The following is a 144,179-nucleotide window of genomic DNA, read 5'->3' as shown; positions in this document are numbered from 1 at the left end:
ATCTTCACCGACGACTTCCCGACAAATGACGGTTCCTTTAAGGGACGTCATCCAAGATGGCGTCCCTCGAATTCCAATTGGCTGATAGGATTCTATCAGCCAATCGGAATAAAGGTAGGAAAATTCTGATTGGCTGATGGAATCAGCCAATCAGATTCAAGTTCAATTCGATTGGCTGATCCAATCAGCCAATCAGATTGAGATCGCATTCTATTGGCTGTTCCGATCGTCATCGGATTGAAGAACATAGAAGATGCGGCTTGGATGAAGATGTTTGCCGGTCCGGATGTCCTCTTCTGCCCGCTTGGATCAAGACTTCAGCCGGAGGATGGACGTCACTCTTCAGCTCCCGCTTGGGCTTGGATCAAGACTTCGGAGGCTTGGATCAAGACTTTGTTGGACGGATCGGTGAACCTGGCATGGTGAAGATAAGGTAGGAAGTTCTTCAGGGGCTTAGTGTTAGGTTTATTTAAGGGGGGTTTGGGTTATATTAGGGGTATGTGGGTGGTGGGTTGTAATGTTGGGGGGGGTATTGTATGTTTTTTTTTACAGGCAAAAGAGCTGAATTATTTGGGGCATGCCCCGCAAATGGCCCTTTTCAGGGCTGGTAAGGTAAAAGAGCTTTGAACTTTTTTAATTTAGAATATGGTAGGGCATTTTTTTATTTTGGGGGTCTTTGTTATTTTATTAGGGGGCTTAGAGTAGGTGTAATTAGTTTAAAATTGTTGTAATATTTTTCTAATGTTTGTAAATATTTTTTTATTTTTTGTAACTTAGTTCTTTTTTATTTTTTGTACTTTAGTTAGTTTATTTAATTGTAGTTATTTGTATGTATTGTATTTAATTTATTTATTGATAGTGTAGTGTTAGGTTTAATTGTAACTTAGGTTAGGATTTATTTTACAGGTAATTTTGTAATTATTTTAACTATTTTAGATATTAAATAGTTATTAACTATTTAATAGCTATTGTACCTGGTTAAAATAATTACAAAGTTGCCTGTAAAATAAATATTAATCCTAAAATAGCTACAATATAATTATTATTTATATTGTAGCTATATTAGGGTTTATTTTACAGGTAAGTATTTAGCTTTAAATAGGAATAATTTATATAATAAGAGTTAATTTATTTAGTTAGATTTAAATTATATTTAACTTAGGGGGGTGTTAGTGTTAGGGTTAGACTTAGCTTTAGGGGTTAGATTAGGGGTTAATACATATAATATAGGGGTCGGCGGTGTTAGGGGCAGCAGATTAGGGGTACATAGGTATAATGTAGGTTGCGGCGGTGTACGGAGCGGCAGATTAGGGGTTAAAAAAAATATGCAGGTGTCAGCGTCAGCGGGGGCAGCAGCAGATTAGGGGTTAATAAGTGTAAGGTTAGGGGTGTTTAGACTCGGGGTACATGTTAGAGTGTTAGGTGCAGACGTAGGAAGGGTTTCCCCATAGAAAACAATGGGGCTGCGTTAGGAGCTGAACGCTGCTTTTTTGCAGGTGTTAGGGTTTTTTTTCAGCTCAAACAGCCCCATTGTTTCCTATGGGGGAATCGTGCACAAGCACGTTTTTGAAGCTGGCCGCGTCCGTAAGCAGCGCTGGCATTTAGAGTTGCAGTGGCAGTAAATATGCTCTACGCTCCCTTTTTGGGAGCCTAACGCAGCCATTCTGTGAACTCTAAATACCAGCGGTATTTAAAAGGTGCGGGGGAAAAAAAGCACGTTTAGCTAACGCACCCCTTTGGCCGCAGAACTCTAAATCTAGCCGTAAGATATTTTTACTTTTATAGTAGACTAGTTAGTCCAACCTTAATTCCCCTCAGTTGTGCCCTAAATCACTTACTCACACTTACGCACTCACACACACCCTTCCTTTTATTATTTTTTCACTATTAAACTCACATTTTTACACTTGGTCCTCTTTCTCTCAGTCAGAGAGAATATACACCTTACTCCACACTTATTTTCACTTTTTACTCTTTTTTTCACTTTATGGAGAGATTCTTATCACCCACCTTGCAGACTAAGGTAAAATCTCCAATAATGGCTGCTAAGCAGAGGGAAAGGAAAATCAAAAATTCCACAGAAATTGTGGTAGAGGTCCATCCAGATAACAACCCTCCTTCACTGATTGAACCTATAGACAGATTACTTCTGGTTAAAAATATTACTGACTCACTTAAACAGGAGATTAAGAATGAAATTTCCTCTTTAAGGAGCGAAGTCAGAGAGTACTCAAGTAGGGTACAGGAAATGGAACCAAGAGTGTCTGAGTTAGAAGATACCTGTGATTCTTATAGGTCTCAATCAGAAAATAATGAAAAGTTAATTCAGAAAATGCAATTAAAAATAATTGAAGACCTTGAAAATCGAAGCAGAAGGAACAATATCAGATTTATTGGGGTTCCTGAATTTAAAAATTATGATGACCTTGTCAAATTTGTATCAACTACATTCCCTTCTTTATTAGATATACAATCTCACCATTCTCCAAATTGTTGTAGAAATGGCACACAGAATAGGCAAAAATGTCACTAATAAAGATAGCACTACTAGACCTAGGACAGTCATAGTCAAGTTATTGAATTTCCAATAAAAAGTACTTTTATTACAACAATACCGAAAGGTACAAACGGTTTGTTTAGACGAGAGCAAACTTATGATTTTTCAAGACCTTTTTTATGAAACACTGAGTAAAAGAAAATAACTAACCCCTATTTGTGGCAAGATGATAAAGGAAGGTCTTAGAACCTCAGTGATCTACCGGCTAAACTCAGGGTTATAGATGACAAAGCAATCCATATTTTTAAGAATATCGAAGAAGCAGAACAGTTTTTAATCACTAACGGCTAGATTTGGAGTTTTGTCGGTAACGACCCGAAAAACTAACGCCGGCTTTTTTCTGGCCGCACCATAAAAATAACTCTGGTATTGAGAGTCCACAGAATGGCTGCGTTAGGCTCCAAAAAAGGAGCGTAGAGCATTTTTAACGCAGCTTCAACTCTCGATACCAGAGTTGCTTACGGACGCGGCCAGCCTCAAAAACGTGCTCGTGCACGATTCCCCCGTAGGAAACAATGGGGCTGTTTGAGCTGAAAAAAAACCTAACACCTGCAAAAAAGCCGCGTTCAGCTCCTAACGCAGCCCCATTGTTTGCTATGCGGTAACCCTTCCTACGTCTGCACTTAACACTCTAACATGTACCCCGAGTCTAAACACCCCTAACCTTACACTTATTAACCCCTAATCTGCCGCCCCCGCTATCGCTGACCCCTGCATATTATTATTAACCCCTAATCTTCCGCTCCGTAAACTGCCGCTACTTACATTATCCCTATGTACCCCTAATCTGGTTCCCTAACATCGCCGACCCCTATATTATATTTATTAACCCCTAATCTGCCCCCCACAACGTCGCCTCCACCTGCCTACACTTATTAACCCCTAATCTGCCGAGCGGACCTGAGCGCTACTATAATAAAGTTATTAACCCCTAATCCGCCTCACTAACCCTATAATAAATAGTATTAACCCCTAATCTGCCCTCCCTAACATCGCCGACACCTAACTTCAATTATTAACCCCTAATCTGCCGACCGGAGCTCACCGCTATTCTAATAAATGTATTAACCCCTAAAGCTAAGTCTAACCCTAACACTAACACCCCCCTAAGTTAAATATAATTTTAATCTAACGAAATTAATTATCTCTTATTAAATAAATTATTCCTATTTAAAGCTAAATACTTACCTGTAAAATAAATCCTAATATAGCTACAATATAAATTATAATTATATTATAGCTATTTTAGGATTAATATTTATTTTACAGGTAACTTTGTATTTATTTTAACCAGGTACAATAGCTATTAAATAGTTAAGAACTATTTAATAGCTAAAATAGTTAAAATAATTACAAATTTACCTGTAAAAGAAATCCTAACCTAAGTTACAATTAAACCTAACACTATACTATCAATAAATTAATTAAATAAACTACCTACAATTACCTACAATTAACCTAACACTACACTATCAATAAATTAATTAAATACAATTCCTACAAATAAATACAATTAAATAAACTTGCTAAAGTACAAAAAATAAAAAAGAACTAAGTTACAAAAAATAAAAAAATATTTACAAACATAAGAAAAATATTACAACAATTTTAAACTAATTACACCTACTCTAAGCCCCCTAATAAAATAACAAAGCCCCCCAAAATAACAAAATGCCCTACCCTATTCTAAATAACTAAAGTTCAAAGCTCTTTTACCTTACCAGCCCTGAACAGGGCCCTTTGCGGGGCATGCCCCAAAGAATTCAGCTCTTTTGCCTGTAAAAAAAAACATACAATACCCAAGCCCCCCAACATTACAACCCACCACCCACACACCCCTAATCTAACCCAAACCCCCCTTAAATAAACCTAACACTAAGCCCCTGAAGATCTTCCTATCTTGTCTTCACCTCACCGGGTTCAGCGATCTGTCCAGAAGAGCTCCTCCGATGTCCTGATCCAAGCCCAAGCGGGGGGCTGAAGAGGTCCATGATCCGGCTGAAGTCTTCATCCAAGCGGGAGCTGAAGAGGTCCATGATCCAGATGAAGTCTTCTATCAACGGCATCTTCAATCTTCTTTCTTCCGGATCCATCTTGCAGACCTCCGACGCGGAACATCCTGCTGGCCCGACGGACTAACGACGAATGACGGTTCCTTTAAGGGACGTCATCCAAGATGGCGTCCCTCGAATTCCAATTGGCTGATAGGATTCTATCAGCCAATCGGAATTAAGGTAGGAAAATTCTGATTGGCTGATGGAATCAGCCAATCAGATTCAAGTTCAATCCGATTGGCTGATTCAATCAGCCAATCAGATTGAGCTCGCAATCTATTGGAGTTAGAAAAATCCCATTGAAAAGATAGGATACGCAATTTACGTAAGGGGATCTGCGGTATGGAAAAGTCGCGGATGAAAAGTGAGCGTTAGACCCTATTTTGAGTGACTCCAAATACCGGCGGTAGCCTAAAACCAGCGTTAGGAGCCTCTAACGCTGGTTTTCACGGCTAACGCCAAACTCCAAATCTAGGTCTAAAAGAGGTAGATTATGAATGTTATACAAAGTGCCCTTGTATGACCCATCTTTGGGTTCAAACTTGTGATGGTATTTGTTTTGAATTGTGTTTTGTTGACCATACTGTTGCTTTTTTATTCTTCTTTTTCCCTTTTTTTCCCATCCTGCCCCCTCCTCTATCTTCAATAACTTTCTGAGAATCCATATTGGATACAGCATATAAACTTTTGATAACTTCTTGGAACGTGGGGGGTATTAGTTCTCCTATTAAACGAAAGGCTATTATTCACCATTTTAATAAATTACACACAAATATTGTTTTTTTGCAAGAAATCCACTTATCCTTAGAGGAAGCTTTAAAACTTAAAACCTCATGGGTGACAGAGATATTTGCTTCTCCTTCAAATGCAAAAAAGGAGGTAGCTTTCCTACTTGGTAGGGATTTTAAATATGAAGTTTTGTACTCTTTCATTAATCTGGAAGGGAGATATGTTATTTTTAAATTAAAAACAACCAGTGGTGTATATACCCTTTGTAACTTATATGCACCTAATTATTTTGATCCAATATTTTTGGACTCTCTTCAGCTCAAATTGTTAAAAACTACAGAAGGACATCTTATTTTGGGGGGAGATTTAAACATGGCACCTCAATATCGTTTAGATAGATTAAGACAAAACCAAAACCAAGTTAAGACAAATAGAGATAATCTAGAGAATAAACAGTTCAAGAATCTATTTTTTAACTTAGGAGTTGGAGATGTTTGGAGAGCACAAAATCCTAATACTCAAGGTTATACTTGTATGTCCAAAGGGCATAACTCACTCTCTAGAATTGATTCATTTTTGGTCAGTGATAGTTTAATAAACTCCAGAATTAAGGCTTCCATTTCTTCTTTCTTTCTCTCAGATCATGCCCCGATTACAATAACAATCTCTTGTAATAATTTTAATTACTTTTAATCGGCGCTTCCACTTCCCTATATAATTACTGAAAGATTTGAAATTTAAAAATGTTCTTACTAGTAAATGGGAAGACTATCATCTCTTCAAAATTATATAGATAAACCTGAGATCTTTTGGCAGGCAGCTAAATCAGTTTTAACCAGTGATGTTATCTCCTATATGACAAAGCTAAAAAAAAAAAGAGATAAAGGAATTAACTACTTAGTCAACTCTTATAATAGCTATCTGTTTAACCTGAAAAAGGAAAATTAGGATATCTATGTTAAGACTAAAAAAGAGCGTGACACTTTTATGATCTACTCCACTACCCAGAAGGAGCTTAATCTGCAAGCCAAATACTATAGATATGGCAACAAATCTGGTAAACTTTTTGGTCAGATTGGTTAAAAATCATTCTAGATCTCGTGGTATTGAAGCTATTCAGGTGGATGATAAGTTGTATAATAATCTCCAAGACATTTTATCACTTTCTCATCATATTATTCAGACCTATACTCACACAAAGTAGTGAACCTGAGTAAAAAAGAAAAATTCTGGGACAGAATTAAAAACCTGGTCATTCCAATACAACTTTTATCTAATATTAATATTCCAATTTCAGAAAAAGACATTTCAGATGTTATAGATGCAATCTTCTTAGATAAAACACCTGGGCCTGATCTCTTGCCTAATGAATGTTATAAGATCCGGAAACCAAATATTATTCCGTATCTGAAAAATCTTTATAATAAATATTTTATTGACGATGAGCCTTGTTCAAACTCCTTCTCTGTGTCTTGGACCACTTTGATCTTAAAACAGGGGAAAGATCCACATGATATGAGGTCTTATAGGCCAATTGCCCTTCTCAACTCAGATTATAAAATTTTTACCTCAATATTGGCTAATAGACGTCAAATTCCTTCAGGTGATTAATTTAAACAGACCTGTCCTTTTTAAAAGAACCCAGCTGTTATTTCTCTAGATGCAGAGAAGTCCTTTGACTCGGTTCAACATGATCATATATTTTTTTCAATGGACAAATTCGGTTTCAAAGGGCCTATTTTACAATTTGTTAAGAATATTTACAATAGACAGAGAACCTCACTATTAATTAATGGCCAACTAACACAGGACATATGGCTTGATTAGGGTACACATCAAGATTTCCCACTCTGGCCTCTTTTATTTATTATTGCCATAGAATCACTTGCTATTACTATACACCAACAAATTGACGGCATCACTATAAATAAAAAAGAAGTTAAGGTTGCATTATGTGCTGATGATCTCTTAATTTGTATTTCCAACCGGCCAAAAATATTCCACATTTGTTACAAATTATTGACTTGTTTAGTACATTCTCAGGTTATAAGATAAACACAACTTAGTCAGAAATTTTCTGGTTGAAAAAAGATTGCACCTCTTTAGTTTCTACATCCTTCAAAACTGCTATTGGGGGGTAGTTATCAAGCCGTCTACTTTTCTGCCTTCGCCGGCCCAATACGCCCGCCTAAGCTCGCCTACCTTCGCCGCCGCGGACCTTGAATACGTTCGCCTAAGTTATCAAATAAAGCTGTCAAAAAGCCGCGGGGCGATGAGCAGCGGACTGTGAGAGTTATCACTCATCCGATCTCGCTGCTCTTCGGCTTTTTCCCAGCTTTATTGCTAGCCTGTCACTAAGCACTCACACTAAACTACACTGTTCTATCCCTATACCGGCAGCCCCGGAGCCTCCTGCAACTCAATAAAGTTACTAACCCCTAAACCTCCGCTCCTAGACCCTGCCGCAACTCTTATAAATGTATTAACCCCTAAACCACCGCTCCTAGACCCTGCCGCAACTCTTATAAATGTATTAACCCCTAGACCGCCGCTCCTAGACCCTGCCGCAACTCTGATAAATGTAGTAACCCCTAAACCACCGCTCCCGGACACCGCTGCCACCTACAGTATACATAGTAACCGCTATCCTGCCCCCCCATACCGTCGCCCTCTATAATAAAATTATTAACCCCTATCCTGCTGATCCCGCACCTCGCCGCAACTAAATAAATAGTTTAACCCCTAAACCGCCGCTCCCTGAACCCGCCACAACCTATATTAAACCTATTAACCCCTATCCTGCCCCCCTTACACCGTCGTCACCTATAATAAATGTATTAACCCCTATCCTGCCCCCCACTACGCCGCCACTGTAATAAAATTATTAACCCCTAAACCTAAGTCTAACCCTAACCCTAACGCCCCCCTAACTTAAATATTAATTAAATAAATCTAAATAATATTTCTATTATTAACTAAATTAATCCTATTTAAAACTAAATACTTACCTTTAAAATAAACCCTAATATAGCTACAATATAAATAATAATTATATTGTAGCTATCTTAGGATTTATTTTTATTTTACAGGCAACTTTCAATTTATTTTAACTAGGTACAACTATTTAATAACTACCTAGCTAAAAGAAATACAAAATTACCTGTAAAATAAATCCTAACCTAAGTTACAATTAAACCTAATACTACACTATCATTAAATTAATTAAATAAACTACTTACAAATAACTACAATTAAATACAATTACATAAACTAACTAAAGTACAAAAAATAAAAAAAGCTAAGTTACAAAAAATAAAAAAATAAGTTACAAACATTTTAAAAATATTACAACAATTTTAAGCTACTTACACCTAATCTAAGCCCCCTAATAAAATAACAAACCCCCCCAAAATAAAAAAATGCCCTACCCTATTCTAAATTAAATAAAGTTCAAAGCTCTTTTACCTTAACAGCCCTGAAAAGGGCCATTTGCGGGGCATGCCCCAAATAATTCAGCTCTTTTGCCTGTAAAAAAAAACATACAGTACCCCCCCCAACATTACAACCCACCACCCACATACCCCTAATCTAACCCAAACCCCCCTTAAATAAACCTAACACTAATCCCGAAGCCCCAAAAAGTTCAGCTCTTTTGCCTGTAAAAGAAAAATACAACCCCCCCCAACATTAAAACCCACCACCCACATACCCCTAATCTAACCCAAACCCCCCTTACAAAAACCTAACACTAATCCCCTGAAGATCATCCTACCTTGAGTCGTCTTCACTCAGCCGAGCAGCGATGGAACCAAAGTGGACATCCGGAGTGGAAGAAGTTAATCCTCCAAGCGGCGCTGAAGAAATCTTCCATCCGATGAAGTCATCATCCAGGGGGCGCTGAAGAAGTCTTCGATCCGGGCGATGTCATCTTCCAAGAGGCGCTGAAGAGGTCTTCGATCCGGGCGATGTCATCTTCCAAGCCGGGTCTTGAATCTTCCTCCCGCCGACGCGGAACATCCTTCTTCACCGACGGACTACGACGAATGAAGGCTCCTTTAAGGGACGTCATCCAAGATGGCGTCCCCTCAATTCCGATTGGCTGATAGGATTCTATCAGCCAATCGGAATTAAGGTAGGAAAAATCTGATTGGCTGATGGAATCAGCCAATCAGATTGAGCTCGCATTCTATTGGCTGTTCCGATCAGCCAATAGAATGCGAGCTCAATCTGATTGGCTGATTGGATCAGCCAATCAGATTGAACTTGAATCTGATTGGCTGATTCCATCAAATTTTAGTATAATAGGTTAATTGTTAGTTTAAACTGAGTTTTTTTTTTAATTTCACAGATAAGTTTTTATTTATTTTACGATAGGGATATTATAATTTTAATATAAAGTTAGGGGGTTGTTAGGTTTATGGGTTAATAGTTTAATTTAGTTATTTGTAATGTCGGGGCTGGTGGTTTTGGGGTTAATAGCTTTATTTCAGTGTCGGCGATGTTGAGGGCGGCAAATTAGGGGTGTTTAGACTTCGGGTTTAAGTTAGGTTGTTTAAACGTAACTTTTTTTCCCCATAGACATCAATGGGGTTGCGTTACGGCAATCGCCATTCCGCACTTCAGGTGTTAGGTTTTTTTTCTGACACTTTCTCCCCATTGATGTCTATGGGGAACGCGTGCACAAGCATGGCAAATCAGCCCTTGGCTTTTGTGTGGTATGGAGCTTACCGCCACCATAAGGAGGCTTTTCTGAAACTTGTAATGGCAGCACTATGGAGGGTGAAATAACACAACTTTTGTTGCATTCGTTTTGCACCCTCTATAGCGCAAAACTTGTAATCTAGGGGAAAGTATATTAGAACAAAAAGATACAGATACAAATATTGAGTCACAAATGTCTTCATTTTTTAGGCAATGGTCTACTTTTATCAAGGCCTTGTCTAAACAAGAACAGGACATAATAATACTCCCATTTAAAAACTCAGATCTGGTACTTTTGGGAATATGGTGATGTATTAGTGCTGCGGAACCTGTTGGCGCTCTACAAATACCTAATAATAATAATAATAAAAGAACTTGGAATAGCTAGAGGATGGGGACATGATGGGAAACTATTTAAGATATTTTTTATTTTATTTTTATTTTGTGTTTTTTCTTTTCCTTATGTATGTTTGTTGTACTAAAAAATAGGCAGATTATAAATAATTGTGAATGTGATTCTAGTGTGAGGTTAGCTGGTTAAAGAGATTTAGGGCAGCCAACAGGAGCAAAGCAAGGTAAAGACTGAGGAGGATGCATGGAGGGGCAGAAAAATATAAGTTTACTGACTGGAACAGCAGAACTACTATAGGAAGCTGTCAAATCTGAGACAGAGAGAAAAAAAACTATAAAAATAAACCTTACCTTAATGTGTGAAGTATCAGCATGACATTATACATCAGCCACAGCAGCACATGTCACTTCTTTGCTTTGAACAAGTTCCCTCTCACCCTGCACTAGACAATGCTGCATGGGGAGGGCATGTAGGCATCTGGTACTTTTGGGAACATGGTGATGTATTAGCGCTGTGGAATCTGTTGGCACTCTACAAATGCCTGATGATAATAATAATAATAATAATATAAGAACTTGGAATAGCTAGAGGATGGGGACATGATGGGAAACTATTTAAGATATTTTTTTATTTTATTTTTATTTTGTGTTTTTTCTTTTCCTTATGTATGTTTGTTGTACTAAAAAATAGGCAGATTATAAATATATTAAATCGGATATTTATTATTATTTAGTCAATGTAAATATAAATTTTATAGGAGAACTATATAATTGCTAAATTTGGGAAATTTTTAGATTTCTCTTTTCTGTTATTATTGTCAGTATAACCTGGATGATTTATCCCCTATTTCCCTTCTTTTTTTCTGTAACCTGCCCACAATATAAATAAAAGATTTTATTTTTTTTAAAAAAAAAGCTCTCTGGGCTGGTGAGATTCTATAAGGATGTTCACCAGCCCTCACTATTTTCCTGGTGAAAACAGGGTGTCTCGCTAAGGGGCATATACTGCATTTTTGTATGGGAAGGAGATGATCACATTACAAAAGTGCACAATAAAATTCATATTTTATAAAATTCTTACAAAACAAATAATTGAACCATTCACATAAAAATAGGCAGGAAAAACTTGTATTGTTAAGGGACATCAAAAATCGTATTTTATAAAAAAAAAAAAAAAAAATTTGTATGTAAATTAAACAGGAATAAAATGGGCACAACATGTCTCTCAGATCTCAGCGTAACTTTGTAAAGATTTTTGCACTGCAGATCTCACAGTTTGTTCTCACCAGTTAGGAGGTTGGGAGCTTTCTCAAAAAACTCAAAGTACTTAATACCTTAATAGACAACCACATGCATACGATAATAGAAGTGATAGTAAGATGCTATACACAGAAAGCAGCCTAATGTGATTTATATTGGCTGCAGGATTTAATTTTTAAAGCACCCCCCTGCTCACTGATAACTTTGCTGTATGGAATGGTGCCCCTTTCCAGCAAGCTCCATTACTTTATATAGAAGCCATCTCGCCACTCGCAGGGACTGTCCCTGTTTTTACAACAATTACCCCACAGCAGCCCCTGTGAGTTTCAGTGTGAAAAACCACATCTGATATGGCAAGGTTTACATAATCGTCACTATAGTTGCAGGGGATCTGTGAGTGTAGGGAAGAGATGTGGGTGTTAACTTGGTGGAGCTGGTCAATTCAGGCTGTTTTATTAAAGGGACAGTCTACACCAAATGTGTTATTGTTTAAAAATATAGAAAACACCTTTATTACCCATTACTTAGCATTGCACAATGAACATTGTTATATTTATATCCTTTATAACCTATAAACCTTTACATTTCTACCTGTCTATAAACCACTACAGGCCGCCTCTTATCTCAATCCTTTTTTATAGGTTTTCACAGCCAAACAGTGCTAGTTCATGTGTGACATATAGATAACATTGTGCTCCCTCCCATGGAGTCAGCACTGACTAGCAAAAATGTAAGTTTGTAAATAACACAGACATAAGGAGGAAGTCTGCAGAGGCTTAGATACAAGGCAATCACAGAGGTAAAAAGTATATTAATATAAAAGTGTTAGTTATGTAAAACTGCGGAATGGGTAATAAAGGGATTATCTGTCTTTTTAAACAATAACAATTTTGGAGTAGACTGTCCCTTTAAGGGTGTGGCTAGATCGCGCTCCCCTTCAGTCACAGACCCATACAAGGTGACCAGAATTACGTGAGGAATCTGGCAATGACTAAAAAGGAGCTTCTTTAAAAATTCAGTTCCATGATGAGAATCCAAGAGGATGTAGACTATTTTTTTGCATAGTATTATGTTTGATTATGTGTACAATATCGTAAGAAAGGAAACGTCATAGCAGGAAATGAGGACAAACCAAAATGATGGACAAAAGGTACAAAATGAACATATTTTCCTACAATAATACAGGTCCAGATCTTCCACTCGTGATTTGCTTGTTACCTATTAGACATAAATGCTAAATATTACACTTAATTTTGTGCGCACTGAGTCATGAACACTCATCTGAATGAAAATAAACCTTTCTGATTTCAGCAAACAGAAGACGTACTGTCTGGGCGACCATCTGACTCCACTTGTGGTTCCATGAAGATGGGAACAATTATCATTAGACCTCTATTCAGTTCCAGGCGTGAGGCCGGCAACATCCAAAGTGGAAATATGATTGTAGCCTTTTTACTGAAACAAATTCTTCTTCTCCATCGCTGATATATACTAGAGAGCAGTATGGCTGGTTATAAAGAGAGAGAACTTGTATTTATTGGTTACACAAATAATTCTGTAGCTCTGCGGTATTAGAATACGTCAGTACTGTTCAAGGACAAACCAATTCTCATTAATACTAAAAGACCAAATGAAAATATAACTATCATTTATTTTGCCAAAGGAGTTTTTAGGTTTAGAAAATAATGTAATTTAAAGTTTCTGATTTTATGGGTTAGTGAGCAGTTCTTGCCATATAAAGATATATATATTGCTCTCTTTCATGCTCCTATGCTGATTCGCTGCTATAGACAAGTCACATGCTGAGTCACTGCTATAGACATGTCACATACTGATTCACTGCAATAGACATGTCACATACTGATTCACTGCTATAGACATGTCACATGCTGATTCACTGCTATAGACATGTCACATGCTGATTCACTGCTATAGACATGTCACATGCTGATTCACTGATATAGAAATGTCACATGCTGATTCACTGCTATAGACAAGTCACATGCTGATTCACTGGTATAGAAATGTCACATGCTGATTCACTGCTATAGACAAGTCACATGCTGATTCACTGCTATAGACATGTCACATGCTGATTCACTGCTATAGACAAGTCACATGCTGATTCACTGGTATAGAAATGTCACATACTCAGGAGTTTTTAGGTTTAGAAAATAATGTAATTTAAAGTTTCTGATTTTATGGGTTAGTGAGCAGTTCTTGCCATATAAAGATATATATATTGCTCTCTTTCATGCTCCTATGCTAATTCGCTGCTATAGACATGTCACATGCTGATTCACTGCTATAGACATGTCACATGCTGATTCACTGCTATAGACAAGTCACATACTGATTCACTGCTATAGACATGTCACATGCTGATTCACTGCTATAGACAAGTCACATACTGATTCACTGCAATAGACATGTCACATGCTGATTCACTGCTATAGACAAGTCACATGCTGATTCACTGCTATAGACAAGTCACATGCTGATTCACTGGTATAGAAATGTCACATACTCATTCGCTGCTATTGACAAGTCACATGCTGATTCGCTGCTATAGACATGTCATATGGTGATACACTGCTATAGACATGTCACATGCTGATTCGCTGCTATAGACATGTCATATGGTGATACACTGCTATAGACATGTCACATGGTGATTAACTGCTATAGACATGTCACATGCTGATTCACTGCTATAGACATGTCACATGCTGATTCACTGCTATAGACAAGTCACATACTCATTCGCTGCTATTGACAAGTCACATGCTGATTCGCTGCTATAGACATGTCATATGGTGATTCACTGCTATAGACATGTCACATGCTGATTCACTGCTATAGACAAGTCACATGCTGATTCACTGCTATAGACATGTCACATGCTGATTCACTGCTATAGACATGTCACATTCTGATTCACTGCTATAGACAAGTCACATGCTGATTCACTGCTATAGACATGTCACATGCTGATTCACTGCTATAGACATGTCACATACTGAATCACTGCTATAGACATGTCACATACTCATTCACTGCTATAGACATGTCAAATGCTGATTCACTGCTATAGACATGTCACATGCTGAATCACTGCTATAGACAAGTCACATGCTGATTCACTGCTATAGACATGTCACATGCTGATTCGCTGCTATAGACATGTCATATGGAGATACACTGCTATAGACATGTCACATACTCATTCACTGCTATAGACATGTCACATGCTGATTCATTGCTATAGACATGTCACATGCTGATTGGCTGCTATAGACATGTCACATACTGATTCACTGCTATAGACATGTCACATGCTGATTCACTGCTATAGACATGTCACATGCTGATTCACTGCTATAGACATGACACATACTGAATCACTGCTATAGACATGTCACATGCTGATTCGCTGCTATAGACATGTCACATACTCATTCACTGCTATAGACATGTCACATGCTGATTCGCTGCTATAGACATGTCACATACTCATTCACTGCCATAGACATGTCACATGCTGATTCACTGCTATAGACATGTCACATACTGATTCACTGCTATAGACAAGTCACATGCTGATTCACTGCTATAGACATGTCACATGCTGATTCACTGCTATAGAAATGTCATATGGAGATACACTGCTATAGACATGTCACATGCTGATTCACTGCTATAGACATGTCACATGCTGATTCACTGCTATAGACATGTCACATGCTGATTCACTGCTATAGACATGTCACATGCTGATTCACTGCTATTGACAAGTCACATGCTGATTCACTGCTATAGACATGTCCCATGCTGATTCACTGCTATAGACATGTCCCATGCTGATTCACTGCTATAGACAAGTCACATGCTGATTGGCTGCTATAGACATGTCACATACTGATTCACTGCTATAGACATGTCACATGCTGATTCACTGCTATAGACATGTCACATGCTGATTCACTGCTATAGACATGACACATACTGAATCACTGCTATAGACATGTCACATGCTGATTCGCTGCTATAGACATGTCACATACTCATTCACTGCTATAGACATGTCACATGCTGATTCACTGCTATAGACATGTCACATACTGATTCACTGCTATAGACAAGTCACATGCTGATTCACTGCTATAGAAATGTCATATGGAGATACACTGCTATAGACATGTCACATGCTGATTCACTGCTATAGACATGTCACATGCTGATTCACTGCTATAGACATGTCACATGCTGATTCACTGCTATAGACATGTCACATGCTGATTCACTGCTATTGACAAGTCACATGCTGATTCACTGCTATAGACATGTCACATACTGATTCACTGCTATAGACATGTCACATACTGATTCACTGCTATAGAAATGTCATATGGAGATACACTGCTATAGACATGTCACATGCTGATTCACTGCTATAGACATGTCACATACTCATTCACTGCTATAGACAAGTCACATGCTGATTCGCTGCTATAGACATGTCACATGCTTATTGGCTGCTGTAGACATGTCACATGCTGATTGGCTGCTATAGACATGTCACATGCTGATTCGCTGCCATAGACATGTCACATACTGATTCACTGCTATAGACATGTCACATACTGATTCGCTGCTATAGACATGTCACGTGCTTATTGGCTGCTATAGACATGTCACATGCTGATTGGCTGCTATAGACATGTCACATGCTGATTCGCTGCCATAGACATGTCACATACTGAATCACTGCTATAGACATGTCACATACTGATTCGCTGCTATAGACATGTCACGTGCTTATTGGCTGCTATAGACATGTCACATGCTGATTGGCTGCTATAGACATGTCACATGCTGATTCGCTGCCATAGACATGTCACATACTGAATCACTGCTATAGACATGTCACATACTGATTCACTGCTATAGACGTCACATGCTTATTGGCTGCTATAGACATGTCACATGCTGATTGGCTGTTATAGACATGTCACATGCTGATTGGCTGCTATAGACATGTCACATGCTTATTGGCTGCTATAGACATGTCACATACTGAATCACTTCTATAGACATGTCACATACTGATTCGCTGCTATAGACATGTCACATGCTTATTGGCTGCTATAGACATGTCACATGCTGATTGACTGCTATAGACATGTCACATGATGATTTGCTGCTATAGACATGTCACATGCTGATTGGCTGCTATAGACATGTCACATGCTGATTGGCTGCTATAGACATGTCACATGCTAATTCACTGCTATAGACATGTCACATGCTGATACACTGCTATAGACATGTCACATACTGATTCACTGGTAGAGACATGTCACATGCTGATTCGCTGCTATAGACATGTCACATGCTGATTCACTGCTATAGACATGTCACATGCTGATTCGCTGCTATAGACATGTCACATGCTGATTCACTGCTATAGACATGTCACATGCTGATTCACTGCTATAGACATGTCACATGCTGATTCGCTGCTATAGACATGTCACATGCTGATTCACTGCTATAGACATGTCACATGGGGATACACTGCTATAGACATGTCACATGCTGATTCACTGCTATAGACATGTCACATGCTGATTCACTGCTATAGACAAGTCACATGCTGATTCACTGCTATAGACATGTCACATGCTGATTCACTGCTATTGACAAGTCACATACTGATTCACTGCTATAGACATGTCACATGCTGATTCGCTGCTATAGACATGTCATATGGTGATACACTGCTATAGACATGTCACATGCTGATTCACTGCTATAGACATGTCACATACTGAATCACTGCTATAGACATGTCACATGGTGATACACTGCTATAGACATGTCACATGGGGATACACTGCTATAGACATGTCACATGCTGATTCACTGCTATAGACATGTCACATACTCATTCACTGCTATAGACAAGTCACATGCTGATTCGCTGCTATAGACATGTCACATGCTTATTGGCTGCTGTAGACATGTCACATGCTGATTGGCTGCTATAGACATGTCACATGCTGATTCGCTGCCATAGACATGTCACATACTGATTCACTGCTATAGACATGTCACATACTGATTCGCTGCTATAGACATGTCACGTGCTTATTGGCTGCTATAGACATGTCACATGCTGATTGGCTGCTATAGACATGTCACATGCTGATTCGCTGCCATAGACATGTCACATACTGAATCACTGCTATAGACATGTCACATACTGATTCGCTGCTATAGACATGTCACGTGCTTATTGGCTGCTATAGACATGTCACATGCTGATTGGCTGCTATAGACATGTCACATGCTGATTCGCTGCCATAGACATGTCACATACTGAATCACTGCTATAGACATGTCACATACTGATTCACTGCTATAGACGTCACATGCTTATTGGCTGCTATAGACATGTCACATGCTGATTGGCTGTTATAGACATGTCACATGCTGATTGGCTGCTATAGACATGTCACATGCTTATTGGCTGCTATAGACATGTCACATACTGAATCACTTCTATAGACATGTCACATACTGATTCGCTGCTATAGACATGTCACATGCTTATTGGCTGCTATAGACATGTCACATGCTGATTGACTGCTATAGACATGTCACATGATGATTTGCTGCTATAGACATGTCACATGCTGATTGGCTGCTATAGACATGTCACATGCTGATTGGCTGCTATAGACATGTCACATGCTAATTCACTGCTATAGACATGTCACATGCTGATACACTGCTATAGACATGTCACATACTGATTCACTGGTAGAGACATGTCACATGCTGATTCGCTGCTATAGACATGTCACATGCTGATTCACTGCTATAGACATGTCACATGCTGATTCGCTGCTATAGACATGTCACATGCTGATTCACTGCTATAGACATGTCACATGCTGATTCACTGCTATAGACATGTCACATGCTGATTCGCTGCTATAGACATGTCACATGCTGATTCACTGCTATAGACATGTCACATGGGGATACACTGCTATAGACATGTCACATGCTGATTCACTGCTATAGACATGTCACATGCTGATTCACTGCTATAGACAAGTCACATGCTGATTCACTGCTATAGACATGTCACATGCTGATTCACTGCTATTGACAAGTCACATACTGATTCACTGCTATAGACATGTCACATGCTGATTCGCTGCTATAGACATGTCATATGGTGATTCACTGCTATAGACATGTCACATGCTGATTCACTGCTATAGACATGTCACATGCTGATTCACTGCTATAGACATGTCACATACTGAATCACTGCTATAGACATGTCACATGGTGATACACTGCTATAGACATGTCACATGGGGATACACTGCTATAGACATGTCACATGCTGATTCACTGCTATAGACATGTCACATGCTGATTCACTGCTATAGACAAGTCACATGCTGATTCGCTGCTATAGACATGTCACATGCTGATTCACTGCTATAGACAAGTCACATGCTGATTCACTGCTATAGACAAGTCACATGCTGATTCACTGCTATAGACATGTCACATGCTGATTCACTGCTATAGACATGTCACATACTGATTCACTGCTATAGACATGTCACATACTGATTCACTGCTATAGACATGTCACATACTGGTTCACTGCTATAGACATGTCACATGCTGATTCACTGCTATAGAGCACGTGACATGTCACATACTGATTCGCTGCTATAGACATGTCACGTGCTTATTGGCTGCTATAGACATGTCACATGCTGATTGGCTGCTATAGACATGTCACATGCTGATTCGCTGCCATAGACATGTCACATACTGAATCACTGCTATAGACATGTCACATACTGATTCGCTGCTATAGACATGTCACGTGCTTATTGGCTGCTATAGACATGTCACATGCTGATTGGCTGCTATAGACATGTCACATGCTGATTTGCTGCCATAGACATGTCACATACTGAATCACTGCTATAGACATGTCACATACTGATTCGCTGCTATAGACATGTCACATGCTTATTGGCTGCTATAGACATGTCACATGCTGATTGGCTGTTATAGACATGTCACATGCTGATTGGCTGCTATAGACATGTCACATGCTTATTGGCTGCTATAGACATGTCACATACTGAATCACTGCTATAGACATGTCACATACTGATTCGCTGCTATAGACATGTCACGTGCTTATTGGCTGCTATAGACATGTCACATGCTGATTGACTGCTATAGACATGTCACATGATGATTTGCTGCTATAGACATGTCACATGCTGATTGGCTGCTATAGACATGTCACATACTGAATCACTGCTATAGACATGTCACATACTGATTCGCTGCTATAGACATGTCACATACTGAACCACTGCTATAGACATGTCACATACTGATTCGCTGCTATAGACATGTCACGTGCTTATTGGCTGCTATAGACATGTCACATACTGATTCACTGCTATAGACAAGTCACATACTGAATCACTGCTATAGACATGTCACATACTGATTCGCTGCTATAGACATGTCACATACTGAACCACTGCTATAGACATGTCACATACTGATTCGCTGCTATAGACATGTCACATACTGAACCGCTGCTATAGACATGTCACATACTGATTCGCTGCTATAGACATGTCACGTGCTTATTGGCTGCTATAGACATGTCACATACTGATTCGCTGCTATAGACATGTCACGTGCTTATTGGCTGCTATATACATGTCACATACTGATTCGCTGTTATAGACATGTCACATGCTTATTGGCTGCTATAGACATGTCACATGCTGATTTGCTGCTATAGACATGTCACATACTGATTCGCTGCTATAGACATGTCACGTGCTTATTGGCTGCTATAGACATGTCACATGCTTATTGGCTGCCAGAGACATGTCACATACTGATTCGCTGCTATAGACATGTCACGTGCTTATTGGCTGCTATAGACATGTCACATGCTGATTGGCTGCTATAGACATGTCACATGTCCAGCCACATGCTGATTTGCTGCTATAGACATGTCACATACTGATTCGCTGCTATAGACATGTCACGTGCTTATTGGCTGCTATAGACATGTCACATGCTTATTGGCTGCCATAGACATGTCACATACTGATTCGCTGCTATAGACATGTCACGTGCTTATTGGCTGCTATAGACATGTCACATGCTGATTGGCTGCTATAGACATGTCACATGCTGATTGGCTGCTATAGACATATCACATGCTAATTCGCTGCCATAGACATGTCACATGCTGATTGGCTGCTATAGACATGTCACATGCTTATTGGCTGCTATAGACATGTCACATACTGAATCACTGCTATAGACATGTCACATGCTTATTGGCTGCTATAGACATGTCACATGCTTATTGGCTGCTATAGACATGTCACATACTGATTCGCTGCCATAGACATGTCACATACTGATTCACTGCTATAGACATGTCACATGCTGATTCACTGCTATAGACATGTCACATACTGATTCACTGCTATAGACATGTCACATACTGATTCACTGCTATAGACATGTCACATACTGATTCACTGCTATAGACATGTCACATACTAATTCGCTGCTATAGACATGTCACATGCTTATTGGCTGCTATAGACATGTCACATGCTGATTGGCTGCTATAGACATGTCACATGTCCAGCCACTTAGCAGCACAAGGGTTGGCAGGTTGGGATTTTAAATACACCTGGAAGGAATTTGTTTTAAATAAAATATCCACAGTGCTCACTTCTTGTCCGTGTGTCAGTTTGCTGGGCTATTGGAGGCTGATTTATGTGTCACACGGTCATTACACCGGTACCTAGTGCAGACGTGTGCCGGGGGAAGAGAACAGATGTGAGCTGGCAATATCTGGCATTTGTTTTCTCCTGGGGTATTATTGGGATAGGGGTTTAGTTCATTTGCAAAAGTTCACTATTTATATTAGAGACCTCTATCAGTGCTAAAGAAAAATTAAAGGGACATAAAACCCTTTTTTTTTTCTTTTGTTAAACGTTACAATTTATTTCTGTTATCTAATTTGTTTCATTCTTTGGTATCCTTTGTTGAAAAGCATATCTAGATAAATTCAGGCGCTGCTGATTGGTGGCTGCACATGTATGCCTCACATTATTGGCTCACCCATGTGCATTGCTGTTTCTTCAACAAAATATACTAAGAGAAGGAAGCAAAACAGATAAGGGAAGTGAATTGGAAAGTTTTTTAAAACCGCATTTTCTATCTAAATCATGAAAAACAAAATGCTGTGAAATACAGACGTCTTATGTAGGGCTTAGTAAGGTCCTAGTTTCAATAACTCGCTTCTGAACCTAATGTGGCACCGGCCCTTGTCACATCTGAGCAACATTTGTCCTGTAACCAATCACAAAGCATAATTAGTTTCTGTGTAGGCACACTTAAGATATTGTCATGGGGACCTAAGTTTATTTACACCTACACTAACTAGCACAGGCGATGTTGTCTCGGCAGCTGCAAAAGTTATCATCACTGTTTAAATAATGTGTCACAGAGATGCGCTAAAATGCCGGTAGCCAACCACAAAAGGACAGGTAAAAAAAACCTCTCTGGCCTAGCCGGGCTCCTGGAACTCAGAGCCGGACCGGAATTGAGCCCGGTCCACCGCTACTTAAAAGGGGTGTCGATCAAGTAGGGTGCAAGAAATCAAGTCTGTCTTTTTTTTTTTTTTTTTTTTTCCCAAAAGGTGTTTATTGGATGAAATAAAACAATACAGAGCAATGCAATGGAATTACATTTTTCTTAACATTTGAAAATATCAATACAGTCCTTGCATCTAGTAGTCTACCCTCATCCAGTATTTCTTTATATTTGCTTAACTTACAAAACATCATAAAATCTTAACATACTAAACTCAGGTTGGTCACCTTATCGGTAGTTCCATTTATTCAATACTGCTCGTATTTCATTTTAGTTTTAATCCTTCCATTCCCTATTTCAGTACATTCATGGGGGCATATGTAACAAGTTCCGAATGGAGCTTGAGGCCCCGTGTTTCTGGCGAGCCTGCAGACTCGCCAGAAACAGCAGTTATGAAGCAGCGGTCACAAAGACCGCTGCTCCATAACCTGTCCGTCTGCTCTGAGCAGGCGGACAGACATCGCCGGAAATCAACCCGATCGAGTACGATCAGGTTTATTGACACCCCCCCTGTTGGCGGCCTACTGGCCACGAGTCTGCAGGGGGCGGCATTGCACCAGCAGCTCTTGTGAGCTGCTGGTGCAATGCTGAATACGGCGAGCGTATTGCTCGCCATATTCAGTGAAGTCTGACTTTAATAAATATGCCCCAGGGTCTAATTTAGTTTTTCCCTTCCCCTTTACTCTTCTCCCTTTAGTTGTCGTTAGGACAATCAGTGGAGATGCAGTCGTGTCTCCCAATAGAATTTTATATTGTGATATGTTTCCATGTCCCTCCTTAGGAAATACCCATATTCTTCTAATTGTATTGTATGTTCCATCAGTCTTTCCCAAGCCTGACATGTAGGAATGTATGCACCTAGATTTAGAGTTCTGCGTTAGCCGTCAAAAGCAGCGTTAAGGGGTCCTAACCTGCTTTTTACCGCCCACTGGTATTTCAGTCAGGCAGGAAAGGGTCTACCACTCACTTCCCTACCGTGATTCCAGGCTACTGCAGATCCCCTTACGCCAATTGCGTATTCTATCTTTTCAATGGGATCTGCCTAACGCCGGTATTTGGAGTCTTGGGAGAAGTGAGCGGTAGACCCTCTATCGACAAGACTCCTAACGACAAAAAAAGTCAGTAGTTAAGAGCTTTATGGGCTAACGCGTGAATATAAAGCTCTTAACTACTGTGCTCTAAAGTACACTAACACCCATAAACTACCTATGTACCCTAAACCGAGGCCTCCCCACATCGCTGCCACTATAAAAAAAAAATATCCCCTAATCTGCCGACCGGACACCGCCGCCACCTACATTAAACCTATAAACCCCTAATCTGCTGCCCCTAACATCGCCGACCCCTATATTATATTGATTAACCCATAATCTGCCCCCCTAATGTCGCCGCTACCTTACCTACACTTATTAACCCCTAATCTGCCGACCGGACTTCACCGCCACTATAATAAATGTATTAACCCCTAAACAGCCGCACTCCCGCCTCGCAAACACTATAATAAATAGCATTAACCCCTAATCTGCCCTCCCTAACATCGCCACCATCTACCTACAATTATTAACCCCTAATCTCCCACCCGCACCGTTGCCGCTACTATAATAAAGTTATTAACCCCTAAACCTAACTCTAACCCTAACCCTAACACCCCACTAACATAAATATAATTTAAATGAAACTAAATAATATTCCTAAAATTAACTAAATTAATCCTATTTAAAACTAAATACTTACCTATAAAATAAACCCTAAAATAGCTACAATATAACTAATAATTACATTGTAGCTATTTTATGATTTATATTTATTTTACAGGCAACTTTGTATTTATTTTAACTAGGTACAATAGCTATTAAATAGTTAAGAACTATTTAATAGCTACCTAGTTAAAATAACTACAAAATTACCTGTAAAATAAATCCTAACCTAAGTTACAATTTTTACTTTTACCAGCCCTTAAAAGGGCTTTTTGCGGAGCATTGCCCCAAAGTAATCAACTCTTTTACCTGTAAAAATAATGCAACCCCCCCAACATTAAAACCCACCACCCACATACCCCTACTCTAACCCACCCAAACCCCCCTTAAATAAACCTAACACTACCCCCCTGAAGATCTCCCTACCTTGAGCCGTGTTCACCCAGCCAGGCCGAAGTCTTCATCCGATGGGACAGAAGAGGACATCCAGACCGGCAGAAGTCTTCATCCTATCCGGGCAGAAGAGGACATCCGGACTGGCAAACATCTTCATCCAAGCGGCATCTTCTATCTTCATCCATCCGATGAGGAGCGGCTCCATCTTCAAAACTTCCGGCGCGGAGCATCCTTCCTGGCCAACGGACTAACGATGAATGCCTGGTCCTTTAAATGACGTCATCCAAGATGGCATCCCTCGAATTACGATTGGCTAATAGGATTCTATCAGCCAATCGGAATTAAGGTAGGAAAAATCTGATTGGCTGATTCAATCAGCCAATCGTATTGAACTCGCATTCTATTGGCTGTTCCAATCAGCCAATAGAATGTGAGTTCAATACGATTGGCTGATTGGATCAACCAATCGGATTGAAGTTCAATCTGATTGGCTGATTGAATCAGCCAATCAGATTTTTTCAACCTTAATTCCGATTGGCTGATAGAATCCTATCAGCCAATCAGAATTTGAGGGACGCCATCTTGGATGTCGTCATTTAAAGGACCAGGCATTCGTCGTTAGTCCATCGGCCAGGAAAGATGCTCCGCACCGGAGGTCTTGAAGATGGAGCCACTCCTCATCGGATGGATGAAGATAGAAGATGCCGCTTGGATGAAGATATCTGCTGGTCCGGATGTCCTCTTCTGCCCGGATAGGATGAAGACTTCTGCCGGTCTGGATGTCCTCTTCTGCCCGGATAGGATGAAGACTTCTGCCGGTCTGGATGTCCTCTTCTGCCCGGCAGGATGAAGACTTCTGCTGGTCCGGATGTCCTCTTCTGCCTGGATAGAAGACTTCGGCCCGGCTGGGTGAAGACGACTCAAGGTAGGGAGATCTTCAGGGGGGTAGTGTTAGGTTTATTTAAGGGGGTTTGGGTGGGTTAGAATAGGGGTATGTGGGTGGTGGGTTTTAATGTTGGGGGGGTTGTATTTTTTTTACAGGTAAAAGAGCTGATTACTTTGGGGCAATGCCCCGCAAAAAGCCCTTTTAAGGGCTGGTAAAAGAGCTGGTTACTTGGTAATTTAGAATAGGGTAGGGCATTTTTTTATTTTGGGGGGCTTTATTATTTTATTAGGGGGCTTAGATTAGGTGTAATTAGTTTAAACTTCTTGTAATTCTTTTTTATTTTTTGTAATTTAGTGTTTGTTTTTTTGTGTATTATAGAATAGTTTATTTTTTTTTTTTTTTTTTTTTTTTTTTCAAAGAGCTTTATTGTCATCCACAAAAATAAAATAATGTACAGAGCATGGAAGAGAAATAGAAAATTAAGAGACAACAATTACATAAATATAGTCTTTTACAGTCTTCTCCCAATGTAACGATTTGGATGATGTTAACACATAGGTGTGTATTTTCATTGCTCCTTGGTGAAATTATTCTCATAACTTTGTAACGATAAACTTAACTATAAACTTTGGAACCACCATTCCTTCCAAGGGGGGGGGGGGGGGGGCCCCGAGATCAGCGTCAACAAGAGGTATAAGAGGAAACGAAGAGAGAGACAGGTAAATAGGGAGAGAAGGGACTTTATGTTATTGGCCTACGTAAAGGGACCTGCCGTGTAGTTAGTTCTTCCCAGAGAAATTTAATATCTGCAAAAGTGCCGATCTGTTTTCTTTTGTAGTAACTATATTCCTCGAGTGCTAGCATGTCCGTGACCTTATTGATCCATTCTAATAGTGTTGGCCTGTGTTGTGTTTTCCAATGAAACGCTATTAGAGATTTGGCGCTTGTGATGCCTATTTGTAAAAGTCTAAGTCTCAGTTTGCAAGGGAACGGGGGGAGGTCATTTAATAACGCTAGTCTGGGTGTCAGCTCAAATTCTTCAGTCAGTATTTGCTTATAAAAAGTTTCTATTTCGCACCAGAGTGGTTTGATTACATCACATTCCCACCACATATGTAGGTATTGGCCTCTAGTAGGGCAACCTCTCCAGCAGTTACTGCTTGCCTCCGGGTAGATGGAGTGGATGCGTGAAGGTGTTAAGTACCATCTCAGTAGCACTTTAAAATTAAGTTCTAACATTTGGGGTGAGCTAGACGACTTTTTTGTGTTTTGAAAGATTTTCTTCCAATCCTTCCCATTTATATCGTGTCCCAGCTCCTCGTGCCATTTGGTCGTGTATGAGGGGAGCGTGTGTGTGTGTTCTGTTTGTATAAGTTTGCGTGTCAATGACAGTGAGTGCCGCAGAGGAGTTGTATTTATGCAAAGAGATTCGAACGGTGTCAGTTCCCTAAGGAAGTCTTTTTGGTGTGGTGAAGTGTATATAAAATGGTGTAGTTGAGAATATTTTAACCAGTTAGAGTATCGTCCTCCCGCCACTGCACCTAGACTTTCTCTCCCTGCTAACTTCCCATGAAGCGTAAATTCTTTTAGTGGCACTGTGTATCCCCATTCAGTTAGTCTCTGTTGTCCTTTATCCAACCCTCCTATCATCTCAGCGTTCAGTGGTATGGGAAAAAGAGGGGAGCGAGCTCCAGTGAGATGCGTCTGGTGGAGATTAATATTATCCCAGGAGTCAAAAACATGTTTATGAATCATTAGATCATAACACTGTGGGGGCCGTAAAGATTTTGGTACCCAGCATAGAGCTCCCACTGAAGGAACTCTAAGGATGTTAGAGTCTAAGGATACCCAGGCTTTCGAGTCACCTGCTCTATGCCAGTCTAGAATTCTTTGTAAGGTGACTGCGTTATAATATACTGTTAAGTCTGGTAACCCCAGTCCTCCATTTATTGTGGCTCTGTACATGTTGGATTTGTTAATCCTAGGTTTTCCTTTTCCCCAAATAAAAGCATTTATATGTCTTTGGAGTTGAGCTAGGTACCATTTGGGAAGAGTTATGGGTACCGCTTGAAGTAGGTACAATACCCTGGGCAAAGTGGTCATTTTAATGCATTGTGTGCGTCCCCACCATGAAATTGGTTTTAAAGACCAAGTGCGAAGATCTTGTTGCGTTGTTAATAAAAGTTTGGTGTAATTTTCTTTAAATAGTTGTGTGTGGTTAGGGGAGATATGTATCCCTAAGTATTTTATGGACCTGTCTCGGACAGTCATTGGGCAGGTGTTTGAAACATTAAGAAAATCAGTCTGGGCCATGGAAATATTTAGAATCTCCGATTTCTGCGGGTTTATCGAGAAACCCGAGAACCGGCCGAAGGTGTTAATTTCTTTTAAGATTATAGGAACTGTGCGGAGTGGATCAGTTATTGTGAATAGTACGTCGTCAGCATATAATGCAATTTTAAAATCGTGAGGACCTATCTTTATACCATGTATCTCATTGTTATTTCTAATATGTGTAGCAAAGACTTCCATCGTTAGAATAAATAATATGGGCGACAAGGGGCAACCCTGTCGTGTGCCGTTTTGGATTTGGAAGGGGTTTGATAGCATTCCATTTGCCTTAACTTTAGCTGTGGGACTGGTGTATAGGCTAAGTATGCGTGAGATCATGTGTGGTCCAAATCCCATCGCCTTTAGTGTCTCTTCAAGAAATCTCCAATTTATGCGATCGAACGCCTTCTCGGCGTCTACCGCCAAGAGGGCTGATGGAATTTTGTTATGTTTAGCGTATGATATTAAAGTCAGGGCTCTTATTGTATTGTCCCTTGCCTCCCGCCCCGGGACAAATCCCACTTGATCCGTATGTATTAGGGACTGCAGTACTACGTTGATTCTTTTTGCTAAGATTTTGCCTAAAATTTTTATAACCGTGTTTAGGAGGGATATCGGCCTATAACTACTGGGGTCTGTTGGGCTTTTCTGGGGTTTGGGTATTACAGAAATATGTGCCGACAGCATGTCTTGCGAGAAAGAGCCCTCGTTCTCCAATGTTTGGAATAATTTAAGTAGGTGTGGGGCTAGGATATGTTTATAAGTCTTATAGTATGTGTTTGAGAAGCCGTCTGGACCCGGACTTTTACCTGTGGGTAAATCTTTTATTGCAGACAAGACCTCTAACAAGCTTATTGGGTTTTCTAGTGTAGTGCGTTGCTCTGGTTGCAAAGAGGGTAGGTCTGCGTCGTTAATGTATGCCCGCATCTGCGTTAGGTGTTCTGGTGTGTCGTCTTTGCTAAGGTTATATAACTTGGCGTAATATTCTTTAAAGTGGTTAGCAATACCTTCACTGTCTAGTATATCCCGTTTGTCAGGGGTTGTTAATTTATGTATCTGTGCTTTTAGTGTCTGGGTTTTTAAGGCTCTAGCTAGGAGCGAACCTGCTCTGTTGCCCTCGAAAAAGTAGATTTTTTTAAGATTTAATGCACGTCTCTGGGCTTCTTTCAAGAGTATTTTATTAAGTTCTTGTCTGGTGTCTGTCACCCTTTTAAGTAATGTATTGTCTTTCGGAGAATTTTTGTGGGAGAGTTCCAAGACGGCTAATTGAGCGGTCAGGGCGTCTATTGTCTGATTATACCTTTTCTTCCTATATGAAGTGTGTTTAATGCAGTGGCCTCTGAGTACCGCTTTGTGAGCCTCCCATAACATGTGTGGAGAGGTGTCTGGAGTAGCGTTAATGCTAAAGTATTCCTTTAGTGAAGTTGCCAAGGCGTCAGTTGTGTCTGGTTGATGTAATAACGAGTCGTCCATTCTCCAAATATAGGGGGTCGTTGGGTGGTCGGGCCATAGTAGTTGGGCACATACTTGAGAGTGGTCTGACCATGGTGTTGGCTGGATGTCTGCGTCTTTAAGTAAAGAGAGGTGGTTTCTGTCTATGAAGATATAGTCGATTCTAGTGTACACTGACCAGGGGAAGGAGAAAAAGGTGTAATTGCGCTGTAACGGATGTTTTAGTCTCCATGTATCGAGTAAGCCTAAATGTGTTAGGAATTTGTATACTATGTTAGGAGGTCGTGTCTGAGCTGTTGGTCTGTGAGAGGAAGCGTCCAGTGTTGGGTTTAGAGCGACGTTTAAATCCCCTCCTAAAATGAGAGTACCAATTTTATTTTCTACTACTAGGTTCTGTAGTGTCTGGAAAAATTGGGCTTTCTTACCGTTGGGGGCATATGCGTTTACTAACGTCACAGGTTGGTGGAACAGTAAACCTGTTAGGATCAGTATTCTGCCTTCCGTATCAACAATCTGTTTGTTAAGTTGGAATTGTATGTTTTTATGTATTAAAGTGCATACCCCGTTCTTTTTAACTCTGTCTGAGCTGTAATAACTTGTTGTGAATTCTTTTGAGTGAAAATTAGGTTCTGACTCCCTTATGAAATGTGTCTCCTGTAGGAATATTATTGCATTTTTATGCTTAGCTAAGCTGCGCAGTGCAATCGCTCTCTTCGTAGGGGAGTTGAGGCCCTTCACATTCTGGGATATAATGTTTACTGCTGGGTTAGCCATGTTGGAGTGTGTGTGTTAGCGAACAATGTGGTCTTACCCTCAGGAGGATCATCTGTAGCTTGGTTTGTAATACTTTACTGGTACAGCTTAGGTAAGAGTGGAAGAGAGTTGTAGATAAGAGGGCTGTAATCAGTTTTCCGGAAATTACACAGAAAAAGGAGAAAGGATGGATGGTGGTTCCAATACTGAAATAAATAAGCAAAACATGTAAGTAAAATAAAAATGGTATAAGTATCAAACAACAATAACAATAACATTCCATTTGTCGTAGAGTACGATGTACTATCATCGTACAGTTAGGGGGGGGGCAAGGTAATGGGGAATTAGGGAAATGAATTTTCTTGCTTCCGTTGAGAGGGGATGGTAGGCAAGAGTGGTAGGGGGAAAAAGGCATCTATTGTGCCTATCCATTCTTGATATTATGTCAAGATATTTGTTGTGGTCGTGGGGGCTAGCTTTTAAGTTAAAGGGGTATGGGGTGGAGAGGGTGGAGGGGGGGGAATTTCCGTAGGTCCCTGAGGAACCTATTATAGCTTTGTACTATATACTAGAGTCTTTCCATTTGGGCGGACATTCCCGCAATAGTCTTTGTTCAGAACTCTCTTAGGGAGTTATAGTAAGTGCAGAACAAATATAAAAGGAAATAAAGTACTCCCTTCATGGTGGTTCAGAGTCCGCTTCCGATTGGGCCTGTGAAGTTGTGGAGTTGTTTCTTCTTTTCTTCGGTACTGTTGACCAGTTTGATTGTTGATTAGTTTTCGGAGTTTTCTTTTGTGAAGGTTTATCTGTGATGAGATCTTTTATTGAAGGCAACTTGGGTTGTGGGATGTCAAGCTGTTGACAGAATGTTTCTATGTCTTCGGGGTCTTTATATGTGTATGTTTTATTGTCCTTAATGACTTTTATAGCAAAGGGAAAACCCCATCTGTAGGGTATATTTAAGTCTGTTAAATGCAATGTAAGGTATCTCGCCTCTTTCCTCTTTGCTAATGTTAGTGGGCTCAGGTCTGAGAAGATCTGTAGAGAGTCCTCCCCGAATCTAAGTGGGGAACTTTTTCTTGCCGCCAGCATGATTCTCTCCTTATCTGCAAACTTGTGGCAACATAATATAATATCTCTAGGGGGTGCCGATGGCGATGGTTTGGGTCTAAGGGCACGGTGTGCTCTGTCTAAAGATATCCTGTCGTCTTTGCCAAGACCTAGTAAAAATTTGAATAGGTTTTGTAAGTATGATGGAATTTGTGGTGGTGTAATTTCCTCTGGCACCCCCCTGATTCTCAGGTTTTGACGTCTGCCTCTATTATCAAGGTCTTCGACTTGGGATTGCAGTTGCAATATTGTCGTGTTCTGTTGCTGTAATGTTATAGTCATGTCATCTGTGGTTCTGGTGTATTCCTCTGCTTGTTCCTCCAAATGCAGTACTCTGTGACCCAGTGCATTAACATCTCTCTTAACTTCAGCTAAACCGTCTTTTATTGCCTTGCTGACATGGGTCATAAATGTGCTCAGGTCATCTTTAGTGGGTAGCAGGTTAAGGTCTGCTCGCGTTATAGGTGTGTGATCAATTGCATGATCCGTGAGATCCGACATATCTAATTGTGCAGTTTCCACTGAAAGCGCATTTACATTGTCAAATGGCTTAAAGAATGCATTTAATTTCCCCCCTCCTGGGGTTGTAGTTTTCTGTTGCTTGTCAGGTTTCTGTTTTCTGGTAGCCATATGGCAGTATTAACATAGAGTGGTAACAATAATGATGGCCCTATCGGGGGTTCTTTTCCTCTGTATTTCCCCCAGAATAAAGTAGTGATGTGTCTCTGCGGAGTTACGTCCCCAGGGCCTGGTTTCTTATGTGCGTGGCAACCAGCTCCCTCTGTGTTATGTGGTTTTGGTTTGTGTCCCTTTAGCTGGTATATCGTTCAGTGTGCAGGGCCTCTCTCTTCATATATGTGGTTAATAAACTGTTATAACGTTGGGATGTGCGACTTACTTAATGTTTGGTGATGCTGCTGCTCTCTCCTGTTTGTTATAGGGTTGATTCTGTGTCTGTGGTTCCAAGAGGCTCGTTCCCTGTATCGGGTTCTGTAGCGTCTGGCCGAAGGTGGCAATCGGTGTCTTGGAAGCCGGTGTCTGAGGATACCTTTGTAAGTGCACTGCTCTGTATGTATAGCTCTGTATGTCCCAAGTTGTCGGTCCTTCTCTAACCGCGAGACGCTGCTCGCCACGTGGGTGATTCCGAGAGGCCTCTGCTAATGACCGCTGTAGCCTGGGTTTCTCCGCCGTTTATATGCCTGTTTTCGGTCTCCACACCTAGCCCCCTAATTCCGGGATTATGGCACGTTATTGCATGCCCGTTTACTTTGCTTTAGCCCCCTTAGCTATGCTTATATCAAGTGGATGTAGCCGGAGCTTCAGTTAGTTGCGGCCATGTTCTTTCCCGGCCGGCTCCGCCCCCTAGAATAGTTTATTTTATTGTATTTTATTTTAGGTAATTGTAGGTAATTTATTTAATTAATTTAATGATAGTGTAGTGTTAGGTTTAATTGTAACTTAGGATAGGATTTATTTTACAGGTAATTTTGTAGTTATTTTAACAAGGTAGCTATTACTAGGTAGCTTAACTATTTAATAGCTATTGTACCTAGTTAAACAAATACAAAGTTGCCTGTAAAATAAATATAAATCCTAAAATAGCTACAATGTAATTATTAGTTATATTGTAGCTATTTTAGGGTTTATTTTATAGGTAAGTATTTAGTTTTAAATAGGATTAATTTAGTTAATTTTAGGAATATTATTTCGTTTAATTTAAATTATATTTATGTTAGGGGGGGTGTTAGGGTTAGAGTTAGGTTTAGGGGTTAATAACTTTATTATAGTAGCGGCGACGGTGCGGGCGGGAGATTAGGGTTTAATAATTGTAGGTAGGTGGCGGTGATGTTAGGGAGGGCAGATTAGGGGTTAATACTATTTATTATAGTGTTTGCGAGGCGGGAGTGCAGCGGTTTAGGGGTTAATACATTTATTATAGTGGCGGCGAGGTCTGGTCGGCCGATTAGGGGTTAATAAGTGTAGGTAAAGTAGCGGCGACGTTGGGGGGGGCAGATTAGGGGTTAATAAATATAATATAGGTGTTGGCAGTGTTAGGGACAGCAGATTAGGGGTTCATAGGGATAATGTAGGTTGCGGCGGTGTCCGGAGCGGCAGATTAGGGGTTAATAATATAATGCAGGTGTCAGCGATAGCGGGGGTGGCAGATAAGGGGTTAATAAGTGTAAGGTTAGGGGTGTTTAGACTCTGGGTTATTGTTAGGGTGTTAGGTGCAGACTTAGAGAGTGTTTCCCCATAGGAAACAATGGGGCTGCGTTAGGAGCTGAACGCTGCTTTTTTGCAGGTGTTAGGTTTTTTTTCAGCCCAAACTGCCCCATTGTTTCCTATGGGGATATCATGCACGAGCATGTTTTAGCTGCTTACCGCTACCGTAAGCAACGCTGGTATTGAGGGTTAAAGTGGAGCTAAATTAGGCTGAACGCACCCTTTTTTGAGCCTGACGCAGCCCCTCAGACAACTCTAAATACCAGCGTTGTTGGAAGGGTGCGTTGGGAAAAAAAGCAGCGTTAGCTACGCTGGTCTTTACCGACAAAACTCTAAATCTAGGCGATAATGATTTCCAATTGGTGGCTATCAGGGATTTTGCTGTGTTTAGCGCTAATTGTATCAGTTTCAATCTTATCTTGCACCTTGAGAGCAGGTTTAGTAATAGACTGAAGCTGATAGTCTTCATCTTGGTTACCAATGTTTTTAATATATTTTCCTATTTCTAGCCAAAAGGGTTGTAACTTACTACATGACCACCAGATATGCGTCATAGTACCTTTGCTTCTGCATCCCCTCCAACAAGCATTGGAGGCTGACGGGTATATTGCTTTAATCCTAGCAGGGGTAAGATACCATCTTGTTAAAACCTTGAAATTTAATTCCAGTGACTTAGCTGAAGCCGAAGATTTTTTAGTGTTCCTAACTATGCTTTTTCACTCCCCCTCGTTTAGCTCTCTTCCCAGTTCCCTTTACCATCTTGTTACATAATTTGGAATTTCTGTCGTTTCCCCGGCTACTAAAGCTCTTCTCGCCCCTGCTAATGTATGAGGTAATGGCATTTCTACTAGTTATTTTCACACATACGTCCCCTCCAACAGCTCAAGACTTTCAGCGGCAAGTATAAGATTGTAGAAACGACTCACCAAATTGACCCTTATGGTATATAGTTGCAGTGTGCGAGACTCCACATCAGCGGTTGCAGGTCTAATACTACTCTTGTTCCGAGCGTGACTCTGCCAGCCCCTCCAGCACTTGCTGCAACTTCAATCAGCGGCAAACATAAGAGTTTATGCGAGTGACTCACCCAAAACGGCCTGTGTCAATAGGTAGTACCAGTGTGCGAGGCCCCACTTCGGCGTTGCAGAGATATCTACTGCTCCCTCTTCGAGCGTGTCTCTATCAACTCCTCCGGCACACACTACACCAGCAAAAAACTTCCGGCCGTGGGCGAGTATTTTCCAAATAATAATCAAAAAAAGGGGGGTGTAGTAGTGCTCTGGCAATGAGGAATACCAAACACCTACCAAAAAGAAAGATCCTTCGGTCTCTCAGAAACAATTATAATACAAAACTAGGGGTGATAGGTGCGCTACAATTAGCTAAAGGTATATATGCAATTAATATATATATATATATATATAGAACCAAGAGAAGGTAAAATATAGAGGCGCTTAGTAAAAAGAGCTAATTACTGTATCTATAATAAGACACATATAGTGCAAAAAGTCACAATATTTGACTGCTGAATGATATAGGGGGGATGGAAAAAATGGTTAGGAAAACAGATACATATATAAAACTATCACAGTGAAATTATATTGCAAATATCAAATACCTGAAGCTATCTGTAGTATATATAGAGACTAGTCTAGCAGATGGTGTTGTTATTGCTAGAACAAAGTTATATAAGTGTAGACAAAGCTTGTATGGGCGGCATTTTAAATCACTGCTGCTTATAACTTATTACAAGCTCCAAAGTGTCGTTCTAATGGATTATTTGAACAGCCAATACTTCTCCACTAATGCCAGTAACAACTTTGGCAGCCCTTACTTCACTTTGTATCGTGCTAATGAAGGTCATGTGATCTGAGGATCCAATTGGAGTTCATAGGGGCGTGTCGCAGCTCCGCTTTAAAGCCGACGGACTTATTTACAGTCGGTAATCTTTTTTCCTCTGAAGAAGAAGGTCGTGTATGTTTGTAGACCTTCGAAACGCGTTAGGACTTTTATGTACTTATATTTTATGCCATTGTACGGCTCTTGAACTGTGCTGTATTGGTCTTGCACTAAACCGTTTTCAAAAAACGAATACTGCTAATGCTAATTGCAATATTGTGACTTTTTGCACTATATGTGTCTTATTATAGATACAGTAATTAGCTCTTTTTACTAAGCGCCTCTATATTTTACCTTCTCTTGGTTCTATATTTTTTGGTCTCTATTGGTCTTGTGGGGTTTGGGGATCCCACTTTTCTAATAAGTAATTTTGGGGCAGCATAGTGAGCTATCTACACTCCATTTATATATAAAAATATTTATTTTCAGGACTTTTTTCTAGCATCACCTATTTTTGCGCCGTTGTCACAATTTGTTCTCTTTGTCCCCATATATATATATATATATATATATATACAGGGAGTGCAGAATTATTAGGCAAATGAGTATTTTGACCACATCATCCTCTTTATGCATGTTGTCTTACTCCAAGGTGTATAGGCTCGAAAGCCTACTACCAATTAAGCATATTAGGTGATGTGCATCTCTGTAATGAGAAGGGGTGTGGTCTAATGACATCAACACCCTATATCAGGTGTGCATAATTATTAGGCAACTTCCTTTCCTTTGGCAAAATGGGTCAAAAGAAGGACTTGACAGGCTCAGAAAAGTCAAAAATAGTGAGATATCTTGCAGAGGGATGCAGCACTCTTAAAATTGCAAAGCTTCTGAAGCGTGATCATCGAACAATCAAGCGTTTCATTCAAAATAGTCAACAGGGTCGCAAGAAGCGTGTGGAAAAACCAAGGCACAAAATAACTGCCCATGAACTGAGAAAAGTCAAGCGGGCAGCTGCCAAGATGCCACTTGCCACCAGTTTGGCCATATTTCAGAGCTGCAACATCACTGGAGTGCCCAAAAGCACAAGGTGTGCAATACTCAGAGACATGGCCAAGGTAAGAAAGGCTGAAAGACGACCACCACTGAACAAGACACACAAGCTGAAATGTCAAGACTGGGCCAAGAAATATCTCAAGACTGATTTTTCTAAGGTTTTATGGACTGATGAAATGAGAGTGAGTCTTGATGGGCCAGATGGATGGGCCCGTGGCTGGATTGGTAAAAGGCAGAGAGCTCCAGTCCGACTCAGACACCAGCAAGGAGGAGGTGGAGTACTGGTTTGGGCTGGTATCATCAAAGATGAGCTTGTGGGGCCTTTTCGGGTTGAGGATGGAGTCAAGCTCAACTCCCAGTCGGAAGATGTCTGCATCCTTCAAGAAAAACATGATTTTCATGCAGGACAATGCTCCATCACACGCGTCCAAGTACTCCACAGCGTGGCTGGCAAGAAAGGGTATAAAAGAAGAAAATCTAATGACATAGCCTCCTTGTTCACCTGATCTGAACCCCATTGAGAACCTGTAGTCCATCATCAAATGTGAGATTTACAAGGAGGGAAAACAGTACACCTCTCTGAACAGTGTCTGGGAGGCTGTGGTTGCTGCTGCACGCAATGTTCATGGTGAACAGATCAAAACACTGACAGAATCCATGGATGGCAGGCTTTTGAGTGTCCTTGCAAAGAAAGGTGGCTATATTGGTCACTGATTTGTTTTTGTTTTGTTTTTGAATGTCAGAAATGTATATTTGTGAATGTTGAGATGTTATATTGGTTTCACTGGTAAAAATAAATAATTGAAATGGGTATATATTTGTTTTTTGTTAAGTTGCCTAATAATTATGCACAGTAATAGTCACCTGCACACACAGATATCCCCTAAAATAGCTAAAACTAAAAACAAACTAAAAACTACTTCCAAAAATATTCAGCTTTGATATTAATGAGTTTTTTGGGTTCATTGAGAACATGGTTGTTGTTCAATAATAAAATTAATCCTCAAAAATACAACTTGCCTAATAATTCTGCACTCCCTGTATATGTAGCGGTGTATCAGTGGATATAGAGTGACAAATATATTGCTGTGCATGTGAATTACTATAGGATGTGCCCAAAGAATGTGTTCTCCTATATGTATTTTATATTTTATATATATGTGTTATATAACATGGTGTAGAAATCTCTAAAACAGAGAGATAAAAATAGCCACAGTAGGTTTGAACAATATTTACTTTATAAAAAATATATATGATACAAAATAAAAAACGATCTCAATGATCTAAATTTTTAAAACATCATATTATAATGACGTCTCCCAGATGAATAGCAGAAAGTGAATTACATAAAACCATATATCCAAAGTTTAAAACCAGGTTAAACCTTATATATGAAATCCAGCGTATGCATCTGATTGCAATCTAAAATGCGGTTAAACAAGCTGCCCCATACATAAAATTTATGCACAAGTATCCGTATTGTTGAGTAAGCGTTAAGGTATAGGTCAATATGGTACCTTTGTACCCAGCTTATTTACAGATAGGCAGTTCAAAAGCTCGTGAGCGTTCATAAAAATATACACAGGTAAGACTAATTCAGTCTTTTGGTCGATGTTATTTTCAGATAACACAGGTTACCTTATTTTTGTTAGGTGTAATTCCAAATTGAACCGGTTACCTTATTTTCCGTAGAGCCGTTCACAGCATCCGTCTTCCCTTCTTACCTAGTGACTTAGCAGCGCCGCATGTGTCTTGGCGTCTGACGTCACAACCTGGTTTCTCGGGTGGGATTGGCTGGAGGTTCTGAGTGATAGGTAACTTCTTTAGATGACAGAGAATTCTTTGTTTAAAGTATAAATGATGTTAGCAAATCCTGCACTTAGTGCTATGCGCACGCAGGAAAGGAGAAAGTCCCAAATAGCTTATAGTAGACAACCCGGGTTGTTGCAGTTTTAAAACTGTTCCACTTAGTAACAAAAGATAAAAGAACTTATTGTGTTATATCTCAACACAAGTTAAGGTCAGCAGTCACAAGGTCGATGCGTTTCGCTCAAAAGAGCTTTATCAAGATCCTGGTGACTGTTGTAATGTCTTATTTAAAGGTGTTAATAGCTTCTGATTGGTTCCTCGTTGATCAAAGTCATTTAAGGTGAAATTTTGTATTACTCCTCTTTATCCAAGGTGTATTCAGGATTTAAGGTGGAAGTTTGCATAGGACAGCTCTAGATTGTCTATTTTCATAATTTGTCATTTTTTCTGCTCTAAATAAACCTTTATAGTAAATTTAGCAAATTAGACATTTAAAGTGCATTGAGATTTGATGTACGACTAGAAAAAATGACCCATATTTTGAACTTATCATGTTAGAATTTCTAAATACAGATGAGATTTAATGTAGAGCTAATAATAATATAGGTATATTTGAAACTGATAAAGCAAAGGGCTAACATAGCTTATTGATGTAGCTTTATTCGAAAAGAAAAGGTGATAGGTCCATTTCTGAATTAAGCCCATTTGGGTATAGTGTGTTATATCTGTAAATTAGTTCTGCCTCTTTAATTAACAATCTTTTCTCTATATCACCACCCCTCCAATTATTTTTCAATTTTTGAATTCCCCAGTATAAGAGGTCTTTGGTATTTCCTTTATGAACAGATTTAAAATGTTTGTATAAATGTGTATCCTCAGAGCCTCGTTCTATCTGGCATAGGTGTTCTCTTATTCTGTCTCTGACCATTCTTTTGGTCTCTCCAAAATAGAAAAGATCACAGGAACATTTGAGAATATAAATTATATTTTTGTGAGTGCACCTTATTATGTCCCTAATGTTAAAATGTTTGTCTGAGTTATTTATTTGTATACTTTTCATCTCTTTGCTATGCGTACAGGCTTTACAGGTATAGCATGGAAAAAAGCCACTAATATTTTTACCTGTCAAGTCCTTTTGATTCCAATAGTTTTGTTTTGGTTTTTTTAGTTCACTGGGAGCCAGTATGGTCTTTAGATTGGTTGCTTTTCTGAAGACAAATTTTGGTCGTTCCATAATACTTTTGCCTAGAATATTATCTTCCCTTATTAAGTGCCAGTGTTTTTTTATAATACCTTTAATTATATTATGGTCGGCATGGTAGTTGGTAATAAATGGTATTTCAATTAAGTCTTTATTATCTTTTTGTTTCTCTTTGTAGGTCAATAGGGACTCTCTGTCAATATTTTTCGCCCTGTCAGTATCTTTATCTGTAATATCTTTGTTGTACCCTCTGGCATGAAATCTTTTATCTCTAAATCTAAATTTTTTTAGAGATAATGATTATGAATAAAGCACTTGAAACCAGGACCCACTTTAAAAAAGGTTAATAGTAATAACTATATACACTCTAAAAGCTGTCACCTGGATACTTGGAAAATGAATATTCCAACAGGTCAATATCTCCGTATCAGAAAAAACTGTTCAAGACCAGTAGATTTTGAACAACAATCTGAAATTCTAGCAGAAAGATTTCATGCCAGAGGGTACAACAAAGACATCACAGATAAAGCTACTGATAGGGCAAAAAATACTGAGAGAGAGTCCCTTTTAACCTATAAAGCTAAAGAAAAAGATAATAAAGACCTAATTGAAATACCATTTATTACCAACTACCATGCCGACCATAATATAATTAAAGGTATTATAAAAAAACACTGGCACTTAAAGGGCCATAATACCCAAATGTTTAAACACTTGAAAGTGATGCAGCATAGCTGTAAAAAGCTGATTAGAAAATATCACCTGAACATCTCTATGTAAAAAAGAAAGATATTTTACCTCAAAAGTTCCTCAGTAGCCACCTCCCATTGTAAAGGATTTCTAAGCAGCATTTTAGTGTGTTTGTCCTGGGACATCTGAAGGGACTAGCATCGTGCACTCTCATATTATTTCACCAATCAGGTAAAGGAAGCTTACTATGAAATCTCATGAGAGTTAAGTCAAATCTCATGAGATCACAGTAAGAGTTCATGACCTCAGCACTGCTGATGCTGATTGGCTGCTGTTCATTTCTTCATTTTTTTAAATTTGTTTACCTGCAGCTGGGAGCAGCTGAGTATAACTTTTTACACAGAACTTACTCTGGTGAGCTGAGGAGATTGTGAGGTAAAATATCTTCCTTTTTTACATAGAGAAGCTCAGGTGATATTTTTCTGTCAGCTTTTTACAGTTATACTGCATCAGTTTCAAGTGATTTAGCATATGAGTATTATGTCCCTTTAATAAGGGAAGATAATATTCTAGGAACGACCAAAATTTGTCTTCAGAAAAGCAACCAATCTAAAGACCATACTGGCTCCCAGTGAACTAAAAAAAAAAAAAAACTATAGGAATCAAAAGGACTTGACAGGTAAAAATATTAGTGGCTTTTTTCCATGCTATACCTGTAAAGCCTGTACGCATAGCAAAGAGATGAAAAGTATACAAATAAATAACTCAGACAAACATTTTAACATTAGGGACATAATAAGGTGCACTCACAAAAATATAATTTATATTCTCAAATGTTCCTGTGATCTTTTCTATTTTGGAGAGACCAAAAGAATGGTCAGAGACAGAATAAGAGAACACCTATGCCAGATAGAACGAGGCTCTGAGGATACACATTTATACAAACATTTTAAATCTGTTCATAAAGGAAATACCAAAGACCTCTTATACTGGGGAATTCAAAAATTGAAAAATAATTGGAGGGGTGGTGATATAGAGAAAAGATTGTTAATTAAAGAGGCAGAACTAATTTACAGATATAACACACTATACCCAAATGGGCTTAATTCAGAAATGGACCTATCACCTTTTCTTTTCGAATAAAGCTACATCAATAAGCTATGTTAGCCCTTTGCTTTATCAGTTTCAAATATACCTATATTATTATTAGTTCTATACTAAATCTCATCTGTATTTAGAAATTCTAACATGATAAGTTCAAAATATGGGTCATTTTTTCTAGTCGTACATCAAATCTCAATTCACTTTAAATGTCTAATTTGCTAAATTTACTATAAAGGTTTATTTAGAGCAGAAAAAATGACAAATTATGAAAATAGACAATCTAGAGCTGTCCTATGCAAACTTCCACCTTAAATCCTGAATACACCTTGGAAAAAGAGGAGAAATACAGAATTCCACCTTAAATTACTTTGATCAATGAGGAACCAATCAGAAGCTATTAACACCTTTAAATAAGACATTACAACAGTCACCAGGATCTTGATAAAGCTCTTTTGAGCAAAACGCGTCGACCTTGTGACTGCTGACCTTAACTTGTGTTGAGATATAACACAATAAGTTCTTTTATCTTTTGTTACTAAGTGGAACAGTTTTAAAACTGCAACAACCCGGGTTGTCTACTATAAGCTATTTGGGACTTTCTCCTTTCCTGCGTGCGCATAGCACTAAGTGCAGGATTTGCTAACATCATTTATACTTTAAACGAAGAATTCTCTGTCATCTAAAGAAGTTACCTATCACTCAGAACCTCCAACCAATCCCACCCGAGAAACCAGGTTGTGACGTCAGACGCCAAGACACATGCGGCGCTGCTAAGTCACTAGGTAAGAAGGGAAGACGGATGCTGTGAACGGCTCTACGGAAAATAAGGTAACCGGTTCAATTTGGAATTACACCTAACAAAAATAAGGTAACCTGTGTTATCTGAAAATAACATCGACCAAAAGACTGAATTAGTCTTACCTGTGTATATTTTTATGAACGCTCACGAGCTTTTGAACTGCCTATCTGTAAATAAGCTGGGTACAAAGGTACCATATTGACCTATACCTTAACGCTTACTCAACAATACGGATACTTGTGCATAAATTTTATGTATGGGGCAGCTTGTTTAACCGCATTTTAGATTGCAATCAGATGCATACGCTGGATTTCATATATATGGTTTAACCTGGTTTTAAACTTTGGATATATGGTTTTATGTAATTCACTTTCTGCTATTCATCTGGGAGACGTCATTATAATATGATGTTTTAAAAATTTAGATCATTGAGATCGTTTTTTATTTTGTATCATATATATTTTTTATAAAGTAAATATTGTTCAAACCTACTGTGGCTATTTTTATCTCTCTGTTTTAGAGATTTCTACACCGTGTTATATAACACATATATATAAAATATAAAATACATATAGGAGAACACATTCTTTGGGCACATCCTATAGTAATTCACATGCACAGCAATATATTTGTCACTCTATATCCACTGATACACATCTACATATATATATATATATATATATATATATATTAATTTCATATATACCTTTAGCTAATTGTAGCGCACCTATCACCCCTAGTTTTGTATTATATGAGTATTTTCCAACGCTGACAGCGGCCCCATCTGTCGGGCAATCCGGATCCTTCCACTGCCGGACCAATCAGGGCACTCTGTTTTGCAAGAACTCACGCCGAGGTACGCTGGTAATGTAGAATAGGTAACAGCAGCAAAGATGACCAGCTAACCTCAAGGCGTAAAGTATTAAAGTTCTTTATTGAAAAACACATGTAAAAAAGCATAAAAGCTTAATCCCTTAGTAACAAGTGAAAAAAGAAGGTCCTACACGTTTCGGCAGCCCCCTGCCTTATTCATGGACTCTAGGCATAATTGTTCAAAGATAGTGGGTTGTCTAGTCATCAGGTCTCTGTCTGGTGAGGTAGACAAGAAGTGTTGTAACTGAAAGTATTTTAACCATTTCGTGAAAGCACCTGCTTGCCTGAGTTTACCCCCAGTTAATAATTTAAATATAGGGATCGTATACCCTATCTCCCAATCTTGTAATTTATCGAGTTTGTGTTCCAGTCCCCCGTGTAGCTCTGCGTTAGGTGATACTGGTGACATAGGAGATCTCAAGGAGGAGATTCTTTCATCATCAAGTCGGTCTTTTATGTATGTTGTCGGCTATTTGATGAGGCATATAGGGATACCACTTGTTTGGGGTTGCTACCTTTTGGGAGAATGGGGAACACTTAAAATCAAGTCCCCCATTCCTCCCAGAAGGTAACACTCCCAAACCAGTGGTATATCTAGGTGCCTCATCAAATTGCTGACAACATACTAAAGGACCAACTGGGTCAGAATTAAGTGGTACCTCTATATTTTGGGGTTCCGCACTTCCAGGATTTCAGTTTGCAGCAGGGGCCACATGAAGAGCATGGCTCCCCAAAGAGAGACGAAGACCAGAAGATTTGAGTCAAGAGGTGGCAGAAGAGGCCGCAGAAGTCCGCCTCTGTCGCTATGAAGATCGGCCCCCAGCGCCTGGAGCCTGGATGAAGAGGGCACAACGTCGGATCAAGAGGAGCCGGAGTCTCCATCAACTGTAACACTTTTGGGGTTACATAAGGTTTTTTGGGGGAGGGTTTTTTATGTTTAAGAATAGGGTTTGTTATTTATAATTTTCTTTTCTAGTTATGGTTTTGTAAAGTTAGATTTTGTTATTTTGGGGGGTGTTTTATTTTTTTAATGTTTGCAAAAGAGCTAAAATCACTTTAGGGCAATGCCCTTCAAAAGGCCCTTTTAAGGGTTATTGTAATTTATTTTAGTGTTAGGGTTTGGGTTTTTTGTTTTGGGTGTTTTTTTTTATTTTATGGGCCATGTAGTTTAGTCTTAAGTACTGTATATATATTTTTTTATTTTGGATACTGTAGTTTATTACTTTTTGTAACAGCTTTTTTCCCCTGTACACTTAAAAAAAATTCTAACTTAGTGGGGTTGCTGTAGAGGGAGGTTAAGTTTAGAGGGGGGGTTAGTTTAGAGTGGGGGGGGGGTTAGGTGTTAGGTAAAGTAGGGTTAGATTGTATTTGGGATTTGGCAGTTTAGGTTTATTTTTTGCGGTGGGTATGTGGTGGCATAAGAGTTTATAGTTAGCGACTTGCAGTGGGTATATGGTGGCATAAGAGTTGATAATTAGCGACTTGCAGTGGGTATATGGTGGCATAAGAGTTTATAGTTAGCGACTTGCGGTGGGTATGTGGCAGTTTAGAGGTTAATAGTTAGCGACTTGCGGTGGGTATGTGGCGATTTAAAGGTTAATAGTTAGCGATTTGCGGTGGGTATGTGGCGATTTAAAGGTTAATAGCGACTTGCGGTGGGTATGTGGCAGTATAGAGGTTAATAGTTAGCGACTTGTGGTGGGTATGTGACGGTTTAAAGGTTAATAGTTAGCGACTTGCGGTTGGTATGTGGCAGTTTAAAGGTTAATAGTTAGTGACATGCGGTGGGTATGAGGCGGTTTAAAGGTTAATAGTTAGCGACTTGCAGTGGGTATGTGACCATTTAAAGGTTTATAATTAGTGACTTGCGGTGGGTATGTGGCAGTTTAGAGGTTAATAGTTAGCGACTTGTGGTGGGTATGTGGCGGTTTAGATATTTATAAGTTTAGTGTTAGTTTGCGATCGTGGGGTACTTCAGTTTAGGGGTTATATGATTAGCAATTAGGCATGGTAGTAGTATTCCAGGGATCCTTTACTATACATTACCCTATGGTCGGCAATGCTGGGTGTTGTCTAAGCCAGTATCGCCGACCAATGGCGTGCATAGTAAATGCATTTCGGCGATGCTGCTATGTTTTGGATGCCTCGTAGAACTTTGGATCACCGGGGTCTAAAAGTGTGAGATCATGTGAGAACCTCACAGAGTCATACATGTTACAGGCAGAAGCGCGCACTAACAAAACAATAGAAAAAAACGGTGACGTGATATGCAAGAAATTTCAAACATGATGTTGCCTTTACAACTAGGACACTTGGCAACCTCACTAGTGTCCTCTGTAATTACCTTGTATCTAAGCCTCTGCAGACTGCCCCTTATCTCAGTATTTTTTTTACAATCTTGCATTTTAGCCAATCAGTGCTGGTTCTTGCATAACCATTATCATTCTCCACAGGATTGAGCACAATGTTATCTATATGGCACACATGAACAAGAACTGTCTGACTGTTGTGCAAGATTTAAAGGGATACTAAACCCACATTTTTTCTTTCATGATTCAGAAAGAGCAGCAATTTTAAGCAACTTTCTAATTTACTCCTATTATCAATTTTTATTTGAAAAGCAGAAATGTAAGCTTAGAAGCTGGCCCATTTTTGGTTCAGCACCTGGGCTGCACTTGCTGATTGGTGGCTAAATGCTATCTAGGGTGCTGAATCAAAAATGGGCCGGCTAATAAGCTTTACATTCCTGCTTTTTCAAATAAAGATAGCAAGAGAAAGAAGAAAAAATTATAATAGTGTCAGGGTATCTGTGAATAACATGAAGTGGACTACAGATGTACCACATGAATTGATGTTTCATTTTGGTTAATATAAAATTTGACATGAATTGTGTGGGCAATAGCCATAACAGACCAACCACCCTTTTCCTGATTAACAGAACATCTGAGAACAAAGGATTGCTTTCAAAGATTTCCTGCCTAAGGTGTGAAGCTAAAGTTCCTATCAGATTGCCACTGACCTGTTCTTCTTTGTCACGTTCCTTCCTAATGATGCATAGACCTTTACATCCTTCCTCATATAATCCCCTAGTTCCCTACTCAACCTGCCAATTAATGTTTAGCAGTGTAGCAATGCTGCATGACTGAACAACCTGCTGAAGCAGTTCCTGGCTACTTCCTGGCTAAAAGCTATAATTCTACTTATACCCTTTGTCTACATTGAAGACAAGAACAGTCCATTCAGACATCATTCCGGGTTATTACCCTTGCAATCCAAAGGAATCACTTATCATCTTTAAGCTCTAAAAGGACTTTTCCTCTAACTGCTGCAGCGACGTGCTAACTGAGCAGTTCCTTCTACGGACCTCATCTATGCTTACAGCTTGCAGCAGATCATCTTTGTTTACCAGACCGCAGTTACAGTATTACCAGCAACAGTTCTCACTCTCGATACACTCAAGGATATTCCAGGTATATAGTTTACTTTTTCACAAAAGACTTACCATTTACTTGATACATTTGTTAAGAAAATCTTGGGCTGAACCGCCCCTGTACCTACGTCACTCTCATCAGAATCAATTACAGAGTCTCCTGTGTGGCTACAGCAGTAACGCCCGTTCACTTAAGTCAAGAACAGACCTGAAGTATTTACAGCTGTCACATGTGTTACGATATCAACAGGATACCAAGGGTTAATACCCGATGTACAATGTCCTGAATATGGGATCAGCAACTAACAACCCAGCTAATTCCCCCCTCAAACATGAAACCAGGCTCCACATTGAAGGTAAAAACAGAATGCACTTTATTGAAGGCTATATGCCCAGTATTTATGCAGGTCTGACCCCAGATGGGGGGTTGAAAGAATATTGTACATTAGATAGAGGGAAAACGCCCTTTGACATGATACAATAGAATTACATTACTTAAGCAGATAAACAATTTAGTCTTTCTTATCACTTGGGCGTCTGCTCTCTGGATGTAATTAAACAATGTGAATGTTTATCACTAAACTTAATTACAGTACACAATAGCTGAGGCTAGCAACCTTGTCTTTAGAAAATAGCTTCTTAAAGCTGAACAAAGTTAACTCTTTCAGTACTGACAGAAGGATCTGTCACGTAACTCCCTCCTAGTGGAACACTCCGGCAGACCCGGCTTGACCCTTTGGCAGGTCAACCTGGGGATGACCGGACTAGGAGGTGGTAGGCATGTCAGTTTTCCGGGACAATCCATCTGTATTCCCGTTATGAGAGAGAATTCCTGCCCGTATAAATAAGGGTTCACCTTCTTCAGTGCCCAGACTAGGGCTAAACAGTCCTTCAAAATATCATAGGCTTCTTTACATGTTTTTTGTACCTGCTCTTTATAGGTATCCACAATCCCTTCATACTGACATAGGGTGCCCTTGAGTTGCTGCACCTCACTTTGAGCCAGCGTCAGCTTCTCCTCCAGTGTCGCTAACTTTGTCTTTAATGTTTCATGTTCCACTCTCAAGCTGGTGTTTTCTGCAGTCTGTCGGTGCAGCTTGTCTAGCAGAGATTCCCGTTCTAAACGGGCTTTTTCCTCTGCGCTCCTCTTCTCTCCCGCTAGCACTGTTACGTGATTGTTTATCGTGACCATTTCATCCTCTACTTGACTCTTCTCCTTCATCAGCGCATTGTAAAGGAACTTCCACGTATCAATAGCGGATAGAGATTTACTGAGCTCAGCGTCCTGGGGCTTAGCAGCAGGTGGGTCAGTCTCTGCTGCACGGATCTGGGCACGGGTAGTCACAGGGTTAACATCAGCGGGACCCATAGGAGCGTAGGCAGAAACAAGGGGGGCCAAGTTATTTCCAAGGAGAACATCAGCTGGTAAGTCCTTCATGACCCCCACATTCACAGGTCTAGCGCCCACTCCCAAATCCAAATGTACCCTGGCAACAGGTAGGCAGAACACAGTGCCCCCTGCTACCCTCACAGCCACAGTGTCTCCAGTGTGCTGTTTCTCAGACACCAAGTTCTTTAGAAGCAAGGTCATGGTAGCACCAGTATCCCGTAGACCACTGACCTCCTTCCTATTCACTTTAACCAGTTGCCGGTTATTCCGGTGGGCAGCTTGCACAAGGTCTGCTTCATGTAGGATGCCCCAGCATTCTTCCACCTCTACGCAGTGGGCCGCAGGCTGAGGGTTACGTGGGATTCCGCCGGCGGGTCTTCTCCAGGACTGTGCTTGGTTCGCTGCATTTAGGGGACACTCTGGTCTTTTTTGCCCAAGTTGCTTACATCCAAAGCACCGAATAGGCTGTGAGTAGCCCCGTGAATTGAACCGGGCTCTCTGAGGATAGTTCGTGGCTGAAGGCGGTGTGGTATAGCGGTGCACCGGGGTTTGGTAACAGGTAGCTGCTGGGGTGACTGTGGGTCTGTACTCCACTCTGGCAGGGGGCTTAGTGGTAGCAGTGTCCAGTTTGCGGGCATCCGTATACTCATCTGCCAAGCGAGCCGCTTCATGCAGGGTGGAGGGTTTACAGTCCCGAACCCACTCTCGAACTCCTGCGGGTAACTTGCGAAGCAATGTTCCAACAGGAATAGCTGCTGCACCTCTTCCCCAGATACGGCTTGGCACCCCGCTATCCAGTGAGCTGCTGTGCAGTGCACCTTACATGCCCACTCGACGTAGGAATCTCCAGCTAGTTTAACAGTGTCTCTGAACCGCCTCCTGTATGCCTCCGGTGTAATCGCATACCTGGAGAGCAGAGCCTCTTTTACAGCATTATAATCCCCGAATTCCTCATCTGAAATGGCCCGAAAAGCCTCGCTGACCCGGCCGGATAATTTTCCGGATAATATCATGACCCAGTCCTCTGCGGGTACCTTGTCTAGTGCACATTGCCTCTCAAAATCCGCAAGGTACCCATCAATCTCTCCTTCTGTTTCCAGGAAGTTTTTAAAAGCTGCAAAATTTACTTTTCTCTTTTCCACTGGGGTTGCTGTGACTTGGGCTGCTGCAGCGCCGCTTATACCCTTTGTCTACATTGAAGAAATCAAGAACAGTCCATTCAGACATCATTCCGGGTTATTACCCTTGCAATCCAAAGGAATCACTTATCATCTTTAAGCTCTAAAAGGACTTTTCCTCTAACTGCTGCAGCGACGTGCTAACTGAGCAGTTCCTTCTACGGACCTCATCTATGCTTACAGCTTGCAGCAGATCATCTTTGTTTACCAGACCGCAGTTACAGTATTACCAGCAACAGTTCTCACTCTCGATACACTCAAGGATATTCCAGGTATATAGTTTACTTTTTCACAAAAGACTTACCATTTACTTGATACATTTGTTAAGAAAATCTTGGGCTGAACCGCCCCTGTACCTACGTCACTCTCATCAGAATCAATTACAGAGTCTCCTGTGTGGCTACAGCAGTAATGCCCGTTCACTTAAGTCAAGAACAGACCTGAAGTATTTACAGCTGTCACATGTGTTACGATATCAACAGGATACCAAGGGTTAATACCCGATGTACAATGTCCTGAATATGGGATCAGCAACTAACAACCCAGCTAATTCCCCCCTCAAACATGAAACCAGGCTCCACATTGAAGGTAAAAACAGAATGCACTTTATTGAAGGCTATATGCCCAGTATTTATGCAGGTCTGACCCCAGATGGGGGGTTGAAAGAATATTGTACATTAGATAGAGGGAAAACGCCCTTTGACATGATACAATAGAATTACATTACTTAAGCAGATAAACAATTTAGTCTTTCTTATCACTTGGGCGTCTGCTCTCTGGATGTAATTAAACAATGTGAATGTTTATCACTAAACTTAATTACAGTACACAATAGCTGAGGCTAGCAACCTTGTCTTTAGAAAATAGCTTCTTAAAGCTGAACAAAGTTAACTCTTTCAGTACTGACAGAAGGATCTGTCACGTAACTCCCTCCTAGTGGAACACTCCGGCAGACCCGGCTTGACCCTTTGGCGGGTCAACCTGGGGATGACCGGACTAGGAGGTGGTAAGCATGTCAGTTTTCCGGGACAATCCATCTGTATTCCCGTTATGAGAGAGAATTCCTGCCCGTATAAATAAGGGTTCACCTTCTTCAGTGCCCAGACTAGGGCTAAACAGTCCTTCAAAATATCATAGGCTTCTTTACATGTTTTTTGTACCTGCTCTTTATAGGTATCCACAATCCCTTCATACTGACATAGGGTGCCCTTGAGTTGCTGCACCTCACTTTGAGCCAGCGTCAGCTTCTCCTCCAGTGTCGCTAACTTTGTCTTTAATGTTTCATGTTCCACTCTCAAGCTGGTGTTTTCTGCAGTCTGTCGGTGCAGCTTGTCTAGCAGAGATTCCCGTTCTAAACGGGCTTTTTCCTCTGCGCTCCTCTTCTCTCCCGCTAGCACTGTTACGTGATTGTTTATCGTGACCATTTCATCCTCTACTTGACTCTTCTCCTTCATCAGCGCATTGTAAAGGAACTTCCACGTATCAATGGCGGATAGAGATTTACTGAGCTTAGCGTCCTGGGGCTTAGCAGCAGGTGGGTCAGTCTCTGCTGCACGGATCTGGGCACGGGTAGTCACAGGGTTAACATCAGCGGGACCCATAGGAGCGTAGGCAGAAACAAGGGGGGCCAAGTTATTTCCAAGGAGAACATCAGCTGGTAAGTCCTTCATGACCCCCACATTCACAGGTCTAGCGCCCACTCCCCAATCCAAATGTACCCTGGCAACAGGTAGGCAGAACACAGCACCCCCTGCTACCCTCACAGCCACAGTGTCTCCAGTGTGCTGTTTCTCAGACACCAAGTTCTTTTGAAGCAAGGTCATGGTAGCACCAGTATCCCGTAGACCACTGACCTCCTTCCTATTCACTTTAACCAGTTGCCGGTTATTCCGGTGGGCAGCTTGCACAAGGTCTGCTTCATGTAGGATGCCCCAGCATTCTTCCACCTCTACGCAGTGGGCCGCAGGCTGAGGGTTACGTGGGATTCCGCCGGCGGGTCTTCTCCAGGACTGTGCTTGATTCGCTGCATTTAGGGGACACTCTGGTCTTTTTTGCCCAAGTTGCTTACATCCAAAGCACCGAATAGGCTGTGAGTAGCCCCATGAATTGAACCGGGCTCTCTGAGGATAGTTCGTGGCTGAAGGCGGTGTGGTATAGCGGTGCACCGGGGGTTGGTAACAGGTAGCTGCTGGGGTGACTGTGGGTCTGTACTCCACTCTGGCAGGGGGCTTAGTGGTAGCAGTGTCCAGTTTGCGGGCATCCGTATACTCATCTGCCAATCGAGCCGCTTCATGCAGGGTGGAGGGTTTACAGTCCCGAACCCACTCTCGAACTCCTGCGGGTAACTTGCGAAGCAATGTTCCAACAGGAATAGCTGCTGCACCTCTTCCCCAGATACGGCTTGGCACCCCGCTATCCAGTGAGCTGCTGTGCGGTACACCTTACATGCCCACTCGACGTAGGAATCTCCAGCTAGTTTAACAGTGTCTCTGAACCGCCTCCTGTATGCCTCCGGTGTAATCGCATACCTGGAGAGCAGAGCCTCTTTTACAGCATTATAATCCCCGAATTCCTCATCTGAAATGGCCCGAAAAGCCTCACTGGCCCGGCCGGATAATTTTCCGGATAATATCATGACCCAGTCCTCTGCGGGTACCTTGTCTAGTGCACATTGCCTCTCAAAATCCGCAAGGTACCCATCAATCTCTCCTTCTGTTTCCAGGAAGTTTTTAAAAGCTGCAAAATTTACTTTTCTCTTTTCCACTGGGGTTGCTGTGACTTGGGCTGCTGCAGCGCCGCTTTGGCGAAGTAGGTTGGCCTCCACAGCTGCTATGACCCGGTCGATAATTTCGGCAGATGGGTTGGGGCCATAATGTGCCAATCTTATTTTAACTGCCCGATCAAAGCTTGCTTCTTCGGGGGTTCTGTCTGATATGCTGGGCCCATTGGTTCCTTCGGTCCCTGGTACTCCTTCCATCTTGGTCAGTATTGTAATAATCCCCCTCTTCCTGAGGTTACTGGCTTGTGTAGTTGCTCTTCTGGGCGATAAGGATCATCCCGTCGCTTGCCACCAATTGTTACGGTATCAACAGGATACCAAGGGTTAATACCCGATGTACGATGTCCTGAATATGGGATCAGCAACTCACAACCCAGCTAATTCCCCCCTCAAACATGAGACCAGGCTCCACATTGAAGGTAAAAACAGAATGCACTTTATTGAAGGCTATATGCCCAGTATTTATGCAGGTCTGACCACAGATGGGGGGTTGAAAGAATATTGTACATTAGATAGAGGGAAAACGCCCTTTGACATGATACAATAGAATTACATTACTTAAGAAGATAAACAATTTAGTCTTTCTTATCACTTGGGCGTCTGCTCTCTGGATGTGATTAAACAATGTGAATGTTTATCACTAAACTTAATTACAGTACACAATAGCTGAGGCTAGCAACCTTGTCTTTAGAAAATAGCTTCTTAAAGCTGAACAAAGTTAACTCTTTCAGTACTGACAGAAGGGTGTGTCTCAATATGTAATATCAATCTCCGTCAATAGAGTGAATTGAAAGACTCACGACTATAACCTCAAGCTTACTTCAGAGACATTTTACCTCTCAAGTGTAAAAATCATTTGCAAATATCTGATCTCTGTACATGCAAAGCCATTCAAGCCCTGCCCCCTAAGAAACATCTCGCACAACTTCCCAATTACAGGGATGATACAAAACTATCTCCTGTAACATATTAACAAGAGCAAAGCTGACATAGTTTAATTAATTCCTGCTATCTTCCTCTCTTAACTTCCAACAGTAAACCTGCAATTGAGATCCACTACTTCATATCTCATTAGAATAGAGACTTCTTATAGCTACCATACATTCTTGCTCTGAAACATTTGGTCATTAAATTAACTATTGGAACACATCAGCCAATAGGATTTAGCTCGCATTCTATTGGCTATTCCAATCAGCCAATAGAATGCAAGCTCAATCCTATTGGCTGATTGGATCAGCTAATAGGATGAAAGCTCTAATCCTATTGGCTGATTGCAACAGCCAATAGGATTTTTTCAACCTTAATTTCGATTGGCTGATAGCATTCTATCAGCCAATTGGAATCTAAGGGACGCCATATTGGATGACAACATTTAAAGGAACATTCATTGTTGAAGATGTCGAACAAAGAGGATGCTCCGCGTCGGATGTCTTGAAGATGGAGCCGCTCCGCGCCGGATGGATGAAGATAGAAGATGCCGTCTAGATGAAGACTTCTGCCTGGTTGGATGAATACGTTGGCCCGCTTCGATGAAGACTTCTGCCGGATTCAATGAGGACTTCTGACGCTTTGTTGAGGATGGATGTCGAATCTTCAGAAACTGCAAGTGGATCTTCGGGGGTTAGTGTTAGGCTTTTTTAAGGGTTTATTAGATGGGTTTTAATTTTAGATAAAGGTTTGTGCTTTTTAAAAAGAGCTAAATGCCCTTTTAAGGGCAATGCCCATACAAATGCCCTTTTCAGGGCAATGGGGAGCTTAGGTTTTTTAGATTAGGTTTTTATTTGTGGGGTTGGTTGTGTGGGTGGTGGGTTTTACTGTTGGGGGGTATTTGTATTTTTTTTACAGGTAAAAGAGCTGATTTCTTTGGGGCAATGCCCCGCAAAAGACCCTTTTAAGGGCCATTGGTAGTTTATTGTAGGTTAGGATATTTTTTTATTTTGGGGGGCTTTTTTATTTTCATAGGGCTATTAGATTAGGTGTAATTAGTTTAAATAGTTGATAATTTATTTTTTAGTGTTTGTTATTTTGTGTAACTTAGTTGTTAGTTTTTTGTAACTTTGTCATTTTTAATAGTAGATTTAAATTAGGGTTACGTTTTTAAATATATAATATAGTTAATTTAATTTGTAGTTTAATGTAATTTTAGTATAACAGTTAGGGTAGGTTAATTATTAGTTTAATATAGTTTAATGTAATTTTAGTATAATAGTTAGGGTAGATTAATTATTAGTTTAATATAGTTTAATGTAATTTTAGTATAACAGTTAGGGTAGATTAATTATTAGTTTAATATAGTTCAATGTAATTTTAGTCTAATAGTTAGGGTAGATTAATTATTAGTTTAATATAGTTTAATGTAATTTTAGTATAAAAGTTAGGGTAGATTAATTATTAGTTTAATATAGTTTAATGTAATTTTAGTCTAATAGGGTAGATTAATTAATAGTTTAATATAGTTTAATGTAATTTTAGTCTAATAGTTAGGGTAGATTAATTATTAGTTTTATATAGTTTAATGTAATTTTAGTCTAATAGGGTAGATTAATTATTAGTTTAATATAGTTTACTGTAATTTTAGTCTAATAGGGTAGATTAATTATTAGTTTAATATAGTTTAATTTAAATCTAAAGGTAAGTTTAAATTTATTATAAGACAGGGATGAGTTAATATTTAATATAAAGTTAGCGGGTTGTTAGGTTTAGGGGTTAATAGGTTAATTTAGTTTATGGCGATGTGGGGGGCTGGCGGTTTAGGGGTAAATAGGTTTAGTAAGTGTTAGTGATGTGGGAGGTCAGAGCTTTAGGGGTTAATACATTTAGTTAGTTGCGGCGGTGTCTGGGAGCAGCGGGATAGGGGTTAATAACTTTATTTAGTTGCAGCGGGGTCCGGGAGTGGCGGAATAGGGGTTAAACATTTTAGTATAGTGGCTGTGTTTAGTGACAGTATATAAATAAAGCTATGAAAAACCCGAATAGCAGCAAGATCGATGACTGTTAGTTAACAACAGTCCGCTGTTCATCGCCCCGTACTTGGTGCGCTGTATTTTGACAGCTTTTTTGTTAAATATGGAGTTCGTATTCAGGTAAGCCGCCGCGATGTTAGGCGATGTCAGGCGAGTGTATTGGTGCCGTTGAATGCAAGTAAGTTGACGGCTTGATAAATAGGCCTCATGGTATTCAGCACTCTTTGTCATAATCTTTAGTACAAATTATCAATACTTTTTTTAATTTTGTCTTGTCCTAATTCTCTCTTAATATTTGTTATAATAATAATAAGCTGTTTAAGGGTCTGCACCATATTGATACACTTGCTTAAAATATTTGTAGCGCTTTGTATCACATCATTCTATCACATTTTTGTCTGTTGCAGATGTTCTGTTGCAATCTGAAACTAAATATCTATCATATGTTGCTGTGTCTATTTTCTGAAAATATGTCTGTAAACTCAGAATCTCAACATCACATAAAGGGCTAGATTACAAGTGGAGCGCTAATTTATTGCGCACCCACGCGTGATAATTAACCAGCTAGCTTGCGGTAGCAATTAGTACTCAGACAATTGACCAGAGATCAGATCTATGATTAGTTTTCTAAAAGTGCCACAAAATGCCTTCAAAATATACTGCACTAGGCAGTTTTAAAGGGACACTGAACCAAAAAAAAATATTTTGTGATTCAGATAGAGCAGGCAATTTTAAGCAACTTTCTAATTTACTCCTATTGTCAATTTTTCTTCATTCTCTTGCTATCTTTATTTGAAAAAGAAGGCATCTAAGATAAGGAGCCAGACAATTTTGGTTCAGCACGATGGACAGCACTTGTTTATTGATGAGTGAATGTATCCAATAATCAGCAAGAACAACCCAGGTTGTTCACAAAAAATGGGCCGGCATCTATACTCACAATTTTGCTTTTCAAATAAAGATAACATACATATAACACATACATATATGTGTATATAATCATTTACCTATATATTTATGTGTTAATTTGTATATATACATACATACAAACACATACATATATGTGTATATAATCATTTACATATATATTTATGTGCTAATTTGTATATATACATACAAACACATACATATATGTGTATATAATCATTTACAGATATATTTATGTGTTAATTTGTGTATATACACATACATACAAACACAAACATATATATGTATATAATCATTTACCTATATATTTATGTGTTCATTTGTATATATACACATGCAAACACATACATATATGTGTATATAATCATTTACCTATATATTTATGTGTTAATTTGTGTATATACACATGCAAACACATACATATATATGTATATAATCATTTACATGTATATTTATGTGTTAATTTGTATATATACACACAAACACATATATATATATGTGTATATAATAATTTACATATATATTTATGTGTTAATTTGTATATATACACATACAAACACATACATATATATGTATATTATCATTTACCTATATATTTATGTGTTAATTTGTGTATATACACTTACAAACACATACATATATATGTATATAATAAATTACCTATATATTTATGTGTTAATTTGTGTATATACACATACAAACACATACATATATGTGTATATAATCATTTACATATATATTTATGTTTTAATTTGTGTATATACACATACATACAAACACATACATATATGTGTATATAATCATTTACATATATATTTATGTGTTAATTTGTGTATATATACATACATACAAACACATACATATATGTGTATATAATAATTTACATATATATTTATGTGTTAATTTGTGTATATACACATACAAACACATACATATATATGTATATAATCATTTACATATATATTTATGTGTTAATTTGTATATATACACACATACATATATATGTATATAATCATTTACATATATATTTATGTGTTAATTTGTATATATATATACATACAAACACATACATATATGTGTATATAATCATTTACATATATATGTATGTGTTAATTTGTGTATATACACATACAAACACATACATATATATGTATATAATCATTTACATATATATTTATGTGTTAATTTGTATATATACACATACAAACACATACATATATATGTATATAATCATTTACATATATATATTTATGTGTTAATTTGTATATATACACATACAAATATACATATATGTGTATATAATAATTTATATATATATTTATGTGTTCATTTGTGTATATACACATACAAACACATACATATATATGTATATAATCATTTACATATATATTTATGTGTTAATTTGTATATATACACATACAAACACATACATATATATGTATATAATCATTTACATATATATTTATGTGTTAATTTGTATATATACACATACAAACATACATATATGTGTATATAATCATTTACATATATATTTATGTGTTAATTTGTATATATACACATACAAACACATACATATATGTGTATATACTCATTTACATATATATTTACAATTTTCTGCCATTGTTGCGTCACTTACCCCTTTCGCTTCACTTAGGTTTTGTGGCGTACATGACAGCATCAGAACGAGCCTATGAAAGTGCGCTCTCATGAGCGCAATGCTTCCATGCACATTAGCGTGCACTGGCATTACAAAGTGGAGCGCAAATATGGCTTTAGCAATATTTCTAATCTGGCCCTATATGTGACAAATATTTAAATTCCCTTTCTGTATGTACTGAAAGTGCTGCAGCTAGAAGCTTAAAGGGTTAAAAGCCCATTTGTCTTGAAGGGGAAAACTGAGGATAGCGGCCTTGCACGGTGACAGCTGAGAACTGTGATTATCCTGCTGGAGTGGGGAGTGTTTCCAATTAATAGCTAATTAAATCAGGGAAGTGCTTTAGTCACAGTCCTTCAGGTTGCGTCCTTCCTCCCAACCGTGCATTCCACCTCTCTATAATCATGGTTCACATCTCGTCCTGGTTACACGATCAGGCTCAGAGTCGTCATTCAATCGTACATCAATATTTTCTTTCTATTAAGCGGAGTGTTGTATAATTCAATTTCACACTTTCCATCCCTCTGTCTTCCTCAGTGGGATGGGAGAGATGCTTTGAAAGTCAAGGTCACAGAAATACCATTTCACCCTACGTTTTGTGTGTTCTCTAGTGATCGTTCTGTTGTGGGAAAACAGACTGTAATTTTCCTTGGTGTTGCTGGCTTATTGGTGCTATTAATAATATTTATCCACAATGTTCCAGCTCAGCACTCCAAGGACAAAGTCAGATCTGTGATGTATAAATGAACATAATGGTATGGCGTTACCATGGGAGACAATGGCGTTTTAAAAAGGGGTTAAAAAAAGATAGATTTTTACTGTGCTTTTAATAGTACATTGTGGCATAGATTACAAGTGGAGCATTTTTGATAGTGCAGGGCAGGCATGGGTAATAAGGTGTTTTATTGGTATCTGAATTCAGAAGCAGCCACTCTTGGGGTTCGGTTCTTTTTGGAGCCAGATTCCTTCTTGTGAAAGCGCAACACCGCAAGATCTGTGGAAATCCAGATCTTAGTGTCATTCAAGCGCAAGAGTAGGGGCGAGATTGATTTAACCAATAGCGTTATTATTATTTGCGTTCACCATGTAATCTAGCCCTGCATTTGCAAACCAACCGGGTCATGTAAAGTCATGTTTACATTTGCACAGTATATATCAGCAGTTAACCCCTGCATTGCCCAAGAGCTCAATACAAAATTATTTTCAACGCATTTATTTACAATAGTTTTGTTAGTAGCATGTTTTGCAGTCCAGAGACACACTGCTTGAAAAGCCTTTTGATTATGTTTGTCTTATCTCTTCTGCTGTAGACAATCAGGGACAGAAATACATTATCTCCTGCACTTGTCAAGCAATCGTTGTGTAGCATGTTGCAGGTTTATATTACAGAATGCACTCAGGATCTCAATGGGTGCATGGGAAAAATACAGTAAACTTTTGCCAAGAAATACATTATGACAGTATATTACAAAGTGTTTGCATTTGACGTGCACATCCTTTTGGGTCAGATTACAAGTGGAGCACTAACGTTAGCACGATGAGCATAAACCCAATCACGAGATTGCAGTGTTGTTTACTCTCAAATCCATATTACAAGTGGTGCACTGTTAAAATTACCGCAAAGTCGTTTTGCACAAACTCACGGTAATGTTCGCTCCCCATAGTTTCTAAGGGCAGCGTTGAGCAGTAATATGCATTCGTATTACAAGTAAATCACTCAAATGCAATCATATTTACACAAACTGAAAGGAGTTTGTCCGGATGAAACAGTTGCAATAAACTTCACTAAAAACCCATAAACCAGCCAGCTTTCACATGGAAACTATTTCTTTACATTATTAACCCCTAAACTGTCACCCCCCAACCCCACCGCAAAGTAAGCTTCTACTCTATTAACCCCTAAACTGGCACACACCCCACCGCAAGGAAAGCTTCTACACTATTAACCCCTAAACCGCCACACCCCCCACATCACAAAGTCTGCTCCACACTATTAACCACTAAACCGCCAGCCCACACTGCAAAGTAAAGCAATACACTATTAACCCCTAAACCACCAGCCCCCCAATGCAAAGTAACCCACTAACATTTTAACCCCCTAATCTAACACCCCCTACATTAACACAACCCTAGCTTTACAAAATAAACTACCTTTAAAAACTACTATAAAAAAATTACAATGCATAAAAATTAAAAAAAACTTTACCATTACAAAAAGAAAGAAACATAAAATTACAAAAATTAAACCAACAAATTACCCAAAAAGAAAAAAAGAATTATGTGTAGTCTAATACAGTAAAATAAAACAAACAAAAAAAAACATTTCTAAAATTAAACTACAAATAAAAAGTTCCTTTTGTAGGGCATTTCCCTAAAGTGATCAAGCTCTTTTGGTGAATAAAAAACCTATAATCCTCGAACATTAACCACCCCTCCTCCAAAACAAAAAAACTAACTCTAAACTGCCCATTTGGTTGGGCATTGCCCTTAAAAGGGCATTTAACTCTTTTGCTGCCCAGATTAAAATAAAAAACCTAATCTTAAAAAAAAAAACACCCAAAAAATAAAAAAAGACCTACCACTAACTAAACCCCAAGATGGTACTCACCAAAGATGATGGTGGCGATGTTCCATGTTCATCCAAGCAGCAAGTCCATCTTCTTATCTTCATCCCAGTGGCAGCGGCAGTGGTCTTCATCTTGTGACCTTAAACACGGAGGTCCTCTTTATGCGGTCACCAGCCACACACTGAATTTTGAATGTTAGGAACCCTTTTTAGATAGGGGTATCCTTGCATTCCTATTGGTTGATTTGCATGTTCAAATTCAAATCAATCAATAGAAAAGCTTTCATTCTGAACATGGAGTGCTGCCGCCATCATCTTTGGTGAGTACCATCTTGGGGTTTAGTGGTAGTTTTGTTTTTTGTTTTTTTTGGGGGGGTTAAATGGACAGTATACTGTAAAATTGTTTATACCATAATGTATTTCCTATAACTTTTTTTTTTACGAGCTGAGTATAAAATTTATCAGAATTAGCTTTTTAAGGTTTATTTGTGTATAGGAAATAGCTGATTTTGTTTTTGTTTTTTAAGCCACAACCTAATAAAATGGGTTGAGCTTGTAGGTATAATCAGATCTCATTACTTTATCACACTGTGTACATATACATGGTTCTTTATCTTATATCTGTAGGTATAATCAGATCTCATTACTGTATCACATTGTGTACATATACATGGTTCTTTATCTTATATCTGTAGGTATAATCAGATCTCATTACTTTATCATACTGTGTACATATACATGTGTCTTTATCTTATATCTGTAGGTATAATCAGATCTCATTACTTTATCACACTGTGTACATATACATGGTTCTTTATCTTATATCTGTAGGTATAATCCAATCTCATTACTGTATCACACTGTGCACATATACCTGCTTCTTTATCTTATATCTGTAGGTATAATCAAATCTCATTAATATATCACATTGTGTACATATACATGTGTCTTTATCTTATATCTGTATAATCAGATCTTATTACTGTATCACATTGTGTACATATACATGTCTTTATCTTATATCTGTAGGTATAATCAGATCTCATTACTGTATCACACTGTGTACATATACATGTGTCTTTATCTTATATCTGTAGGTATAATCAGATCTCATTACTGTATCACATTGTGTACATATACATGTGTCTTTATCTTATATCTGTAGGAATAATCATATCTCATTACTGTATGACATTGTGTACATATACATGTGTCTTTATCTTATATCTGTAGGTATAATCATATCTCATTACTTCATCACACTGTGTATATATACCTGCTTCTTTATCTTATATCTGTAGGTATAATCAGATGTCATTACTTTATCACACTGTGTATATATACCTGCTTCTTTATCTTATATCTGTAGGTATAATCAGATCTCATTACTTTATCACACTGTGTACATATACCTGCTTATTTATCTTATATCTGTAGGTATAATCAGATCTCATTACTTTATCACACTGTGTATATATACCTGCTTCTTTATCTTATATCTGTAGGTATAATCAGATCTCATTACTGTATCACACTGTGTACATATACATGTGTCTTTATCTTATATCTGTAGGTATAATCAGATCTCATTACTTTATCACATTGTGTACATATACATGTGTCTTTATCTTATATCTGTAGGTATAATCAGATCTCATTACTGTATCACATTGTGTACATATACATGTGTCTTTATCTTATATCTGTAGGTATAATCAGATCTCATTACTTTATCACACTGTGTACATATACATGTGTCTTTATCTTATATCTGTAGGTATAATCAGATCTCATTACTTTATCACACTGTGTACATATACATGTGTCTGTATCTTATATCTGTAGGTATAATCAGATCTCATTACTGTATCACATTGTGTACATATACATGTGTCTTTATCTTATATCTGTAGGTATAATCAGATCTCATTACTGTATCACATTGTGTACATATACATGTGTCTTTATCTTATATCTGTAGGTATAATCAGATCTCATTACTGTATCACATTGTGTAAATATACATGTGTCTTTATATTATATCTGTAGGTATAATCAGATCTCATTACTTTATCACATAGTGTACATATACATGCTTCTTTGTCTTATATATGTAGGTATAATCAGATCTCATTACTTTATCACATTGTGTACATATACATATGTCTTTATCTTATATCTGTAGGTATAATCAGCTCTCATTACTGTATCACACTGTGTATATATACATGTGTCTTTATCTTATATCTGTAGGTATAATCAGATCTCATTACTTTATCACATTGTGAACATATACATGTGTCTTTATCTTATATCTGTAGGTATAATCAGATCTCATTACTGTATCACATTGTGTACATATACATGCTGTCTTTATCTTATATCTGTAGGTATAATCAGATATCATTACTTTATTACACTGCATACATATACATGTGTCTTTATCTTATATCTGTAGGTATAATCAGATCTCATTACTGTATCACATTGTGTACATATACATGTGTCTTTATCTTATATCTGTAGGTATAATCAGATCTCATTACTGTATCACACTGTGTACATATACATGTGTCTTTATCTTATATCTGTAGGAATAATCAGATCTCATTACTGTATCACACTGTGTACATATACATGTGTCTTTATCTTATACCTGTAGGTATAATCAGATCTCATTACTTTATCACACTGTGTACATATACATGTGTCGTTATCTTATATCTGTAGGTATAATCAGATCTCATTACTTTATCACACTGTGCACATATTCATGTGTCTTTATCTTATATCTGTAGGTATCATCAGATCGCATTACTTTATCACATTGTGTACATATACATGTGTCTATATCTTATATTTGTAGGTATAATAAGATCTTATAACTATCACATTGTGTACATATACATGCTTCTTTATCTTAAATCTGTAGGTATAATCAGATATCATTTCTTTATCACACTGCATACATATACATGTGTCTTTATCTTATATCTGTAGGTATAATCAGATCTCATTACTTTATCACATTAGTGTACATATACATGTGTCTTTATCTTATATCTGTAGGTATAATCAGATCTCATTACTGTATCACATTGTGTACATATACATGTGTCTTTATCTTATATCTGTAGGTATAATCAGATCTCATTACTGTATCACATTGTGTACATATACATGTGTCTTTATCTTATATCTGTAGGTATAATCAGATCTCATTACTGTATCACATTGTGTACATATACATGTGTCTTTATCTTATATCTGTAGGTATAATCAGATCTCATTACTGTATCACATTGTGTACATATACATGTGTCTTTATCTTATATCTGTAGGTATAATCAGATCTCATTACTTTATCACATTAGTGTACATATACATGTGTCTTTATCTTATATCTGTAGGTATAATCAGATCTCATTACTGTATCACATTGTGTACATATACATGTGTCTTTATCTTATATCTGTAGGTATAATCAGATCTCATTACTGTATCACATTGTGTACATATACATGTGTCTTTATCTTATATCTGTAGGTATAATCAGATCTCATTACTGTATCACATTGTGTACATATACAAGTGTCTTTATCTTATATCTGTAGGTATAATCAGATCTCATTACTGTATCACACTGTGTATATATACATGTGTCTTTATCTTATATCTGTAGGTATAATCAGATCTCATTACTGTATCACACTGTGTACACATATATGTGTCTGTATCTTATATCTGTAGGTATAATAAGATCTCATTACTTTATCACACTATGTACATATACATGTGTCTTTATCTTATATCTGTAGGTATAATTGGATCTCATTACTTTATCACACTGTGTACATATACATGTGTCTTTATCTTATATCTGTAGGTATAATCAGATCTCATTACTTTATCACACTGTGTACATATACATGTGTCTTTATCTTATATCTGTAGGTATAATCTGATCTCATTACTTTATCACACTGTGTACATATACATGTGTCTTTATCTTATATCTGTAGGTATAATCAGATCTCATTACTTTATCACACTGTGTACATATACATGTGTCTTTATCTTATATCTGTAGGTATAATCAGATCTCATTACTGTATCACATTGTGTACATATACATGTGTCTTTATCTTATATCTGTAGGTATAATCAGATCTCATTACTGTATCACATTGTGTACATATACATGTGTCTTTATCTTATATCTGTAGGTATAATCAGATCTCATTACTGTATCACATTGTGTACATATACATGTGTCTTTATCTTATATCTGTAGGTATAATCAGATCTCATTACTGTATCACATTGTGTACATATACATGTGTCTTTATCTTATATCTGTAGGTATAATCAGATCTCATTACTGTATCACATTGTGTACATATACATGTGTCTTTATCTTATATCTGTAGGTATAATCAGATCTCATTACTGTATCACACTGTGTACATATACATGTGTCTTTATCTTATATCTGTAGGTATAATCAGATCTCATTACTGTATCACACTGTGTACATATACATGTGTCTGTATCTTATATCTGTAGGTATAATCAGATCTCATTACTTTATCACACTATGTACATATACATGTGTCTTTATCTTATATCTGTAGGTATAATCAGATCTCATTACTTTATCACACTGTGTACATATACATGTGTCTTTATCTTATATCTGTAGGTATAATCAGATCTCATTACTTTATCACACTGTGTACATATACATGTGTCTTTATCTTATATCTGTAGGTATAATCAGATCTCATTACTGTATCACATTGTGTACATATACATGTGTCTTTATCTTATATCTGTAGGTATAATCAGATCTCATTACTGTATCACATTGTGTACATATACATGTGTCTTTATCTTATATCTGTAGGTATAATCAGATCTCATTACTGTATCACACTGTGTACATATACATGTGTCTTTATCTTATATCTGTAGGTATAATCAGATCTCATTACTTTATCACACTGTGTATATATACCTGCTTCTTTATCTTATATCTGTAGGTATAATCAGATCTCATTACTGTATCACACTGTGTAAATATACATGTGTCTTTATCTAATATCTGTAGGTATAATCAGATCTCATTACTTTATCACACTGTGTACATATACATGTGTCGTTATCTTATATCTGTAGGTATAATCAGATCTCATTACTTTATCACACTGTGTACATATACATGTGTCTTTATCTTATATCTGTAGGTATCATCAGATCGCATTACTTTATCACATTGTGTACATATACATGTGTCTATATCTTATATTTGTAGGTATAATAAGATTGTATAACTATCACATTGTGTACATATACATGCTTCTTTATCTTAAATCTGTAGGTATAATCAGATATCATTACTTTATCACACTGCATACATATACATGTGTCTTTATCTTATATCTGTAGGTATAATCAGATCTCATTACTTTATCACATTGTGTACATATACATGTGTCTTTATCTTATATCTGTAGGTATAATCAGATCTCATTACTGTATCACATTGTGTACATATACATGTGTCTTTATCTTATATCTGTAGGTATAATCAGATCTCATTACTGTATCACACTGTGTACATATACATGTGTCTGTATCTTATATCTGTAGGTATAATCAGATCTCATTACTTTATCACACTGTGTACATATACATGTGTCTTTATCTTATATCTGTAGGTATAATCAGATCTCATTACTGTATCACATTGTGTACATATACATGTGTCTTTATCTTATATCTGTAGGTATAATCAGATCTCATTACTGTATCACATTGTGTACATATACATGTGTCTTTATCTTATATCTGTAGGTATAATCAGATCTCATTACTGTATCACACTGTGTACATATACATGTGTCTGTATCTTATATCTGTAGGTATAATCAGATCTCATTACTTTATCACACTGTGTACATATACATGTGTCTTTATCTTATATCTGTAGGTATAATCAGATCTCATTACTTTATCACACTGTGTACATATACATGTGTCTTTATCTTATATCTGTAGGTATAATCAGATCTCATTACTTTATCACACTATGATCATATACATGTGTTTTATCTTATATCTGTAGGTATAATCAGATCTCATTACTTTATCACACTGTGTAGATATACATGTGTCTTTATCTTATATCTGTAGGTATAATTAGATCTCATTATTTTATCACATTGTGTACATACACATGTGTCTTTATCTTATATCTGTAGGTATAATCAGATCTCATTACTGTATCACACTGTGTACATATACATGTGTCTTTATCTTATATCTGTAGGTATAATCAGATCTCATTACTGTATCACATTGTGTACATATACATGTGTCTTTATCTTATATCTGTAGTATAATCAGATCTCATTACTTTATCACATTGTGTACATATACATGCATGCGTCTGTATCTTATATCTGTAGGTATAATCAGATCTCATTACTGTATCACACTGTGTACATATACATGTGTCTTTATCTTATATCTGTAGGTATAATCAGATCTCATTACTTTATCACACTGTGTACATATACATGTGTCTTTATCTTATATCTGTAGGTATAATCAGATCTCATTACTGTATCACATTGTGTACATATACATGTGTCTTTATCTTATATCTGTAGGTATAATCAGATCTCATTACTGTATCACATTGTGTACATATACATGTGTCTTTATCTTATATCTGTAGGTATAATCAGATCTCATTACTTTATCACATTGTGTACATATACATGTGTCTTTATCTTATATCTGTAGGTATAATCAGATCTCATTACTTTATCACACTGTGTACATATACATGTGTCTTTATCTTATATCTGTAGGTATAATCAGATCTCATTACTTTATCACACTGTGTACATATACATGCTGTCTTTATCTTATATCTGTAGGTATAATCAGATCTCATTACTGTATCACACTGTGTAAATATGCATGTGTCTTTATCTAATATCTGTAGGTATAATCAGATCTCATTACTTTATGACACTGTGTACATATACATGTGTCGTTATCTTATATCTGTAGGTATAATCAGATCGCATTACTTTATCACATTGTGTACATATACATGTGTCTATATCTTATATTTGTAGGTATAATAAGATCTTATAACTATCACATTGTGTACATATACATGCTTCTTTATCTTAAATCTGTAGGTATAATCAGATATCATTACTTTATCACACTGCATACATATACATGTGTCTTTATCTTATATCTGTAGGTATAATCAGATCTCATTACTTTATCACATTAAGCACATATACATGTGTCTTTATTTTATATCTGTTGGTATAATCAGATCTTATTACTGTATCACATTGTGTACATATTCATGTGTCTTTATCTTATATCTGTAGGTATAATCAGATCTCATTACTGTATCACATTGTGTACATATACATGTGTCTTTATCTTATATCTGTAGGTATAATCAGATCTCATTACTTTATCACATTGTGTACATATACATGTGTCTGTATCTTATATCTGTAGGTATAATCAGATCTCATTACTGTATCACATTGTGTACATATACATGTGTCTGTATCTTATATCTGTAGGTATAATCAGATCTCATTACTGTATCACATTGTGTACATATACATGTGTCTGTATCTTATATCTGTAGGTATAATCAGATCTCATTACTGTATCACATTGTGTACATATACATGTGTCTGTATCTTATATCTGTAGGTATAATCAGATCTCATTACTGTATCACATTGTGTACATATACATGTGTCTTTATCTTATATCTGTAGGTATAATCAGATCTCATTACTGTATCACATTGTGTACATATACATGTGTCTTTATCTTATATCTGTAGGTATAATCAGATCTCATTACTGTATCACATTGTGTACATATACATGTGTCTGTATCTTATATCTGTAGGTATAATCAGATCTCATTACTGTATCACATTGTGTACATATACATGTGTCTGTATCTTATATCTGTAGGTATAATCAGATCTCATTACTGTATCACATTGTGTACATATACATGTGTCTTTATCTTATATCTGTAGGTATAATCAGATCTCATTACTGTATCACATTGTGTACATATACATGTGTCTTTATCTTATATCTGTAGGTATAATCAGATCTCATTACTTTATCACACTGTGTACATATACATGTGTCTTTATCTTATATCTGTAGGTATAATCAGATCTCATTACTTTATCACACTGTGTACATATACATGTGTCTGTATCTTATATCTGTAGGTATAATCAGATCTCATTACTGTATCACATTGTGTACATATACATGTGTCTATATCTTATATCTGTAGGTATAATCAGATATCATTACTTTATCACACTGCATACATATACATGTGTCTTTATCTTATATCTGTAGGTATAATCAGATCTCATTACTTTATCACATTAAGCACATATACATGTGTCTTTATTTTATATCTGTTGGTATAATCAGATCTTATTACTGTATCACATTGTGTACATATGCATGTGTCTTTATCTTATATCTGTTGGTATAATCAGATCTTATTACTAACACATTGTGTACATATACATGCTTCTTTATCTTAAATCTGTAGGTATAATCAGATATCATTACTTTATCACACTGCATACATATACATGTGTCTTTATCTTATATCTGTAGGTATAATCAGATCACTTTATCACACTGTGTACATATACATGTGTCTTTATCTTATATCTGTTGGTATAATCAGATCTTATTACTGTATCACATTGTGTACATATGCATGTGCCTTTATTTTATATCTGTTGGTATAATCAGATCTTATTACTGTATCACATTGTGTACATATACATGTGTCTTTATCTTATACCTGTAAGTATAATCAGATCTCATTACTGTATCAATTGTGTACATATACATGTGTCTTTATCTTATATCTGTAGGTATAATCAGATCTCATTACTGTATCACACTGTGTACATATACATGTGTCTTTATCTTATATCTGTAGGTATAATCAGATCTCATTACTTTATCACACTGTGTACATATACATGTGTCTGTATCTTATATCTGTAGGTATAATCAGATCTCATTACTGTATCACATTGTGTACATATACATGTGTCTTTATCTTATATCTGTAGGTATAATCAGATCTCATTACTGTATCACATTGTGTACATATACATGTGTCTTTATCTTATATCTGTAGGTATAATCAGATCTCATTACTGTATCACATTGTGTACATATACATGTGTCTTTATCTTATATCTGTAGGTATAATCAGATCTCATTACTGTATCACACTGTGTACATATACATGTGTCTTTATCTTATATCTGTAGGTATAATCAGATCTCATTACTTTATCACACTGTGTACATATACATGTGTCTTTATCTTATATCTGTAGGTATAATCAGATCTCATTACTTTATCACACTGTGTACATATACATGTGTCTTTATCTTATATCTGTAGGTATAATTGGATCTCATTACTTTATCACACTGTGTACATATACATGTGTCTTTATCTTATATCTGTAGGTATAATCAGATCTCATTACTTTATCACACTGTGTACATAAACATGTGTCTTTATCTTATATCTGTAGGTATAATCAGATCTCATTACTGTATCACACTGTGTACATATACATGTGTCTTTATCTTATATCTGTAGGTATAATCAGATCTCATTACTATATCACATTGTGTACATATACATGTGTCTGTATCTTATATCTGTAGGTATAATCAGATCTCATTACTGTATCACATTGTGTACATATACATGTGTCTTTATCTTATATCTGTAGGTATAATCAGATCTCATTACTTTATCACACTGTGTACATATACATGTGTCTTTATCTTATATCTGTAGGTATAATCAGATCTCATTACTGTATCACATTGTGTACATATACATGTGTCTGTATCTTATATCTGTAGGTATAATCAGATCTCATTACTGTATCACATTGTGTACATATACATGTGTCTGTATCTTATATCTGTAGGTATAATCAGATCTCATTACTGTATCACATTGTGTACATATACATGTGTCTTTATCTTATATCTGTAGGTATAATCAGATTTCATTACTGTATCACATTGTGTACATATACATGTGTCTTTATCTTATATCTGTAGGTATAATCAGATCTCATTACTGTATCACATTGTGTTCATATACATGTGTCTGTATCTTATATCTGTAGGTATAATAAGATCTCATTACTTTATCACACTATGTACATATACATGTGTCTTTATCTTATATCTGTAGGTATAATCAGATCTCATTACTTTATCACACTGTGTACATATACATGTGTCTTTATCTTATATCTGTAGGTATAATCAGATCTCATTACTTTATCACACTGTGTACATATACATGTGTCTTTATCTTATATCTGTAGGTATAATCAGATCTCATTACTGTATCACATTGTGTACATATACATGTGTCTTTATCTTATATCTGTAGGTATAATCAGATCTCATTACTGTATCACATTGTGTACATATACATGTGTCTTTATCTTATATCTGTAGGTATAATCAGATATCATTACTGTATCACACTAGTGTACATATACATGTGTCTTTATCTTATATCTGTAGGTATAATCAGATCTCATTACTGTATCACATTGTGTACATATACATGTGTCTTTATCTTATATCTGTAGGTATAATCAGATCTCATTACTTTATCACACTATGTACATATACATGTGTCTTTATCTTATATCTGTAGGTATAATCAGATCTCATTACTTTATCACACTATGTACATATACATGTGTCTTTATCTTATATCTGTAGGTATAATCGGATCTCATTACTTTATCACACTGTGTACATATACATGTGTCTTTATCTTATATCTGTAGGTATAATCAGATCTCATTACTTTATCATACTGTGTACATATACATGTGTCTTTATCTTATATCTGTAGGTATAATCAGATCTCATTACTGTATCACACTGTGTACATATACATGTGTCTTTATCTTATATCTGTAGGTATAATCAGATCTCATTACTATATCACATTGTGTACATATACATGTGTCTGTATCTTATATCTGTAGGTATGATCAGATCTCATTACTGTATCACATTGTGTACATATACATGTGTCTTTATCTTATATCTGTAGGTATAATCAGATCTCATTACTGTATCACATTGTGTACATATACATGTGTCTTTATCTTATATCTGTAGGTATAATCAGATCTCATTACTTTATCACATTGTGTACTTATACATGCGTCTGTATCTTATATCTGTAGGTATAATCGGATCTCATTACTTTATCACACTGTGTATATATACATGTGTCTTTATCTTATATCTGTAGATATAATCAGATCTCATTACTTTATCACACTATGTACATATACATGTTTCTTTATCTTATATCTGTAGGTATAATCAGATCTCATTACTTTATCACACTATGTACATATACATGTGTCTTTATCTTATATCTGTAGATATAATCAGATCTCATTACTTTATCACACTATGATCATATACATGTGTCTTTATCTTATATCTGTAGGTATAATCGGATCTCATTACTTTATCACACTGTGTACATATACATGTGTCTTTATCTTATATCTGTAGGTATAATCAGATCTCATTACTTTATCACATTGTGTACATACACATGTGTCTTTATCTTATATCTGTAGGTATAATCAGATCTCATTACTTTATCACACTGTGTACATAAACATGTGTCTTTATTTTATATCTGTAGGTATAATCAGATCTCATTACTGTATCACATTGTGTACATATACATGTGTCTTTATCTTATATCTGTTAGTATAATCAGATCTCATTACTTTATCACATTGTGTACTTATACATGCATGCGTCTGTATCTTATATCTGTAGGTATAATCGGATCTCATTACTTTATCACACTATGTACATATACATGTGTCTTTATCTTATATCTGTAGGTATAATCGGATCTCATTACTTTATCACACTGTGTACATATACATGTGTCTTTATCTTATATCTGTAGGTATAATCAGATCTTATCAGATCTCATTACTTTATCACATTGTGTACTTATACATGTGTCTTTATCTTATATCTGTAGGTATAATCAGATCTCATTACTTTATCACATTGTGTACATACACATATGTCTTTATCTTATATCTGTAGGTATAATCAGATCTCATTACTTTATCATACTGTGTACATAAACATGTGTCTTTATCTTATATCTGTAGGTATAATCGGATCTCATTACTTTATCACACTGTGTACATATACATGTGTCTTTATCTTATATCTGTAGGTATAATCAGATCTTATCAGATCTCATTACTTTATCACATTGTGTACTTATACATGTGTCTTTATCTTATATCTGTAGGTATAATCAGATCTCATTACTTTATCACATTGTGTACATACACATATGTCTTTATCTTATATCTGTAGGTATAATCAGATCTCATTACTTTATCATACTGTGTACATAAACATGTGTCTTTATCTTATATCTGTAGGTATAATCAGATCTCATTACTTTATCACACTGTGTATATATACCTGCTTCTTTATCTTATATCTGTAGGTATAATCAGATCTCATTACTGTATCACACTGTGTAAATATGCATGTGTCTTTATCTAATATCTGTAGGTATAATCAGATCTCATTACTTTATGACACTGTGTACATATACATGTGTCGTTATCTTATATCTGTAGGTATAATCAGATCGCATTACTTTATCACATTGTGTACATATACATGTGTCTATATCTTATATTTGTAGGTATAATAAGATCTTATAACTATCACATTGTGTACATATACATGCTTCTTTATCTTAAATCTGTAGGTATAATCAGATATCATTACTTTATCACACTGCATACATATACATGTGTCTTTATCTTATATCTGTAGGTATAATCAGATCTCATTACTTTATCACATTAAGTACATATACATGTGTCTTTATTTTATATCTGTAGGTATAATCAGATCTTATTACTGTATCACATTGTGTACATATTCATGTGTCTTTATCTTATATCTGTAGGTATAATCAGATCTCATTACTGTATCACATTGTGTACATATACATGTGTCTTTATCTTATATCTGTAGGTATAATCAGATCTCATTACTTTATCACATTGTGTACATATACATGTGTCTGTATCTTATATCTGTAGGTATAATCAGATGTCATTACTGTATCACATTGTGTACATATACATGTGTCTGTATCTTATATCTGTAGGTATAATCAGATCTCATTACTGTATCACATTGTGTACATATACATGTGTCTGTATCTTATATCTGTAGGTATAATCAGATCTCATTACTGTATCACATTGTGTACATATACATGTGTCTGTATCTTATATCTGTAGGTATAATCAGATGTCATTACTGTATCACATTGTGTACATATACATGTGTCTTTATCTTATATCTGTAGGTATAATCAGATTTCATTACTGTATCACATTGTGTACATATACATGTGTCTTTATCTTATATCTGTAGGTATAATCAGATCTCATTATTGTATCACATTGTGTACATATACATGTGTCTTTATCTTATATCTGAAGGTATAATCGGATTTCATTACTGTATCACACTGTGTACACATATATGTGTCTGTATCTTATATCTGTAGGTATAATAAGATCTCATTACTTTATCACACTATGTACATGTGTCGTTATCTTATATCTGTAGGTATAATCAGATCGCATTACTTTATCACATTGTGTATATATATATGTGTCTATATCTTATATTTGTAGGTATAATCAGATATCATTACTTTATCACACTGCATACATATACATGTGTCTTTATCTTATATCTGTAGGTATAATCAGATCTCATTACTTTATCACATTAAGCACATATACATGTGTCTTTATTTTATATCTGTTGGTATAATCAGAATTTATTACTGTATCACATTGTGTACATATGCATGTGTCTTTATCTTATATCTGTTGGTATAATCAGATCTTATTACTAACACATTGTGTACATATACATGCTTCTTTATCTTAAATCTGTAGGTATAATCAGATATCATTACTTTATCACACTGCATACATATACATGTGTCTTTATCTTATATCTGTAGGTATAATCAGATCACTTTATCACACTGTGTACATATACATGTGTCTTTATCTTATATCTGTTGGTATAATTAGATCTTATTACTGTATCACATTGTGTACATATGCATGTGCCTTTATTTTATATCTGTTGGTATAATCAGATCTTATTACTGTATCACATTGTGTACATATACATGTGTCTTTATCTTATACCTGTAAGTATAATCAGATCTCATTACTGTATCAATTGTGTACATATACATGTGTCTTTATCTTATATCTGTAGGTATAATTGGATCTCATTACTTTATCACACTGTGTACATATACATGTGTCTTTATCTTATATCTGTAGGTATAATCAGATCTCATTACTTTATCACACTATGTACATATACATGTGTCTTTATCTTATATCTTTAGGTGTAATTGGATCTCATTACTTTATCACACTGTGTACATATACATGTGTCTTTATCTTATATCTGTAGGTATAATCAGATCTCATTACTTTATCACACTGTGTACATAAACATGTGTCTGTATCTTATATCTGTAGGTATAATCAGATCTCATTACTGTATCACATTGTGTACATATACATGTGTCTTTATCTTATATCTGTAGGTATAATCAGATCTCATTACTGTATCACATTGTGTACATATACATGTGTCTTTATCTTATATCTGTAGGTATAATCAGATCTCATTACTGTATCACATTGTGTACATATACATGTGTCTTTATCTTATATCTGTAGGTATAATCGTATATCATTACTTTATCACACTATGTACATATACATGTGTCTTTATCTTATATCTGTAGGTATAATCAGATCTCATTACTTTATCACACTATGTACATATGCATGTGTCTTTATCTTATATCTGTAGGTATAATTGGATCTCATTACTTTATCACACTATGTACATATACATGTGTCTTTATCTTATATCTGTAGGTATAATCAGATCTCATTACTTTATCACACTATGTACATATACATGTGTCTTTATCTTATATCTGTAAGTATAATCGGATCTCATTACTTTATCACACTGTGTACATATACATGTGTCTTTATCTTATATCTGTAGGTATAATCAGATCTCATTACTTTATCATACTGTGTACATAAACATGTGTCTTTATCTTATATCTGTAGGTATAATCACATCGCATTACTGTATCACACTGTGTACATATACATGTGTCTTTATCTTATATCTGTAGGTATAATCAGATCTCATTACTATATCACATTGTGTACATATACATGTGTCTGTATCTTATATCTGTAGGTATAATCAGATCTCATTACTGTATCACATTGTGTACATATACATGTGTCTTTATCTTATATCTGTAGGTATAATCAGATCTCATTACTTTATCACATTGTGTACTTATACATGCGTCTGTATCTTATATCTGTAGGTATAATCGGATCTCATTACTTTATCACACTGTGTATATATACATGTGTCTTTATCTTATATCTGTAGATATAATCAGATCTCATTACTTTATCACACTATGTACATATACATGTGTCTTTATCTTATATCTGTAGGTATAATCGGATCTCATTACTTTATCACACTGTGTACATATACATGTGTCTTTATCTTATATCTGTAGGTATAATCAGATCTCATTACTTTATCACACTATGTACATATACATGTGTCTTTATCTTATATCTGTAGGTATAATCAGATCTCATTACTTTATCAAATTGTGTACATATACATGTCTTTATCTTATATCTGTAGGTATAATCAGATCTCATTACTATATCACATTGTGTACATATACATGTGTCTTTATCTTATATCTGTAGGTATAATAAGATCTCATTATTGTATCACACTATGTCCATATACATGCTTCTTTATCTTATATATGTAGGTATAATCAGATCTCATTACTATATCACATTGTGTACATATACATGTGTCTTTATCTTATATCTGTAGGTATAATCAGATATCATTTCTTTATCACATTGTGTATATATACCTGCTTCTTTATATTACATCTGTAGATATAATCAGATTGCATTACTGTATCACATTCTGTCTATAAACCAAATAACAATACTTGGAGAGAACAATGGAAAATTAACATTTTATTAGCTTATCTCTTCTATACCCCACTGTGAGTGTAATTTCTTCTGCTGGTTGTATTTGCACAGCTTATCTATAGCTTGGACCCAAGGCCAGAAACTTACAGAATAGGTGGGGATACCACTGGCTAAATCAACTATTTCAAATGCAAACATAAGGGTAAAGTAAATACTTGTAAACAAGTTAATAAACTACAGCAGGTAAAGTGGATCATTGGAAATAAATTAAAGGGGAGAACATTATTGAGTATACTGTTCCTTTAAAATTAGGTTGTTGTTTTTTTTCCCGCTGGGCAGCAAAAGAGCTAAATGCTCTTTTAAATATTATAATTTTTTTTTGGGGGGGGGGTAATGCTAAAAGGTGTTTTTGTTTTTTTATTTAAACAAAACAGCTTGATCACTTTAAGGCAATGTTCTGCAAAAGGTCCTTTTAAGGGCTAATTGTAGTTTAGTTTTAGAATATTATCGGCTAGATTACGAGTTTTACGTTATGAGGGGTGCGGTGCTAACTTGCACATTATTGTCACCGCTCACTTACCTACAGCACTGGTATTACAGGTTTTTATAAACCCGGCGTTAACAGGCAAGAAGTGAGCGTAGGGCAAAAATGAGCTCCATACCGCACTCCAATACCAGCGCTGCTTAAGTCAGCGAGCGGTAAGCTGGTTGTACGTGCTCGTGCACTATTTCCCCATAGACATCAATGGGGAGAGCCAGCTGAAAAAAAGCCTAACACCTGCAATAAAGCAGCGTAAAGCTCTGTAACGCAGCCCCATGGGGAAACAAAATTGATGTTTACACCTAACATCCTAACATAAACCCTAAGTCTAAACACCCCTAATCTTACACTTATTAACCCCTAATATGCCGCCCTCAACATCGCCGACACCTGCATTATATTATTAACCCCTAATCTGCCGCTCCGGACACCGCCGCCACCTACATTATACTTATTAACCCATAATCTGCTGCCCCCAACATCGCCGACACCTACATTATATTCATTAACCCCTAATCTCCCACCCCCAATGTTGCCGCAACCTACCTACATTTATTAACCTCTAGTCTGCCGCCCCCAACGTCGCCACCACTATAATAAATATATTAACCCCTAAACCGCTGTACTCCCGCCTCGCAAACACTAGTTAAATATTATTAACCCCTAATCTGCCGCCCCTAACATCGCCACCACCTACCTACATTTATTAACCCCTAATCTGCCGCCCCCAACGTCGCCGCCACTATACTAAAGTTATTAACCCCTAAACTTAAGTCTAACCCTAACCCTAACACCCACTAACTTAAATATAATTAAAATAAATCTAAAGAAAATCTACTATTAATAACTAAATAATTCCTATTTAAAACTAAATACTTACCTGTAAAATAAACCTTAAGATAGCTACAATATAACTAATAGTTACATTGTAGTTAGCTTAGGGTTTATTTTTATTTTACAGGCAAGTTTGTATTTATTTTAACTAGGTAGAATAGTTTACTAACTACCTAGCTAAAATACATACTAATGTACCTGTAAAATAAAACCTAACCTGTCTTATACTAACACCTAGCCTTGCACTACAATTAAATAAATTACCTAAATTAAATACAATTAAATAAATTAAATAAAAATACCTAAATTACAAAAACAAACAAACACTAAATTATACAAAATAAAAAACAAATTACAAGATATTTAAACTACTTACACCTAATCTAATAGCCCTATCAAAATAAAAAAAGCCCCCCAAAATAAAATAATAAAGCCCCCCCCAAATAAAAAAAAACCCTAGCCTAAACTAAACTACCAATAGCCCTTAAAAGGGCCTTTTGCGGGGCATTGCCCCAAAGAAATCAGCTCTTTTACCTGTAAAAAAATACAAACAACCCCAACAGTAAAACCCACCACCCACACAACCAACCCCCCAAATAAAACCCTAACTAAAAAAACCTAAGCTCCCAATCCACTTACAGTTTTGAAGACCAGACATCCATCCTCAATGAAGACGGGAGAAGTCCTCAACGAAGCAGCAAGAAGTCCTCAACAAAGCCTGGAGAAGTCTTCATCCAAGCTGGGAGAAGTGGTCCTCCAGACGGGCACTATATTCATCCATCTGGCGCGGAACGGGTCCATCTTCAAGACATCCGGCAATGAGCATCCTCTTCTTATGACGACTCCCGATGAATAAAGGTTCCTTTAAGTGACGTCATCCAAGATGGCGTCCCTTAGATTCTGATTGGCTGATAGAATTCTAAATAGGAATTATTTAGTTATTAATAGTAGGTTTTCTTTAGATTTATTTTAATTATATTTAAGTTAGTGGGTGTTAGGGTTAGGGTTAGACTTAGGTTTAGGGGTTAATAACTTTAGTATAGTGGCGGCGACGTTGGGGGCAGCAGATTAGGGGTTAATAACTGTAATGTAGGTTGCGGCGATGTTAGGGGCGGCAGATTAGGGGTTAATAATATTTAACTATTGTTTGCGAGGCAGGAGTGTGGCGATTTAGAGGTTAATATGTTTATTCTAGTGGCGGCAATGTCAGGAGCGGAAGACTAGGGGTTAATAATTTTATTTTAGTGTTTGCGATGCGGGGTGGCCTCGGTTTAGGGGTTAATAGGTAGTTTATTGGTATTAGTGTACTTTTTAGCACTTTAGTTATGAGTTTTATGCTACAGCTTTGTAGCGTAAAACTCATAACTACTGACTTTAGAATGCGTTACGAATCTTGCGGGATAGGCTGTACCGCTCACTTTTTGGCCTCCAAAAAAAACTCGTAATCTAGCCGTATTTTTTTTATTTTGGGGTGTTTTTTTTTTTTTTTTTGTTAATTTTAGTTTTTATTCTATTAGTAATGGTATTTTTTTATTTTAATGGAATTGAAAGTTTTTTATTTTTTATGTTGGATACAGTAATTTGTGTGTAGATCTATTTGATTTTTGTACAGTCAGTAAACAACATTACTGGATACTCAAGGATATGGATCTAAATAATGATTATGAGCCTTTTTTGTAAACAATTAAAAAGAATAGAACAGAACATAAGAAAACAAAAACCTCATAAATAAACAAAAGAATAAACAAATAATTCACAAGTTTAGTTCTCTAAGATATTTACGTCAGATCATCATACTTTAGGGTATAAAACCTTGTTACTCTCTAAGTTATTGAGGACTACATTCATTAGGCTGTTAGTTAAAGAAAGGTGTGTGTGTGTGTGTGGTATTATTGGAGAGAGCTTCCCAATAGTAATTAATATCTGTGTAAAAGTAGAGCCTATTTGTTCTATAGTATCCATATTGTTCCAGGGGTAGGATATCATTCATTTTTTGGGTCCATAGGGTTTTGGTAGGGAGTTGTGGGGATTTCCAGTAAGTGGCAATCAACAAACTAGCGCTATTCAAACCCATCTGTAGAAGGATGTTGCAGATTTTACATCTACTTGGAGGGTTCTTGTTAAGAATGGCTATTTCTGGTGTTAGAACAAAATCAGCGCCCAATAGTTCTTTGAAAGTGAGATTCATGTCATTCCAGAAGGGAGTTATTTTGGGGCATCCCACCACATGTGTATCACAGTGCCAGGATGTGGGTTAGATCTTATGTATTCTAGCTGCTGTCAAATACCATCTTAGTAGGATTTTGAAGTTTAGCTCTAGTAGACATGTTGATGTGGAGGGTCCAGTCTTGGGTCTCTAGTGTGTTGTGAAGCTCTTTGTGTCATTGCGTAACATGTGTTAGAGTTGATGTAGAAGATACAGAGTCTAGTATTCGTTTCGACATGGATAAGGATCCCTTAGATGAAGTAAGTGTGATACAAAGGTGTTCATATGGGGTAAGTGGCCTGATGAGATCAGGTTTGTGTTGTGTAGAAAATGATGGATTGAGAATATTTGATCCACAAAGTAAAGGCTCCATTTAGGATGTTTTGTAGGTTGTTTCATGGTTTTAGGCTAGGGGATTTTTTTTATTTTGGGGGGGATTTTTTTATTTTGATAGGGCTATTAGATTAGGTGTAATTAGTTTAAAAATCTTGTAATTTGTTTTTTATTTTATGTAATTTAGTGTTTGTTTTTGTAATTTAGGTATTTGTTTTTAATTTAGGTAATTGTATTTAATTGTAGTGTAAGGTTAGGTGTTAGTGTAACTCAGGTTAGGTTTTATTTTACAGGTAAATTTGTATTTATTTTAGCTTGTTTCATGGTTGTTTCGTGGTTTTAACTTCCCTTGGTCTAGAAGGGAGAAAAAAGGAACAGATTCTGGAATTTCTAGTATGTCACCTGGCCTGCACATGGGTTCATAACCCCCAAGAACTCCATGTTTGGGGAGATTAGCATTAGTGGGGATGTTTTTGTGGAGATTTCTGTGGTATTTGCTATTATATGATCCCAATTTTTGAAAATATGTCTGAATAGTGACAATTTGTGGCATTGTAAGGGCCTCTGAGTTTTTGGGGTCCAACAAAGAGAACCGGGAGATGGTGCTTTCAATATCTGTGAGTCTAGTGAGACCCAGGATTTAGCTTCTGCTTTAGTGTGCCAGTCGTATATTCTCTGGAGCACTATTGCCTTATAGTATGTTTCAATCTTTGGGACTCCTAAGCCCCCATCTTTAGTTGATCTGTACATGGTTGCTGTATTATCTAGGGTGGATACGACAGTAAATGAAGCAGTTTAGGCACCTTTGGAGCTGCTGGGTGTATGCTTTAGGGAGAGATATTAGAACAGTCTTTAGAATATAAAGGATTCTGGGCAAAATTGTCATTTTGATTGGTTGGATTTTACTCTACCAAGACAGGGGCTTATCTTGCCATGAGAGGAGAGTTTGTTGTGTATCTTGCAGGAGGGGTTTGTAATTGAAATCAAATAATTGTGAAATACGTGGGGACAGTTTAACTCCCAGATATTTTAAATAAATTGTTTGTATTTTGTATGGACAGACTGCTTTGAGGGAAGGGTTATCCTTCTGAGATAAGGAGATGCTCAATACTTCTGATTTTTGTTGGTTAAGGAGAAAATTCGATAGGTTGCCAAAAGTTGCAAATTTGTGTAATAATGCTGGTAGGGAGATCATAGGGAAAGAAACTGTGATTAGGACATTGTCTGCAAACATGGCAATTTTGTATTCATTTGGGCCTATTGCTATTCCTTTAATAGTCTTATTGTGTCAAATATGTGTAGCTAGGGCTTCCATGGTTAATATAAATAGGGCCGGGGAAAGAGGGCATCCCTGCCTAGTACCATTCGCAATTCAAAATCTATTGGGAAGAACTCCGTTAACTCTAACCTTAGCCGATGGTTTATTGTATAGATGGAAGATTCTTTCTATCATTAATTCTCCAAATCCAAATTAGCGAAGTGTCTGTCTTAGAAAGGTCCAGTTTAGTCGGTTGAAAGCTTTTTCTGCGTCCGAAAACATCAAGGCAAATGGGATATTTTGTGTAGTTACATATTCCGTTAGATGCATAACCCTACTGGCATTGTCTCTGGCTTCTCTTAACAGGACAAAACCTGCTTGGTCTATGTGTATTAAGGTGGGTAATTTCGAATTGATTCATCTGGCTATAACTTTTGCGTATACTTTTATGTCACTGTTGAGATTGGGCAGTAACTTCCCAGGTCAATCGGGGGTCTTCCTGGCTTGGGAATTACTGAAATATGAGCTTCGAGTAATTGTATGGATAACTGTCCGTCATTGTCTAAGTAGTTAAAGAGATTTGTCAAGTGGGGGGTAAAAATATGTTTAAATTGTTTATAATAAATATTCATCAGACCATCAGGACCTAGGCTTTTATGTGGGGGGATCTCTTTTATTGCCAACAAAATTTCTTGGGCTGTGATCAGTGCGTCTAGCGAATCAGCTACCTCCCTTGATAGTGATGGTAGTTGTGATTCTTCTAGGTAACGGTCAATTAGAGGTATGTTAGTGGAGTGTTCAATGGGAGGGATATTGTAAAGTTTGTTATAGTACTCGCTGAATGTATAAGCTATATTCTTGCAATCTGAGGTGTCTGTTCCATCTTGAGTTGTAATTGAATGTATATAGTTGGCAAGGGTTGTTTTCTTTAAAGATCTAGCTAAGAGTGTTCCGGCTCTGTTTCCTTCTGAGAAGTAAAGCTTTTAGAAAGCTTTCCTTTGGACCTCCTTGTTTAAGAGGTTGTTCATCTCTAATCTAGCAATCCTAAGTGTCTCAGTGCAATTAGTGTTGGTTGAGGTTTTGCATGTGTGCATGTTCAGTGCTTTGCAGTGCATTCAGCAATCGAGTATATTCTGTGTTGTAAATTTTAGTTAAAATAGCTTTTTGCTTAATGAATTCCCCTCTAATAACTGCCTTGTGGGCTTCCCATACCTAAGTTGGGGAGGATTGTGGGGTTTTATTGTGTCTGAAATAGTCCTGTATAGATAGTTGTACTTTTTTAACTATGGTTGGTTGTAATAAGAGGGAGTTGTCTAGTTTCCAGCTAAAGTCTGCTATTGGTCTCTCTGGCCACTCCAAGGTCAGGGATACCATAGAGTGGTCCGACCACAGAGTTGGTTCAATGTCTCAGTCTCGTGTCAGGGTGAGTCCTCTTTGGTCAACACAAATGTGGTCAAGTCTGGAGTAAGTCTGCCTAGGTATGGAGAAAAAAGTTTTTTGTATTGGGTGTTGGAGTCGGCATATATCTATAAGGGTAGCGGATCGAAGGTATTGTGATATGTTTTTAAGAGAACTTTGGGGGTGTGAGCTTTTTGCTTGTGAACAGTCAAGTGTAGGGTTTAAAGCTATATTGAAGTCCCTGGCTAGTATTGTAATGCCCTTTGAAACACCCAGCATCTCCCCGGTAAAACGTTTTAAGAAGCCTCAGTATCAGAATATTGGTGTACTTTAAAAGTCATAGATTTGTGCAGTAAGATGCCTACTTCGTTATTTTTCTTTGATGTGTGAGAGTTGAAAAAAACCTGCCGGATAATGTTTAGAAGTGAATCTAGGTTCAGAGCTTTTGAGAAAGTGTGTCTCTTGTACAAAGACAATTTTACTTTTTTGCTTGGTGAACTAATTGAGCGCCACTGACCGCTTTGTTTGGAAGTTTAACTCTATTGCATTTTGGGTGGTTACTTTAAGTGTTCTATGGGCCATTGAAGTTTCTAGGGTAAAGGGGGTGTTTGGAACGTCTTGTTTTGGTGGTTGGCAGCATTTTGGGGGGTGGGTGTGTCGATGTGTTTGTGAATTGCAGGGTAAAATGTGTGTGTTGGGTGGTATGCATAGTGTACAACTTTTGATTGATGTAGGGTAGTGAATATGGTAACATAATGTTGGAAACCTGTAAATAACAATGAAATAACAAATAAAAAAGCAAACATAGTAACGAAATAACCGTATAATGCATGATTGCAAAATTTAATCTAGAGGATAGTAAGGGACTAATACCTCATTAATAGGCAGTACCCTTTGATAAGGGTTGCATTACAATAACTGTTAACAAATAACAACTATCAGTAAACAATCATTTGTCAGTGATCAACAGTTAATTTGATGGAGGTGGAGAGTTCAGGGAAGGTAGTTGTGGATGAGGTATTTTAAGTTGATTACAAAAAGAGTCCAGGTCATCCGGTGTTCTGTAAGTAAATACTTGGGTTCCTTTGAAGACTTGCAAATGCAAAAGGGGAATCCCTATCTGTAGGGTATTTTAAGATTTTGTAGGTGATTGGTCAGAAATTGTGCTTCCTTCCATTTAATAAGCATAATGGGGCTTAGATCCGCATAGATTTGAATGGTGTTGCAGATTTGAATGGTGTTGCCTTCAAATGTGATGATTTTTGCTTTCATTGAGGCCTCCATGATCTTTTCCTTAACATTGAAGATTTGGAACTTTAGGATGATGTCTCTCTGAGGTTTGCTCTTGCGAGGCTTAGGCCTGAGAGCCCTGTGGGCTCTTTCTAGAGGTAGAGATGGGGTTTCTTCTGATTGTAAGAGAAAGTGGAACAGTCTCTCTAGGTAAGAGTTGGTTTGGTTCTATTGTTTCTGGTACCCCTCTGACTCTGGCGTTGTTACGCCTTCCTCAGTTGTCTTCAAGATGTAGCTGCATCTGATGTATGATCTTGTCTTGAGTTTTGAGGGTGCGATTGTGAGAATCTAATTCTTTGTTGACTTGTTCAGCATTCTTTTCGAGGTATAGGATTCTGTCTCCTAGGTCAGATATGTCCTTTTTGACCTCAGTGAGGCCATCTTTTATGAGTTTCCTTACATGCGTGAGACCTGATAAACTGGGCTGAGGACAACTGGGTCCAAGCCAATAGAGCATTGTAAATCACCCTCAACTCCAAGATGTTGATGGGAAGAGCAGACTCCTCCCGAGTCCAAAGGTCCAGAGCTTTTAACAAGTTTCAGACTGCTCCCCAGCCCAGCAGGCTGGCGTCCATGGTCACAATCACCCAGGAAGGTCTCCAAAAGCATGTGCCTTGAGACAGATGTTCCTGAGAAATCTACCATGGGAGAGAATCCCTTGATGACTAATCTAACTCAATTCTCTGAGATAGATCCACATGGTCGCCATTCCATTGTCTGAGCATGCACAACTGGAGAGCTCTCAGATGAAATCGAGCAAAAGGAATGATGCCCATGGAATCCACCATCAGAGCGATTACCTCCATACATTGAGCCACTGAAGGATGAGCAGTAGCCTGAAGAGAGGGGGGCAAGAGAAAATTATTTTGTTTTTTCTGACCTCTATAAGAAAAATCTTCATCAATAGAGAATCTATTATGGTCCCTAAGAACACTACTCTTGTAGCAGGGGAAAGGGAGCTTTTTTCCAGATTCACATTCCATCCATGGGAACGAAGAAAAGACAACAATATATTTACTAACCCCTAATCTGCCCCCCCTAACATCGCCGCAACCTAACTACACTTCTTAACCCCTAATCTTCCGCCGCCAACGTCGCCACCACTATAATAAAGTTATTAACCCCTAAACCTAAGTCTAACCCTAACCCTAACACCCCCTAATTTAAATATAATTAAAATAAATCTAAATAAAATAACTACAATTAAATAAATTATTCCTATTTAAAACTAAATACTTACCTATAAAATAAACCCTAAGCTAGCTACAATATAACTAATAGTTACATTGTAGCTAGCTTAGGGTTTATATTTATTTTACAGGCAACTTTGTATTTATTTTAACTAGGTACAATAGTTATTAAATAGTTATTAACTATTTAATAGCTACCTAGTTAAAATAAGTACATATTTACCTGTAAAATAAATCCTAACCTAAATTACAATTAAACCTAACACTACACTATAATTAAATTAATTACATAAACTAACTACAATTAACTACACTTAAAATAAATAAACTAAAGTACAAAAAAAAACAACTAAATTACAGAAAATAAAAAAATAATTACAAGAATTTTAAACTAATTACACCTACTCTAATCCCCCTAATAAAATAAAAAATCCCCCTAAAATAAAAAAATTCCCTACCCTATACAAAATTACAAATAGCCCTTAAAAGGGCCTTTTGCGGGGGCATTGCCCCAAAGTAATCAGCTCTATTACCTGTAAAAAAAAAAGACAATACCCCCAAAGATGAAGTCCCTTGAATTCCAATTGGCTGAATTCAAGGGACGCCATCTTGGATGACGTCATTTAAAGGAACCTTCATTCTTTGCTTGGACTTCGTTTGAAGAGGATGCTCCGCATCGGCTGGATTGAAGATGGGCCCGCTCCGCTCCAGATGGATGAAGATAGAAGATGCCGCCTGGATGAAGACTTCTGCCGCTTGAAGGACCTCTTCTGCCCGGATTGGATGAAGACTTCTGCCCCTCTGGAGGTCCACTTGTGCCCGGCTGGGTGAAGACGTCTCAAGGTAGGTTGATCTTCAAGGGGGTAGTGTTAGGTTTTTTTAAGGGGGGATTGGGTGGGTTTTAGAGTAGGGTTGGGTGTGTGGGTGGTGGGTTTTAATGTTGGGGGTGTATTGTCTTTTTTTTTTACAGGTAATAGAGCTGATTACTTTGGGGCAATGCCCCGCAAAAGGCCCTTTTAAGGGCTATTTGTAATTTAGTATAGGGTAGGGAATTTTTTTATTTTGAGGGGATTTTTTATTTTATTAGGGGGATTAGAGTAGGTGTAATTAGTTTAAAATTCTTATAATTATTTTTTTATTTTCTGTAATTTAGTGGGGAGGTTTCATACTTTAGTTTATTTATTTTAATTGTAGTTAGTTTATGTAATTAATTTAATTATAGTGTAGTGTTAGGTTTAATTGTAATTTAGGTTAGGATTTATTTTACAGGTAAATTTGTACTTATTTTAACTAGGTAGCTATTAAATAGTTAATAACTATTTAATAACTATTGTACCTAGTTAAAATAAATACAAAGTTGCCTGTAAAATAAATATAAACCCTAAGCTAGCTACAATGTAATTATTAGTTATATTGTAGCTATCTTATGGTTTATTTTATAGGTAAGTAAGAAAAAGCACTTACCTGCTCCGCTGTCCGGCATGTAGACAGTTACAAGGTATGAGAAGACACAGTTCTTCACAGAGACCTTTGAAAAAGAAACAACAGAGTAGGCAACTCTGGCTTTCTAAACTAGGGCAGCAATTGCTAGGAAAATGCAGTAAGTGCCTCTTTACAAGTTCCTAACTGCTTTGAAGTCACCACTACCCGACTGAAAGGAATGACATGGAATACGGCTATACCCCAAAACTTGCTTGTAGATGAAATCAAAATTTTTCTTCAAACATCTAAACTTCACCTCCTCCATGCACCGAAGGCAAAGAGAATGACTGGGGGTTGTGGGTAAGGAAGTGATACTTAGCAGTCTAACTGTGGTGCTCTTTGCCTCCTCCTGCTGGACAGGAGTGATATTCCCAACAGTAATTACTCAAGCCGTGGACTTACCATATCTTAGGAAATAAATATATTGGGCCAAATTACGAGTGGAATGCAAATATTTGAACGCGAGTTATAAGGGTTTAATCACGGGGGTTTGTGCTCCTTGGGCTTACCGCTGATATTACGAGTTGAAAGTAAACGGGATTACCGCAACTTCAGAGCTCTGGTTAACTGTTCTGTGAAACAAAACACATAAAAAATACATTACAAAATATAATTACACTCATAATAACACTATCTAATAAACATTATTCACTATAAATATTACACAACAAAACATATAAGGGCTCTAAGATATGAGGTCTCAGAAAAAAGACATGCAAAGTGCTTTAACATTGAGATCCATACATATGTATAGATAAATATATATATATATATATATATATATATATACAGTAAATATATATATGTGTGTGTATATATATATGTGTGTGTGTGTGTGTATATATATATGTGTGTGTGTGTATATATATGTGTGTGTGTGTGTATATATATATATATATATATATATATATGTGTGTGTGTGTGTGTGTGTATATATATATATGTGTGTGTGTGTGTGTGTGTGTGTGTGTATATATATATATGTGTGTGTGTGTGTGTGCATTGGAGCCCTTTACAGTAAAGTAGATAAAAACATGTAAAATCATATTTATGCAATATTCATATTTAATAAAGTGTTATAGTGTTTCCAGTGATATTGATAGCGCAACCTGCGCTATCAAAGTCCACCACTTGTAATCCAGGCCTTACTAGGGAATTTAATTTTAAGTTTACAGTTCCCTTAATAAAGTTTATGCCGATAAGCAAATAATATAATGTTCATTTCACTTTTGACAATTGTCCCTTTAATAAATATTGCAAATAAACATTTTGCTTATTACTTTGATAACTGCAAATGTATTTTGATTTGTGCAGATTTATTTCTCATGTCTCTCCCATGATGCTCTGGGGTTCCAGTCACCATTTCTCAGTATTATGGAGAGAATCTTGCATGATTAACTGACACCTGAAACTTGCTCCCAGGATTTTTATGGGTGAAACTCTTTATCCCTTAAAGAGATCAAACTACAAAAAATCCAAGAAATTGAAAGTCCAAGTTGACAAATCTGATATAGACTCCCAGGAATCTAAATGTGCAATGCCCATGTGCACTTCCTCCTGCAAGACCCCCTCTGGAGTAATCCTCTGCAGAGCCTACGCTGAATGGGGATTTTCTCATTTGATGGGCAGGGATCGAATAACCTGACCACTCGGAGGGGGCACTGATTCTCTAATTACTAATTATATCAGGCGAGTGGGGAGTTTGGTGGAAAGGTGAAATGTGATCGAGGGGGATTTGCAGGGAAGATGGGAGATGTGTGTGTGACAGGGGACAGCTGACCAGGGAGGGGGCGAGCTGGGTTAGAGGACGCCAGCTGCCTTAGGTCACTTCTAAGGTATCACCATTTTAATGCATTTTTGTTTACTCAATCATTTTAGATATGAGAGCATATAATCTCATAAAGGTATCTAGCGCTGGAGAGTGGGTGTTAAGTCAACAGGTGTCCCGAGATACGAACTGGCAGCTGCACTGAATCAAAATACACATTAACCCCCTGAGGACAGATATAAAATGCCCCAAAATTAACCTCTTGGCTGCAAGAGAGCAACGTGCAGCAGAGATTTCTGGCAGCCAAGGGGTATAATGACAGTAATAACCAAGCTGCCAACTGGCCCAGTCTATCATTTGTGCATTAGACGCTGTACCTAGAAAACAACATACAATTCTTAGTGCTAAATGAAAGCCTGATTGTTAAAGGGACGTGGGGGTCAGTGGTAAACTTTCCTGATTCAGATAAAGAGTACAACTTTTATAAAAACATTGCAACTTAGTTCTAGTGAAAATTTGTTATATTGTTATAAACACGTGGACGCTCCTGAGCTCCCATTGAAATGTTTTGATAATAGAAGTAAATTGGAAACAATCGATTAAAAATCAACTTCACCTTTTAATGAAAAATGTGTTATATTCTACCTGGCATCAGGTGAGTAGTGTGCCCTCAAACTTCTAAAGGTATCAACTACTCCTGCTCTCACATGCTGCACACTCACACTACTCCTGCTCTCACATGCTGCACACACACTACTCCTGCTCTCTCATGCTGCACACTAACACTACTCCTGCTCTCACATGCTGCACACTCACACTACTCCTGCTCTCTCATGCTGCACACTCACACTACTCCTGCTCTCTCATGCTGCACACTCACACAGCTCCTGCTCTCACATGCTGCACACTCACACTATTCCTGCTCTCACATGCTGCACACTCACACTACTCCTGCTCTCACATGCTGCACACTCACACTACTCCTGCTCTCACATGCTGCACACTCACACTACTCCTGCTCTCTCATGCTGCACACTCACACAGCTCCTGCTCTCTCATGCTGTACACTCACGCTACTCCTGCTCTCACATGCTGCACACTCACACTACTCCTGCTCTCACATGCTGCACACTCACACTACTCCTGCTCTCTCATGCTGCACACTCACACTGCTCCTGCTCTCTCATGCTGCACACTCACACTACTCCTACTCTCACATGCTGCACACTCACACTACTCCTGCTCTCACATGCTGCACACTCACACTGCTCCTGCTCTCACATGCTGCACACTCACACTACTCCTGCTCTCTCATGCTGCACACTCACACTACTCCTGCTCTCACATGCTGCACACTCACACTGCTCCTGCTCTCACATGCTGCACACTCACACTACTCCTGCTCTCACATGCTGCACACTCACACTACTCCTGCTCTCACACGCTGCACACTCACACTATTCCTGCTCTCACATGCTGCACACTCACACTACTCCTGCTCTCACATGCTGCACACTCACACTACTCCTGCTCTCACATACTGCACACTCACACTACTCCTGCTCTCTCATGCTGCACACTCACACTACTCATGCTCTCTTATGCTGCACACTCACACTGCTCCTGCTCTCTCATGCTGCACACTCACACTACTCCTGCTCTCACATGCTGCACACTCACACTGCTCCTGCTCTCACATGCTGCACACTCACACTACTCCTGCTCTCACATGCTGCACACTCACACTACTCCTGCTCTCACATGCTGCACACTCACACTACTCCTGCTCTCTCATGCTGCACACTTACACAGCTCCTGCTCTCTCATGCTGCACACTCACGCTACTCCTGCTCTCACATGCTGCACACTCACACTACTCCTGCTCTCACATGCTGCACACTCACACTACTCCTGCTCTCACATGCTGCACACTCACACTACTCCTGCTCTCTCATGCTGCACACTCACACTGCTCCTGCTCTCTCATGCTGCACACTCACACTACTCCTGCTCTCACATGCTGCACACTCACACTACTCCTGCTCTCACATGCTGCACACTCACACTACTCCTGCTCTCACATACTGCACACTCACACTACTCCTGCTCTCTTATGCTGCACACTCACACTACTCCTGCTCTCTCATGCTGCACACTCACACTACTACTGCTCTCACATGCTGCACACTCACACTGCTCCTGCTCTCACATGCTGCACACTCACACTACTCCTGCTCTCACATGCTGCACACTCACACTACTCCTGCTCTCACACGCTGCACACTCACACTACTCCTGCTCTCACATGCTTCACACTCACACTACTCCTGCTCTCACATGCTGCACACTCACACTACTCCTGCTCTCACATACTGCACACTCACACTACTCCTGCTCTCTTATGCTGCACACTCACACTACTCATGCTCTCTTATGCTGCACACTCACACTGCTCCTGCTCTCTCATGCTGCACACTCACACTACTCCTGCTCTCACATGCTGCACACTCACACTGCTCCTGCTCTCACATGCTGCACACTCACACTGCTCAATGACAGCCCTCAATAAGCACAATTATCTGTCATATAAAGTTGTCTCAAAGTAAAAAATGTTATTATCCTGGAAAAGCAACAGCAATAATCCTGCTATTATAAAAAGACAAAAAAAGATTAACTGGATAAAAACCTTCAAGCAATGCTGCACACATTCATGCCAGCCAATTCATTCTGGGTACTGTGCAAGGGACGGTTTAGTAAATAGACTTTACTATAATCAGCAGAGGCAGTGAGAAGTATATACTTGTTGTCAGTATAATTCATACAGGAGGAACTGAGAAGATATTTTTGGGGCTCAGAATTGAGGTAACAACCAGGTGCAGAGAGCAGATAGATTGACCTACTCAATACAGTTCACCCCTATGCTCTTACTCAGGAATAATACGATACTAAAGGGTTGATATTATGCTATGGTCTATTTACTGCACCAATATCATTGTACAAGATTTTGATTTATAACTATATAATGCATATTTTGTCATGATTGGCAACGTCAATTGGTCCCTAAATTTAGGAGTAGCATTTTTTATTTATTTATTATTTATTCTTTCCCTTTCTTTCTTTTTGTATCATTCACGTATTTTCACATACAAGTTTATTTATTACTTTTTCTTGTATAGTCACTAGTTTTAAGGAAGGGATCGAATTGATTTCGGTAGTTAGCACAAGTAAATCTTCAGCATCACATAAATTAAACAGAACAAGTGTGCACGCCTATAACAAAATGAGATTAGTAACCCACAGTATCAAATCACAATTCAGTGCAATTGTATCCTCTGTTGCTTCGCTAAACCATATAGTCATTTGTCAGTGTGTATATAAAGTAAGGGAAAGACTGAGGATTACCCAGGGTAGGTGTCACCGCTGTAAACAAGAGAGTCAGCCACTCTGTAAAACGGATCTGACAGACACACCATCGCACTATTGCTCTGCTTATACCTGTTTTAATGAACTTAAAGGGACAGTTTACACCAGAATTGTTATTGTTTAAAAAGAAAGATAATCCTTTTTTACCCATTCCCCAGTTTTGCATAACCAACTCAGTTATATTTATATATTTTTTACCTCTGTGATTATCTTGTATCTAAGCCTATGCAAACTGCCCCTTTATTTCAGTTCTTTTGACAGACTTGCAGTTTAGCCAATCAGTGATGGCTCCCAGGTAACTTCACGTGCAAGAGCACAGTGATATCTATATGAAAAACATGAACTATCACCCTCTAGTGGTGAAAAAACCTGTTAAAATGCATTCTTAAGAGGCGGCCTTCAAGGTCTAAGAAATTAGCATATGAACCTCCTAGGTAAAGCTTTCAACTAAGAATACCAAGAGAACAAAGAAAAATTGGTGATAAAAGTAAATTGGACAATTGTTTAAAATTACATGCCCTATCTGAATCATGAAAGTTTTTTTTGGACTAGACTGTCCCTTTAATAAAAGAAGACTACTTTTAAATGAAATAGCTCCGAGCTCTATATTTTTCTAATCACATAAATTAAGCCTACATATATATTAATTCATTTTTAATGGGATAGGTATCCTTTATATCACATGCTACTCATTGAGTATATCACATTTAGGGCTAGATTACAAGTGAAGCGCTAAATATTGCTTGTGCGCAAGCGATATTAGCGCTCCACTGAGTAATACCAGTGCACACGATAATGTGCGCTGGTTTTACAAGTTGACAGCAATGTGAACGCAAGCTTGCATTTGCAATGCTGGGAAGCATTGCACTCATAAAAGTGAGCTTCCATAGGCTCCTTGCGCAGCGTAGAGGGTAAGTAGCGCAGCAATGGCAGCAAATATATGATATACATATATATTTATGTGTTTATATTATATACATATATATCTATGTGTTTATATGATATACACATATATCTATGTGTTTATATGATATACATATATATTTATGTGTTTATATGATATACATATATATCTATGAGTTTATATGATATACATATATATCTATGTGTTTATATGATATACATATATATTTATGTGTTTATATGATATACATATATATCTATGTGTTTATATGATATACATATATATCTATGTGTTTATATCATATACATATATATTTATGTGTTTATATCATATACATATATATTTATGTGTTTATATGATAAACATATATATCTATGTGTTTATATGATATACATATATATATATATATATATATATATATATATATATATATATATATATATATATATATATATATATGTGTGTGTGTGTGTGTGTTTATATGATATACATATATATCTATGTGTTTATATGATATACATATATATCTATGTGTTTATATGATATACATATATATGTGTTTATATGATATACATATATATCTATGTGTTTATATGATATACATATATATTTATGTGTTTATATGATATAAATATATATCTATGTGTTTATATGATATAGAAATATAGGAATTCCCCTTCATCCAGTCAAGCACATATTTCACCTGTGCAGCCCAGCAATAGAATTCAACATTTGGAACAGACATGCCCCCGGAGTCTATTGTGCTCGTCATTCTTACCGAGTGAATTCTGTGTTTTTTGTTAGCCCAAATAAAGGAAAAGAAAAGGGATTTCCAGAAAGTCAAATCCGCCTTATGCAATACCAACAGCAGCATCTGCATAATATACAGTAGTTTGGGGAAGATTACCATCTTGATGAGTCCTATCCTTCCCGAGATAGACAATGGTAATTTAACCCAGTGGCTGGTTAGATCTGTTGCAGCTTTCTTTAGGGGCACCATACCACTCTTCCGGGTTGCATGAGAGTCTAATTCCCAAGTATTTGAAAGCGTTCCCTGTCGATTTGAAGACATAGTGGAGGTCAGGAATTTCAATGGCATGCGACAGCCATATTAACTCAGTCTTATCTGTGTTGACTTTGTATCCTGAGATGTAGCCAAATTCTGTTATAATATTCATTAATAATGGGATATGCAGTCTGGGATCTTGAATGTATAACACCATGTCATCTGCAAAAAGTGACAAATGCAAGGTTTTGTCTCCTATTCTAAGACCATTGGTTGTTTGCCGAATTTTTGTGGCCAAGGGCTCTAATGCAAGGTCAAAGAGGAGGGGTGACAGTGGACATCCCTGCATAGTTCCTCTACCTAGGACAAAAGGCTGAGAAGGGATCCCATTAACTAATATTGCCATCTGAGGGGCAGTATACAGCGTATCCAATGCTCAAGTAAAATCTCCCGTGATTCCGAATCGTTCTAGGGTATAGAACAGATGGCTCCAGAGGACTTTATAAAAAGCCTTTTCTGCGTCTACAAGTAGAGCGCAGGCTTCCTGTCATATTACCATTTACCTTATTCTCTCTCACTGTTTCCTGTTGGTGTCTTTTCACCTGAACATTTCACACGCCCACATTTCTTTTAAAATTGCACCCAGCCCTAACCTTGTTGCATGGTATTTCTAACAAATGTTTTACACAGCCTACGCTGAAGTCTCAGCTACTACCTGAATCTCTCTTCCTCCTGCCTGCTCACTTCCTGTTCTCAACGAACCTCCATTGCGGTGACGTCACACGCCATCAAACAAGCAGCCAGGTGGATCTTCCAGCTTCACACGCTGCTGCAGCTCAGAGTTTTGATTTAAATACGCATTCTTATGCTTACCAGTACTGGCCAACCTGCACACTAACCAGGTCATTAAGAATCAAATACCTTCCTGACAGTATTACCAAGCCTGTACTATGGACCCAACAGATTTAATCAGTCATGTCCAAAACCTTACACAGACCGTTGATAATCTTTCTAAGGGTCTCACCTCACTGCAACAGGAGAATGCATCCTTAAATAATTATTTTAACGATAAATTAGATTCTCACAGACAGATATATAGTAATTCAGAACCCCAGCCCAGTCCCCCAGAGAAATTCATGGGTGACCGTAATCAGTTCAGAGACTTTAGAAACTCATGTTATTTGTACTTCACCTTAAAACCCAAAACCTATCCAAATGATCATACAAAGGTACTCACCACCATCTCATATCTCAGGGATGAACCTCGTACTTGGGCTAATTCTTACTTCGAGACTAATGACCCAATCTTACATTCTTTAGACCAATTTTTCAGGGCCATGGCCCAACTATATGATGATCCCTATAAACAGCTTTCTTCTGAAACTGCTATGAGGTCACTGAAACAAAATAAACATGCAGTAGAGGACTATATTACTGAGTTCAAAAAATGGTCAAAAGATACCCAATGGAATGACCTTTCCTTACGCAACCAATTTCGTCTCGGACTCTCAGACCCCCTAAAGGACGAATTAGCCAGACAGGATTTACCTGACACTCTTGAACAACTGATTAATTTATGCATCACCTTAGACAGAAGAATTAGGGAGAGGAGATTAGAAAAGCTTCATAATGATAACCCCACAAAAAAATTGCAGTACCAAGCTTCCATTACCTCGCGTCCAAAACAATCACCTAAATCATACTCTGAACCGATGGAGATCGGATTCATGAGGGGCCCTTTGCCCCAACAAGAGAAGCTTAGAAGAAGATCAAACAATCTCTGTATGTACTGTGGAGGACAAGAACATACCGTAAAAAATTGTCCCTCTCTTCTCCAAAGAAAGGGTAAGTTAAACAACTACTGTTTATCTAACCAGCTAATTCAACCCACTCACTGCTCTTTACCTATTTTATTAAAGTGGGAGCAGCAGCGAATCATCTCTCAAGCGATCCTTGATTCAGGAGCCAGTCACAACTACATCGATGTTGATTTCACCTGTGTTAATAAAATTCCACTAATTAAAAAAAGTAAACCAAGTCTATTGCGTTTTATTGATGGCAAAGAAATTACCTCTGGGCCTATTTGTTTTCAAACAATACCACATTGAGTAACAACTATTGACTTCCACACATAGTTTGTTACCTTTGATGTCATACCATCACCTCTTTATCCGATTATTTTTGGAATCAATTGGTTAACCTTACATGATCCAAAAATAACTTGGTCAACATCAAGTGTGGAATTAAATTCTGACTTTTGCACAACCTCAAGCTTGTTTCACAAACATCTTCTGCTTACTAACCCTACCACTATACCTAAAGAATATTTACATTATAAAGATGTATTTGATAAAAAGCAGTCTGAGAATCTACCCCCTCATAGAAAATATGATTGTCCCATTGATCTCTTGGCTGGTGTAGATATACCCGTCGGACACATATTTCCCTTATCTAAACCTGAGTTAGATTACCTAAAAACCTATATACAAAACAACCTAAAAAAAGGTTTCATACGCCCTTCCACATCTCCTGCCGGAGCTGGAATTTTCTTTGTGCGTAATAAAGATCAGTCCCTAAGACCTATAGTCGATTACCGCAAATTAAATAAATGTACAGTTAAAAACCCCTTACCTTTAATCCCTCAATTAATTGACAGGCTACAAGGCGCTGTATACTACACTAAGTTAGATCTAAAAGGTGCATACAACCTTGTTCGCATTAAACCAGATAACAAATGGCTCACGGCATTTTGCACCCGTTATGGTCTTTATGAATATACCGTGATGCCATTCGGGTTATGCAATGCCCCAGCCACCTTCCAATTCCTGATAAATTATATTTTTAAGGATCTTCTAGATATATTCTTACTCATCTACTTAGATGATATCTTAATATATTCCAAAACTATAGAGGAACATATAAGACATGTCAGTATTGTTTTATCACGGCTCCGTGAAAACTCATTGTATGTCAAGCTGGAGAAATGTATTTTTCATACTAAAGAAATTACATTCCTTGGATATGCCATTACTCCAAATGGAATCAACATGGAAGATGACAAAATTTCTTCCATAAAAAACTGGCCAAGACCTACCACCAAAAAACAGGTCCAGAGATTTACGGGATTCGCCCATTTCTACAGAAAGTTCATTAGGAGCTTCGCACATATGACCAAACCTTTAACCAATTTAACAAAAGCGAACACCAAATTTGTCTGGAATCAAGATCTACAAGCTATCTTCGATCACCTAAAAACCACCTTCACAACAGCACCCATTCTTTGCTTCCCAGATTCTACTTTACAGTACGTACTGGAAATCGACGCCTCCAACTCTGCAATTGGTGCCATACTATACCAAAGAAAGACCCTCACCGATCCACTCCACCCAGTTGCTTTCTTCTCTTGTGTTCTGACTTTTGCTGAAGAAAATTATCCGATTGGGGAGAAGGAATTACTCGCTATAAAAGCTTCCCTGGAACATTGGCGACACCTCTTAGAGGGTACATCGATACCGATCCTGATATATATACACAGGAATCTGCAGTACCTGAAGAGTAATCGTACCCTAACCTCTCATCAAGTCCGCAGGAATCTGTTTCTGACTAGATTTAACTTCTTGATTACATATCGTCCAGGAAACAAAAACAAGAAAGTCGATGCCCTCTCCAGACAGTTTGATATACCAACCTTGGTACATGACCAAACATCCTTGATTCCTTTAGAATGCATCATTGGACTTTAGATCAAATTCAATTCAAATTCATCATTGGACTCTAGATCAAATTCAATTATTTAAAACAGAATAATCTTCTGACACCGAACTTCCATCTGCAGTCTTACTCCAACATCCTAACGGCTTGTATTACCATCAAACTCAGGTATATGTGCCAAAGAGTCCTAGGAATTATGTTCTATGAAACTTTCATGATACACCAGTAACAGGACATCCAGGAATAAATAAAACCCAAGACTTACTAAAAAGGTTTTTCTGGTGGTCTAATTGTACCAAAGACACTGCAGAGTTTGTTCAATCATGTAGAATTTGTACAACTTCGAAGAAACAAAAAAAAGCACCCTATGGATTATTACTTCCACTACCAACTCCAGATCGCCCTTGGCAAGATATTGCTTTAGACTTTATAGTTGATCTACCTCCCTCTAACAAGTACAATGCGATTCTTGTCATCGTTGATTTATTCAGCAAAATGGCACATTTCATTCCATATCATAAAACTCCTACTGCCTCCGAAACTGTACAACTAATGATCAATAACGTTTTCAAATTACATGGATTACCGAATACTATTACCTCGGATAGGGGTACACAGTTTACCAGTATCTTTTGGAGACAACATTGCCTCAAATTGGATATTACCAGAAGACTCAGTACCTCCTTTCATCCACAGAGTAATGGACAAACTGAAAAAAACAACCAATGGATTGAACAGTACCTACGTCGTTTCACATCCTCTAGACAGGAGAATTGGTCTTCTCTACTTCCTCTGGCAGAGTTTGCATTTAACAATGCAAACCATTCAACTACTAAATCTTCACCATTTTCATCAACTATGGATTTCCTCCAACCTTTCAATGGGATGCAACATCAGCTTCCAACTGTCCCTTGGTAAATGACTTAGTGAACACCATCTATGACTCCTTTGCCTTATTCAAACAAAATATCAATCACGCTAAATGTCTCCACAAGACCTATTATGACAAACATAGGACTCCGTCTCCCTCGTATGCAATTGGAGATTTACGCCTAGATTTAGAGTTCTGCGGTAGCCGTCAAAAGCAGCGTTAAGGGCTCCTAACGCTGCTTTTTACTGCCCGCTGGTATTTAGAGTCATCCAGCAAAGGGTCTAACGCTCACTTCCAAGCCGCGACTTTTCCATACCGCAGATCCCCTTACGCCAATTGCGTATCCTATCTTTTCAATGGGATCTTCCTAACGCCAGTATATAGAGTCTTGGCTGAAGTGAGCATTAGACCCTCTACCGACAAGACTCCAGCCGCAGAAAAAAGTCAGTAGTTAAGAGCTTTCTGGGCTAACGCCGGTTCATAAAGCTCTTAACTACTGTGCTCTAAAGTACACTAACACCCATAAACTAGGATTTATATTTATTTTACAGGCAACTTTGTATTTATTTTAACTAGGTACAATAGCTATTAAATAGTTATTAACTATTTAATAGCTACCTAGTTAAAATAATTACAAAATTACCTGTAAAATAAATCCTAACCTAAGTTACAATTAAACCTAACACTACACTATCAATAAATTAACTACAATTATATACAATTAAATAAACTAAACTAAATTACAAAAAAAACAAACACTAAATTACAAAAAATAAAAAAAATTACAAGAATTTTAAGCTAATTACACCTACTCTAAGCTCCCTAATAAAATAACAAAGCCCCCCAAAATAAAAAAAATTCCCTACCCTAATCTAAATTAAAAAAGTTAACAGCTCTATTACCTTACCAGCCCTTAAAAGGGCTTTTTGCGGGGCATACCCCAAAGAAATCAGCTCTTTTGCCTGTAAAAAAAACACAATACCACCCCCCAACATTACTACAACCCACCACCCACATACCCCTACTCTAACCCAAACCCCCCTTAAATAAACCTAACATTACCCCCCTGAAGATCTCCCTACCTTGAGTCGTCTTCACCCAGCCGAGCACCGATGGACCAAAAGAAGACATCCAGAGAGGCAGAAGGCTTCATCCTATCCGGGCAGAAGAGGACATCCGGACCGGCAGACATCTTCATCCAAGCGGCATCTTCTATCTTCATCCATCCGACGAGGAGCGGCTCCATCTTCAAGACCTCCGGCGCGGTACATCCTCCTTGTCCTAGGATTCTATCAGCCAATCAGAATTAAGGTAGGAAAAATCTGATTGGCTGATTGAATCAGCCAATCAGATTCAAGTTCAATCGGATTGGCTGATCCAATCAGCCAATCAGATTGAGCTTGCATTCTATTAACTATTTAATAGCTATTGTACCTAGTTAAAATAAATACAAAGTTGCCTGTGAAATAAATATAAATCCTAAAATAGCTACAATATAATTATTCGTTATATTGTAGCTATATTAGGGTTTATTTTATAGGGTTTGCGAGGCGGGAGTGTGGCGGTTTAGGGGTTAATACATTTATTAGAGTGGCGGCGATGTGCGGTCGGCAGATTAGGGGTTACATTTTTTTATTATAGTGGCAGCGATGTGGGGGGTCTAATGCTCACTTCAGCCAAGACTCTAAATACTGGCGTTAGGAAGATTTAACTTAGGGGGGTGTTAGGGTTAGGGTTAGACTTAGCTTTAGGGGTTAATACATTTATTATAGTAGCGGCGAGGTACGGTCAGCAGATTAGGGGTTAATACTTGAAGCTAGGCAGCGGCGATGTTAGGGAGGGCAGATTAGGGGTTAATACTATTTATTATAGGGTTTGCGAGGCGGGAGTGCGGCGGTTTAGGGGTTAATACATTTATTAGAGTGGCGGCGAGGTCCGGTCGGCAGATTAGGGGTTAATAAGTGTAGGTAAGGTAGCAACGACGTTGGGGGGGCATATTAGGGGTTAATAAATATTATGCCCAAAATGCCCCATTGTTTCCTATGGGGGAATCGTGCACAAGCACGTTTTTCCAGCTAGCCGCTACCGTAAGCAATGGTATTGAGAGTTGAAGTGGTGGTAAATATGCCTGTACGCTCCCTTTTTGAAGCCTAACGCAGCCCTTCAGAGAACTCTAAATACCAGCGTTGTTTAGAAGCAGCGCTAGAAAAAAAACACGCAAAGCTAAAGCACCCCTTTGGCCGCAAAACTCTAAATCTAGGTGTTCGTTTGGCTTTCAACTCGAAACCTAAAACTACCTTACCCAGCCAAAAAAATGCCTTCGACTTTTCTCGGACCATTCCCTATCTCCAAAGTGGTTAACTCTAATGCAGTCACCTTGACTTTACCTGTTAGCATGAAGACTCATCCCACCTTTCATGTGTCGCTGTTAAAACCCTATAGACCACTACGGGGTCACCAGCCTGATAATCCCATCCTTTCCAACGTTCCGGATCCTTCCACTGAATACGAAGTCCATTCAATTCTGGACTCCCGTATGGTTCACGATCAGCTACAATACTTGATTCATTGGAAGGGTTTCCCCGATTAAGATGATTCTTGGGAACCTGCTTCCAATCTCTCGGCTCCCAGACTCCTGTCCCAATTTCATAGACGACATCCTGATTGTCCATCAGATGATCCCCAGAGTTGATCTTTGAGGAGAGAGTTCTGTCATATCACCATTTACCTTATTCTCTCTCACTGTTTCCTGTTGGTGTCTTTTCACCTGAACATTTCACACGCCCACATTTCTTTTAAAATTGCATCCAGCCCTAACCTCGTTGCTTGGTAATTCTAACGTATGTTTTACACAGCCTACGCTGAAGTCTCAGCTACTACCTGAATCTCTCTTCATCCTGCCTGCTTACTTCCTGTTCTCAACGAACCTCCATTGCGGTGACGTCACACGCCATCAAACAAGCAGCCAGGTGGATCTTCCAGCTTCACATGCTGCAGCAGCTCAGAGTTTGATTTAAATACGCATTCTTATGCTTACCAGTACTGACCTACCTGCACACTAACCAGGGCATTAAGAATGAAATACCTTCCTGACACTTCCTCTGATTGTGCGACTCAACGTTTACCCGCTGTTTCCCAATAGTGCGTTAACAAAAACTGTAGTGTGCGCGCATTGACCACCGACAATCTGCCTTTCACAAATCCCGTTTGACTAGAGTGAATAAGTCCGGGAAGTAGGATCGCCAATCTGTTAGCTAGAATTTTCGGGAACAGCTTGTAGTCTGAGTTCATGAGCGAAATCGGGCGATATGATTCTGGGGCTGTGTTCTCTATCAGGTTTAAGGATTAGACTGATGTTTGCCTCTGCAAATCTCTTGGACAGAGTTGATTTTCCCCGTAAGATATCATTGAATACCCAAGATAATGGGTCAGTCACCTCCTGTTGTTATTCTGAAACGGTGTAAATTGAACCGTTGTAAAACGAGGGCCACCTGTACTTTATCACATGTATTTGTTATTTACATGATCATACAAGTAACTTTTTAGGTTGTTTCTCTTCCTGTATTTATAACGTTAACCTCCATAACTGCTTCGCTGTTATTTTATACCTGCATATATCAGAGTCTGCTTATTGTGTACCTAAGCTATAAAACACTGTTTCCAACTACCTACTATGTACCTGCCACACCAGAGCCCAAGATCAGATACACCGGTGTGTACAACTGATAATCCAGGTAGTGGCTATAAAAAGACAGAGAGGCAACTATTCACTATAGGCTATAGTTGTTACCCCATCTGTCACATATCAACTAATTCTTAACATACACTTAAGAAAACACTCTTATCTCAGATTAATGATTTAAACACCATCTAATGAATATTAGAGGTGTGACAGGACTGGACTACACTGTTAAAGGGACACTGTACCCAAAAAAATTCTTTCGGGATTCAGATTGAGCATGACATTTTAAGCAACTTTCTAATTTACTCCTATTATCAAATTTTCTTCATTCTCTTGGTATCTTTATTTGAAATGCAAGAATGTAAGTTTAGATGCTGGAGCATTTTTGGTGAACAACCTGGGTTGTCCTTGATAATTGGTGGATAAATTCATCCACCAATAAAAAAGTTCTGTCCAGAGTACTGAAACCAAAAAAAAAGCTTAGATGCCTTCTTTTTCAAATAATGATAGCAAGAGAACGAAGAAAATTTGATAATAGGAGTAAATTAGAAAGTTGCTTAAAATTGCATGCTCTTTCTGAATTACAAAGGAAAAAAATTGGGTTCAGTGTCCCTTTAAGTCAGGAACAGACTGATTTACTACAGGAAAGTTCTTCTCTGTGAAAGGCACATGCTGAGCAAAAATAGGCTGCTCCTAGTGCGGTAACTAGCCATAGAACAAGCTATTATGCTGTTGTTCATTCCCAGGTTGAGCGCTTCTCCCTTTTTGTATATAAAATTAATTTAATATACGCAACCTGTAATATACAAATTTAGCACTAGGTAAACGCTATTTTTTTTTATACACAAGAAACATGATGATTTATAAATTATTTTTCACCCATTAGAGTTAACACCTACACACAAACACCTACACACAAACACCTACACACAAACACCTACACACAACACCTACACACAACACCTACACACAAACACCTACACACAAACACCTCTACGCAAACACCTACACACAAACACCTCTACACAAACACCTACACACAACACCTACATACAAACACCTACACACAAACACCTCTACACAAACACCTCTACGCAAACACCTACACACAAACACCTCTACACAAACACCTCTACGCAAACACCTACACACAAACACCTCTACACAAACACCTACACACAACACCTTCATACAAACACCTACACACAAACACCTCCACACAAACACCTACACACAACACCTACATACAAACACCTACACACAAACACCTACACACAAACACCTTTACACAAACACCTCTACACAAACACCTCTACACAAACACCTCTACACAAACACCTACATACAAACACCTACACACAAACACTTCTACACAAACACCTCTACACAAACACCTACACACAAACACCTACATACAAACACCTACACACAAACACCTACACACAAACCCACATACAAACACCTCTACACAAAACCTACACACAGCACCTACACACAACACCTACACACAACACCTATACACAAATACCTATACACAAATACCTACACACAAACACCTACACACAAACACCTGCACACAAACACCTACACACAAACACCTACACACAAACACCTACACACAAACACCTCTACATAAACGCCTACACACGACACCTACATACAAACACCTCTACACAACACGTACACACAGCACCTACACACAAATACCTACACACAAACACCTACACACAAACACCTACACACAAACACCTCTACACAACACGTACACACAACACCTATACACAAATACCTACACACAAACACCTACACACAAACACCTACACACAAACACCTCTACACAACACCTACACACAGCACCTACACACAAACACCTCTACACACAGCACCTACACACAACACCTACATACAAACACCTCTACACAAACACCTACACACAAATACCTACACACAAACACCTCCACACAAACACCTACACACAACACCTACATACAAACACCTACACACAAACACCTCTACACAAACACCTCTACACAAACACCTACACACAAACACCTTTACACAAACACCTCTACACAAACACCTCTACACAAACACCTCTACACAAACACCTACATACAAACACCTACACACAAACACCTACACACAAACACCTACACACAAACACTTCTACACAAACACCTCTACACAAACACCTACACACAAACACCTACATACAAACACCTACACACAAACACCTACACACAAACCCACATACAAACACCTCTACACAAAACCTACACACAGCACCTACACACAACACCTACACACAACACCTATACACAAATACCTATACACAAATACCTACACAGAAAAACACCTACACACAAACACCTGCACACAAACACCTACACACAAACACCTACACACAAACACCTACACACAAACACCTCTACATAAACGCCTACACACGACACCTACATACAAACACCTCTACACAACACGTACACACAGCACCTACACACAAATACCTACACACAAACACCTACACACAAACACCTACACACAAACACCTCTACACAACACGTACACACAACACCTATACACAAATACCTACACACAAACACCTACACACAAACACCTCTACACAACACCTACACACAGCACCTACACACAAACACCTCTACACACAGCACCTACACACAACACCTACATACAAACACCTCTACACAAACACCTACACACAAACACCTCTACACAACACGTACACACAACACCTATACACAAATACCTACACACAAACACCTACACACAAACACCTACACACAACACCTTCATACAAACACCTACACACAAACACCTCCACACAAACACCTACACACAACACCTACATACAAACACCTACACACAAACACCTACACACAAACACCTTTACACAAACACCTCTACACAAACACCTCTACACAAACACCTCTACACAAACACCTACATACAAACACCTACACACAAACACTTCTACACAAACACCTCTACACAAACACCTACACACAAACACCTACATACAAACACCTACACACAAACACCTACACACAAACCCACATACAAACACCTCTACACAAAACCTACACACAGCACCTACACACAACACCTACACACAACACCTATACACAAATACCTATACACAAATACCTACACACAAACACCTACACACAAACACCTGCACACAAACACCTACACACAAACACCTACACACAAACACCTACACACAAACACCTCTACATAAACGCCTACACACGACACCTACATACAAACACCTCTACACAACACGTACACACAGCACCTACACACAAATACCTACACACAAACACCTACACACAAACACCTACACACAAACACCTCTACACAACACGTACACACAACACCTATACACAAATACCTACACACAAACACCTACACACAAACACCTACACACAAACACCTCTACACAACACCTACACACAGCACCTACACACAAACACCTCTACACACAGCACCTACACACAACACCTACATACAAACACCTCTACACAAACACCTACACACAAATACCTACACACAAACACCTCCACACAAACACCTACACACAACACCTACATACAAACGCCTACACACAAACACCTCTACACAAACACCTCTACACAAACACCTACACACAAACACCTTTACACAAACACCTCTACACAAACACCTCTACACAAACACCTCTACACAAACACCTACATACAAACACCTACACACAAACACCTACACACAAACACCTACACACAAACACTTCTACACAAACACCTCTACACAAACACCTACACACAAACACCTACATACAAACACCTACACACAAACACCTACACACAAACCCACATACAAACACCTCTACACAAAACCTACACACAGCACCTACACACAACACCTACACACAACACCTATACACAAATACCTATACACAAATACCTACACAGAAAAACACCTACACACAAACACCTGCACACAAACACCTACACACAAACACCTACACACAAACACCTACACACAAACACCTCTACATAAACGCCTACACACGACACCTACATACAAACACCTCTACACAACACGTACACACAGCACCTACACACAAATACCTACACACAAACACCTACACACAAACACCTACACACAAACACCTCTACACAACACGTACACACAACACCTATACACAAATACCTACACACAAACACCTACACACAAACACCTCTACACAACACCTACACACAGCACCTACACACAAACACCTCTACACACAGCACCTACACACAACACCTACATACAAACACCTCTACACAAACACCTACACACAAACACCTCTACACAACACGTACACACAACACCTATACACAAATACCTACACACAAACACCTACACACAAACACCTACACACAAACACCTCTACACAACACCTACACACAGCACCTACACACAAACACCTCTACACACAGCACCTACACACAACACCTACATACAAACACCTCTACACAAACACCTACACACAAACACCTCTACACAAACACCTCTACACAAACACCTCTACACAAACACCTACACACGACACCTACATACAAACACCTACACACAAACACCTCTACACAAACACCTACACACAAACACCTACACACAAACACCTCTACACAAACACCTACACACAACACCTACATACAAACACCTACACACAAACACCTCTACACAAACACCTCTACGCAAACACCTACACACAAACACCTCTACACAAACACCTCTACACAAACACCTCTACGCAAACACCTACACACAAACACCTCTACACAAACACCTCTACACAAACACCTACACACAAACACCTTTACACAAACACCTCTACACAAACACCTACACATGACACCTACATACAAACACCTCTACACAAAACCTACACACAGCACCTACACACAACACCTACACACAACACCTATACACAAATACCTATACACAAATACCTACACACAAACACCTACACACAAACACCTGCACACAAACACCTGCACACAAACACCTCTACACAAACACCTCTACACAAACACCTACACACAAACACCTCTACACAAACACCTCTACACAAACACCTACACACAAACACCTCTACACAAACACCTACACACGACACCTACATACAAACACCTCTACACAAACACCTCTACACAAACACCTCTACACAAACACCTACACATGACACCTACATACAAACACCTCTACACAACACCTACACACAGCACCTACACACAAATACCTACACACAAACACCTCTACACAAACACCTCTACACAAACACCTCTACACAAACACCTCTACACAAACACCTACACACAAACACCTACACACAACACCTACACACAAATACCTACAAACAAACACCTACACACAAACACCTCTACACAAACACCTCTACACAAACACCTACACACAAACACTTCTACACAAACACCTACACACAAACACCTCTACACAAACACCTACACACAAACACCTACACACAAACACCTACACACAAACACTTCTACACAAACACCTCTACACAAACACCTACACACAAACACCTCTACACAAACACCTCTACACAAACACCTGCACACAAACACCTCTACACAAACACCTCTACACAAACACCTACACACGACACCTACATACAAACACCTCTACACAACACCTACACACAGCACCTACACACAAACACCTACACACAAACACCTCTACACAAACACCTACACACAAACACCTCTACATAAACGCCTACACACGACACCTACATACAAACACCTCTACACAACACGTACACACAGCACCTACACACAAACACCTCTACACAAACACCTACACACAAACACCTGTACACAAACATCTCTAGAAAACCCCTTTTGCATAAACGTCATGGCCCAGGGGGGGAAACAAGGATTAGTTCTTTTAACAATCGTCATCTGTCAATGAATTAGACAATATGGCGGGCGGGAGAGCTGCGCTTGGCGGAGGGGTAAAAAGCTGAAAATTTGCGTAAATACATAAATATAAAACATTTTATGAATTAAACCCGGGCTCATTTTTAAAAGTATATCCCATGCCGTGGGGCAGTAATCGTCAGTTTACATTCACTTTAATAAATTGTCCCCAAAGTGGTATATTAAAAATTAAAAAAAATTATTATTTAATTAATCTTTTAGGCCTAGATTTGGAGTTTGGCGGTAGATGGGCTGTTAACGCTCCGCGGGCTTTTTTCTGGCCGCACCATAAATTTAACTCTGGTATCGAGAGTTCAAACAAATGCTGCGTTAGGCTCCAAAAAAGGAGCGTAGAGCATTTTTACCGCAAATGCAACTCTCGATACCAGAGTTGCTTACGGACGCGGCCAGCCTCAAAAACGTGCTCGTGCACGATATCCCCATAGGAAACAATGGGGCTGTTTGAGCTGAAAAAAAACCTAACACCTGCAAAAAAGCAGCGTTCAGCTCCTAACGCAGCCCCATTGTTTCCTATGGGGAAACACTTCCTACGTCTGCACCTAACACTCTAACATGTACCCCGAGTCTAAACACCCCTAACCTTACACTTATTAACCCCTAATCTGCCGCTCCCGCTATCGCTGACCCCTGCATATTTTTTTAACCCCTAATCTGCCGCTCCGTAAACCGCCGCAACCTACGTTATCCCTATGTACCCCTAATCTGCTGCCCTAACATCGCCGACCCCTATATTATATTTATTAACCCCTAATCTGCCCCCCACAACGTCGCCGACACCTGCCTACACTTATTAACCCCTAATCTGCCGAGCGGACCGCACCGCTACTATAATAAAGTTATTAACCCCTAACCCGCCTCACTAACCCTATCATAAATAGTATTAACCCCTAATCTGCCCTCCCTAACATCGCCGATACCTAACTTCAATTATTAACCCCTAATCTGACGACCGGAGCTCATCGCTACTATAATAAATGGATTAACCCCTAAAGCTAAGTCTAACCCTAACACTAACACCCCCCTAACTTAAATATAATTTAAATCTAACGAAATAAATTAACTCTTATTAAATAAATTATTCCTATTTAAAGCTAAATACTTACCTGTAAAATAAATCCTAATATAGCTACAATATAACGAATAATTATATTGTAGCTATTTTAGGATTTATATTTATTTTACAGGCAACTTTGTAATTATTTTAACTAGGTACAATAGCTATTAAATAGTTAAGAACTATTTAATAGTTACCTAGTTAAAATAATAACAAATTTACCTGTAAAATAAATCCTAACCTAAGATATAATTAAACCTAACACTACCCTATCAATAAATTAATTAAATAAACTACCTACAATTACCTACAATTAACCTAACACTACACTATCAATAAATTAATTAAACACAATTCCTACAAATAAATACAATTAAATAAACTAGCTAAAGTACAAAAAATAAAAAAGAACTAAGTTACAAAAAATAAAAAAATATTTACAAACATCAGAAAATTATTACAACAATTTTAAACTAATTACACCTACTCTAAGCCCCCTAATAAAATAACAAAGACCCCCAAAATAAAAAATTCCCTACCCTATTCTAAATTAAAAAAGTTAAAAGCTCTTTTACCTTACCAGCCCTGAACAGGGCCCTTTGCGGGGCATGCCCCAAGAATTTCAGCTCTTTTGCCTGTAAAAAAAACACATACAATACCCCCCCCAACATTACAACCCACCACCCACATACCCCTAATCTAACCCAAACCCCCCTTAAATAAACCTAACACTAAGCCCCTGAAGATCTTCCTACCTTGTCTTCACCATCCAGGTATCACCGATCCGTCCTGGCTCCAACATCTTCATCCAACCCAAGCGGGGGTTGGCGATCCATCATCCGGTGGCTGAAGAGGTCCAGAAGAGGCTCCAAAGTCTTCCTCCTATCCGGCAAGAAGAGGACATCCGGACCGGCAAACATCTTCTCCAAGCAGCATCTTCGATCTTCTTGCATCCGGTGCGGAGCGGGTCCATCTTGAAGCAGGCGACGCGGATCCATCCTCTTCTTCCGTTGTCTCCCGACAAATGACGGTTCCTTTAAGGGACGTCATCCAAGATGGCGTCCCTTGAATTCCGATTGGCTGATAGGATTCTATCAGCCAATCGGAATTAAGGTAGGAATATTCTGATTGGCTGATGGAATCAGCCAATCAGAATCAAGTTCAATCCGATTGGCTGATCCAATCAGCCAATCAGAATGAGCTCACATTCTATTGGCTGTTCCGATCAAAATATTCCTACCTTAATTCCGATTGGCTGATAGAATCCTATCAGCCAATCGGAATTCAAGGGACGCCATCTTGGATGACGTCCCTTAAAGGAACCGTCATTCGTCGGGAGACAACGGAAGAAGAGGATGGATCCGCGTCGCCTGCTTCAAGATGGACCCGCTCCGCACCGGATGCAAGAAGATCGAAGATGCCGCTTGGAGAAGATGTTTGCCGGTCCGGATGTCCTCTTCTTGCCGGATAGGAGGAAGACTTTGGAGCCTCTTCTGGACCTCTTCAGCCACCGGATGATGGATCGCCAACCCCCGCTTGGGTTGGATGAAGATGTTGGAGCCAGGACGGATCGGTGATACCTGGATGGTGAAGACAAGGTAGGAAGATCTTCAGGGGCTTAGTGTTAGGTTTATTTAAGGGGGGTTTGGGTTAGATTAGGGGTATGTGGGTGGTGGGTTGTAATGTTGGGGGGGGTATTGTATGTGTTTTTTTTACAGGCAAAAGAGCTGAAATTCTTGGGGCATGCCCCGCAAAGGGCCCTGTTCAGGGCTGGTAAGGTAAAAGAGCTTTTAACTTTTTTAATTTAGAATAGGGTAGGGAATTTTTTATTTTGGGGGTCTTTGTTATTTTGTTAGGGGGCTTAGAGTAGGTGTAATTAGTTTAAAATTGTTGTAATAATTTTCTGATGTTTGTAAATATTTTTTTATTTTTTGTAACTTAGTTCTTTTTTATTTTTTGTACTTTAGCTAGTTTATTTAATTGTATTTATTTGTAGGAATTGTGTTTAATTAATTTATTGATAGTGTAGTGTTAGGTTAATTGTAGGTAATTGTAGGTAGTTTATTTAATTAATTTATTGATAGGGTAGTGTTAGGTTTAATTATATCTTAGGTTAGGATTTATTTTACAGGTAAATTTGTTATTATTTTAACTAGGTAACTATTAAATAGTTCTTAACTATTTAATAGCTATTGTACCTGGTTAAAATAATTACAAAGTTGCCTGTAAAATAAATATTAATCCTAAAATAGCTATAATATAATTATAATTTATATTGTAGCTATATTAGGATGTATTTTACAGGTAAGTATTTAGCTTTAAATAGGAATAATTTATTTAATAAGAGTTAATTAATTTCGTTAGATGTAAATTATATTTAAGTTAGGGGGGTGTTAGTGTTAGGGTTAGACTTAGCTTTAGGGGTTAATCCATTTATTATAGTAGCGATGAGCTCCGGTCGTCAGATTAGGGGTTAATAATTGAAGGTAGGTGTCGGCGATGTTAGGGAGGGCAGATTAGGGGTTAATACTATTTATGATAGGGTTAGTGAGGCGGATTAGGGGTTAATAACTTTATTATAGTAGCGCTCAGGTCCGCTCGGCAGATTAGGGGTTAATAAGTGTAGGCAGGTGTCGGCGACGTTGAGGGGGGCAGATTAGGGGTTAATAAATATAATATAGGGGTCGGCGGTGTTAGGGGCAGCAGATTAGGGGTACATAAGGATAACGTAGGTGGCGACGCTTTGCGGTCGGGAGATTAGGGGTTAATTATTGTAAGTAGCTGGCGGCGACGTTGTGGGGGGCAGGTTAGGGGTTAATAAATGTAATACAGGGGTCGGCGGGGTTAGGGGCAGCAGATTAGGGGAACATAAGTATAACGTAGGTGGCGGTCGGCAGATTAGGGGTTAAAAAATTTAAATCGAGTGGCGGCGATGTGGGGGGACCTCGGTTTAGGGGTACATAGGTAGTTTATGGGTGTTAGTGTACTTTAGGGTACAGTAGTTAAGAGCTTTATGAACCGGCGTTAGCCCAGAAAGCTCTTAACTCCTGCTATTTTCCAGCGGCTGGAGTTTTGTCATTAGAGCTCTAACGCTCACTTCAGAAACGACTCTAAATACCAGCGTTAGAAAGATCCCATTGAAAAGATAGGATACGCAATTGACGTAAGGGGATCTGCGGTATGGAAAAGTTGCGGCTGAAAAGTGAGCGTTAGACCCTTTAATCACTGACTCCAAATACCGGCGGTAGCCTAAAACCAGCGTTAGGAGCCTCTAACGCTGGTTTTCACGGCTAACGCCAAACTCCAAATCTAGGCCTTAGTTACCTATGGCTAGATTACGTGTGGAGAGCTATGTTGAACTCCCACTTGTGTGTTATCTTTCTAAGACAGATTGCACTCGTATTACAAGTTGAAAGTAAAAGGTTTGCGCATGAGTGAAATCCGATTTGAGCTAACCAAATATCAAGGGGCCCTGTTTCCGTGCGAGCTGACTGGCCAGTCTTGAAAAAGGCCTGTGAGAGGCCGAAATGTGTTGACAAAGCATCTGGTAAGCCTTATTTCTACATCTATATCTACTTTGAGCATACTAAACTATATTGATTATCTTTCACGGATAAATCCAGCTAGGAGCAGATCTTTCACAGATAAATCCAGCTAGGAGCAAAACATCCACTAAAATCTCTGGATTTCCACCTGTGGTCGCAGCACTAACCCTGCAGCGCCCAGCTGCACTAATCTCGCAACACCCAACCGAACCTTGAGAATCATTTTTCATTCACTAACTTTCATCACTTAGACTTATATTGCACCTATGAATGTATTTATCCTAACTTCAACACATTTTTTCATATTTTTTCATTAATGGCATCTTTTGGCAATTTCTGCTAAAATCTCACATTTTTTACATTTTTATCCTTTGTTGAAGATTATTCTTTTTTTGTTGTTGTTGTTTCACTATTTTGCACTATTTTTTAAGCTTTTAGTCACATCCCCTTTTTTCTCCTACACCATCACTAATGAGGGATCATCTGTAACATAACTATATTGGACTCTACCTAAGTATACGCTTGGAAATTCTACATCATATTTTCACTGAACCTGGGATTACAAATTACACTCAACTAATAGGAACAATTTGTGACTTCTCACTACACCACGGCCAAGACCCCGCTGGGCGCTTAGTGTCCTATTTGTGTACCAAGGGGGTGTAGTACTGCTTTAGTGGTACTTTCTTTAGTGGTACTTTTTCCATATATATATATATATATATATATATATATATATATATATGCACTAACTCTCCGTAACATACACTAATTTACTCTAACATACTCTAACATACACTAACACTCTCTAACATACACTAACATACACTAACATACACTAACACTCTCTAACATACACTAACACTCTCTAACATACACTAACATGCTCTAACATACACTAACATACACTATCATACTCTAACATACACTAACATACACTAACACTCTCTAACATACACTAACATGCTCTAACATACACTAACATACACTATCATACTCTAACATACACTAACATACACTAACACTCTCTAACATACACTAACATGCTCTAACATACACTAACATACACTATCATACTCTAACATACACTAACATACACTAACACTCTCTAACATACACTAACATGCTCTAACATACACTAACATACTCTAACATACACTAACATACACTAACATACACTAACATACTCTAACATACACTAACATACACTAACACACACTAACATGCTCTAACATACACTAACATACTCTAACATACTCTAACATACACTAACATACACTAACATACTCTAACATACACTAACATACACTAACATACACTAACATACTCTAACATACACTAACATACACTAACATACTCTAACATACACTAACATACACTAACATACACTAACATACTCTAACATACACTAACATACACTAACATACTCTAACATACACTAACATACACTAACATACACTAACATACTCTAACATACACTAACATACTCTAACATACACTAACATGCTCTAACATACACTAACATACACTATCATACTCTAACATACACTAACATACACTAACACTCTCTAACATACACTAACATGCTCTAACATACACTAACATACTCTAACATACACTAACATACACTAACATACACTAACATACTCTAACATACACTAACATACACTAACACACACTAACACCCTCTAACATACACTAACATACTCTAACATACTCTAACATACACTAACACTCTCTAACATACACTAACATGCTCTAACATACACAAACATACACTAACATACTCTAACATACACTAACATACACTTACACTCTCTAACATACACTAACATACACTAACATACTCTAACATACACTAACATACACTAACACTCTCTAACATACACTAACATACTCTAACATACTCTAACATACACTAACACTCTCTAACATACATTAACATACTCTAACATACTCTAACATACACTAACACTCTCTAACATACACTAACATACTCTAACATACTCTAACATACACTAACACTCTCTAACATACACTAACATACTCTAACATACTCTAACATAGACTAACATACACTAACACTCTCTAACATACACTAACATACACTAACATTCTCTAAAACACTATAACATAGATAATCCCTTTATTACCCATTCCCCAGTTTTGCATAACCAATACTGTTATATGAATACACTTTTACCTCTGTAATTACCTTTTATCTAAGCCTCTGCAGACTGCCCCCTTATCTCAATGCTTTTGACCGACTTGCATTTTAGCAAATCAGTGCTGACTACTAAATAACTCCATGGGTGTGAACACAATGTTATCTATATGACACACATGAACGAACACTGTCTAAATGTGAAAAACTTTCAAAATGCACTGAAATAAGAGGCATACTTCAAGGGCTTAGCAATTAGCATGAGTCTACCTAGGTTTGAAAAAAGAAAAGCAAAGCAAATTTGACGATAAATGTAAATTGGAAAGTTGTTTAAAATTGCATGCCCTATCTGAATGATGAGAGTTTACTTTCGACTAGACTGTCCCTTTAAGTAAGTACTGCTGGCTCGTACTGCATGTTTTTTGTTTTTTTGTTTGTTTGTTTTGTTTTTTTAACAATTTAATGTCTTTAAAGCTGTCTCAAGTCATCTGTTGTTTTGGTCCACGTTGTAATAAAACTTGCTTGTGACTATTATCTTGCTGAAGTTTGCCACTCAAAAATCATGGACTCCAAAATGATTTGTAACCCCCTCTTCCAAGCAGCTAGTTGTGAGTTCATATCCATTAAATAAATGGAAACCCCTCTATTTCGCAACTATTAACATCTCACTGTTTAGAACGGCTTCCATTGTCAAGGTTACTAGGATCACCAAAATGTTTAAAAATATTACAAAACAAATTAACAAAAAATATTAAAAAAAAACAGCCTCTCTATAGGGTCAAAAGAAAACTTGAAAAAAGTTCAAGGAAATAAACATAAAAATGAGACAACCTCGTCAGCTTTGATACAGCAAAACCATGAGTCAAGATAATGCACAGGGGCACTCGTGTATTTCTAGATCCCACATGCTGAGTTGCAGTTTAGTTAAAAATCCTTGAGAAAGCCCCAGTGCACCCTATAATACCCACAGCCCCTTGTTCAAGTCTGCGAGTTTTCTGAGGCAAAATCTGTTCTATCCAGTGAAGTGAATATTTAACAATTACATTTATTTAACCTTAGTCTTTAAGGGATATGAAACACATTTTTTTTCTTTCATGATTCAAATAGAGCAACAATTGTAGGCAACTTTCTAATTTACTCCTATTATCAGTTTTTCTTCATACTCTTGGTATCTTTATTTGAAAAGCAGGAATGTAATCTTAGGAGCCGGCCTATTTTTGGTTCAGAACCTGGGTAGCACATTTCTGCTTTTTCAAATAAAGATACCAAGAGAACGTAGAAAAAAATTATAATATGAGTAAATTAGAAAGTTGCTTAAAATCGCTGCTCCGTCTGAATCATGAAAGACAAAAATTTGGGTTTTATATCCCTTTAACCATAGTCTTTTAAACATTTTTGAGTTTGTGATTATGTTTTTTTCTGTTCCCATTTGATGTGCTACATTATATGTATTGGCCATTTAACACAATTATAGATGTGAACACCCAATTGTACTTAGCTAGAAAACAGATGAAGTGAACCTCAAAGAATTTCAAACATAAACTTGCCTGAACAATGAGGCCCCTAGGCAACCTAAGTAGCCAATGAGCTCTAAGGGGACATTTCTCTCGGAAACGCTCTTTTACTTCCATAATTGTAAGACTCTGAGTGATCTCACTTGGCAGATCGCTACAGCCTTTAACAAATGAGCTTCTTCTTTGCTCTCTACTTGAGATTTATGTGCTATGTAAATATGTTTTACTCGCTTGCCATATGTAACTTTGAATTTTGACTTCTGAGACGTATTGTTTTAATGATAAAGATGATTAAAAAAAAAACCTGGATTCTACAAACTAGAAAGTTTATAAAATTGAAACAATCAGACACAGAGTTCATGTCTCTTAAGTATAATATTAGTTTTTAAGTCTTCTCTGTGATTAACTTTGGATATTTGATTGTTTTACACTTTGTTGCACTTACTTCTGTAATATGTTCACAAATAAGGTCCTGTAGAACATCTGGATTCCGTTAAAGGATCAGAAAACTTTCATTTACAAACCTGATGGCCAATTTCTAAACACATTTCAGATTCCACTTTAACATTTGTTATGGAAACTCCATTCTGGCAGTGACAGCCGTTGGCTGGGTAGAAGTCCGCATCTTGATGCACTTTAAACGTACAACACAGATGCATCATTATCACGTTTTCAGGTTCAGTCTACAGCCAACAGATGGTGGCAAAGCATGAAGGCAGATATACACTACAGGACAGATCCATGACAAATGAGACATCTGCATCATAAAAGCAAAAATAGCCTTAATACCAGATAAATGCTCTCTATTAACCAATAAAAAGCACACTAACCCATACCTTGTTAATGAGTTTACTACACCTCATTTTCATCAATGCCTGAGATTATCTTGACAGTACTGTGAGGCACTCTAAGAATTTTTAGAACCACAAATTTTAGCTTAAGAGCTGTTTAACTCATTATGCAGGTTCTGGGTGTGATGGAGCAACTAGGGTTGCCAGGTGTCCAGTATTTAATGGGACAGTCCAGTACAGGTAGCCCTCAGTTTACGCCGGGGTTAGGTTCCAGAAGGAATGGTTGTAAATTGAAACCGTTGTAAATTGAAACCCAGTTTATAATGTAAGTCAATGGGAAGTGAGGGAGTTAGGTTCCAAGCCCCTCTCAAAATTGTCATAAGTAACACCTAATACATTATTTTTAAAGCTTTGAGATGAAGATTATAAATGCTAAACAGCATTATAAACCTAATAAAATAATCACACAACACAGAATATATAATTAAACTAAGTTAAATGAACAAAAACATTTGCTAAACAGCATTATAAACCTAATAAAATAATCACACAACACAGACTTCACTTGCATTTTTATGCAAACAGTTCGTTCTATGCATTTCAATCTGGACTGATTTATAGACAGGAAGATCTTGTTCCTTTGAAATCTGCTCAATAGCTCAGGTCTGGTTAAACTGATTAATTTCAGCTTGCTTGGCTTTGCTGCAACACAAGCGGACAGCTCCACCTACTGGCTATTTTAATAAATGCACTGCTTCTCAATGCTTTTCAATAGCAGTCACATGACTGGAAAAAAAGGTTGTTATTCTGAAACGGTGTAAATTGAACCGTTGTAAAACGAGGGCCACCTGTATTTTAGCTGTCTGCCAAGTAAAATCTTCACAAGAATACTGGACACTTTAATGACCAGTTTTTTTTAAATCTCTGACTGTTAGCTAAATACATAAGGCCTCTTTTGCCTAATGCATTACAAATATGGAGCAGAAGAGACACTCAAAGGGGTCAAATGACTTCTGTTTAAATATGTTACTGGCAGCCAAAGTAATACACGGCTAGATTACGAGTTGTGCGTTAAGGTAAAAAAGCAGCGTTAAGAGGTCCTAACGCTGCCTTTTTACGCCCGCTGGTATTACGAGTCTTGCAGGTTTAGGGGCACCGCACACTTCTTTGGCCTTACCACAAAACGACTTACGTAAACTTCATAAAGTCTTTTTTCTATGGGACTTCCATAGCGCCGGTATTATGAGTCTATCCTGGGAGGCCAAAAAGTGAGAGGTACACCCTCTACCTCCAAGATTCCTACCGCATTCTAAAGTCAGTAGTTATGAGTTTTACACTACAACGCTGTAGCATAAAGCTCATAACTAAAGTGCTAAAAAGTACACTAACACCCTTAAGCTACCTATTAACCCCTAAACTGAGGCCCTCCCGCATCGCAAACACTAAAAGAAAATTTTTAACCCTTAATCTGCCGCTCCGGACAACGCAGCAACTATAATAAACATATTAACCCCAAAACCGCCACACTCCCGCCTCGCAAACACTAGTTAAAAATTATTAACCCCTAATCTGCCGTCCCTAACAAAGCCGCCACCTACCTACATTTATTAATCCCTAATCTGCTGCCCCCAATGTCCCCGCCACTATACTAAATGTATTAACCCCTAAACCTAAGTCTAACCCTAACACCCCCTAACTTAAATATAATTACAATAAATCTAAATAAAAATTAATATTATTAGCTAAATAATTCCTATTTAAAATTAAATACTTACCTATAAAATAAACCTTAAGCTAGCTACAATATAACTAATAGTTACATTGTATCTAGCTTAGGGTTTATTTTTATTTTACAGACAAGTTTGTATTTATTTTAACTAGGTAGAATAGTTATTAAATAGTTATTAACTATTTAATAACTACCTAGCTAAAATAAAACCTAACCTAAGTTACAATAACACCTAACACTACACTATAATTAAATAAATTAACTAAATTAACAACAATTAAATAAATAAATTAAATTAAATTAGCTAAAGTGCAAAAAAAACACTAAATTACAGAAAATAATAAACAAATTACAAGATATTTAAACTAATTACAGCTAATCTAATAGCCCTATCAAAATAAACCCCCCCCCCCAAATAAAAAAAAACCTAGCCTAAACTAAACTACCAATAGCCCTTAAAAGGGCCTTTTGCGGGGCATTGCCCCAAAGTAATCAGCTCTTTTACCTGTAAAAAAAAAATACAAACAACCCCCCCAACAGTAAAACCCACCACCCACACAACCATCCCCCTAAATAAAATACTAACTAAAAAAACCTAAGCTCCCCATTGCCCTGAAAAGGGCATTTGGATAGGCATAGCCCTTAAAAGGGCAGTTAGCGCTTTTGCGGCCCAAACCCTAATCTAAAAAATAAAACCCACCCAATACATCCTTAAAAAAACCTAACACTAACCCCCTGAAGATCGACTTACTGTTCTGCATCCTCAAGGAAGCGGCAGAAGTCTTCATCCAACCGGGCCGAAGTCCTCAATGAAGCTGGGATAAGTCATCCTCCAGACGGGCAGAAGTCTTCATCCAGACGGCATCTTCTATCTTCATCCATCCGACGCGGAGCGGGTTCATCTTCAAGACATCCGACGAGGAGCATCCTCTTCAAACGAAGTCTTCTTACTGAATGATGGTTCCTTTAAGTGACGTCCTCCAAGATGGCGTCCCTTAGATTCCGATTGGCTGATAGAATTCTATCAGCCAATCGGAATTAAGGTAGAAAATATCCTATTGGCTGATGCAATCAGCCAATAGAATGCGAGCTCAATACTATTGGCTGATTGGATCAGCCAATAGGATTGAACTTCAATCCCAATGGCTTTTGAGTGCATGATTATGATAGCACCCGTATTACAGGTTGTGTGGTCCGCTATTACGCTAGCGTTATAGTCTATAGAGTCGCAATCTAATAAAATAAATGTATTAACCCCTAAATCACCGGTCCTCCACATCGCTACTACTAACCTAAACCTATTAACCCCTAAACCGCTGGCCCCCCACATTGCAAAACACAAAATTAAACTATTTACCCCTAAACCTAATACCCCCCTACCTTTAAATTAAAATTACAATATAACTATCTTAAAATAAATACTTACCTGTAAAATAAAAAAAACTAAGATTAAACTATAAATTAACCTAACATTACTATATTAAAAAAAAGTAAACAAAAAATAAAAAAAACTAAGTTACAAAATTAAAAAATCCTAACACAACAAAAATATTAAAAAACCTAACATTACAAAAATTAACAAACACTAAAATTACGCAAAGTAAAAAAATTATCCAAAATAATAAAAATTAAACCTAATCTAATAACCCTATAAAAACAAAAAGCCCCCCCAAATAAAATCACCCCTTAATCTATCAATAAACTACCTATAGCCCTTAAAAGGGCCTTTTGTAGGGCATTGCCTTAAGTTAAACAGCTCTTTTACCTACAAAATGACAAATTCCCCCCTAAAAGTGAACCTCCCCACCCAACCAACCCCCCAAAATAAAAAAACCTAAGTCTAAAAAAAAAATTCTAAGCTACCCATTGCCCCTAAAGGGGCATTTGTAGGGCATTGCCCTTAAAGGGGCATTCAGCTCTTTTGTGCCCATTAAAATAAAAAAATCCCTAATCTAAAAAAAAAACCCACCCATAAAAAACCCCCCAAATAGGTACTCACCATTCCTGAAGTCCGGGGGAGAAGGTCTTCTTCCAGGCAGTGAAGGTCTTCTTCCAGGCGGCGACATCTTCATTCAGCATGGGGACCTATTCTATCTTCAACCACGGTGAAGGTAACGAGGAGTGGAAGTGACCGCGGAGCCATCCAGCGTGGATGGAGGATTCTCTTCATATGATCGTCACTGCACACTGAGGATTAAATGCAAGGTACCCCTTTTATATTGGGTACCTTGCATTCCTATTGGCTGAAACATTCAAATCAGCCAATAGGATGAGAGCTGCTTAAATCCTATTAGATATTTAAATCAGCCAAAAGGATTTAAGCAGCTCTCATCCTATTGGCTGAATTGGCGGGATGATTGCCCGCTAGTGAGTAGCATTGCACAAGCATTTCTGTAAATGCACGCATGCACTGTTGAAATTGATTGTGGCGATACTGTAAAACAAAATTATATATACAGTATATATATATATATATATATATATATATATATATATATACACAGGACACGATTTCATCATCGCCTTTTTCATCACCGTGACAAGTGATTGAACTGTATCCTGTGTGTATATATATATATATATATATAAAATTTGTATATGGATTTTTTATTTGTTTTACAGTATCGGCACAATCAATTTCAACAGGCCATGCGCGCATTTCCTAGCCGCAGCAAAGTCCAACAGGACAACTTCCTTTTCAAAATCTGCTACCTCTCAGTGCGCATCCTGCTGGTTTACATAATCACATTTCACACATTCCTTTTTAACATATGTGGAGTGAGATTACATAATACTGAGCATGCGCAGTCAGAGGTAGCAGATTCTGACAAGGTAGCAAAATCTGATAGAACACCGGCTCTAGCCTTCTTATGGGCTGTTTCGTCTGCTGCTGATTTTGAGGTGAAAACATGCGGGTTTGGGAGTGGCCAGAGGAGCCAATTAGAACTATTTAAAGGTAATTATTTTTTTTATTTTAATTTTTTTTTTATTAGGAATCACATGGATAAGAAGGGCAAAGCTAGCGATACATTTGAATAATAAACATTGTTTTGTACGTTGGATAGTTCGAGTTGGGAAATTTAAAGACTTAACAGTCCATGCAATGATTATCCATTCGTAGTCTGAGATTGGAGTCAGATGATGTAGCATAAATCCAAGTGTCTTCCAATTTTCTCTTTTTTTTGTAGATTAACAAAACAACTTATTAACATAAAAACAATAAACAACTCATCAACATGAAAACAATAAATAACTAGTGAACAGTTTTTAACAACGTATTCAGCTGACTTGTACAAGGCATAATACACATTTGAATTGGGTCTATTCTACCAGGGGTGTGTTTAGCAGAAGCCATCTCTCTATAGTGTAAACAGAAGTAGAGGTGATAGGGGGAAAAAAAGAGGAAGTGTTTCTCGCCTTTCCCCACCACCCACCCAGTGGAGCTATTAGCCCTCAATGTTTCCTCCAGATTATGTAATAGGTTATCTGGGTTTTCGATTTCAGGGATATTTCATTCTCCCCTAAGGGAAGCTTCAAGGAAGATCTCAGTATGTAAAAAGGGCTGTAAAATGCGTTGTTGCAGAGGTGTGGGAAGAGTAATAATGAAATCTCACCACTTCTTCAAAAAATGCCTTAGTCTGTACCTAACATCTAGTTTGGTATCAAGATGTTCTATGAACAAATGTCTAAGTAGTTTATTTTTTAACTGGGCTACAGAGGGTGATTTATTAGATATCCGTAGAGCTAGAATGCAATGACGCACCAATAGAGTACAGAGTGTGAGCATCAGGTGTGATTTTCTGTGTTGTTTGTCCCAGACAAAAAAGTAGATTCGTTTTAAGTCGAAAATTATGTCAAGTTTGAGAGTGACCTTGATCCATTGTTGTAGTTGTCTCCAAAAGTGGTTAATATAGTGGCATTCATAGAAATAGTGGTTAAGTGTAGGCTTTGGCATGCAGCATTTAATACAATGGTTTGGGCAATTAGGATTCCAATGAACTAGACGAGCGGGGGTAATATTGTCTTGGTTGATCATCCTGACCTGCATTTCTCTAAGGGAGATCGCCAAACCAACTGCTTTAGCCCTTTTAAGTCTGATAATTGTCAACCAAATGTCTCTCATATTGTCATTCTGTAGTCGGGCCAGAGTTCTTTCAATTATAGCAGTAGAGGTACATTTTTACCTACATTGGGTAGGTCAGGGAAAAGCTATTCATTTTATAAGCGGTGCGCTCATTAGCAAAAGGGGAGGGTTCCCAGAAGTTAGCATTTTGAGACATTAGGGTATTTAAAGTATTTACCTGCAGTTATGCATAGAAATGCATATTTGGTAGGTCAAATTTACTTTTGAGGTCTTGGAAAGTTCTGACAGTGTGTGACAACGGGTCCAGGAGTTCACCTATCAAGTTAAACCCCATAGATTTCCATATTCGAAAAGGGGCTGTATCATTGCCAGCCATAAAATCTTTATTCCCTATTAGAGGAATATATTTCGGAGAAGGATATTTCTTACCAAGATGTTTAAAGGCTAGCCAGCAAGCTTTCAAAATGTTTTTGTATAAGACGTTATCCCTGTTTTCTGGGGGCAGTTCCAGAGATGTAAGGTAGGTAGGCAAGTGCATGCGGTGATACCACAGATTCCTCCAAGAGGGGGGCTATGAGGTGTGTTGTATTATGTTGCCAGTCTAAGACTAGGCAAATCAGTGCTGCCCAATTGTACAACCTGAGATTCTGAAGCGCCAAGCCCCCGTGAAGATACCATTGATGCAGCGTATTGGTAGCTATGCGTGTTCATTTACCACTCCATATAAAGTTCTGGATTGATTAATTCATATTCTCTAAGTCTGATTTGAATAGGAGTAGGGGTAGTATAAGAAGTGGATAAAGGATCTTGGGTAATATTGACATTTTTATCAGATTAATATGGCCAGAGAGACCCAACAGGAGTTTTGACCATGCCTTAAAGGGACACTGAACCCAAAAATGTTGTTTTGTAATTAAGAAAGAGCATGCAATTTTAAGCAACTTTCTAATTTACTCCTATTATCAATTTGTCTTTGTTCTCTTGCTATCTTTATTTGAAAAAGAAGGCATCTATGCTTTTTTTGGGTTCAGTACTCTGGACAGCACTTTTTTATTGGTGGATGAATTTATCCACCAATCAGCAAGGACAACCCAGGTTGTTCACCAAAAATGGACCGACATCTAAACTTACATTCTTGCATTTTTAATAAAGATACCAAGAGAATGAAGAAAATTTGATAATAGGAGTAAATTAGAAAGTTGCTTAAAATTTTATGCTCAATCTGAATCATGAAAGAAAAAATTTGGGTACAGTGTCCCTTTAAGTTGAATCTGTAGTTAGTGCATTGTTTTGCGATATTAGGTTCGTATAGCTTATATGGGTTACAGTGGAGATGGATGCCTAGATAGTTTAGGGTATGAGGTTGTACAGTTAAAGGGAAGACGGCCTCAACATGATTATGATCTGTTAGCCATAATATTTCAGATTTAGATGCTGATTTTATACCCTGAGAAATCTCCAAAGACAGTAAGGGTGTCAATGATTTTTGGAATATATAGGGAGGGATTTGTGACAAAGAGGAGCATGTCATCCTCGTATAGGGGCATATGCAGTTGTATATTATTGATGTGTATTCCTGGATAGACCTGTTTCAACTTGAGGGTAAGAGGCTCAAGAGCCAAGTCAAATAGGAGGGGTGAAAGCGGACAACCTTGGCATGTGCCTCTTTGGAGTTGTAAGGTTGGAGAAACAAGACCATTCACCAGGACATTTGCTGTGGGTGTAGAATAAATTTTACAGATAAAATAGAGGAAGGGGCCCTAAAATTGAAATTTTTGTAGAGTGTGAAATAAATGAGGCCACTCATCCCTATTGAAGGCCTTCTCTGCGTCAAGCAACAGCAGTAAGGCCTCCTGAACCTCATCACGGCACGCCTCTTTATGTTGCATCCAGTAGTGATTGATAATATGTAGGACTTTTCGTAGGTGTACCAAATACAAACCCTGACTGGTCAGGATGTAGTAGGGAAGGGAGAATCTTTTTAAACCCATCAGCTAGGAGTTTCATGAGTATTTTGTAGTCAGTGTTTAGAAGGAATATGGGACGATATGATTCTGGGAGGGTGTGGTCTTTGCCTGGCTTAGGTATTAGAGTGATATGTGCCACCACAAAGGAGCTGGATAGGGTCCCTTCTTTGAGAAATAAGGTATTGAATACATTTGAAAGGGTTGGGAAGATTTGAGGGGATAGGAATTTGTAAAACTTGTATGGGAGTCCATCAGGACCCCGGGTCTTACCCAAAGATAGAGATTTGATGGTAGATTGAATTTAAGGTATCAATCTTGGTGGATGTTAGCTGAGGAGGCTTGAGGGAGTGTCAAAAATTGTAGTGAGAGTCAGGTGTACTAGGTTGTTGCTTAGTATAAAGGTGCGAGAAATAGTCTGCCAAACAGTGTGCTAGCTCCTCGGGGGGGTTAAAGGTCTTCCCTCCATAGTGGAGTGATACTATGTCTTTTTTAGTAGATCAGGTGTTCACCAATGTAGCTAGGAGCCTACCGGATTTACTGCCAAAGTGGTAGAATTTACTAGATGATTTTAATAATCCGGAAGCGGCCTGTTGTCTAGTGAAGGCATCAAGCTCATCCTTGGCCACAATATAATCATCATATGAAGAACGAGTTTTAAATGTACAATATTCCAAGTAGGTTTGACATAGTTAAGTTTGTAGGGCATTATGTCTATAATGTGTTTTTTATGTTTGAGGTCTGCTACATATGAGATTATATGACCTGAAATGACAGCTTTGGCAGCTTCCCAGAACAGTTGTGGATTAGATAAATGGGCCGAATTGTCAGTATAGTAATCATTCTATGCATGTATAAGAGATTTATGGAAGGCATCGGAGGTGATGAGATATGAGAGAAATCGTAAGAACTGCCTATTAGAGCGTCTAGGGGAGCATTCCAGAGACAATTCTACCGGGGCACGGTCAGAAATTACTATGTTGTGTATCTTATTGGTCCTAACCTGAGATGTCAAAGAGTCCGAAATCAAGAAGAGGTCTATCCGGGACATGGAGGAGTTAGCCTTGGAGGTGTCGCCTACGCCAAATGTCACACACTGTCAAAGTGTCAAAAAGAAAGTAAAAGAACTTATTTTCTAATTGCCCTTTGTAATTGCGTAACCTTGTGCGTGTCACATCATCATGTAGCCTTGATCTGTCTATTGAGGGGTGAGGAGATAAACTGAAATCGCCTGCTATGATTAATTTGGACTCTAAGAGAGGATTGAGGTTTTGGGCCAATTTTTCCCAGAAGGGCATGTTTTTATTGTTGGGAGTGTATACATTGCATTATGTGTAAGTGATAGAGTCAATGGAAACTTGTAAGATAAGACATTTGCCACCTGGGTTTGTAATAGTGTTGTGGATTTCTAATTGTAAGCGCTTACCAAACAGGATAGCCAGTCCTCTACTAGAGCTATTATAAGAAAGATATGCTACTCTCCCAGCCCAGTCACTCTGCAACTGTTCATGTTCCCCATCCACCAGATGTTTCTCCTGTAAGAAGGCCACACCCTCGTTTAGTCTGCGTAAGTGGGTTAAAATTGATTTTCTTTTGATAGGGGAATACCCCCAACATTCCAGGTACACTTAAAGGGCTATTACCAGATGTTAGGGGGGGGGAATGAGGATTCAGCGAGTATAAGGGGGGGGAGGCAGCAGGCCCTTGAAGTGAAGGTGGTATATAGATAATCAATAGACTGATTCAGCATCAACATTAACAGTACATAACCTGGAAACTTTGTGCGCCCAGGCATAATAAGCTATGTGGTTTGGGGCCTAACTGCTAGCCCTAGATATATTAAGGTATGGTGCATACAATGTACGAGTGTTAGCAAGTAAATACATGTCAAAGTTAGAAGTAGCACAATGACACAGATGAACAGGTATATAACAGTTAAAGTCACAGTAAAATTAAGTAGCCTTCATAGTATGATGGGTTTAAGGTGTAGGCTTATTCTGGAAAACAGTGAACTAAGTAACAATACAAATAGTAATGACAAAAAAGAGAAAGACATGTAATACATTCACAGAAGGAAGATGTAACTTCTTGGCAAAAGAAAGAACCATGGCAGGCTAGAATTCCCAGGATCAGGTAGCTTCATGGCATTTCTCAGTTGTTAAGAAAGCTTCTAGGGCTTGTGGAGAATGGAAAAATTTAGGGCCGGAGGGTGTAATTAGGTGTAATTTAGCCGGGTAAAGTAGGGCCACTTGTCGGCCTTGTTCATGGAGTCTTGTACAATAAGGGGCAAAGTCGTTTCTTTTCACTTCTGCTGAGTAGTCTTGAAATAAAAGGAGACGGTTGTCTTCATATTTGATATTTTTTTGTAATCTATAGGCCTGAAGAAGCAGAATTTTCTCCTGGAAGTTCAGACATTTAAAGATGACTTGTCTGGGTTTGTTCTTGGCATCTGGTGGATTATCTGGACCCACTCTATGAGTCCTTTCTACATCAATGGGCAACCGTTAAGAAGGGATGCCCAAGAGCTTGGGGAAGGTTAGTGCGACAAATTCCATCAGGGCTTTGCCTTTTACAGTTTCAGGCACTCCCACAATATGCAGGTTATTGTGGCGACTTCTAGCTTCAAGGTATTTAACCCTATCTAAAAGATATTGGTTCTGCTTTAATACTTGTTTGAGCGATACGTCTACTCCTGACTGCCTATCTTCCATTTCTGTGATGCGGCCCTCAGCTGCAGAAAGGCGGGATAAAAATTGCCTTACTTTGCTGGTGAGGTTATCTACACCTGCTTGAAGAGAGTCAATCTTAGGCAGAAAGAAGGTCTTTAAATTTTACATTAGGGTGGAATGTTGTGTCCAGTTGACGGTGAATCAGGGGGTGGCAGTATGTCCACTTGAGATTCAGTAGCATAACAAGTTGTTTTCTCCATTGATTTGGATTTATGGCTCATTTTGACAGCGAGAGCTTCTGAAAGTATTGGTCGACTCTCTTTAGAGTAGTAGATGATAGGTCAGTAGAGTATTGCTTGCTCTATGAGATTAAAGTGGTGTTTCACCTTGTGATCTGACTGTAAATGTACTAGTATTGAGTCAGTATTAGGGGCGAGATTTCAGTATTTGGCACTATAAGATGGTGAAAAAGTTCAGGGAGCTCCTTGCAGAAAGGTTTTTAGGGCACAACATTAAGCAGGATTTAATTTTTTTTTAAAAAGCTACTTGTTTAAGCAGTGAGCAGAAGTTCAGTCCAAATGTTAAGGGTTTTCCATGATGTTTATTGTTTCTCAATTACATTTAAAGTTTAGGCACAACACTGCATGTGCAATTAGTGTCCAAAGTTGTACACCCAACATGCAATATGTTCCCCGTCAAAGCCCGATGTAACATGATAAATCTTCCCTGAGTGCATCGAGTCACTGCATCAAACATATATAGCATGCACTGTAATTCACACATCTTCACCATCTTTTTTGCCTCTGCCTGGGGGACCCCATTCCCTAATGTTCACTTTTGGTGGATGCCAGAGGATCGGCGGGACGCCTTTCATGAACCCCCCAGACTGAGGCAAAAAAAATTAGTGTAATTGGGGGAATTACATTACATTGTGCTTTACCCACTGCCACTTGGGTAATGTCAGGTTTACCCGGGTAATCCTAGGATTACCTGGATTTCTGACTTTACGCGTAACATATATATTGGCTTTATTGGGTTTATCGCAAGTGTTTGCGCACATTGAGTTTACCGCTCGTATTACAAGTTGAAAGAAAATGCGATCGCCTGAGTGCCATCGCGATTTATGCTAGAATCGATTTACGCAAGAATGCTTACCACGTCCTCAGAGCACTTGTTAAAGGGACATGGAACCCAATTTTTTTATTTCGTGATTTAGAAAGAACATGCCATTTTAAACAACTTTCCAACTGAATACTGTTATCTAATTTGCTTCATTCTCTTGATATAATTTGTTTAAAAGCATATCTAAATAGGCTCAGTAGCTGCTGATTGGTAGCTGCACATAGAAGCCTTCTGCGATTTGCTCACCCTTGTGCATTGCTATTTCTTCAACAAAGGGTTTCTAAAGAATAAAGCAAATTAGATAATATAAGTAAATTGGAACGTTGTTTAAAATTGTATTCTCTATCTAAACCATGAAAGAAAAATTTTGGGTTTTATGTCCCTTTAACTGTTTTGCAAAACTTCCGATTGAGGGAGGAGCAAGCAAGGTGATGCAGCTCTGTCTCTCTGCGTGCTGGAGAGAAACTTACAACATCCCTCGCCTGCAAGAGTCCTTTGACCGTGTGAGACCCACCGGTTTGGGCGACGGATCCCTGGATCTAGGAGGCCGAAGTCTTACGTAGGCAGCATTTGGCTCTGTTGCTGGAGCAACTCCACTGTAAGACAGCCTATGATAATGTGCCCGTATTTTACAGCACCGGCCAACTATCTATGCGCCTGCTTGTATCGATGTGAGGAGATACGGGGGTATAACTCCACTGGGTAAATTGGCTCCTATATACCCTGTAATAGCTGTGGTTCAGCAAGAGGACGGGCAAATCCCATGGCCCCTTGGCTGTTACCAGCAAGATTGTAAGAGAGCGGTGAGAGAGCGGAGGGAGCCAACCATGGGATCCGATGATCACAGGGAGCTGACTACCAAGGTCAAATCTGTGGATATCGTGAACACAGGAAGTCGGGTCGCAGCTCTGGACGTCATGTACAGTGACCGCAGGGAAGCCAGACCGGTGAGCAAAGCATTAAGCAAGTCTGTGAAGGAAAAGGCCTCACGGAGACCGCAAGTACCGTTTCTCTTTGGGCAGTGAGCTGGGATAAAGGTGTGTTACACTGGAGACCTTGAAAGCAGGTTAATAATTTTGACCAGTAGTGACTTACACTGACCTCTTTGTACATTATGGCCCCTATTTATCAAATGTCTTGCGGACCTCATCCGACAGTACGGATCAGGTCCGCAAGACATCGCTATCAGGGTTATGAGGCAGCGGTTTTTAGACCGCTGCTTCATAACTGCTGTTTCTGAAGACTCGCCAGAAACACGGGCCATCAAGCTCCATTCAGAGCTTGATGGATAGGCCCCATTGTCTGTGAACTGACCGAGTTTAAAAGAACTGCTCTAATTTGCTATATATTGTCCGCAACAGCCCGCAAACTTACTCTAAGGCTGGTTGTGGCCACCGTGAAACACGGAACTGAGAAACAGCTGGTGATATTTAAGTACACAGGACAGTGAGGTCCTGGGGTTTATCGAACAAGGCTACATTGGAAAGCGTAAAAAGTAGTTTAAGCTCTATGGACTGCATGCTGCATACAAACAGAATACTAACTGCAGGCAGCCCTGAGATAAACCCAGGAGAGACTGGCTGTATTGTTGAAACACTGGGGCCTATATTTGTTAAATGTACATTTGAGAGTCTGTACTTATAAATTGTATATAGCCTGTAGGAGGTAAGGGGTAAAAGCAACAGTAGAAGGGTCACCAGCTTACCTATTGTATCTGAAGAATTAACCATTAAACAATAGATACATACATAGGGGCCTCCACTATTACGGCCTAGTATGCACATAGACACAGGGGCTTTTCCCTTGTACACAAGACACAGACTGTTGTTTAGGTTTGTCAGTTATAATCAGGTTACCTATGCACTGTTTTTCACTATGTAAAAGGGGTTCTATTTTTATTTCCTTGCCATATTTATGGTTATTGGTTGTTGTCACATATTGCTACACTTTGTATAGAGGCTTAGCACCTATAAGTTTTGATTGCTACAGGTAGTGCCCATGGAAAGATAAATCCTATAGCTTAACACACTCTGTTCCAACTACACCATTTAAGTAATTTAAGATCAGAATTATCTGAGCAGACCAGGGATAATTTCCCATAGCCCTAAGGGGAGTAGTGTTCATATCTGATAAATACGGCCTGGGATGCATTGATTACATATTATATCTAGCACTTACAGAAAGAGTGTAAAAGAGTTGTAAAAAGGGCCATAACCCTACTCATTCTATCATAGATGTAAACGCTAAACAGTAGAACTTGCAGGTCTGCTAGTTTGGCTTAGTTTTTCCACATATGCCCATTGGTTTCTCCCCTGTGAGGACACAAGATTTTATATAGATTAATATAAGTTCACTGATTTAACCTAACAATCACTGTAGATTAAGGGAACCAAGGTTTTCTTTCTACATTTGTATACCCTGTTTTAAAGGGTTCTGTTTTTGTTTTGCTTTTTTTTTTCTTTCCTCGGGCGCAATCCGATATAGATCGTAGTTTGCGGCGCAAGCGAGGGAACCCCCGCCGCCCGTAGTTTCAGCTCGCAACTCGAGCTATCCCATATACGGCGCCGTCAGAGGCTAAAGTGCCATAAGTCTGACAAACCAGCAATGTCCAGAAATCTGCATAAGTACAAATTTCTGGAGTCGCCAGTGACTTACGGCACGTTAGAAACTGCCGGCGCCTACAAAACCTGACTAAGTTATAAAATCACCCGTACTGTCTAACACGCCTCCCAAACATAGCCCGACAGGTCTAACCCTCTATCCGCTATCCCCCCTCACTATCCTAACAATAAAAAATGTATTAACCCCTAAACCGCCGCTCCCGGACCCCGCCGCCACCTAATAAAGTTATTAACCCCAAACCGCCGCTCCCGGACCCCGCAGCCAGCTATATTAAATCTATAACCCCCTAATGTGAGCTCCTACCCCGCCGCCATCTACCTTACCTACCCCCTAATGTGAGCCCCTACCCCGCCGCCATCTACCTTACCTACTCCCTAAAGTGAGCCCCTTACACCGCCGCCATCTACCTTACCTACCCCCTAAAGTGAGCCCCTACCCTGCTGCCTTCTACCTTACCTACCCCCTAAAGTGAGCCCCTTACACCGCCGCCATCTACCTTACCTACCCCCTAAAGTGAGCCCCTTACACCGCCGCCATCTACCTTACCTACCCCCTAAAGTGATCCCCTTACACCGCCGCCATCTACCTTACCTACCCCCTAAAGTGAGCCCCTACCCCGCCGCCATCTACCTTACCTACCCCCTAAAGTGAGCCCCTACCCCGCCGCCATCTACCTAACCTACCCCCTAAAGTGAGCCCCTTACACCGCCGCCATCTACTTTACCTACCCCCTAAAGTGAGCCCCTACCCCGCCGCCATTTACCTTACCTACCCCCTTAAAGTGAGCCCCTTACACCGCCGCCATCTACTTTACCTACCCCCTAAAGTGAGCCCCTACCCCGCCGCCATCTACCTTACCTACCCCCTAAAGTGAGCTCCTACCCCGCCGCCATCTATTTTAAAAATATTAACCCTTAATTTAATCCCCCTACACCACCGCCACCTATATTAAACACATTAACCCCTAATCTAATCCCCCTACACTGCCGCAAGCTATATTAACTATATTAACCCTAATTATATTAGGGTTAATATAGTTAATATAGTTATTATATTATATATATATTAAGTATATTAACCCTATCTAACTCTAACATCCCTAACTAAATTCTTATTAAAATAAATCTAATTAATATTAATATTATTAATTAAAATATTCCTATTTAAATCTAAATACTTACCTATAAAATAAACCCTAAGATAGCTACAATGTAATTAATAATTACATTGTAGCTATTTTAGGGTTTATATTTATTTTACAGGTAACTTGGTATTTATTTTAACTAGGTACAATAGCTATTAAATAGTTAATAACTATTTAATAGCTACCTAGTTAAAATAATTACGAATTTACCTGTAAAATAAATCCTAACCTAAGTTACAAATATACCTACACTATCAATAAATTAAATAAACTACACATATCTAAACTAAAATATAATTAAATAAACTAAACTAAATTACAAAAAAACAAACACTAAATTACAAAAAATAAAAAAGATTACAAGATTTGTAAGCTAATTACACCTATTATAAGCCCCCTAATAAAATAATAAAGCCCCCAAAATAAAAAAATTTCCCTACCCTATTCTAAATTAAAAAAGTTAACAGCTCTTTTACCTTACCAGCCCTTAAAAGGACCTTTTGCGGGGCATGCCCCAAAGAAAACAGCTCTTTTGCCTGTAAAAAAAACACAATACCACCCCCCAACATTACAACCCACCACCCTATTCTAAACCCAACCAAACCCCCCTTTAAAAAACCTAACACTACCCCCCTGAAGATCTCCCTACCTTGTCTTCACCCAGCCGGGCAGAACTCTTCATCCGATCCGGGTGATGTCTTCTTCCATCCGGCGATGTCTTCAAGCAAAGCGGCCTCTTCAATCTTCTTTCTACGCTCCTCCGCCGCGGAGCATCCATCCGGCACGACGACTGAACGAGGAATGAGGTACCTTTAAATGACGTCATCCAAGATGGCGTCCGTCGAATTCCGATTGGCTGATAGGATTCTATCAGCCAATCGGAATTAAGGTAGAAAAATCTGATTGGCTGATTGAATCAACCAATCAGATTCAAGTTCAAACTGATTTAGGGGTTAATACATTTATTATAGTTGCAGTGAGGTCCGGTCGGCAGATTAGGGGTTAATTATTGTAGGTAGGTGGAGGCGACGTTGGGGGCGGCAGATTAGGGGTTAATAAATATAATATAGGGGTCGGCGGTGTTAGGGGCAGCAGATTAGGGGTACATAGGGATAACATCGGTTGCGGCGGTGTACGGAGCGGCAGATTAGGGGTTAAAAAAAATATGCAGGTGTCAGCGATAGCGGGAGCAGCAGATTAGGGGTTAATAAGTGTAAGGTTAGGGGTGTTTAGACTCGGGGTACATGTTATAGTGTTAGGTGCAGACATAGGAAGTGTTTCCCCATAGGAAACAATGGGGCTGCGTCAGGAGCTGAACGCTGCTTTTTTGCAGGTGTTAGGTTTTTTTTCAGCTCAAACAGCCCCATTGTTTCCTATGGGGGAATCATGCACGAGCACGTTTTTGAAGCTGGCCGCGTCCGTATGCACCGCTGGTATTGAGAGTTGCAGTGGCAGTAAATATGCTATACGCTCCCTTTTTGGAGCCTAACGCAGCCCTTCTGTGAACTCTCAATACCAACAGTATTTAAATGGTGCGGGAGAAAAAAAAGCCAGCGTTAGCTACGCGGGTCGTTACCGACAAAACTCTAAATCTAGCCATTAGATTTGAATAGGAATATTTTAATTAATAATATTAATTTAATTAGATTTATTTTAATAAGAATTTAGTTAGGGATGTTAGAGTTATATAGGGTTATGATACTTAATATATATATAATATAATAACGATATTAACTATATTAACCCTAATATAATTAGGGTTAATATAGTTAATATAGCTGGCGGCGGTGTAGGGGGATTAGATTAGGGGTTAATGTGTTTAATATAGGTGGCGGCGGTGTAGGGGGATTAAATTAGGGGTTAATATTTTTAAAATAGATGGCGGCGGGGTAGGAGCTCACTTTAGGGGGTAGGTAAGGTAGATGGCGGGGTGGTAGGGGCTCACTTTAGGGGGTAGGTAAGGTAAATGGCGGCAGGGTAGGGGCTCACTTTAGGGGGTAGGTAAGGTAGATGGCGGCGGGGTAGGGGCTCACTTTAGGGGGTAGGTAAGGTAGATGGCGGCGGGGTAGGGGCTCACTTTAGGGGTAGGTAAGGTAGATGGCGGTGGGGTAGGGGCTCACTTTAGGGGGTAGGTAAGGTAGATGGCGGCGGTGTAAGGGGCTCACATTAGGGGGTATGTAATGTAGCTGGCGACGGTGTAGGGGGATCACATTAGGGGGTTATACTTTTAATGTAGGTGGCGGCGGGGTCCAGGAGCGGCAGTTTAGGGGTTAAATACTTTATTAGGTATTGCGGCGGGGGATCGCGGTTGACAAGTAGATAGACATTGCGCATGCGTTAGGTGTTAGGTTTTATTTAGCAGGTAGTTTAGGGAGTTACGGGGCTCCAATAGACAGCGTAAGGCTTACTATGGCTGCATTTTTTCCGTATGCACCGCTGGTATTGAGAGTTGCAGTGGCAGTAAATATGCTATACGCTCCCTTTTTGGAGCCTAACGCAGCCCTTCTGTGAACTCTCAATACCAACGGTATTTAAATGGTGCGGGAGAAAAAAAGCCAGCGTTAGCTACGCAGGTCGTTACCGACAAAACTCTAAATCTAGCCATTAGATTTAAATAGGAATATTTTAATTAATAATATTAATTTAATTAGATTTATTTTAATAAGAATTTAGTTAGGGATGTTAGAGTTAGATAGGGTTATGATACTTAATATATATATAATATAATAACGATATTAACTATATTAACCCTAATATAATTAGGGTTAATATAGTTAATATATATAATATAATAACTATATTAATTATATTAACCCTAATATAATTAGGGTTAATATAGTTAATATAGCTGGCGGCGGTGTAGGGGGATTAGATTAGGGGTTAATGTGTTTAATATAGGTGGCGGCGGTGTAGGGGGATTAAATTAGGGGTTAATATTTTTAAAATAGATGGCGGCGGGGTAGGAGCTCACTTTAGGGGGTAGGTAAGGTAGATGGCGGCGTGGTAGGGGCTCACTTTAGGGGGTAGGTAAGGTAAATGGCGGCAGGGTAGGGGCTCACTTTAGGGGGTAGGTAAGGTAGATGGCGGCGGGGTAGGGGCTCACTTTAGGGGGTAGGTAAGGTAGATGGCGGCGGGGTAGGGGCTCACTTTAGGGGGTAGGTAAGGTAGATGGAGGCGGGGTAGGGGCTCACTTTAGGGGGTAGGTAAGGTAGATGGCGACGGTGTAAGGGGCTCACATTAGGGTGTATGTAATGTAGCTGGCGACGGTGTAGGGGGATCACATTAGGGGGTTATACTTTTAATGTAGGTGGCGGCGGGGTCCAGGAGCGGCAGTTTAGGGGTTAAATACTTTATTAGGTATTGCGGCGGGGGATCGCGGTTGACAGGTAGATAGACATTGCGCATGCGTTAGGTGTTAGGTTTTATTTAGCAGGTAGTTTAGGGAGTTACGGGGCTCCAATAGACAGCCTAAGACTTACTATGGCTGCATTTTTTGGCGAGGGGAAAATGGAGTAAGATTTCTCCATTTTCGCCACGTAAGTCCTTACGCTGTATATTGGATACCAAACTGCGCGGGTTTGGTATACCTGTCTATGGCCCAAAAAACTACGGGCGAAGGCAGAAATATACAAGCGTAACTTCTAGGTTACGCCGTATATAGGATACCAAACCCGCGCAAAATTCGGTGTCGCCGGCTTTTGCGGGCGATGCTGCATATCGGATCGGGCTCCTTATATTTACAGGGTATTATTGTCTTTATTGGTTGTTTTTTTTCGTTGTGCTACATTCACATATTTCTGCACAGTGTGTGATGGTTTATCACTTATACAGTAGATTTAATTGCCATAGTAGGGGCAGGCCCATGGAAAGATATATTTCACAGTCTAAGGGCTCTTCTCCAGCTATGCACCCTAAACAAAAGGACAAGAAGGGCAGCAAAAACTCTGACCCCTCTTTAGACGTAGCACAGGACCGTAGTACCATTAATGTGCCTAACTATGATACGTCAGAATTAGTGGCAGGAATTGCAGAAATGATCTCACCCCAATTGGAGGCAGTTAAACAGGAAATTAAAATAGAAATTAATGGGCTCACGACCGAAGTCAGGCAATTCTCCTCCAGGTTAGTGGAGGTAGAGACTAGAGTCTCTGAGTTGGGGGACAGGGTTAATATACAAGAACCTAATATTGTACCACATAGTCATATGCTAACTGCTTTACAGGCTAGAATTGAGAACCTGGAGGATCGCTCCAGGCGTAACAATCTTAAGATAATTGGTCTACCTGAAACGCCTGAATTCCATGATGTAAGTTTGTCTCTGTCGCCCTACCTCAGTTACTACAAATACAATTACCAACACAAGGTTTCCAGATTGAAAGAGCCCATAGAATAGGTACTCCCAGAGGGAATGCTGGAATAAATAATAAACCTAGATCTCTCATCTTTAAATAATAAATTTCCAAGATAAGGTCCTATTTTTAAGACAAAATAGGAAAATGAACCCATTTATGATTGGGCCACCTAAGATCTTGATGTTTCAAGATTTCTCTACAGAGACCCTGGCAAAAAGAAGAGCGATGTCGTCCTTCTTTGTTAAGTTAAGGGATGCTGACTATAATGTTAGGCTGATCTATCCAGCGAAAATAGTAATGACAAGGGAGGGTAATACTCAAACTTTAAATAATACCACAGAAGCTTCCTTGTTTTGCAAATCAGCAGGGCTAGGTTAGACAACAGAATATCATGGTCAGAGTACTATGCGTAATAATTAATGCAATGGAGTTGTTATTTTTCTGGTTGTTTTTAAGATTTTCTTTTTTGGTGGGGGGTTTTTTCTGCGTTTTATTTTTTTTTCCCCTTCCATCCCCCGGACCGCCCTACCCCGCATCCCTAGTAACGCTATATTAGTCTATGGTAATGGGAACAAATGCAATTAAGCTCTTATCATAGAACATAGGGGGCATCACCTCACCAATAAAAGGGAAGGCAATAATCAATCAGTTAGGCAAGTACAGACCTGACATAGCGTTTCCACACGAAACGCAGCTGAACTCAGTAGAATTAGTTAAACTAAAAACTAAATTGGTTGGGGAGGTCCCAGTCAACACAAGGAAAGGAGAGGTAGCTATTCTTTAAAATTAAAAGCTACTATTTAAAATCAAGGCCAGTGAGGTTGATGTTAATGGAAGGTATCAAATTTTAGAGATTATAATCAATAATAAACCTTTAATTCTGTGGATAAGGTCTTTGGGACGATCTGATGCTTAAACTCCATAAATACATTGGCCAAAACTTGATAGTCGTAGGTGATATGAACCCAATTGCAACCCCCAATTTAGACAGACTAAATAAAAAAATGATAATTAAGAAAGACAGGAAGGTACGCATTCTACAAAAATTCTCTGTGCAATTAGGACTGATCGATATATGGCGTACGCAAAATCCGGATAGCAGATCCTATACATGTTTATCTAAAGGCTATCAATCACTGTCAAGGATTGATATGTTTCTGATTTCAGATACTCTTATCAGTTTAGAGCCCAAGTCAGATATTAAAGACATAGTGCTCTCAGATCACGCTATTATTTTGCTGGAGCTGATCGTATGTCCAGTCCAAACAGATAGTATTAACAAAATTCCTTTCCCTAGATACCTAAGCAATAATAGCAAATTTCAAAATTGGTTAAAGGATAGATGGAGAGACTATTATAAGTTCAACTCTGCATATTTAAGGAAAACAGACATTTTGGGAAGCCGCTAAAGCGGTGCTGCAGGGTGAAATTAAAGTTTACCTTTGTACCCTTAAAAAAAAAGCCAAGCAAAGAGAAATACAATTTTCCAATCAGGTTAAAAACACATATAACGCTTATATATCTAACCCGAGTAAGGTATTATGGGAGAAATGTGTGACTAAGCAAAAAATGGCACTAGAAGTCCTAAGACAGAGGGCTATATATTGGGGTCATGTTGGTAGATCCGCAAAATTCCTTGCTAGGATTACTAAACCAATATCCAAGAATATTATCACAGCCATCAGAAGTGGTAAGAACAGATTTACAAATAGTACAGATATTGAAAAAGTGTTTCATAGTTTTTTTCCAAGAACTATATAAAGCCGAAGAAGTAGATCAGGTAAAGAAAGAACTATTCGGGAAACATATTAAGACACCCAAACTCTCGCAAGATATAATGACAAATTTAAACAGACCCATCTGTCTTCAAGAGATCTCTGAGGGTATTAAGACCGCAAAGGCAAATAAAGCAGCAGGGCCAGATTCACTTCCTCTAGAGTTCTATAAAATTCTGCAAGACCAGATTTCCCCCGGTATTACACAAACTTTTTAATTTATACTTTCTGAGGACACCAGATGTTCACCGTATTTTGCAGCCTCAAATATTATGCTGATTAAAAAAAAAACAAAGACTCAGAACTTCCTACCTCGTATAGACTAATCTCTATCTTGAATTTCATGGATTATGGGGATGTAGTATACGCACCTGCACCGCAAACTCACCTAAATAAACTTAATACACTGTATAACTCGTTCTGCCGCTTTGTGCTACAATGTAACTACAGAACCCACCATTGTGACATTCTAAAATAACTAAACTGGCTGTCGCTGGAATCCAGACGCACCCTCCATCTTTCCACCCTACCTGAGCAGAATGCTCTCTCCAGCTGTTCCCACCTCCCATAACCTCTCCTCTGATCCAGTACCAGCACATTACTTAGTCTGCTGCCATACAAAAAGAAAGCAGCTCGATCCTCCTTTTCCTACAGAGCACCACAGTTATGGAACGACCTCCTGCACACTTTAAAACCTTCCCCAAGTCTAAAATCCTTTAAGAGATCCCTCTTTGCATATCTCAAAACAGAATACACCTGTCATGGTTGATTATATATCTCCTACCTGTTCTTTGTTAAATTTTGCATATTTTATGTATTAATATTGTTTTTGTATTTTATTGTACCCTATTGTATCAATGCAAATAAATAAATAAATAAATAAATAAATAGCAAAAAGATTGAAAGGTTATTTAGGGAATATAATTCACGAGGATCAAACTGGCTTTATGGCAGGCAGGAATCCGGTGGAAAATATGCAAAAAGTAATGTTAACCCTAGACTTTCTCTGGAATAAACTTAAAGATTTGGATACTAGGAATCTAATGGATTTGGCACTTTTAACGGTTGATGCTGTGAAAGCTTTTAACCACATTAGTTGGGACCCCATTTTTCTTGTCTGCATAGAGGCACTAGGCAAGGATGCCCTCTGTCCCATCTTCTTTTTAATATTTCATTGGAACCCCTAGCTATTTTGTTACGCCAAAATCTCAATGGAATTCAAATACGAGAACAGAAATTGTTATTATCATTATATGCAGATGATTTGTTACTATTTTTAAGTAATTTTAAGATTAATTTACCAAGAGCCATAGCCGAAATTAAACTGTTTGGTAGTATCTCAGGATATAGGATTAACTTGACAAAATTGGAACTTTTATGGCTTTAAAAGTAACATTAAACATTCCTTTATTGAGTCCCAGGTTATTAACTATCTGGGCATCAGATTAAGCGCAAATCCGCAGGAGTGGTATCAATAACATTTTCCTAAGTGCTTCAATACATGTATAAATAAACTGGAGGATTGGATTAATTTACAGATTTCTCTTTCAGCACGTGCCATTCTGATCAAAACGCTAATATTCCCAAAATTATTATATCTAATACAGAATATTCCGGTATTTGTAACGAAAGCGGATATTAAAAGGTTCATCAGATATGCTGGTGCAATGATAAATGCTGAGAGCGTATGCTGTCGGCATTTATCGATGTGCAGCGGACATGATCCGCAATATCGGATCATGTCCGCTCGCACCTTCTTAAATAGGCCCCAAAGCAGCTACTCACTCAGCTTATTTTCCCTGCAGAGCTCTGTTGCAAATCTGCTGGTAATGTCACTAACCCTTCCCTTCTCCGTTACCACGGCAGTGCACACACCAGAGGGGAAGGCACACATACTGCTCTGTGTAACAATCTCCTTGAAATGAGGATCATATTACACATATTTGCGCTCCACTCAGGAATACCAGCGCAGGCAAATGTGCGCTAGTATTACAAGTTAGCCGCAATGCGAACCCGACCTCAGGTTCGCATTGCATGGAAGCTTTGCGCTATCTAGAGCACACTTTCATAGGCTCCATTGGGAGCCTTGTTCTGATGCTGTGAGACACGGCTGAGAACCTAGTGTAGTGAAGGGGGTAAGTCGAGCAGCAATGGGAAGCAAAGTTGATATATTTATATATAAGTGTATATGCTTATGTACATATATATTTATATATCTATATGTGTATATGCTTATGTACATATATATTTATATATCTATATGTGTATATGCTTATGTGCATATATATTTTTATATCTATATGTGTATATGCTTATGTACATATATATTTATATATCTATATGTGTATATGCTTATGTACATATATATTTATATATAAGTGTATATGCTTATGTACATATATATATATTTATATATCTATATGTGTATATGCTTATGTACATATATATTTATATATATATGTGTATATGCTTATGTACATATATATTTATATATCTATATGTGTATATGCTTATGTACATATATATTTATATATATATGTGTATATGCTTATGTACATATATTTTTATATATATATATATGTGTATATGCTTATGTACATATATATTTATATATCTATATGTGTATATGCTTATGTACATATATATTTATATATCTATATGTGTATATGCTTATGTACATATATATTTATATATATATGTGTATATGCTTATGTACATATATATTTATATATCTATATGTGTATATGCTTATGTACATGTATATTTATATATCTATATGTGTATATGCTTATGTACATATATATTTATATATCTATATGTGTATATGCTTATGTACATATATATTTATATATCTATATGTGTATATGCTTATGTACATATATATTTATATATCTATATGTGTATATGCTTATGTACATATATATTTATATATCTATATGTGTATATGCTTATGTACATATATATTTATATATATATATGTGTATATGCTTATGTACATATATATTTATATATCTATATGTGTATATGCTTATATACATATATATCTACATTAATGACACAGTTCCCCATAGACCGCAATGTAAAGGCACTTTTCAGTGCTGTGGGTTTTTTATCACCCCACACCGCTAACTTTACCCCATAAAAACTGCTTAGTGCAGTTATTTTTACAAAAGTTAAAGATGGTCATATTTTTATTTTTATTAATGATATGCAACTGGGAGCAATTGGGCCACATTTGTAAAATTAAACAGAGATCTGATCTCTGGTTAATTTTATGAGAACTAATAGCTACCTCGAGCTTGCGGTAGCAATTAAGGGACATTATACACTCATTTTTAATATAATTTTGTTTTTTTTAAATGTATAGTTTTGCTTATGTTTAAATAACATTGCTCTTATTTTCAGATTCCTAACCAAGCCCCAAAGTTTTAGGAGAATACTGATGTATTCCTTCTCCAGCTTGCTCCTGTTTGTGTAAAGAGTCTTTTCATATGCAGGGGAGGGGGGAGTGTCTGTTATTTCCCACTTGCAGTGGGTGTTCCAGCTACCTTTTCAACAAAGCTAAACTGGAAGCTTCTAAGTAAGGTTTTAAATGGTTCAATACTGGATTTTGTTTATCAATACCTGTGCATATTATTCTTTATAGTAGTGTCTATCACATGCAGTTATATGAAAATGAGTGTATACTGTCCCTTTAAGCAGCTGAGCCACTTGTAATGCCTGGTTATTTATTGTGCACCCGAAAGCGGCAAATTTGCCAGTTTACAGGCGCGCAATAAATTAGCGCTCTACTTGTAATCTAGCCCTTAGTGTCCAACGTTCGTTTTAAAGGCTGTTGGTATCACAATCGTATCCAACTCTAGGGGGCGCTCAACAGGAAAAAAATAGGAATAGTGTAAGTATCAACCATATAATAGATTCCCTTAATAAACATTCAATTACCAAAATGCACTCTACAGAGTCATACTTAACAAACGTGTGTAGTAAAATACGGTAATAAACATCAATTAATATGACAATATGCACAATACTCCATAAGTGTGCAACTAAGGATATCGTGTTATCTGAGCCTTTGCTGTGTGTTCCTGTAAAAAAGATCACAGTCCCAGACGAAGTCTTCTGTGCTGATGTTTAAGTATTACACCAGTGGACGGATGATCACGGCAGCTCTTCTCCTTTAAAAACTGCAAATCACTTTTGGGTAATGTACATACCCAATGGTTTTTAATAAAAATGATGCTTCACAACATGGAAGCCTGAGCTTTATTAGACCTATCCCGGGCACACCTAGGCCACCACATCCTCTGGAGGATCAGTTTGCTGGGAAACTGTTAAGGTCTCAGCCTGCGCCATTTAGCACATTTCGTGCTGCTCCACTTGTGAGTATATTTTCACCACTTATCGTTGATATCGGTTAATTCGTATGCAGTATTACACTAGGAGGCGCCTTCTTTTGTGATCTTTATTCCCAGATAATTTGAACATCCAGTAAAATAAAGAATTATGTCAGGCATCCAAAGAGCACCATTTAAACATATTTCAAATATTTATTTGCTTGAAAAAGGTTCAATTAAAGCTGATTTATTTAAGATGATACTTACAGGAAGTGTATGTTTGTGTGCATTTATGGGAAATATTGCAGATTAGTTAATAAGGGTAAATCCTACAGTTATATTGGTGGACAGCAACACTCCCACAAACATAAAATAAGTATTTCTTTCTAGCACAAGAAAAAGAACGACAGAAAACTACAACAACCTACTGGTTCTTGTCTGTCGTCACATGCCTTTGTCTACAAATGATTTTTGCAATCCGTTTCTATTCTGTTCTACATTACAGTCGGGTGGTCACAGCATATAAACAACACTATTTTGTGCAGAATGACTGACCTGCGCCAGAAGTCACAATAAACATGTAGGTCAAGTGTCTGACACTTGTCACAATTTGTAAACAATCTGCTAAGTACAGTCATAAATGTCAGCGGGGCTGCTGCTTGTGAGCTAGGCCGCGCCGCTTATACTGCTAACGAGATTCTGTCGCTTATTCTGCTAACGAGATTGCACTGCTAGTTACACACATCCGCTGTCTGAGAACATGACTTAGCAGGCAGGGGCTATTGGGGGAAAGCTAAACTGGGTCTGCAGGATAGCCTCTTTATACTTAATCACTCAGGGTCTGCAGACACAACACGGATAAGGGGCTGCCATGTTCTGGCAATGAGCTAATCTGTCTGCACAAGTTGTTCAGACCTCATGCAGAGCAGCATTGTGCTAGAGGCAAATACTCATCACATTCTACTGCAAGGTTTAGACACAGATCTTATAGATCTCCTTAAATAAACTGTAAGTGATCTGCACTAGGGAAATTACTGATCTTACTATGTAAAGCACAGACATTTCATATTACTTGATCATAATGTTGCACTTGTTTTTGGCAGATAACGATTTTTGAACTTGGTTTAGAATTATCTTTTTTTTTTTTTTTTGTAATTGTTATCTCCAGAAAACAACACAAAATCCAAAATACGAGTAACCAGGATTAAAAACAGACACATTTCCATAGTATCGTTATTGGTCTGAGGGGAAATCGTGCTCTAATTATTATGTGCAATTTCAAATAACTTTCCTATTTATTTGTATTATCTCATTTGTTTTGTTCTCTTTGTATCCTTTGTTGAAAAGTATACCTAGGTAGGCTTTGAAGCTGCTGCACATATATGCCTTTTGTCATTGGCTTTCAGCTAGCTCACAGTAGTGTATTACTGCTCCTTCAACTAAGGATACTAAGAGAATAGAGCAAATTAGAACATACCGAGTGAATGTGAAAAAAAACTTTTGAATGCATTAACACCTTGTTAAACAGTTTTTCAATAGCCAACCCCACCACTACCACCACTTGCCATATATGTAGAAGCCAAATTTGTCTTGTTACTGGAG

Source organism: Bombina bombina, chromosome 3 (genome assembly GCF_027579735.1).
Source record: "Bombina bombina isolate aBomBom1 chromosome 3, aBomBom1.pri, whole genome shotgun sequence".
NCBI classification, from domain to species: domain Eukaryota; kingdom Metazoa; phylum Chordata; class Amphibia; order Anura; family Bombinatoridae; genus Bombina; species Bombina bombina.
Note: the sequence above shows the minus strand (reverse complement) of the source record.